General features: G+C 41.2%; 9 protein-coding genes across 16 annotated transcripts; 5 read left to right on the top strand and 4 right to left on the bottom strand.

The window, feature by feature from the left end:
* Window positions 1-21,208: 21,208 nt before the first annotated feature.
* dctn4 (dynactin 4) lies at window positions 21,209-31,266 on the bottom strand. Its single transcript, XM_083914713.1, has 13 exons — window positions 31,095-31,266; window positions 30,379-30,449; window positions 30,040-30,218; window positions 29,771-29,814; window positions 29,131-29,238; window positions 27,746-27,819; window positions 26,017-26,129; window positions 25,818-25,927; window positions 25,639-25,712; window positions 25,135-25,189; window positions 24,627-24,734; window positions 22,626-22,723; window positions 21,209-22,532 (listed from the first exon to the last, which is right to left on the bottom strand). The coding sequence occupies exons 1-13, from the start codon at window positions 31,227-31,229 to the stop codon at window positions 22,313-22,315; spliced, it is 1,389 nt and encodes a 462-aa protein (XP_083770839.1). The 5' UTR covers window positions 31,230-31,266; the 3' UTR covers window positions 21,209-22,312.
* A 1,591-nt stretch (window positions 31,267-32,857) lies between these two features.
* Window positions 32,858-36,572, top strand: gpx3 (glutathione peroxidase 3). The gene is made up of 5 exons (XM_083915038.1): window positions 32,858-32,993; window positions 34,378-34,525; window positions 34,620-34,737; window positions 35,730-35,829; window positions 36,062-36,572. The coding sequence occupies exons 1-5, from the start codon at window positions 32,919-32,921 to the stop codon at window positions 36,278-36,280; spliced, it is 660 nt and encodes a 219-aa protein (XP_083771164.1). The 5' UTR covers window positions 32,858-32,918; the 3' UTR covers window positions 36,281-36,572.
* Window positions 36,573-41,842: 5,270 nt separating this feature from the next.
* Window positions 41,843-59,280, bottom strand: tnip1 (TNFAIP3 interacting protein 1). 5 transcript variants are annotated; one of them, XM_083915143.1, is made up of 18 exons: window positions 59,097-59,280; window positions 53,995-54,177; window positions 53,378-53,521; window positions 53,134-53,219; window positions 52,912-52,971; window positions 52,027-52,236; window positions 51,078-51,172; window positions 50,541-50,697; window positions 50,227-50,319; window positions 50,049-50,114; window positions 47,420-47,551; window positions 47,173-47,301; window positions 46,950-47,084; window positions 46,724-46,849; window positions 45,903-45,986; window positions 45,211-45,426; window positions 44,860-44,944; window positions 41,843-43,571 (listed from the first exon to the last, which is right to left on the bottom strand). In XM_083915143.1, the coding sequence occupies exons 2-18, from the start codon at window positions 54,140-54,142 to the stop codon at window positions 43,459-43,461; spliced, it is 2,079 nt and encodes a 692-aa protein (XP_083771269.1). In that variant the 5' UTR covers window positions 54,143-54,177; window positions 59,097-59,280; the 3' UTR covers window positions 41,843-43,458. The 5 variants fall into 5 exon arrangements, with proteins under 5 accessions (XP_083771269.1, XP_083771268.1, XP_083771271.1 ...); XM_083915142.1 differs by lacking the exon at window positions 59,097-59,280 and adding an exon at window positions 55,452-55,511; XM_083915145.1 differs by lacking the exon at window positions 59,097-59,280 and adding an exon at window positions 55,452-55,511 and having other exon boundaries at window positions 45,211-45,336.
* A 1,213-nt stretch (window positions 59,281-60,493) lies between these two features.
* Window positions 60,494-73,465, bottom strand: anxa6 (annexin A6). Of its 2 annotated transcripts, none has more exons than XM_083915393.1 (25): window positions 73,309-73,465; window positions 72,249-72,304; window positions 69,166-69,250; window positions 68,914-69,008; window positions 68,666-68,779; window positions 68,484-68,574; window positions 68,318-68,397; window positions 68,146-68,202; window positions 67,219-67,312; window positions 66,831-66,926; window positions 66,679-66,737; window positions 66,355-66,477; window positions 66,196-66,254; window positions 65,825-65,903; window positions 65,178-65,259; window positions 64,999-65,093; window positions 64,688-64,801; window positions 63,619-63,709; window positions 63,442-63,521; window positions 63,176-63,229; window positions 62,994-63,087; window positions 62,813-62,908; window positions 62,645-62,703; window positions 61,999-62,136; window positions 60,494-60,919 (listed from the first exon to the last, which is right to left on the bottom strand). In XM_083915393.1, exons 2-25 carry the CDS (start codon window positions 72,249-72,251, stop codon window positions 60,860-60,862), a joined length of 1,998 nt encoding a protein of 665 aa, XP_083771519.1. In that variant the 5' UTR covers window positions 72,252-72,304; window positions 73,309-73,465; the 3' UTR covers window positions 60,494-60,859. The 2 variants fall into 2 exon arrangements, with proteins under 2 accessions (XP_083771519.1, XP_083771520.1); XM_083915394.1 differs by having other exon boundaries at window positions 62,014-62,136.
* A 1,629-nt stretch (window positions 73,466-75,094) lies between these two features.
* On the top strand, window positions 75,095-82,342 carry LOC310948672 (cationic amino acid transporter 2). The gene is made up of 12 exons (XM_083915870.1): window positions 75,095-75,166; window positions 77,139-77,509; window positions 78,057-78,212; window positions 78,305-78,470; window positions 78,572-78,708; window positions 79,372-79,594; window positions 80,801-80,937; window positions 81,032-81,134; window positions 81,221-81,351; window positions 81,492-81,658; window positions 81,750-81,858; window positions 81,949-82,342. The coding sequence occupies exons 2-12, from the start codon at window positions 77,140-77,142 to the stop codon at window positions 82,077-82,079; spliced, it is 1,830 nt and encodes a 609-aa protein (XP_083771996.1). The 5' UTR covers window positions 75,095-75,166; window position 77,139; the 3' UTR covers window positions 82,080-82,342.
* A 1,293-nt stretch (window positions 82,343-83,635) lies between these two features.
* On the top strand, window positions 83,636-86,501 carry LOC310948071 (platelet-derived growth factor receptor-like protein; the record flags this gene model as incomplete). The annotated part of the gene is made up of 7 exons (XM_083915078.1): window positions 83,636-83,717; window positions 84,208-84,371; window positions 84,489-84,631; window positions 84,733-84,884; window positions 84,980-85,273; window positions 85,879-86,018; window positions 86,295-86,501. 7 exons carry the CDS (start codon window positions 83,636-83,638, stop codon window positions 86,499-86,501), a joined length of 1,182 nt encoding a protein of 393 aa, XP_083771204.1.
* A 2,413-nt stretch (window positions 86,502-88,914) lies between these two features.
* Window positions 88,915-114,569, top strand: n4bp3 (NEDD4 binding protein 3). The gene is made up of 10 exons (XM_083914757.1): window positions 88,915-88,953; window positions 109,921-110,172; window positions 110,304-110,451; window positions 111,101-111,310; window positions 111,624-111,745; window positions 111,894-112,089; window positions 112,189-112,281; window positions 112,375-112,626; window positions 112,812-113,070; window positions 113,799-114,569. The coding sequence occupies exons 2-10, from the start codon at window positions 109,934-109,936 to the stop codon at window positions 114,182-114,184; spliced, it is 1,905 nt and encodes a 634-aa protein (XP_083770883.1). The 5' UTR covers window positions 88,915-88,953; window positions 109,921-109,933; the 3' UTR covers window positions 114,185-114,569.
* Window positions 114,570-117,247: 2,678 nt separating this feature from the next.
* On the bottom strand, window positions 117,248-125,252 carry rmnd5b (required for meiotic nuclear division 5 homolog B). 2 transcript variants are annotated; one of them, XM_083915057.1, is made up of 10 exons: window positions 125,216-125,252; window positions 123,331-123,507; window positions 123,006-123,148; window positions 122,640-122,777; window positions 121,809-121,909; window positions 121,255-121,421; window positions 120,840-121,005; window positions 120,561-120,663; window positions 120,319-120,473; window positions 117,248-119,179 (listed from the first exon to the last, which is right to left on the bottom strand). In XM_083915057.1, exons 2-10 carry the CDS (start codon window positions 123,467-123,469, stop codon window positions 119,116-119,118), a joined length of 1,176 nt encoding a protein of 391 aa, XP_083771183.1. In that variant the 5' UTR covers window positions 123,470-123,507; window positions 125,216-125,252; the 3' UTR covers window positions 117,248-119,115. The 2 variants fall into 2 exon arrangements, with proteins under 2 accessions (XP_083771183.1, XP_083771182.1); XM_083915056.1 differs by having other exon boundaries at window positions 125,172-125,244.
* A 3,044-nt stretch (window positions 125,253-128,296) lies between these two features.
* LOC310948428 (uncharacterized protein) lies at window positions 128,297-137,903 on the top strand. 2 transcript variants are annotated; one of them, XM_083915554.1, is made up of 2 exons: window positions 128,297-128,586; window positions 129,128-137,903. In XM_083915554.1, the coding sequence occupies exon 2, from the start codon at window positions 129,207-129,209 to the stop codon at window positions 137,403-137,405; it is 8,199 nt and encodes a 2,732-aa protein (XP_083771680.1). In that variant the 5' UTR covers window positions 128,297-128,586; window positions 129,128-129,206; the 3' UTR covers window positions 137,406-137,903. The 2 variants fall into 2 exon arrangements, with proteins under 2 accessions (XP_083771680.1, XP_083771681.1); XM_083915555.1 differs by lacking the exon at window positions 128,297-128,586 and adding an exon at window positions 128,970-128,986.
* The last annotated feature ends 5,566 nt before the right edge of the window (window positions 137,904-143,469 follow it).

Below are 143,469 nucleotides of genomic sequence, written 5' to 3'. Positions count from 1 at the left end.
TCTGTGTGAACATAAAAAAAGGTTTTATAGGACTCATACAAAGTAAAGGAATACTGGAGCTCATTGTGGAAGTGGCGGGCATAACTTTGGTGTCTGTGTGTGTGTGTGTGTGTGTGTGTGTGTGTGTGTGTGTGTGTGTGTGTGTGTGTGTGTGTGTGTGTGTGTGTGTGTGTGTGTGTGTGTGTGTGAGCGCGTGTGTGCGTGTGTGTGATGGTATATGCTTGTTTGGATGTAGTAAAGATTGGTGGTCACACCCTCGTTCATTTATTTTATTTCAGTGCCTTGAATAATGTTTTTTTTTTTATGTTTCAAGTCCGAACTCCAATTGGACTCCTGATTGGACACATTTTTAGTCATTAGTCATTGCGGGAGCCAATCATAACCAAGTTTACCAATTAATCAAAGGCATGTTTATTTATATAGCACGTTTCAACAACAAGGCAAATCAAAGTACATGAAGGAAAATTTACTTAAATAGGATATTTCTTTTTTAAAAAGTGTAAAACAAAATTAAACAGGAGATATAAATAAGCTAACAGAATAAGATCTATCAAACTGTAGAATAACAATTACAGTGCTGCTACAGTGCAGTGTAAGATATGAATATAGTCTGAAGTTCAAACACTGAATGCTGTTTCTTCATGTTAAGTTTAAACTCTTACAGTATGCTGACCTGTCCCAGACGACCTGTACAGACAATGTTACAGTAACTGAATCACCTTGAGGTGGCTTTCGTTAAGAAGGTAGAGCTGGCGTCCCCAACTTCAAAAATGGGTGGTTTGATTCCTGGCCCCCTGATGAATACATGTATACATTTTTCTAAATCCTGCTGAGTCATAAGTCATTTAATTCTTAATATGGTATTAATATTAATATTATAGTTAATTGTCTCAATGTGGTTGTTAAAATTTGAGTCTATGGCGACACATTTTTGCAGTTGGAGGTGAAAACTAACTTTTAATCATTCTTTTTTTGGGTCCAAACCCAATTGTTTTGGTTGCATTTTTATTTAACTGGAGGACATCAGTGATTTGTTGAATGCACTTGCTCAGTGTCTGTTTGGGACCATGATCACCTGGTGATATTGTTGTGTAAATCTCTGTGTCGTCTGCATAATTATGGAAATATATTTAGTTGTTTTCCATAATCTTTAGGAACAACAGAAGAGGCCAGAGAATCCTACAAATAGGACTCAAAGCAGTTTAGTATTGTGGCGCAAAGCCCAGTTTTCCAGTCTGTCTGGTAACATGTTGTGGATCGACCGATCTAATAATACCAACTGAATCTTTTCCACCGTCTGTGTTTAAGTGGACGCCTTAATAAGAGCAGTCTTCGTGCTGTGGTGTAGTCCAAATCATGACTGGAAAACATCAAAACAATTGTTTAGTGCTGGTGAAAAATAGCAAGTGAGGTGTCTAGATTGTTCTTTAAGAGCGGCTTAATAACAGCACTCTTGGGCTCTGTCACGTGCTGAGTCATTCCACAGTTATACATAACACTATTCTTTACTGCTGCCGGATGTTGTCAACATGAATGTTAAAGGTCCCATATTATGCTAATTTTCAGGTTCATGCTTGTATTAAAGCTTCTACTGAAATATGTTTAGCTACTTTGATAAAAAAAAAACACTCATACTGTTTGTCTGAATATGCATGTATTCCCCCTCTGTCTGAAACGCTACGTTTTAGCTCCTGTCTCTTTAAGAACACCCAGTCTGCTCTGATTGGACAGAGGTATTTAACATCTTCTCTCTCTGTGTCTCTGTAGCCAAGAATGAAGATGTAAATTGCAGCCAGGGAATGATTGTAACAGCACATTCTACCTATATAGTATTTTTGTGGCATCACAACCTTACAGAAGTCCTGATGGCTCGTTTAAAGACACAGTTTCTGAATACAGGCTGTGTGCATTTCTCTGTTGACTGATCGTTTTGATACTTTCACAGTATTTATGTAGCACATCAACCTGCTTTATCTCTTTGTTCGTCTTTGTTATCAGCTAGGTTGTTGTTACAGAATGTGCTTAGTTGGGGTTGTTGTGACCGGGGATGAATCTAGTGCCAGCATTACCAGCGCTTCCATTTTATCAAAATCCCAAAATGGGTGTGGCAGGGGAGAGGGGAGAGTGAGCAAAGGAGGAATTAGGAGACTGATCCATGAGCTGGTTGTCAACATGCTGACATTGAGCTTTGTTGTTTTGTCTTCATGGCGCCAAGGCTGCTGTGTGTCAGAGTGCATCATCTTCAGTAGTACTTAGTACTTAAAAATCTGTCTGTCCTTGTCCTAAGAGTCTACTGAATCAGTTGATCCCTCTGTTGACCATTGGCAGTGGTCCACTAATAAAGAACTGGGCTTCCAGTCTGTCTCCCAAAACACATAATACTACCATGTATTTCCCCTTCTGTCACAATGAGATATATCAATAGTTCAAACCTGTTTCCCAGTTATAACATCGTGTGTGACTGTGATCTGTTGTTATGTCCGTTTGGATTTCCAGACAGATGTCCGGCATAAGAGTTGGTTGAGCTGACTCCATAAACATTGTCCTCTGTGGGAGTGCAGACTTGCACGTATCTCAACAGAAATACAGATCCCATCCACAGCACATGACTTCACTGGTTTCATCTCAGTGAGTCTTGGGAAAGTTATGGTGTCATTTAGAGATAGCTATTCTGTAACAATATTTGACAGTCTGTGCATTTTTATTCTTATGAGCAGACAGGCGTAGTACAATAGAAGGTACAGTCCTGTCTGTAGTCAATGAAGTTACTGGTTGGGCCTCGTTAAAGCTGTCGGTAGCAGAAGGCAGGAAAAAAATAAGTAGAAAAAGTAAACGATGCAGAAAGTAAATGAGACGTGCATCTGCACTGTAGCGATGCATGAAGCGTAGGCCTGAAGGTAATGTAAACAACAAAACATAATCCAGTTTAATATCTTTTAATTTTAGGATTATGGGTAGAAAAAGTTGGATAATTAGATTAGAAAATAATCCATGATAAATGAGAGTAGACAGGTTCCACCAGGCAGCTGGACAGGCTTTTAGGTCCCCAGCAGAGGGGGGGATGTATTGAAATGATGGTTATGATCCCTGCTTGTATCTGTTGGCTCATGGTTTATTATTTCATCCCAGAATCTGTATCTGGTAATTGTGATGTATTAGCTGGCTAATCAGCTTTATATGCCTTAGAGTTTTGGACTGACTCAGAGACTGAGAGAACTCGGCTTTTGCAGTGTCCTCTCTGAACTCCTGTCAAAGCCAGTCACAGCTCAGTGGTCATGTAAACACTGATGTCAGTATAATTGTTTCTACAATGGATACAAATCATTATTTACTTCACTCTGCACTCTATGTTTCAGTACTTTGTTCATGACTACTGTGCATTTAACACAATACACTGTCTATTTAGGCACATTCAATAGCAGTTTTTTTTTAATACGCTGAAATGGTTCTTTACCATTCCCCATGTTGAAAAAGATTTAAAGCTTACAAACACCAGCATCGACCTAAGTTGAATGTCTAAGGTCGGACATGCAGAGTTGAGCCTGGCTAGTCAGTACATACTGTACTTAGGATAAAACCAATAAAAAGGAAAACTATTGTTTCATACAACTTTGATTTTTTTTAGTTGCTCCAGCCATCAGTTTTATTGGACATAACATTGTGATGTGTTATCAAATGTTAACAATGGACAGTTTGGGTTAAAGCTGCATTATTTTTTCTTCCAAATAAGTTTGACTTCCCTGGGGGTTAGTTTGGAGCCTATCTGAAGATTGAAGACAATTGCTTTGGTCTGTGCAGTGTTATTATAACTGATATAACCTAGGGCAGGAGCCACAAAAAGATAACAGAAGCTGTATTTACCTGTAGTTTCCTTTAATTTTGGATATATCCTGGCCTTTTAATCTAAATACTTGACAAAATGTATACTTTTTGCCACAGTAAAGGGGAAGGATGGTAGGAACAGCCAAGTCTGTATATTTCATCCTTACAACTATTCTGTTTTCTGGTGCATAATTTCAATTACAGCCTCATGCATCGTGACAGATTTTTAGTCTTGTTTTTTTTTTCCAAACATAAAAAGAGTAAAGAAGTCACTGAAGGTCTCCCTAAGCTTGTCTCCATCAACTGTGACTGTTAATGAAACATAACTCCTAAAATTACTCGCTGTGGAAACTAAATACCAGACGGGATGGAAAACATTCCTAAATACCACAGATGGGTGATTCAGTCTGTGAAAGCACAATAGAGGAGTGGAGGAACATTAACTCTTTGAACTTGCTGAAGCACCTTTCACTAAGCCCTTTTGAGTTATGTTAGACTGTAGCCAGGTGATTCAGATGACTGGGGCTTCACTCTACACTCTGAACATGATGTGTGTGAATAAATGTGTACATGCACACACACACACACACACACACACACACACACACACACACACACACACACACACACACACACACACACGCTCACACACACACACACACACACACATGCACACACACACACACACACGCTCACACACACACACACACACACACATGCACACACACGCACACACTTTTACTAGAACTGTTAAAACTGCCTCATCGTCTCAACCGGATGTCTGGAGAAGACGCTCTGACATCATCATCGTCTCTTCCCATAAATACCAGATCATCCATAGTGTCCGCTCCAGCACCTGACCCCTGACAAGCACTTACTGTAGCAAGGTAGGGTAATGTGGAATCAATACCCAAATTATTCAAACAGCCTGCAGAGGAAGTGTCCTTCTCGATTTAAAGTGAACTAATTTGTTATTGTAAAGAGGAGGTTAAACCTTAGGCCATCCAAGTTGTTTATCCATAACTGCCTGTGAATGCTTGGTAGCTTTAATCTCATCTGCTCAGCATATGGCTTTGAGAAGAAAACTCTCTTCACTCTTTACAGTGACCAATTAAGAAGACATGTTTTTTCACCAGATACATTAATGGAAAAACGATCTACGCCTCAAGAAAACCCCCCATCCAATGTTACCAGCCACCCACCTGGTTGATAATACCGCTGTGGCCCTTCCGTGCAGTGCACTAAATAAAAACAGATACCAGAGGGTTTTTTTTTTTTTAGACATCCCACACAAGCATGTTTAAGCTTTTGTCCCACTGGCACGACTGAGCGAGAAATATAGTTTATGCAAACTGCAGAATAGCCAGAACCTCTCCATAGCCTGCAGCTCTCTTGATTATTGCTCTTGCAGTCAAATGCAGGCATTCCAGACAGCAGCAATGAGTGTGTTGTAAATAGACAAAACATGCTTCGACAAGCTCCCTACATGGTCTCCTATTTTGGTGACAGTTGCTTTCTTTTACTTCTCTCTCTATTTTGATTTTTCCTACTCCACCCGCTTTATTTTGCTAGTATTCTATAACCGCAGATATTCTCTATGAACCAAGCCAGTTTGGTTAAAATATGGACTGCAATGAAAAATACTTTTATAATGCCTGAGCAAGCTGCTTTCCCATGAGCTCTTTGCGCATAACCTAGGGATATTTTATGGGAGTTTCAGTCAGTGCCATCACAGCTCTGCGGTTCATCGGCCTATGAGAGTCAGATGGATGCAAACGAAGCTTCAGAAACAGTTCAAGTCACCACAGAAGAGAGGGACCCCACAGACTGGCAGATGAATGACAAATTAGATAAACTGGGAATGTTTGGCACGTTAGTCCGTGTCTGTCTGTCTCAGTCTGTGCGTGCCTTCTAATGTGTATTTTATGTCTACGTATGTGGTGGCATTTGATTGTGCGCACTCATGAGCCTGTGTGAGAGTGTTTAGCCTACGGAAAGAAGAAAGGAGCTTGCAGTCTGACAAAGACAAATAGCCAAGTTTGTGAACGTGTATCAGCTCATGACATCATCACTTCCATTTTCAAGCCGTTGCCTGGCTGGTGGCCAATGTGCTCTGTGCATGCTCAGGCTCTGAAATATATAATAAGTAGGGTGTATGATTGGAAAACAGAGGGAGTGAGAGAAAGACAGCGAGGTTGGGGAAGTGGGTGATTAGATAGGCGGTATGCCATTGTCACAGGATAGAGCAAGCTACCGTGGTATTACCAGAGTGTTAACTACATGTGCAACATCAGCGCAAAAATATGCTGAGCAACAGCAACAATTTCTTTTGTGGAGAGAAAATCCTTATGTTGTAAATATAACAAACACTTGGAAGAATGATATGAATGCATTTGGTTAATATCAGTCAAAAGTCAACTCAAAGCCAATTATATTTATTACAGTTTTACTAAACTGCATACTAAAATACAGGCAGAATTAGCATGTCGTTAATTATGTTGGTAGATTTTCTTATCTTATTAACATGATATTAATATGGTAGCCGCTAAAAATATCTACAACCTGTCCCTGTTTTACAAGCTATTTTGTCTTTAGTCCTATAACATCCAGCACCTCATAAAGTGTCGTCATATGACCGTGTTCGCAGCAGAGGTAAAAACAACTGTAGGCCTACAGGGAAATTGTTTGTTGGCTCTGAATTCAAGGAGTATAATTTGTTATTTGATTAAGTCTTATCACAGTTCCTGTAGTCCCATTTCTCCTTGCTTGGGCTCACTAACATTTCCCGCCATATTCCTTTGATTAAGGAGCACATCTGACTCCCATTAAAACTTCCATATGCAGATCCAGGGGCTGCCTTGGATGGAAAAGTTCTTTTTTTTCTTCTTCTTCCCTTTTTTTTCCATCCAACCAGTGGCCAACTCAAAGTCTTCAGGAAAGAGAGAAGTATCTGCCTCATAGAGTGTTTACGTTTGGGGAATAAAGTGTCGAAGCAACGGTTTTCTCATTAACACGTTCCTATTTTAGTGACACTCTGCAGGCTTTTATCGCTCAAAGTTAAACTTACCATCAAAGAAGCAACTAAATGTTTCTTTAACTAACACCATATATGGGTATGGTTTAGAAAGATTGCTGGATAAGCGCTGTCTGCCTTTGGCCACACAATAAAGTCCACCGCCAAATGCCATTCAAAGCCTGGGAGTTATATTGAAATGGGTGACAGTTGCACTTTTTACTTTCCCAACATTTAAATGGGAAAGGGGGGAAAATGCCAAGGAAGAAATGTTTTTGACAGTAGTGGACATGTGCTGACCATGGCACAACCATAAGGCCATGAAAGCAGCCATGGACAAAGAAGCACTGCAGCCAAGTGGGCCACTGCCTGGCAAGGACATTAGGAAATGATATGACTAATCCAGAGATTCCAGGGAGGAAATGACACACTGTGGAAAGCCTCAGAGGCCTTGAATCCCACAGAACATCAGATGCGGAGTCCACCCCTGAAGAAAAGGAAGTTATTTTAACAAACTGGGCACATAGTCTGATTCCTGTGTTACTGTCCAGCTTGTCACTCTGGCAGTTGTGCAATGTGTAATACAAGAGATGAACTCTGATGGATTGGAAGGCATTAAGACACATCATGACGGAGCTCTGCGCCTTCCTGCTCTGTGTTTACTGTGAACCGTTACTGTATGAGTGTCTTCTCCTCTATCATGTCGGTGTGTTGGTCGGTCAGTCCACTACTTTGGTTTCAGACTGAAATATGTCAACAACTATTGGATGGATTCCTGTTATTTTCTACAGACAGTTATGGTTCCAAGATGATGAATCCTACTAGCTTTGGTGATCCCCTGTCATTTTTATTTGGTAAAAACATTTATGCCCCTCTCAATCTTGTTTTAATATGTTATGGTGATTTATCAACTTTTCATCTAGCGCGATCATCAGGTCAAAGTTTTAGTTTGTCCAATACTTTGGTTTATGACCTCCCAAACTAATGACATTCTCATCAGCCTCAGCTAATGTTTGGTGCTAATGTTTGGTGCATTGTTAGCATGCTAACACACTTGTAGCTGCCTGATCCATACTGGAAGCCTAATCCATTCTATGCATGTGCATAGATGGTTGAGGTTACACATTGACCTTTAATGGTTAGGGTTGGATAGTCCATTGGTCCTGGGATAGGTTAAGAACGGCTCAGGTGTCTAGTGCAGATCAGGGAGTGACAATGCTAAACAAGATTGTGAACATGGTATAGAAAACAAGAAGAAACCAGTTTTCTATTTTATTTCTTCAATCCAGCACCTGTCCCATTGGGCACAGGGATGTGCATGTTTTCTTTATAGTTTCTTATTGAACATGGTAAATATTATTTTTATTAGCATTGTCATTGTGGGCTGGCATAAGCATTCAAAGTACCAATAAAAGATTCAATATTTCCCTTTGTAAATTTTATTTCTGGCAATGTAAAAAAGGTTGTGGAACACCATGTGGAAAAATAAAGTTTACATAAAATATATGCTATTCATCAGTTGATAGTTGAAAATTCATAAATTAAAGCACATTTACCAAATACATACACTTATTAATATATATATACATACATACATACATACATACATACATACATAATATTTACTCTTTTTAATTGTCAAAATGTTCTGAAGGGGCTAGGTTGTTTAGAGGTTGCAAAGTGAGACATGGACTCACAACCTTAATATTTATACTAAATATACGCTGTATGTACACATGTATATAACAAGCTTATTTACTAAATCTGAACAGAAGTCTTGAAACATTTGGATTTCTCTCTGCATTGATCAAAGCGTGGAACACCATATGGGATATATTACCATTCGCGCCCTGTTTCATACAGGCTACCAACCCCTCTATATCATAGCAGATTCATGGCACTGACAGACCAGCTATTTCAGGTCAGGCACCCCTGCCACAACAGCCCAACCATGCTGTAATTTGAGCCTGTCGCCAGGAATTAATTGTCAACTTTTTTGCCAGAAAACATAAATCAGTTGTCTGCATCCTTTCAGTGTCAGCCCCCTTTTGCACAGCGAGAGGCAGCCAGGCTTGTGCACTTCTGACAACTGTAACACTGTGGTGGGCCATGACCAACCATGAAATCAGCCACTCAAGATGCTCACGCAACACTGGGAGGTAAAGGTGAAGTTCAAAACCTTCCAAATAAAACATGTCCAGATGGAAGATAGCAAGATATCAATCCTTTTTGGTGATAACATTTCATTTCAGTGAACTCAAAAAGAAAACAAAGATGTCTGATAACATCTGGACACATAATCAACAGTAACATATTTCTAATGAATGAGTTCGACATAATAATAATGCCGGACTGGTTGATTGTTTTTATAAGTCCCTACTTCCTGCTTGTCTGGCTCTTTTCTAGGATTAGCTAAGTGTTCGCAAGGTCCAACTAAAACAAAAATGACGTTGGTAGCTCGAGCTCTGCCCTAAACCGCCATCCAAGCTATCTGCTGATCTCAACCTAGATCCTGTCCAGACAATACCCGGCTTCCCCATGCTGCACCAATCAAAACACATGCCATTATATGGCAGCCGGGTGAGAGACCTGGAGACAAAAAACAAGGAGAAAAGGAGAGGGAAAGTGACAGAAAGAGAAAAGAGAAGAGGAAGAGGCATTTAGACAGAAATACCAGGGTAAGCTGTTATTACTTAAAAGCCAAAGTCATCAAATGAAAAGAGGCATTTGTGTAGTCTATTTAGACCACCCTCTCTGCCTTTATTTAGTCTTTTGTAGTATTCTCATGCTGCCTGCATTGCCTCCTCTCTCCAGTGCTCTCAAAGAAAACCCCTTCAGAGTGATGGAGAGCAGTGTCCCAGTCACTGGCACTGTGCAGACCAGTGCTCTGATGAACTAAAGGGACTGGGGCTGCTGGTTGTCGCAGTGAACTTGGTCCTTCCCTGGTGCTCTCTGACAGAGCCTAATCCATTTAGGTCGAGTCCTGGCAGAGAATCTAACGTTTGACAAAACCAAGCTCTGTCTCTGTGATCCAGCCCACTGAGTTTAAAGCTTTTACAGATGTGTGGAGAGAGTGGGCATGGAGAAGGCCCAGGCTCGGTTGGCTGACTAACTGGACGCGGGGTGCTAAATCTGTCTCGCAACGACAGCTTGATGAATCTTTCGCATCTGCTTCCCGTCTCTCTGTAGAGTGAGCTCGGAGCTAAACAACACACAATGAACTCAGACAGCTGGGGCCTGGGGGGTATTTCCAAAACTGATATTGCAGAATTTTGGATGTCTTCTGCTTTTTTGTTGTGTACAGGGCAGACGGCCAAGCGTCCTATCAGCCCTGATGTTGTCTTTCATGGTTTCTGCCTAAATGCTCTAAAAGAACAAAAGGAGGGTCTGATGAAGAATGTAATTTCTTTTGACTCCCTTCAAGGATCACTCATGAGTGACTGTTACACTGTTGCCACCAAGCAAACCACTGAAAAATCTGGAAAAATGTAACATATCTCCGATCAGACAAGCCATAGCAGGCATGACTGTACGCCAAAAGTGAAGTGGAGGACATCAAAGCAGGCAGGCAAAGTTGACTTTGATGACGGCAGTACATCTGGATTATGCCATGGCAACTGAGTACAAAAAGATATATTCAATATGATGCTGAAACAGATGTCAGCAGTGTGCGTTGCCATGTGAATGCCCCTTTGTTTCATTTTCCATTCAAGAAAATGAGTTAGAGGGCTGTCATGGTGAAATCCAGCTTCTCTTTCCCCCCAAAATAATCTTTGAATCAATTTTCCTTTGCTCTGATCAAGGCCAAAACCCAAACTTAGAAAGACAAGGCACATAATGAATCTATTAGAAGATTAAGGAATGAAAACATCATCCTCTGTACTACTGTACAATCATGCTGATCAGGCATGAGCAAATAATTATTTTACTAAAAGCTACAAGATACAAAACTACTACAATGCAAGGTCGGTTACATGTGACGGCAAATGACACATGACTTGGACAGGATAGACACAGAGGGTGTGTTGGTAAAACCAGGATATACAGTAGACTGTGGATGTTTGTGCAGAGAGATGGAGAGCATGAGGATATGGGGGTTGACTGAAATAAAATAGGTATGTGTTAGGTGTGATAGCTCCACTTTCCATGTGTCATTTCCTTACCACCTGTTTGCCAGCGAGCAGGAATAGGAAAGTACTGTGCTTGTCTAAGTTAGCATCCCCTGCAGCAGTCTTTCCTCCTCCTCCTCCTCCTCTTCATCTTGCTCCTCACAGAACAACAAGCACAAGTAAGGTCAGACGAACTTTCAATAAAAGAATAACCAGCTAGTCATTTTTCCAAACATTTACAGAGAATTGGAGATCATGTGTGGGAGACCAGTGTGTCTCATAACCCTAATACTTGCAGGACATACATAGTTGTGGAGATGTATGTTGAGGAAGTTACTAGAAGAGGAGTGGAAGTTTATCAGAAGTTCAGTAGAGGATAAAAAATCCCAGATGGATGCTTATTAGGGAAAGCAAACTAAACTGCCCTTGAATACCACTCATGACTTCCTGTTCAGTATGAAGCCATAACCATCAGCTGGTAAGTTTAGCTTAGCATAAAGACTGGAAACAGCTAGCCTGCCACCATGACGTCACCCATAGTTTTCTGAAGAGTCATAATGAAGCTCGGCCGCTTCACTTTGGCTCTGGCCGCCATCATCTTGGCAGTGCCCGATGGTACCTAACTCTCTAATCAAAAAATAGGCAAAGAGTTGGAGCATGGGTGGAGCTGAGGCGGGCCGAATGAAGCCTAGTTGCTGAGGTAGACTCCTGTGACAGGAGGTTGCCACTTTCTCGGAAGACAACAAATCCTACCAGCCCCCCTTAAGCTCATCAACATGTACAAAAACAGAATTGTAAAAACAGCAATTTGCGGTTTTAGGGGGGGGGGGGGGGGGGGGGGGGGATTGTGTGCTGGACTGATTCTTGGCCGGGTGAAGTGACTCCACACTTAGTTTTTACGGATTAAATAAACATTAATTAGTGAGCTTCAGGGGTGTTAGTAGGCAGACTTTGTTTCATCCAGACAGAGCCAGGCTACCTGTTTACTCGTTTCTAGTGTTTATGCACTATATGCTTTATAGAAGAGCATGTTTTCCATAATTTCAAGCTATTGAAAAAAAAAAATATTCTGGCTATTCCTTTGTGCAGGGAGCTTGAGAGAGCATCAAACGCAGGCAATGTGAGCAATCAAGTTGACACAAGAATGAAAGCCCACAGCAGCGCAACAATGTTATTATTGTCTGTAGAATCAAAGAAAAAAACATTTCCTCTGGGAACAAATCCAAACCAGCATTCTGCCTGCTAAATCTGAGTCAATAACCATCGTGTGTGCTTTCCAATGGCAAGTCTAATTACTGGCTGCAGCCAAGGTTAACTGACAGTTTGGGCTCTGCCATATTTCCCCTCATAAACCTTTACTAATGTAAGGCAACACCACACAACCCATTAAAACAAGTATGTGACAAATACCTCTTTCTGCAGAAACTGCGCACCCGTGGGTTGCAGAGGCTGAAGAGCACATGCTGAGAAGAAATGGGTTCAGCTCAGGTTATTTGACAGCACAACTAAAAATCAGATTGTCACAATACTAGGCATTACAGCTGAATATAACACTGTTTTCTCTTTCTCACTATAGCCAGGGACTAATGCCGGTTTACATTGTTTATCAGAGCATCCAGAAAAAGAAAAATCAACAATATTATTGGCATGTAAGATCTCCTGATCAAAGAAAACTCAAAATCTGAAAAGGTCCTCGGCCAATCAATTATTCTTGTGCAGACTAAACATTCACATAATTAAAAAAAAAAAGATTAATAAAGTCATTTTAAGTTCACATCTTTGGTTGTGCAGTGTTGTTTGTAAACTCATCTGTATTGATATAACAGCCATGTAAGTTATGAGAGTATCCCTGGAGACCCACCCAAATATAAACAGCCCTAAATACACGCCTGCCAATCCAGCCAGCAGCAGCCATCTGGGCCTATCCACTTACGGTGCTGAATAAGAAAATGAGAAAATAAATAGCTTGCAGTACCAGGTTTCTGTTCAGGCTGACTCAAGAAAACCACCATCTCCTGTTCCAGCCCACAGGTGATCAAGCCAGTGTAAAATCGCACTAATAAATTCAGCACCACGGTCCCGGAGGTGTCTGGGATATGGCGGTCTTGATTGAGGGGATGTTTGACCTTCAGCTTGGAGCTCTATGCCTCAGGAGGGCTGTTTTAAGCACTAAAAAGTTGTGCCTGGGTTTCAGTTTCGTGACCCATTTAAAGGCTACGTGCTGGCAAACGTGCCCAAAAGGTTTCTTGTCTGGCAGGAGCCCCGGTTTGCCCAAGTCCTGGTCTGTCAAAGCTTAGTAACGGCACTCTTATTTTTACTCCCCTCTAATTAGGGGCTGGGTGGACCGGGAGGAGAGAAAGAAGGAGGGATGGACTAACGGAAAGATGGGCAGAGTAACAAAGAAAAGGAGAAGAAAGTAAAGACGTCGATAAAATCTGTGAATAAGAAGGAGAAAATGAAAATACATGGGGAGAGGTGTCGATGATTTTTATTCTGCGCAGGAGGAGAAGGAATGCTTTGTTTAGCTTTTCATGAGGTCATGTTATGATAACCCTCAGCATGAAAATATTTAAGAACTCAGTGAAGTAAAGGGGGAAAAGGCCCTTAGTAACAGATCATGTTGGACACAAGTTCCTGCTAATAATGTTGTGCAAGCTAACCCAGAAACATGAAGTCATTGCAGTCCTAAGGCTTACACCCACATGTTGTTTTACTCATTTAAAAGAATATCTCAACAGCAACACAAAAGTCTCTATGTGACTCTAATCTGTATGAAACTACACCTCAGAGGTGGGCCATCTTTCAACATCCCACGAACGGAAAGTTTTAATGCCGAGCAGAGTGATGTTGATGCAGTGGGGAATGTGTTGCTCTTGCTTCAGGGTTAACAAGGTCAAGTACTCAGGGGTCAAGCTAATCCATCCTTTGGCAAATGGAAAGTCAGAATGTCAGGCGCATATTACTACTGCGCGGCCAGGAGTGCAGTTCCATACCTGTAGCTGTGGGTGAGCTGCCGTGTCTACACACTTTCCATTTCGTAGCCCTGCTATTACTCTTATTGTTGTAGATTGGATGTTGCCCGCTGATAACCATTAGCATCTTGTTTTAACACAAATTATAGTTTACAGCTGCAGACACACATGGGAATTCAAATGAGCAACTGAAGAAGTGAAATGAGGAGACCCTGTTTCTAAATCTCAACCATCATGGAGGAAGTTACACAGGAAAGGAGTGACAGATGCTTCAGATTGGTCCATGACCAAAATATTCCTCTCCTTTGAAGACATATTTTTCCCCTCCAGGACTCCTCTCTCTCTCTCTCTCCCCGTCTTCGATCTTCATTATTACTTCCTTTATATCTTTGACCTTCTTCCACCCTGGGACAAGGCAAAGCCACTTCTACTGCATTACAACATCACTACACCACACTAATGTACGTGTGTGACATATTGTATAAAACCAGATTTGCATTCAATTGTTGCAGCTGGTGGTAGTTAAAACTACAAACATATAACTACTACTACTACACACACTGTGTCTTATTCATTATCATTCTCTCCAATACAAACTCTCACCCACCATGTCTTATCAAAACTTAATTATGAAATAACAGTGAAAGTTGTGGATGGGGGTTTTGGGGTGGGTCTTAGATAAAGTCATTGTGGCTCACTGAAGTGAAATTCTCCCCCATCCAAGTCAGCGGATTGGCAGCAAGATTAGGTTTCCTTCGCAGGCAGGAAATCAGATCTGTGAGCCCCATCAACAGGAAATTAAAGAGAACAACATGGTTTAAACAAGAGCCAAGAAACCCTGGTTAGATCCTCCCAGCAGCCACTTGATCCAGTCACTAGGCCTGACAATGCTTGAGGACGTTCTGACAGTGAAACACTCAGTCCAATCTGTAGATAAACGGCAGCAACAGTCCTCAGACAGCAGATATGCTTTTGTAAATAAACGTTTGCACCTCAGACACTTAGTGAATGTAATCTCCGCCCTCTCCGACTTTTCTGGGTTTCTGCTTTCGAAAAGGCTTGGTTAGTATGGCCTCTTAGATTTCATTTTACCTCTGACTACATTTAGCTTTCTAATCATACAATGTGTCATGATGATCCTGTTATATGTTCCTTGTTTTATTGCTTCGGCAGGGATGGTCAAATGTAATCTTAATAATAGCCTTAAATTCCTTAGGCATGACCGAAATTTGTAACTTAGCCCTCTATTCTCTGCCGACTGTAATCATCTATCTATAAAACCCTTTTACAGATGATCCTCTCATTAAAGCTGGGGTAGTTTAGTTTTTGGCGTTTTGGGGCGAATTTCCATAATAATCTTTTTCTTCATATACTGGTCATTTTAGAGAGAGATGGTGGGGGGGGGGGGGGGGGGCAGAGAGAGACAGAGACAGAGACAGAGAGAGACAGAGAGAGACAGAGAGAGAGCTCCTATTGGCTGTTCTACAAATGCAAATGCAGATGTGCGTGCATGTCCCTTGGTGAAAGTGCTGTTGCTAAATGTGGGCAAATGCTTGCAGCTGCAGCTAATTCAAGGCTAAACTTTAAGAGGCAGTACAAAGAGGGACGAAACTGTGTAAAAATGTAGTCCAGTTTCTTCTCATTTGCTGTGAAAACAGAGGGGAAAACTCGCCTGCTTCTTGATGGTCAGCTTTTAGCTTAGCAGCCTGGCTCGTCAGAGGCTTATATGGGTCTGTGTTCGGATTGGCAGCAACGCCCTGCTACGAGGTCCAGAGGCTGAAGCCAAGGCACTGCTTACTGCTGCCATCCGAACAAGGAGACACTGTAGGTCATGTGAGAGGAAACATAAATGCGACAGAGGAGTCCATATTGATGGTAGACTAAAGGCTAACCCCGGCTTCAAGATTGTGTGGGAGCCGGTCCCTAAATTCCAGTCATGTCTGATGGTTGTTATCATTCACTTTTGCAATCAACATTTAGCACCATGTTAGCAGCATGGGAGTGGCCGCTACAAGCAGGCTGCTTCAGGTGTGAACTACAACCGGCAGAGTTTAAACAGTTTTGTTGCAGCTTAGTAACATTACATTCACCAGTTTGTAGTTTTTAAGTTTAGAGTTAAAGTTAGTTAAGACACGCATTTTTACAGCTCTTCTTCTCAACACTCCATGTGAGTGGCATGACAACTCTCCAACACACACACAAACTAGTTACGTGACTGGGGAGAGGAGATTTCACCACACACAAAAACATTACTTGTGATTTTCCTTTTTACATGGCAACAAAGCAGGAATGAAGACTGTGACGTTTTGTGACTAGGGATATGGCAAAATACGTAGGTTAATCGGGATATCCCTAGGGCAGACGCAGCGCAATTACAAATCTCCCTGCTGAGTCTAAGTGCCAAATACTTTCTGCCAATACTCAATTATCACATATCATCTGTCATAATAACAACTTGTCTTTTTTTCATTCACTTGACTCTCCTGATTAAATAATGTTAGTTAGCTAAACCGCAGCCAGTAGAGGTTGCTACTTGCAACAGATGTCCAACTGAAACTGACTGCTGGTGGCAGAATACAATATGTATGTCACTAAAATGCTGTTTTACATTAGTGGTTCTCGACTTTTTGGGTGTGTGACCTATTAGCGCCACCAGCCAAATGCTAGTAAAATATGCAAGATTTGCTTCACTCATCAGCCAAAAAAAAAGACAAAATAATGGATTCCTCCTGAGTTCACCAGCCACAGTGGCAGGTGGACAAAAAAGTTAATTTCCAATTCCAAACCTGGATGTGAGCGGGGACTTTTTCCTTCACAGATTTGTCTCATTTGATGGATTGTTCAAAAGCCTGAAGGGGTAAAAATATTCCACAAGAAGGAGTCTTATCTTGGGTTGCCAAGGGCTTCAAGCCCCAGGTTTGGACCTTCTCTGTATCATTTTTAATACCTATGTGTATGTGCAAAAGAAAGTATAATCATGTATGCAGCTGTGATCATCCATCCATCTTCAACCTCTCGTCTCGTGAGGCGGGGTACACCCTGGACAGGACACCAGTCTATCACAGGGCACATTGAGACAAACAGAGACAGACAACCAACCACACTCACGTTCACACCTACACGCAATTTAGAGTCACCAATTAACCTTACACGTGTATGTCTTTGGACTGAGGGAGGAAGCCGACAGTGCTAACCACCACACCACCGCACCGCCCCAGCTGTGATCAGGCAAGTCAAAACACACTAACACTGTAGGTGGACACAAAATCTTACTGTGCACCTGCAACCTGGAACACCCATAACTACAAATTATTTTACTTAAAACTGTTCCTGTTTGTACCTAAATTTCTCTGTTTTCATTATTCTGTGTCACTTTCCATTTCGGATATTTCAGATTTGCTCATGTATTTTTCCAACGTTTTGTGTTTTGTGTTTTTATCTCGGCTATATTGCAAATGAGGTTGCTCCTCAATTCAATTGATTCCAGTTCAATCCATATTTGTGAACACGAGATACTCTATTTCAAACCAGACACTAAAGAAGTAAGTCTCAAACTTTTAATGTCATCAAATATAAAGTCTGGAGCTGCTCCATAGACAATGAATAGGAGACTGATAACCTGCCGCCACAGTGACGCTGGTATTGTTTTCAGTTTGTGAACCTTTGTGTGTGATCATGGTAAACTGTGATCAATATTTTTGGACTGTCTTAGACCAAAGGAATAACAAGTATGAATTTTGAAAATGGCCGTAGTTCCCCTTTAAGGGCCTCTTCAGCCTGTAAATGTGCCACTGATAGAGTCGACAACAAATCCACATCTATAGTTTGACATTTCATATTCCTGCACGGTAAATCGAGTGGAGCTCTCATTGATTGCCCACATTGATTTAACTAAGCTTCTCCTGGGTGAAATACAGCACTGCTCGGAGATGGGAACTTGTCTGTGTATATATGCTGGATGTGGATATACAGTATTTGGTGGTGTGTTGGGAGATAATGTTGGGCTGGGCTTCTGTGGGTTTGGCTGCACTTCCCTGCAACGTCTGCACAGTGGAAACCAGCCGCCTGTCTTCAGCATCTATCCAAAAGTTCTCAGCCGCCAGCACACTTTCACCAAGACCTAATGGGGCTTAGCTGCTCAAGAAGCCTCCGGCTATGAGACAACAATAGTGCTTCTTACAAGTGTTTCCCTAATTGAAATCCTCTTTTTATTGACCCTGCATTATTGCTGGTGTGTGGCTGAATTTCCTTGGGGCATGTGATTCATTTCGGCAATTAATGAACTTGTTTGGGTGGATATTTGCAGGCCACAGAGGATTATCTTGTGTTGGGCATAATTGATTATTAAGATCTTAGTGTGGCAGGTGAAGAGTTGCATGACTCTTTTCTATAAATATCAAAGGAAGTCAGTCTCTGCTCTGTTTGCTGATATAAGCAAATAAACAAGTGTCACTGACTCATTCGTGTCCAAGGGTGAAATATCTTGTGACCGCTTACACGTCTGTGCAAAAAGACCCAAAGCCTTTTGGAAAATTCAGGCCAAGGTGTGATTAGGTGTGCTAAGCAGCTGCTGGCTCGCAAACCTTAGGGGATAAGTCAAGTTTTATCTTCTTTTTCCAGATAACATCTTCCAAGGTATTTTTGTGATCTCACAGATCTTAACACTTTTGCCAAAAATTATGAATTTCCACAAACTGCACCGCTCACCAATTCGTTCTTTGTTGGAATGTAGGTTCGGACAACGGTCTGTGCAGTCTGTGGAAACATTGTATTAACATTTTTTGCTTAAAACTAGGAAAACATTATCTCTTCAGACAGACAGAAGACATCTGTGCGATCACAAAAATACCTTTGTAAGAAATAGCTCTCTAGAGAACTCTGTGTTACCGAATATAAATGGGGCTATTCAGTTTCCTCCACTAAACTAGCCTAATCCTGATTGTCTGATTTTATTTCTACTCTGGTCTCTAGATTCAGTGGGAAGATGTGGAGCACACAGCAGACTCTCGGCCCTCCAGTGCTTCTGTGATTCCCCCGGGACCCCAATCTGTGGCGCTGGCTTTAGCTTGGGGCGCTGACACACTCGTGCCCTAACACACGTAATGCACCCGGTGAGCAATTGAGCAAATGATAAATGAAAGCAAAGAGTGGGCCTGGAGTCAGCAGACTGATGGGGGTTTAGAGGGGGTGTCGAGGGGTCAGCTGCTTTCTCAGAGGGATCTTTTTCAACTAGGCATCCAAAGTCAACATTCCAACTAACCTTCAGCCATCAGAATGCAGACTGAATGAAAGCGAGAGGAAATGGAGGGAGATGGAGAGAAAATGACAAAAAGAGTATCGTGGAGACTTTTTTTTCCTTCTGAAAAGCTAATGTTTCACAGGTTTGGTTTTCCCTGCTTTGGAAACCCACATGCCTACAGTTATTCATCTGGGTAGACATCATCCATTACCTCTAATTAACCAGATGATGGTCTGGTGAGCAGAAAATGAAGTAGGCGATTAATCACTCACAGCACCTCCAGGCCTACTGATCAACCTAAAAAAAGAGGGGGAGGAGCTCTTTCCCAGAAACAGGACATGTCCAAACGATTCTGCTCTACAAGTAGGAGATAAGAGAGACTCCTGTGAGGATTATATTGGCAATATCTATGCACCTGAAAGATCAAATGAAAAATACTCATACATGTACAATACGCAGTTGATCTGTTAGAGAGGCTGTAATATACAGAGAAAAGATAGTCGTGCAGGGATCTAGGTGACATCTTTTTTATTTGCTGGCGTGAATTTACTGCCTCTGTTGAGTCGTAGTTTCTCTCCTCTGTTGCTCGTTTGTGTCATGCTTCTTGTGCGGGTGAGTTACTGGCGGTTTGAGCAATGACGTAATTGTGGAAAGGTCCTGGGTGCAGTCAAACTTGTAATTCAGTGAGGAATTTTTCATCTGGTCAAGGCTGGCCGAGTCTGTCTTTATAAATAAAGATGTTAGTCTTCAAAAGAGGAAAGGAGGGACATGAAAGCCTTTTAGTAACCCTCTCACTTACTTAACACTGCAGAGGAGCCATGATATTCATTTCTGATCTCCATAACATGGTCGCAGGTCAGATTTCTGTGCTGTTTACATTATGAGGTTCCACAAATAAGAACACGCTGATGCTGAGTATGAAATAATTGGACTCTTGATCCAGGAAAATATTATCCTGACCAGAAGAATCCAGAATCTGTCGTCCAGACGGCGGTTTTGGGGATCATTCAAGGTCTGTTCATGAGTCAGTTATAAGGTTACTGCATAAATCTCCACTTCCATATGCAATTCAGTCATCTAAAATCACTGTCTTCTCTGTTTATCTATATTAAATTACGGCCATGACTATGTATATACAAGTTTAGCATAGCAAGCATTCATCTTTTCTAATAAAATATGATATTACCGGCAGGAAAGCCAACCTCCCAGCAAGTGCAGGTACAGCACACCACAGCTGTGCACTGAAAGTCAGCTACTGCTATCATCTGCTGTGCTTGAAGTGGGAGTGAGGGTTGTTTCAGTGGTACGGACTCACCCTATGTGTGCTTTATTACCTCATTTTCAGAGGTGATTTATGGCTCTCACACAGGCCACTCTTCCGTGCTGTTTATATCTGCTGAAGATAAAAGAAAATCATGGCTTTATTACCCAGACAGAGTGGGTCTGTTTACACAGCAGACGAGCCTCACTGGAGAGCCACAACAGGCCCGCTGCATCACACTGATCTGATGTGTCTTTTCAGAGGCAATAAACTGTGCCATGAGTGCAACGCATCACTGGATGGGACTGATATGTGTTAAATACAAAATGGTATCTGTTGGAAAACACATTCTATTATTATCTACTCCTAATGTTGACAAGTGGACATTTTATCCTCATGACTCACATCCTGAAAATAAAAAAACATCCAGTTTTGCTTGGATTCTTCAAATGTTCCTGTTGGTATCAGCGTGATTTATAGCTTCTCTGCCAATCATTATTATAATGAGATGTGGTGTTTAAGCTTGGAGGGTGATTCAATATCACACTGAAGAATGCATGTCCCTGTATGCTCTCTCAACTTTCCAAAGCACTGTCGCATCAATAAACTGTTGGCATGCAGCGCCATCCTGTGGTGAGAAAGAAAACTCCAAAAAGCACAGTGAGAGTTTGATGGTCAATGGTGGGATTCAGAGAGCCACAATTCATGACAAAAATACTTTAGAAATCATGTAAGCCCTTAACAAAAAGCCATCAGGCGCTTTGTTACAGTATAACATTATTTTATTAGCCAGTACAGAAGATTAACTGGGTTATTCGGCTGTTTTACTAACACACTGGAGACCAAATATGACAGCAGTTTACAATATACACTGGCAGTGAGTTCTACAAACCAGGAGGATACGTTTTTTAATCAGAAAAAATTATAGTGTCTTAATACATTTAAATAATGAACACGGCATCTTGTACATCCTTTTCATAGTGCCAGTGAAGCTTACTGTTGGTGAAGTTATGCTTAACTCAGGAGGAACAGTACAGGATCAGTAACTGTGATGACTTGTCTAACATGTGCCATATTTACTATAGTTGAAGCATGCGAGTTAATACGATATTACCGTGTGTGGAAAAGTATGTTAATGGGGATACATAAGCTGAAAGCGCAGAGGAGTGTGCTGCACAGCAGGGAATTGTTCAGATTGTTCTCAAATATGATTTCTGATTCTGCTCATCACTCATTTACTCTCAATCATTTCTATAATCTCGATGCTGTTACATAAACATACATGAATTTACGACCAATATCCCACACAAAAGAATTCAACAACTAATACAGTGAATAAGACAAAACATACTTCGTAGTTGCTTTGCCATTTTAGAAAATACTGTATGTGGCACAAAAAAAAATCATTTTTTTGCATTCATTTCCAGCAAAGAAGTTGTCATTTTAAACAAAACTTTAAGTCATTTTATGTATTTATAACACAGCTTTGTTGAAAACTTGATTCCAATTCAATTCAATTTGGGCATTGTACGGTCTATTATTTCTCAACAGAAGACTGCTGCTTTTTATAACAGACCATTGCTATGGACGCAGTTCTGATCACAGACTCAGGAGGACCATTTTTAAATTAATAAAATGTTTTTTTGATCAAACAAAACATCAGTAAATAAAGTTAAACTTGATGCACTTCAGTCGCATGCAATCACTCCACAATGTATCTGGTGATGCAATTTGAGCTAAAACTCTGAAAAAACTGTATGCGAAGCAGATCACAAATAGCTCTTATATATCAATAAGCAGAATCAGAAATCATCTTTAAATTAAAATGATCCAAGTTTACAGAAATCAGTTCAAAGAACCCAACACTAGGACTGTTTTTGCATGTTAACACCGTGTTCAGGGAGCCAGTGGTCCCAGCCTCAGCTCTACGTGGTGCGTGAGCCAAATGGCCTCAGTGGTGGTTTCGGCTCCCTCCTCGTTCTGCCTGACGGGAGCTGCAAGGTTGCGGAAGTCATGTCGGATCTTAAATGAAACAGTGACGTCCGCATCCTCTTCTTTCTGAGGGATCACTTTGATGAAGAAACCAATCTTGTTGGATTTCCTGAAGGCAACAACACTGTGGAAAGAACAGAGGGATCAGGTTAAAAGTTACCTCACACTATTAATTGTGTGTGCGTGTGCGTGTGCGTGTGTGTGTGTAATAACTTACTCTGGGTCATCCTGGAAGTCCTGAGGTTCAGCTAGTTCATCATACTCAGCAGCAGCATCCTTTCCTGCCAAGACCAGTTCTTTGCTGGGTACCATAACCTAAAAACACCAAGTTCCAACATTCAGTGACTTTCAGACCATTGGATGAGCCAACTTAGATTATAGTATCAAAATAGAGGTGTTGAAGCACGCCAATGTCGATGCTCATTTAAAAAATCCCACGTTTTGCTTGTTGTGGCTTCACTTGGAAGTTTGACGGCTGTGCAGAGTTTGTCACTAGAAAGTCATTTTTAAATTATCTGCAGAAGGAGCAAAGTTTCTCTGCGCTCACCTTCCATCTGAGACCAAGAATATCCAATAGTTTCATTTTCAAAGCCAATAACATTTGCATATTCATAAATTCTGGATTGTTTTCCAACAAGGGAAACTAAAGGGTAATTTAACTTTTTTTTACTGTTTTTATACATATGTCTTCACACGTCTGGACAGATATTAGTTTGCAAAAAATGTTTTTAAATAATTACTATTAATGTGGCTTTTATGTTTTTTAAAACACAACACTCACTCAAATAGTCACGTTATAATTTTAGCTCTGATCTGATCTTCTGAGTTCCTCTGACAACAGCTTGGGACTCTATGGAGGACCACTTCAGGTTTTTCAGGTTTGTACTTGAGTTTCTAAAAGCAACGATGCAGCTCTTTGAAGTGGTGCTGGGAAAAGAGGACATTGGATCATATTTACTTGTAAAATGAATATACTGTACCTTTATAGTGTCATCAACAAACTTTTACATACTATAATACAATGCATAATAGACATGTAAGAGGTGAGCACAGCCAGCCTTGGGAGGAGCTGGTCGATGAAATAAACCAAGCATGGCTCGCTGCGGCTCAAGTTGCCCTCCAGGTGTTTGAATATCTGATCAAGCAGAATGACAGGACTGCACACCCCGTTTGGCCCCAAAGTGAACTGAAATGGGTCATGAAGATGCTCTGTTTAGGCCAGGAGCTCTTCCTCACCCAGTCTGGCCCCATGACTTCATCGCTAAAGAGGCCAAGACAAACAGCCTTTAGTCGCCGAGAGCCTCGCAGTGGCTGCTGGCAGCTGAGCAGACCATTTACCACAGGAACAGGGCACTCTTAGCTGCATGCGTGACAGCTGACAGATGGAGGTAAAAATGGGACCCAACTGTTCTGCATATGAAATGATGACAGGGCTACCTACTCCATAAGGAACAGGCAGTCAGGGAGCAGACCACCCTGCGCTCACTGAAGCTGGCTTTTAAGATTGCAGGAATACTGCTTGATAAAATGTGTAATATTTAAGAGGAGGCAGGTGGTAAACAACTGCCACAGTCTGTCACTGTGCACATTTCTTATACTCTGCTCCTTCCAGCAGTTAAAGCTCCATTCATTGATGTTTGACCACCATATGGGGCAGACGTACTCCCACAGGAGCTGATAAACACATAGCCCTGACATATTGTTGCCGAATAAAGTGGTTTTCGTAAACAACTTTGTACCATGTATAACAAAATTATCATCCTATTGAAGGTTTGCCATGAGAGACCGCTCAATATGGATTTATACCATTACTGTTTACATCACTGTGTCGATAGCACCATTTGTTGCGGGGCTGTTGCGCCTTTATTACGCCCGAAACGGAATGGAGAGACCAATCTGTTACGCCTCTGAGCTGGCAACAGAGGAAGTCACAGAGACGCAACAGCGCCGAGTCGACGTCTCTGTGTATGGGAAAGCCGCCAGGGCGAAACGACACACAGTAGTGATGCGGGACTCGACCCGCGACCCACAAGAAACCAAAAAGTCTGCGTTCCTTCATTGAGGTGCTTTTGCGGAATTTGTGTAAAAAATCCCTAATGTTTGGTAGTAGTTTGATCAGTGATGAGTATCAGTGCAACCCCCACTTCTTGAAACTATCGGATACTTTCTGTAACTACAGTTCATTTCAACCAATAAAGGACAACATAGAGTTAAATACCTTTGCAGTGCTGTTGATGTCATCGGGATCTTCGTCCTCACAAGCAGCCAAAGTGACGTGGGTGATGTTCTCCACCGGGTTGGTCAGGGTCAGCAGAACTTGGCTCTCCTAAAGAGACATGATGAGCAAAATGAAAAGTTTTAGTCAAATTACCTTTCAAAGCTGATAAAGTTCAGTGTCACAACACTAGGCACTGTTGAAATGTCCTTTATTATCTTGATTTTGATGTTATTTTGTTACATTTATTTCTCTTCTTCTTACTTCACATTTATGCACTTTTTTATACATCTGAGTGACTGTTTTATACCTGGACTGCAAAGCAAATTTCCTTGTCGGATGATAAGAATAGAGACTGCCTTGAGCTCAAAAACCTTTGTTAGTGATGAAATACTTTTCAATTGAGTTGAATACTTGTTTAAACAGCATGTTACAGAATCACCATCTTGAGGTGAAGATTATGAACAGAAAAACACAGACTGAATGTGTCAGGACCAGTGCACAAACTGACCTTCATAGTCCGGAGATTTGGAATGGACATAATTCTCACTTCAGGGATGTAACTCCTGTGAGAGGAAAAGACAGACGGCCAATCAATACACAGTTAGGGTCAAACACACAGACGTTGTTCGACACAGCATTCAACCACATTCACTACAAACTGAGAATTGATCTTTGGTAATAACTATTAAAACGCAACCCTTGAAAAACCATGAACTCCTGAGAACACCAACGTCATATTTGTTAAAGTATGGATTACCCCAAAACACCATTTTGGAACATGTATAATGTTGTGTTTTTTCCCTTTAAAAATAACAAAATGTGTTTAGGATTAAGCAACGTATGCATGAATTTCCTGAACATGTGCTTATAGTTGCACTTGGCTACAATGTAACCTTGGTCCAATTAAACTACATCAGGCTTCAGGCTGATGTATGTATTTTATTCATTAAAAACTGATTACCATCATCATGAAGACACAAGTTGAGGACAGAATCTGATGAACAATACTCACACAGCCACCAGCTGAATTTTAAACTTGATTGAAGTAGGATTAAACTCTGGCTTGCTCAAGTTGTGCTCACATTTCTGGAGGATGAAATGAACAAAAAAAATGATTATCTAAATGTGATCTACATAAAAACAGCAGCCCTTGATTGTTACAGGAGAGTAAAACCCTTAAGTGATACTGACCCTGCAGCGCAGTGAGCGCTTCATCAGGAGGTGTTTGTGTCTGGGGTGAAGCTGAGACGCCCCTGCAGGCTGGAAGTCAGGCTGCAGAAGCCGCTGGCGCAGCGTGGTCACTGGGAGGACACAAGATATCTTCAATAAACCTCAATTAGAGAGACAGAATGGATCAGTATTGTTGAGTGAGCTCTACACAAACTCATACCCTCTGGTAAACTGATGGGTCTGGTGTAACAATCTTCAGGCAGAGGTTCCACTTCATCAAGAGCTTGGGCAGGTTCAATGCTGATCTCCTTCTGGTCCTCGCCCTCTTTGAGGCTGGTGAAGTTACACAAAACTGAGATTATTCACCATTAGGACCATGTTACAAATGAATAATTAACCTACTGCATAAACCGTTTAGCCGATAATAAGGTATTTGACTGATTATTACTTCAGTTAAAGGCATTGTACTTAAAAAAATCTATGTAAAGATATAGTGGAGTAATGGCCTCCTGTGCAGAAAATTAAGTCACTCTTCCTCTGTGTGTGTTGTAATCAAAGTTTCTCTGTTTGTTTGTTGTGATAGACGGAGTGGCTGCATGTGCATGTTAATGCATGTGTGAAAAAACATTGGTATTTTACGTATTGGGGTGAGATCTGTGTGGAGGCAATCCCAGCCAGTAATTCAAGTAGCGCACCTTTAAACAGTTAAAAACAATACTTCAAAAATGGAAGTCAGGCTGCCGCTAAGTGACACATGCCAATATACTGGTGAGGACTGGCGGGTTAAATCAGCCGTCCTACACACAGGAATAGGCCAGGCAGAGACACAGCTGACAACTTGCAGGTGGATGTGGTAGAAAAAGGCTCAGACTCCTCGGACAGCTGCTGGCTTGTACTGGTCACAGAGGAACAAAAGCAGTTCCCTTTACTGGGAAAGTGGCTGCATGTATGGCAAGCCCTTTCAAAATTTAATCAGTAGTGGCGATTTAGTTGGTAAAACTGTCTGACTGTTTTGACTAGTCAAAGTGTTCATTTACGATATCTGTAAAACTACAACTCAGTTGCCTGTTTGGTGGTTAACGGTTAATGACTGATCGGTCAGGAGGAAAAAAAAGTCTAAATTAGCATCCGTAATTGCTACTGAGCATTTTTTACCCATTTGAATTCAGGTCTGTGTCGTGGCAATGTGGGCCGCTCAAATGAACGGTGTCTGCCTGTCTCCGTGGCGGAAGTCTCCACGGAATCGAGCATCAGAGATCCGCCAAAATCCACTGACAGACGCCACATTTTGTGTCATCACGCTTGATCTCCGATGCTCCGTTCTGCAGAGGATTCTGCCACAGAGACAGGCCAAACACTATTCATCTGAACAAAAAGCCCACAAAGTATCTCTTTATCAGTCCAGCAGCTAGATTCTATTTTTTGACACTAAAGTTGCATGGGAATACAGTTGAGAAAAGAGACTTTTGAGAACTTGCCTTCGAGGACACACTGGCATCTGAGATTTTACATTTGGCCACTAAACAGCAACCATTTGACACACAAAAACAAAATTCACATCATTCTTTTTATGGTCCCCTGGCCTGTTTTAGAAGTCTCTCCTAGATCTGACAGCACACTTTGTCAATATAGTGCCTTTTGTCACCCGGTTATTCATTTTCAGACATAAACCAGGGTCCTTGAATGCATCGCAGTGATGGAATATAAAAATGGCTATCGCTCACAACTGTGTTGCAAGGTGATGATGTAACTTTGAGTAAAAACAAGGGCGATGAACTGTTCACTCTGATGGATTACCCATGGATCTCACGCAAAGTTTCAAGGCTCTCCAAGACTTTAATTTACCCAAGTCCCCAAAAATATGCATGTGCTATACTATACTAGGAAAAAAAATGTTCTCTGTGTGGAGTCAAAAGCAGCAGTAATTCAAATGAAAAAAGACGACTCACGAAAGGCCAGACAGGCTTGATATGGGAGCTCCAGACCTCTGTCTCTGCAGTCTGGTTCCAAGGCCATATTTTTCCTGAGTGAATTGAAGGTGAAATAAAAAACAAGATCAGGTATTCTGCCAAATAGAAATAAGGAGAACTCAAGACGATTTCTGAAGTTCCAACAACCATTTTTCTACATGACTACTTCTAACACAAGGTCTTGACCCAATCATGAAATTTATGACAATAAATGGAAAGGAACAATTAATTTTCATTCATAAACAAAAAAATGAGCCAAAAACAATTCTGTTTGTCTTTTGGTTAGAGACAATAACAGGAGCCTTTCTGCCCAGGATAGTGGGAGAGAATCAGACAGACTCAGGGTTCACAACTTAATTGGTATGAAAAATAGTTTGGATCTGGTTACACAGAAGTCAACAAAGTCTTCTATTTCTTCTCTCACTCTAACCTACAAAAAGGCTCCCATTGTGTGAATCTTAGTCTCATTTAGCCAAGGAGACATTCATGTGATCTGTGAGGTCACACAGTAACAGATTAGACAGGAACAGAGATACAGAGAAGACAGTGCTACTGTTAAGATGAGACTATCCAAGTTGTGAAAAATACAACTCACCACCACATGAATAGTGTGTTGCTGGGGGGCAAAAACCAAAATATCAGAGTGCACAAGCAAAGAAAAAAAGAGAGAATACAGAACCAGTTGAAACCAAAGCAACTCAGCAGACATTAGTGGCATTTGATGACATGCAACAGCAACAGAAATGCATCAGTGATGGACAATAACTGCAGCTCATCACAGCTTAAGTGTATAAAATGGTTCTAATATGCAATAGGAAAGTCTGGTTTGCATTATTGGAGGTTAATTATTGTAAAAGCAGAATGCAGGAGGTATAAAATATGTGCCAACAAGCTGAAGAATAATGAAGACCATGTCCACACACAAGTGTTTTGCACATTAACTTTTTTAAAAGCAATCTGAAAATCTTGGTATCGTTTCCACAAGTAAACTGTATTTTCATTCTTATCCACCTATAGTATAGACATGGTGTAAATCTTACACTCCAACCAAACACTACAGCAACTGATATAGGTAATAATTCCCTCCTGGTTTGGTTAAAGGTGTGATAATCATATAATATTCCCAATGGCTCAAACTTTGAGAACATCCGTGGTAATGTTATTGAGACATAGAACAAACCTCTTTATCAAATGAATCTCTTAAATGCATATAATCGATGATCTTAATTATGCTCCAAGAATACCCGGACATTTTGAGACAGATTACAGAGAGACCGTAACAGCTGTCTGACATTTGAAAAGGTTAAAGAAGAAAGTATGGATTTTTTGAAAAGGCTGAACCAGGCTCAGAGGGAGTAGAGTACCGAGAAGGCCAGAGGCATGCACTGTCGTCTCCTGGCCATCTTCTTCCTGTCTCTCTCCTGCTTTTCTCTGTGGGCCAGCTGCTGGTAATACTCGACCAGCTTGTTGATCTGCAGGGAACAAAAGTTTCATCCAGAGACTGGTCATCATTTCTTCATGTATTTCTTTTTATTTACCCCCAGGGTCCCAACACTTCATATTGTTCGGTTACACAACCGTTTGAGGAATTTGAGGTTATATAAATACAGTTCAAGAGGGAACTTTAAAATACAGCACACTGAGATTTTACATCTATGAATTTGATGTACTGTTGTGTAACAATAATCTAGGAAGGCATTTCAGGTACGGTTCAAAACAACTGGTTGACAGACTTTGAATTAACTTGGCGGGGGATGCACAAAAATATTAGATAATTTGCTTTAACAACCAATTAAATCGTTAAAAAATGAAAAGGGAGCATTTATGATTAGTTGTTTGTGGACTCAAAGACTAGCAACCACATTAGTTTGCTTTCGCCTGTGATCGGCTATGTGTGGGGGTTATTTATTCAGAGACACACATCTATTCAAAGAGAAGAAATGCATGATCAGTAAGCATGTGAGCAACTTGTAAGACTTTAAAAGACTGCGGGGGAAAACTTACCCGCTGAGTATGAGGGTTCTCTGGCTCCTGCCATCCACCGCTGGCTGCAGTGAACAAAATTCACCACCACCATTAGACAGCCATAAGAAACAAATACAACAGATGACAGCCTTCTTCATGAACTGAGTAAATCATGCCACTGTAGACCTACAGCAGCACTTCAAAGTGTGTGGTGCTTTGGTAGTGCTGATGCTTCCTACTGCTCTTTGAAATTAAACTTACGTAAATACTATAAATACGACCACATTAACATTAATATCAGCACCCACCAACTGATTTGTCAGCCATTCCTACGTCCCTGGAGGTCCAGCGACAGAAGCCGCAGGCCAGGTAGTAGGCCTTCTTCATGGCCGTCTTCGTGGGATCATCAGGCAGGGGAGCTGGGATGTTGGTGGCTCGGGTAGACAGTGTGTGCATGCAACATGGGCAGTCGAAACAATTTGCACACCTACAGCAGAGCACAGATAATCAGGAATGAATGAAAGGAGTTTAATGATGACGTAAACATGGTGGAGTAAGAAAACCACCGGACAAAGTCAGCAGCGACCTGCATGAATACTGTACTGTATTGCACTGTGTGTGTGAGTGTATGTGTGTGTCAGTCTCACCTGTTCTTTTTAAGCTTAGCCTCTGCAGATGGCATGTTCTCCAGACAACTCGGGCAATAGTGGGAGTCCACCTGATCACCACAAATAAAGTGTTTTGATTAAGTGCTACAAAAATAAACGTGACTATCATTAACCATTGTTAGCATGTATTTGGACAGTGTGTTACAATGACGAAAGGGGGGAGCTGCCATTCTTTTTCTCAGGAGGAAAGATTGGTGTTTTTTATATGAACAGTAAGAAATAACATGTTTTACAAATACAAATCACTAAAGCTGCAATAAGTGAAACATGTGAAGCACTCTGGGTGTGGTGTCCATAAGTGTGAGCCACGTTATCAATATGTTGGTTTTTATTATCAGTCAGGACAGTGACGTTAGCTGGGGTGGACTATCGTTGGAACTACTATAATTTACTTGTTAGGCATATTCTTCATTCAAGCGAATACTTTACGTTGAAAGGATAGCAAGAGCTAGCTAGCTTGTTCGCCCATTTATGCTGTGCTCGACCGAACGCTAACTCCGACGGAAGTTAAACCGTCGCTAACAGCCAATAAGATTAGGAGAATTTCTGATTGACACGCGGTTGAGCCATACAACGCGCGAGTTGGTTGGACTAATCCCGCCTACCTGTCAAAGCTACTAGCGAGCCGGCTAACAACAAAGTAGCTGCTGACTAAATCAAGCTAACAGCTAGCCGAGGGGGAAACGTCCACGTACCTCATGAGAGACACACTCCAGAGACCGCAGCTCACTACAGTAGCGGCAGAAATAAAGTTGAGATAAAGGGGCTCTGATCCTTTTCTCTCCACGGACCAGATAGATAACTCTATCTGGCTGCAGAAGGGACGCCATCTCTGAGCAGCACAGCCGAGACTGTGACTGCGCTGGTGCTGTTGATGTCGCCGCTGAGTTGTCTGGTCTGTGAGGAGACAGTGTGCTCAACGGCGACCTCGTGTGGTCAACGTTGAAACTGCAAAGCTCACACCCAGGGGTAGAGGAAGGTTTCAGGGGGCTCTCTAATATTTTGAATGGACCCTTTTAACGGAATTCCATTGCTAGGCAACAGCTTTGGTCCTTGTTAACTTCCTGTCAGCTGATGTCGTTCCCATTCACTGCAACAGGAATCAAACGTGGACACATTGTTGTTTACATCTTTGAAAAGGTTCATAACCTAATATTTGTGGAGAGGAATATCAGTATGATCGGGTCTGCTGCAACTCTCTTTTCTGTTTGCCACTGCCTTTCAGTAAACAAAACAATTTGTTAACTGCTTATATGAAACTGAAACTTATATTCCACTGGTTCTCAAAATGTGAGGTAAAGTAACTGAAAATAGAAAAACTCAAGTAAAGTACAAGTAACTCAAATTTGTACTTGAGTATATGGACTCAAGTCTTCTCACCACTGCTTCATATCCAGCATGGACAAAATACTGGATCCAGCTTTCAACCAACAGCAGATCTTCACAGTTATGGTTAGCTTCAAAAAATGTCTCTGAATGACACAAATAAGAAGCAAAATGATCTTAATTGTTGTGATGGGGTATTTTATGTTCATGCGGCTGTGTCCAGGGGAGAGGTCAAACGTTTTTGTAATCCACCCATGCTCACAGCTGCACCAGACTGCTGCAACGTCTCATAGTTTTAATGTAAGATAGTTACATGTGTTTACATGTTTCAAGCATATAGCTGCTGAAACAGTGTCCCCGGAGGAGTTTATGCCAATATCCACCTGTGTACCAGCTCTCGAAAGAACAGTCAACAACCAAGTGAGGTGAAGGACATTTGTCAGGTTTAAAAGTAAGTGGTCTGTCACTCAAACTGGGATCATAACAAAAACAAAGAGTTGCAAAAAGGATGTATGTGGGCTTAGATCTAAACTGAAGACTGAACTGTAAAATATAGTTGAATAGGAAGCCTACTCTAACAGGACAGGACTACCAGCTCACCATGGCAACAGCTGATTCAGGAGAGAAGAAGTGATGCATGAATAAACATGAAACAACAGTCCTTCTCCCCGTTTCACCAAAGGTGACGCTTCTCTTCTTGCGTTGATTGAGATTCACTCCAATAGACATTTCCCTTTTTACGCTTTCGTTCTTCGTCTGTTGAATGACATGTTATTTATTTGATGCGTGTTGTGTGATTTTGTGTGGTATCTTATGTGGTTTTATGTTGTGAATTCACAATAAAGGAACTTATCATTTATCTATATCTTTATCGGTCTCAATAGATGTTGTCTATGAATATTCACAGCAGGTCGGTAAAGTGAATGTTAGGGAGAGCCTAGGCTAATTTTGTTATGACCAAATAATATAAACATCGATTAAAAAATATCTCAGTGAATGCTGAGTTACTTAAGAGTTATTTCCATCTAACTTTCCATCTTCCACGCCTGTGTACGCCATTACGTCAGCAGAGGGCGTCAACTCGACCAGCTGTGCGCTCCTCCTCCACCCCCCTGTGCCGGAGCGGTTCATCCCGAGGGAAAGGCGGACAGACAGCCACACCGTGAGCGGTCACCGTGTCGGAGAAGCACGGCATGATGCGGCCCTTCTTACCGCTACTGCTGCTCGGTCTGCTGCGACCCTGCACCGCCGAGGCCCCACTCACACAGGTAGGCAACCTGTTGATGCACCACACGTTCATTTCAGGACCCATATGGAGACAGACGTGACACAAGAGGACATCACTGAATGTGCTGATGAAGCATAGTTACTGTTTACCTTAATCTACCAGCAGAAAGTTGTATTTATTCATGATGTTTAGCTACTTTGGAAAAGTTGTAACCTGTATTCAAGTCTGTCCCAATTTGACTGTTCAAACAAATGGAGAGCAGTATGTAAAAACACTAAATGACTCCGACTTCTACATAGTATTTTTTTTTTTCATGGTGTTTAGCAGCGCAACAGTATCTCAGCAACATGAGACAATCAACAAAAGGTAGATAATCCACATTTAGTTACTGTTACAACTGTTTCTCCAGGTTGTTATCATGTGTTTTAAATGGTGGCTTATGTTGGCCCAGCGATTCACATTCTTGTACACATTACATAGACCATAAAGCAAACATAACATTTAGAAGGTACACAGACAAACCATCCTGTTCCTGTTCACACACACACACACACACACACACACACACACACACACACACACACACACACACACACACACACACACACACACACACACACACAGGGTCACCTCTATTATGCAGATGCACTCTGAACTGTAGAAAAATTGTTGCTTTGGTCTAGTTGTAAAATATACAGGGTGTTATATTCAGTGAGTAAAATCTACTGAGATCTGTGAGTGTTCATTTAACCAAGTGGTCTCTGGTTCTTTGATAGCAGTGTCCCGCTGCTCTGTTGACACTCGGCTTGTGTTTTGCAGTTGGTCAGTGAGGATGTGTCATATTTGGTCAAGGCTTTGGGATCCATTTAGTAAATAAGTCTGATGTTTGCATTGGAAATGGCTCCGCCTACGGAGGCACTAAACAGAAGGCAGTAGAACTTTAGCCTTTTTAACATTTCTTGGTGCATTAAAAATGTAATTTGTTTTCAATCGCCATAGATATATAAATATATTTGGGACTTGTGAATGGCAGCAACTAACATATTGTCATTATAAACGTTGTTTTTCTTGTTGTTGGTTTTAAGAAAATTAGAATCAGATTAAACAAATCATTAAAGGGAGTGGGTGACTAAAAAGTTGCAAAACAAACCACCCAATCAAACATTTATGAAGTGAAAGAGGTCAAACCAATGTCAAGGCCTACCATTGGATAGAAAATTGGCATTTTAGAAAACAGAAATCTAAAAGCAAATAATTGACTTATCATGTGCTGCAGTACGGCATTGCTTTTTTTTTTTGTATACATCAGGAAAGCATCTTTTGTGAGCAGAAATACTACACTGAAGAAATACGGATTATAATCATGGCTGTTGGCACGTTAAAACAAACCTATAACTTGCTTTGACCTTTCTATGTTCTCCCAGCGCTGTGAGTCCTCAGATGGCACCATTTACAAATACCAGGCAAAGACTCTAAACGAGAGTCACACTGTGAACCTCGGTGACTACAGGGGCAAGAGCGTCCTCTTCGTCAACGTGGCCACGTACTGAGGATTCACCTTCCAGTATGTGGGTAAGAAAGAGCACAGAAGGCATCACTATTTTGTGTTGCAGTATTAAAAAACAAGCTTCTCTACCTGAATCCTTTTTTTTTTTTACATTACCAGAACTGAATGCACTACATGACGAGATGAAATCTCTTGGACTCACCATTCTTGGCTTCCCCTGCAACCAATTTGGAAAACAGGAACCAGGGAATAACACTGAAATCCTGCCAGGTTTAAAGTAAGAAATGTTTCTCTTCAAAGGTCTCATGTTGTAAAAAAGTGAGATAACGTGATTTGATTAGGTTGAGGTGAAATATAACTACTGCGGAATTACCAAAAGCTCAATCCACAGAGAAATGCACACAGCCTGTATTCAGAAACTTTGTCTTTAAATGAGCCATTAGGACTTCTGTACGGTTTGTGATGCCACAACTATATTATATATAGGTAGAAAGTGCCTCTAAAGTGCTGTTACAGTCATCCCCCGGCTGCAGTGATGGTACAGAAAAACAGAGAGCACAGATGCTGACCATCAGAGCAGACTGGGCTTTTTCAGTGGGGCTTAAAGATACAGGAACTAAAACAGAGGGAAAACAGGTATAATCAGACAGACAGTATGAGAAAAATAATGTTTTTCTTTAACTTTAAAGCATGTAAACATGTTTTGGTGGAAACAAAAAATGAGGCCAATATGTATGTATGCATGCATAATATGTCGCCTTCAAATCAGCCACAACTCAGTAAATGAAAACACCATAAACCCAGCCATTAAACAATCTCATTTAATTTAACATCTAATTTCAGTCAGATAAAAACCTTCATCTTTCAAAATGCCATCTTTTTTGGATTATCATACTGGATTTTTGTTTTCAGTTTAGAAGATGTGAAACCATGAGAATTTGACAAGCTTCTCAGATGACAGTATATATATATTGTATGTTCTGTAACATAAGAACGTTAAACCCTGAATGAAGAGAGGAATTTGCAATATTGGTAAATCCTCTGTCAATCAACAAAACTTAATTTAACATAAAACATCCTTTGTTCAGTAAGATCAGTTTCCGTTAGCGGCCATGCATAGAATTCGTCTCAGGTTTGTCAGACATCTTATATCCATAGCAAAGCCATAGACTTGTGTTGCTCAGCTTGCAGTGAATCTAGGGCAGCTGCTATGCCACAGTGTGCTCTGAGGCACGTCCACTGATAAGATGCCCTCTTTTTGGATTCCAGGCATGTCAGACCAGGCAATGGATTCGTTCCAAACTTCCTGCTGTTTGAGAGAGGTGATGTGAATGGAAAAGATGAGCAAGAGGTTTTCACGTTCCTTAAGGTACGTCATGGTATCAACAGAGGTAGCCTGTTTATAGTTGATATCCCGATGTATGTTAGCCTTCTAATGCTATACTCCAGCTGTGCACAAACTCTTCAGAGACATATCTCAGTCTCATTACTCTTAGCTATAAACAGCCGTTGAGACGTTGTTTTGTAAGGCAGAGGTTGGTCACTTGCCTGTGCAGACTTGGTTGCTCTCTCATTATAATACTGAGCTTCCTGCCATGCAGAATTCCTGCCCTCCAGTTGGCGACGTCTTGGGTGACCCCACCAGGATGTTCTGGGAACCTGTGAAGCTCACCGACATCAAGTGGAACTTTGAAAAGTTTCTGGTGGGACCGGACGGGAAGCCGGTGATGAGGTGGCACCCAAGTGTCAGAGTTTCTGAGGTCCAAGCTGACATTCGCAAATACTTGCTCCAACTATACACGCAGCAGATGTTTAATTAGAGCTCTGATTCATCATCATACAGTATTGTCTGTAATGAGATAAGCAGGATAGGTAGTAAAATGTAGACAATAAAAGAGAGTAATGCTAACAGATTCAGATACATGAAGATGGCATGTTGAATGAAGAGGAGGCTTGAAAACAGGAACTCTGTGGTGCCTCTTTGGAGTCTGGGGTTCAGGACGGCTCTTCAGTGCATTCGGGCGATCCTGCAATCCCACAGCATCATGTCAACTTCACACCCCAGGACCTGTTAGCAGTTACAGTCTAAATGTTAAGTACTTCTAATAAATCATGGAGAATAAAACACTGATGTGTGGACTTTTTTTTTAAAGGTCCCATATTGTAAAAAGTGAGGTCTGTTTTTATTACGAAGCAGGTCAAGGTGCTATATACAGTGGAGAAAATAAGGATTGAACGCATCAACATTTTTCACAGTAAATATAATTCTGATGGGGCTATTGACATGAAACTGTCACCAGACGTCAGTAACAACCCAAGTAATCCACACATACAAAGAAATCAAAACATACTGTATGTCCACAAATTAAGTCAGGTGTAATGAAGTGGAATGACACAGGGAATAAGTATTCAACACATGCAGAAAAGGAGGTAGAAAAAACATGGAAAGCCAAGAAACCAGCTAAAATATTTCAGTATGTAGAAAGCAATCCTGCCCCCTATCAGTGCAAGTTAATATCAGCTGCTTTTGTCCTAATTGATGGCCTGTAAAAAAGTTTCTCATTACCATGGTTTCACACAATGCGCATCTCGTGATGGGTAAAAGCAAAGAGCTCTCTCAAGACATTCGCAACCTTATTATTGCAAAACATACTGACTGCATTGGTTACAGATGTATTAAACTTCTGAATGTTCCAGTGAGCACTGTTGGGACCATTATCATCATCATTTCACCATAAACCGGCCACGACCAGGTGCTCCTGTCAAGATTTCCGACAGAGGACTCCAAAGATTAATCAAGCACCACTCGTGGAGAGCTTCATAAAGACCTGGAATTAGCAGGTACAGTGGTTTCAAAGAAAAAAAATAAGTAATGCACTCAACTGGTCAGATGAGACTGAAACTGAACTTTTTGGTGTCATAGCACACACCATGTGTGGAATAGAAATGGCACTGCATATCACCCCAAAACACTATACCAACAGTGAAGTTCAGAGGTGGGAGCATCATGGTGTGGGGCGGTTTTTCAGCATATGGTACTGGCAGACGTCATATAATGAAGATGAAAGGAGGGTGGACATTTCAGCAAGACAGTGATCCCAAACACAGTGCTAAGGAAACTCTCAATTGGTCTCAGGAAAAGAAAATAAAGCTGCTGGAATGGCCAAATCACCTGACTTGAATACAAAGCCCCCGGAACCTCTAAGATTTGACAGCTTGTGCGGAAGAATGGGTCAAAATCACACCTAAGCAATGCATGTTAGTTTCTCCATAAAGGAGGCGTCTTGAAGCTGTCATTTCCAACAAAGGCCTTTCTACTAAGTATTAAATACATTTCTTTAAGTGTGTTCAATACTTTTTCCCTGTGTCACGCCACTTTATTACACAACTTAATTTAAGGACATATACATTTTGATTTCTTTATATGTGAAGCGTGTGAATATTCTCATTTGTCAGGTCGTCGGTATACCCAAAGAAATTTAAGTCAAAAGCAACTTGGACTTTGGTTGTTTCTCTACGAAGACGTTTCACCTCTCATCCAAGAGGCTTCATCAGTTCATGTACGCATCTGATCAGGCTCGGACTGGTCCAACTGTCTGTTTGAGCTCACTCCTCGGGCCTGGATTCTGCTGTCCACTTACATCTCAAGGAGAAAGCCCACTCCTTTGGGGACAACCATGTCCACGTGCTGGACAGAGAGGTTGCCGTGGAGAGTTAAAAATGAGTGCAGCTCAGGGACGGATGGTTTTTCCACAGAATTGTACAAAACAATGCAGGCCCAACTAATTCCAACATTATTAAAAACATTTAACTGGGTTTTGGAGAACAAAAATATCCCCCCCTCATGGAAGGAGGCAATGATTTCGATAGTACCTAAGGAGGGGAAAGATAAATTGGAGTGTGGAAATTACCGTCCTGTAAGTCTTCTAAATAACGACTATAAACTGTTCACCTCCATTTTATCCAAACGAATAGAGTTGTTATTACCATTATTAATACACAAGGACCAGACGGGCTTTGTCAGACAAAGACAGACCCAAGATAACATCAGGAAAACACTGCACGTTATGAGACAAGTCACACATCAACAACTGGAGACACTGACATTAAGTTTGGACGCCGAAAAAGCATTTGACTCAGTCAGGTGGTCATTCTGGTACAAAGTACTTTTGAAATTTGGCTTCAATGCAACTATAATTGACACGTTTGCAGCACTATATAACAAACCAACAGCTAGAATCAAAATCAATGGAAACTTAACCAATTCATTCACTTTAGACAGAGGAACGAGGCAGGGGTGCTGTGCGTCGCCGCTCCTCTTCACCTTGTTTATAGAACCCATGAGTCGACTAATTAGGCAGAGGAATGATATAAATGGGGTAACAATGACTTCTGGGGAACAAAAACTGGCCCTATTCGCCAATGATTTATTGATAAGTATAACACAACCGACTCAGACATTCCCAAAACTGATGAAATTGTTAGAGGAATATGGTTTAGTTTCTGGTTACAAAATTAATATTAATAAAACTCAAGCATTAACATTTAATTATGACCTTCCACCTTCAATTAGGACCATGTACAATTGGAAATGGGATGCGGAGTCCATTACATATTTGGGTGTCTCACTACCTAGGGACTTCACGAGACTGTATAACATAAATTATGGCCCACTAAATTCAAAGATAAAAACTGATATACAAAGATGGAACGTTATTCCCTTTTTAGGTTTAAGCTCCCGAACAGAATCAATCAGGATGAATATTCTTCCACGTATATTGTACATTTTTCAATGTTTACCAATTGAAATACCATCAAAACAATTCTTAGAGTGGGACAGAGTAATAGCAAGGTATCTGTGGCAAGGGAAAAGGGCCAGAATCAAATTTAAAACACTGCAATTAAGAAAAGACAAAGGGGAAATGGGCCTTCCCTGCTTACAGGATTACTACCACGCAGCTCAGTTGAGGCCTTTAATCTGCCTGTGCTCACCTACATACACTGCAATATGGGAGGAAATTGAAGGAACAACGATAAAGGGAGCTCCAATAACAGCTTTGTTAAGCGACAATATATTACAAGAATAACAGGAGATCCCAGAGGACTCTATAGCAAGTGCTTCCTGAAGTCCTGGCAGGAAATAGTCAAAATTTGCAGATTAAAAGACACATCTAAGATTATGAGGTGGTGTGCCTATGATTCAGACTTTACCCCAAATAAAACCGATGGCAGATTTAAGACATGGATCACAAAAGGTTTAACTACCTATTATCCATTCGTCCACAAGGGGGCATTTCAGAGTTTTGAGTACCTACAGAAGGATCATGGTCTAGGGAGAGACGATTTCTTTAGGTACTTGCAAGGGAGCGACTACTATAACAAAACTATCAAAGAGGTGTTAAGAAAAGACGAGTCAGGGTTCATGGAGGTATTCTTATCATTAACTAAGTCCAGATCCTGTAACAAAATCATCTCCAAATTATTTAATGCCATACAAATATCCAAACCAGAGAATACAGAATACATAAAGAGGAAATGGGAAACGGAAATAAGGATAATTATTACACAGGAGGGTGGGGGAAAATATGTCAATTACAATGGATCTCAACCGGGTCAAACACTTGGAGGGAGTTCTGTTGGAAAAGTATAACAAGATTTTTTATCACACCCATCCAGAAGCGTCATCAGGGTAACGGGGATGCTTGTTGGAGACTCTGTGGGTCTAATGGAGCCAATCACTTCCACATTTTTTGGGACTGTCAAATAATAAAATCCTACTGGGAAGAGATCCACAAACATATGAAAAATATATTTAATGTGAACATTCCATTAAAATGTGAAACTCTGTTTTTGGGCAACATAATGTTTGAAACATGGAACATAAAAGACAAGAAACTGCTGACCATACTGTTGGCAGCTAGTAAGAAATGTGTCACTAGAAAACTGGTAAAAGTGGAACCTCCCACCATCGACGAATGGATCGACATTGTTTATGAGATCTATGTTATGGAGATTTATTTTTCCCTAGGATCTGGACCAAATGGACCGAGTATGTAAAACCAATCAGAACTGACTTTATCTGACTAAAGATGTACTTTCTGTGAACCTACCCTCTTTTATTATGTATGATATAATGATTATATGTAGGGGTGCGCTCCCCGGTTTTGTTGTATTTGTGGTTCCACGGTTTGGGTCCGTGGGAGAACGCTCCAGAAGGGCAGTTTGTATAACATCATTGTATCTTTGACAAACTGAATCAATGTATGTGAGAAGTGATGTATGTGATGGAGGTCTGCCTTTCTGAATAAAAAGAGAATATCAAAATGAAAAAAAGAGTGCAGCTGAACATAGACTACCTTCTCCAGAACCTTAGACAGAAACGGTAGCTTGGAGATGGGTCTGAAATTACAGCATGTTAAAAGGCAGCTGACACACAGCCTGAACTGAGACAAGTGTTTAGAAAAACAAGAACACTTGAACCAACAGTATCAAAAACTTCTTTGAGAAGGCGAGAGGGAATGCTATCAGAGGGGCAGTCCTTAGGCCGCAGACCCTTCACTATATCTGAAAGTGATGACAGCGTTATAGGCTCAAACTGATCGAAAACAGCAGGGCACACCGGTGTAACAACAAAATCGGGGGCAGGGGGCAGCCAGGGTGTGTATCTCAGACCTGAGAGCAGAGAGTCACGTGGAGTCTCCACAAAGGGAAGTTGATGGCAGGATGGAAGGAAACTTACAGGTATTTACAAGAGTTAATAATGTCAGAGTACTTGAGGCTTGTGACTGTGAGGACAAGATTAGATACTTTGTTTTAGCAACCAGACAGTTGGACCAGTCCCAGCCTGCATGGTCAGATGCGTACATGAACTGATGAAGCCTCTTGGATGAGAGGTGAAACGTCTTCCTAGACAAATAACCAAATCCACCTGCTTTTGACTTAAATTTCTTTGGGGATTTATACGTGTTGATTACATGGGTTGTTACAGACATCTGGTGACAATTTCATGTCAGTAGTCCCATTAGAAATATGTTTACTCTCTGCCTTTCACACAGCTCTGTGTGCGAACAGAGCTACAGAACAATCAGAGCGGACTTGGATTTTTCAGGAGGGGGGCTTACAGAGACAGGCGCTAAAACAGTGTTTCAGACAGAGAGTGAATAAAGGGTATATTCAGACAAACGGTGTGAGGAAAAATAAAGCATGTAAACATGTTTAACATAGTAGAAACCCAAAATACAAGTATGAACCAGGAAATTAGCAAAATATAGGACATTTAACGTGAAACAGTTGATATGTTGGTGTCATGGAAAGGTGGCCCTGACATTTCTATCGTGCAATAAAAATGGGAAAATATGAATAAGCAGGGTAAGATTCTAACAGACATTTAGAATAGATTTATTAAGCCAGTCAAATACAAAAAGTCTCACATGTGCTTTTGCCTACAGCAAAAAAGGAAAAAAAGGGCTACAAACCAAGAAAATACAACTGCCAATAATTACAGCATACCTTTCAAAGTGCAATTCTTCTCAGTTCAGCTCTCACCCATCAGGATTTTGTTCCCTGTAACTTAACTAGTTTGATAAAAATGGAGCCTTTCCTAATTCATCTGTTCACTTTTTGAAGCCCTTCATCTGACTACCTGACATACACTATACTAAAGGAGATTTTCATGGGTATTCAGTTTAAAACAGTGGCTTGATTTGAGGTTGTATCTTTCTTTAAAATGGTGACGCACGCTATCTGGAGGTGTGGATCCCGTGTCTGTTATCAGGGCTCTTGAATTTGTGTTACAGCAGTTCACAGGACAGTCGGTGCGGCATGGATTGCTGGTTGAAGTGGATCGAGAGCAAAGCCAGACATCCTGGCAGAGGTTTTCCTCTGAGGAGCGGCTGTGTCGCTAGAACACTGGATCTAGTGCCTCCAAATACTGATGAAAGTCTTCCTCTTTCTGTTGCTTGAGCAGAATTTGAATGTTTCAGTACTAGTAGTGCAGATTACAACACAATGAGTTAACACGGAATAACTTTATGAAGAGGAAGACCGTCACCGCTGCTGCCTAAAGGTTTTGGTGCTGTAACTTCTAGACACTGTATGTTGGGGCTAAACTGCGGGTACAGGATGCAGTAAGAGGAGTATGAATAATCTGAATGAGTGGTCAAATCATCAAATCAATTGTGGTCAAGTAAAGTGTTGTGTTTAATGAGATTAGGTCCATCGTCATGGGGAAAATAAAGTTGTGTATGTACTGTGCATTGTGTATTGTGTCTGATACAAACATACAATGTCAATAGCTACAATATATTGGGATCACACTAACAACATAGAAAGAACAGCATTACTAAAGACAATGATTTACACTTAGTCAATGCAACTATCAAAACAGCAGGTTAATAAATAAATAATCAATAATCACAATCATGTTTTTGGTATGATACCATCAAAATTCATTTCCCCAAATTTTTGTATTTCAACAACCACTTTTGAACAGTTACACGAATGGGACATTTCTATAACATCGATGGTACTGCAGAAATTGTCATAAATCAATCAACATTCACATTGTAAATTCTATGATTCAATGTATCTATATAATCATTCATTGTTGGAATGAGTATATGCTGTCTTAGTCATATTGGGGAATGGCTTCCTGTAACCCTACATGTAACAAACCAAGTGTCAAGTTGTTACATATTTGCAGAGATACAAGCACATAGGAATAATTTCTGGAAAATAAGAACAATGTTAATTATTCCAACCTATTTAACAAATGACTTCAGTTCCTGATAAAAAAAAAATCTAAATAATATTTCATGTATATATTCTGAATAGCGAAGTGTTTCACAAATAGCCTTATAAAACGCAAGTATAAACAACATTACAATAGGATATCTACAGTTCAGTAGGAAAATTATAGATCAAATCACACCTTGTCAACTCAAAAACAAACTGATTTCATGCTACTACCCAGACTCCATTTGGTGGGTACAGTGATGCTTTAGTGCTTTCCAGGGTCAATGTTCTGTCGCTCCCTTTTTCCAAATCCTCCTCCTGCTCCTGCTGCTGCAGCTGCTGCGGCTGCTGCTGCTGCTGTTGTTGCTGCGGACTGATCTACAGACACACAGAGGAACAAAATTGCATTATCTTCACACTTACAAACTTTGCTGCTCCTTACTTTGCCTTTGAAATGAATATAGTGAATATTTACCCACTGTGTGGTATTATCTCATGAATCAATGATGATTGGCTCAAATGGATAATGATGGCATTAGTCAATATTTTTTGTCAAATCCCAGAATCACAATGAATTGATCCTGCTAACAAATTAAAAGTACTGCAGATTGACTGCGGCCCAATTCAAATCTCCCCTCTGAGGCCTTAAGACTTGAACCCTAACAGATTTAACTGACGTCACCTGGTAAGTGGTTGAGTGTGAGAGGCTGCAAGGGCTCCGAATTAGATAAATACAAAAGGAACAGCACTTTGCAGCGACATATCATGTTACTTTGACGATGTCAAAACATGTCCATGTTACGTTCATTTGTGGCTTTGGGACATTTTGTTTTACTTTCTTCACGACAAAGGCACTTAAAAATGTGCTGTTGATATTCAGAGCATTGATATAGCAGCAAACAAATATATGATATGTAAAAATATAGTGGAGTAATGGCGTTTTGAGCAGAGAAGGAAGTCATTCTCCCTCTGTTGTTGCAATCTGAATGTCTGTTTATTGTGATAGACGGTTCAGCCGCACGTGTATGTTAGTGCATGTTGTCGTGACAAAAAGTCGGTAATTCACATATTGGGGTGAGAGCCAAGTAGAGCACGTTTAAGGGGCCGACTACCTAATTTTAACATCTTCCAGGCGCTTTTCTTACAGAGTGGACAAGAGGTTGTATTTGTCAAAACAGCATCATGAAGCAAATTTAAAAGAAATGGTTGATGAACAAACCAGGTGTGTAATGAAGCCCATGCCTGTATTCCTATGTCCATCCTATGTCCTTGTTGATGTAGTGTCCATGTGAAAATTTCATATACTAGGCTAAACAGCCACATGCCAGTCTTCATTAGTTACCTTTTTTATTTTTTTAATGCCTTCAGACTTTCCCTGGTAGCTCCGTGTTTTAACTTCACAATAGTATGAATTGTGGGTAATTCCCAAAGTATACAGAAATTCAGACTCTTGGAAAGTGTGCATAAAATGGTAATGTTGCATGGACTTTGAGGCGTGTTCCTGCGAGTATGGACAGTGAGATTGGACCAACTACAAACACATTTTTGGTTGTGATGGTATTGACAATAAGAAAAAGAGTGACACCAGCCTTATCCTTTGAGTGAAAAAAACAGTGTACATAATGTGACGTATAACAAACATTCAGAATAAAATCTTGTCACATACCTGCATTCTCTGGTGGAGGTCTTGAACTCTCTCCTACCGCCCTGGCCCCTCTGGGCTGCGGGAATGATGACTGCCAAGGAAAACCCTGACCAAAAGGAAAGCACCTCCTTAGTTGAAATCACTTCATATACCCATTCATCACAACCAGCAGCCCTTAAGTCTTTGCCGTAACCTAACAATGGTTATTGAATGCAAGCGTGGCTAGGCTGAGCTACAGTTAGACCCTATTACATCTGCTTGTTCCTCCCAAAAGATAAGGGGAGTAGAGGTAAGAGAGAAAAGAGCCTTGTTTCCTCAGTGAACAAGAGTCACTCCAGAGACAGAGATAGAGGGGCCTTAGAGGACCCTTACCGGGGTAACAGGCTGGAAGTCTCGTACAGGGGGCGGTGCTGCGGCGGCTGCGGCTGTGGCGCCTGCTGCATTTGGCATCCGGGGAGGGAAGTGTATGGGCCAGCCCTCAAGGCCCTGCGGTCCCACCTGCACAAAGGGACCACAGTAGGGAGGGCTCAGCGGGCCGTTCACTGAGTCTGACGTGGGGTCTGAGGTACGTCTTTCCTGCTGCTGCCCCTACGAGGGATCACAAGTACACACGTGATCCCCAATCAGTGCACGGCTGCTACTCTCAGCGAGCGCAGTGGCCCTGTCATGGCATTGACCACTGCTCCCTTTCAACCCTACTGCAGCTGCCTCCAACTGAGAAGTGGGACTGTTCCACCTGCTGATCCCGTATGCACTGACAAATAACCTAGCTGGAGTGAGGCTCTTGTCCTGGAGTATTAATTTGTCCACTATGAATTTATTACAGTCAACATCTACGTGACTGCATTACTTCACAAGGGGCCTCTAGTCTGCAAGGTTTAACAACTCATATCCTATTATATGATGCTTCTCAAAGGCTTGTAGAGCAACTTTCAGTGAATGCCTTGGCCCTAATTAAAACTACTGGCCAAAATGACCAACCATATCACCTATCCAGTCTGACGGCACCATTGTTTAAAATGTCTACAACACGATCAGGCTCAGACCTGAGCTGCAGCCAGTACCTGTTTGTGATGCTGCATCTGCAGTCTCTCCAGCTTACATCTTTCTGTACGTTCTCTCTGACACTCGTTCTGTGCCTGATGAAGCTGAACCACAAACACACAATTAAAAAAAAGGAAAAAAAAAACATATCCCACATTAGCAGTTCAGTTCAATGCAAGAAACAAAAGCTAAAGCATTCTTTATCATGCCACATATACAGGAGAATTGCATTTCAGATTTACAATTATAACTTGTGTAAATTATATTTGTGCTAGTAGTTATATTTGAGGTATCTATAATCATTTTTATAACTAGATAGAATTGAGTTTAGATATTAAAAAAAGGAATTCCAATTGTTAAAACGTCATTGTTGATATCTTCAATAAGGTAAATACATATCCAACGCAAGTATGGTAATTTAAAATTCAACCAATGGCTGGTACTGGAATGATATGAACCCCACATATACAAAATGGTTTGATGATATGCTGGACATATCGAAAATATAAATGTTGATATCTGAAATGGGAAATTACATTTCCAATAGTCCTTTTTCAGCATGTGGAAATCCAAGTGTATTGTATATATCTGTAATTGTCATTCTTTCTACTGAAAAATAATCTATAATTAACTGATAGATATCAGTAAATCAGTTCTGACTAGTCAAAATGTAATTTCTACATGTGAAAATATATTTAGAAGATGTCACAATTATTTTATTAATATCTTAAATTAACATTTTAACCAGTCATAATTCCATTTTTACATGTGGAAACTAAAATTGCTGAGTCAGCCCTACTGATTAAATGTTAGGTGAGTATACTGTAAACACACAGCTTACCTGATTGGTCAAATTAGTAATCTGACCCTGGAGTCTCTCAACTTGCCGCCTCAAATCCTCTTTTTCCTCATTCATTCGCTCCCTGTCACTCCTCTCTTTTCTGAAGTCTTCCTCAAAAATCTTCACCTGAAGTTCAAAACAACTATTAAAAGCAGTTGAGGAAATACATGTATAATTTCAAAAGAGCTGCGTATGTGTGCGTGCGTACGTTTGTTGCATGTCTGACCTGTTCCTTTAGTACAGCGATTTGAGTGAGCAGTTCCTGTTTCTTCAGGTTATTGGCTGCATCGGAAAAGTTACCTTGACCAGGTGGTTGTTGGGAGGATGAAGGGGTGTGCAGGTTTAAGGCATCCTCTAAAGCCTGATGTAAGACAAAACGAGTATTACAAGGAGGGAAATTTCTCTGTGGAAGAGATGCCGAAAGAGAGAGAGAGAGAGAGTACACTCACCCTGTTGAGGCGTTGGATCTCCTTCTCCTGGTACTCCCTTTGTTTGCTGAGGGGCAGCAGCTGATCTTGCAGGTATCGAATCTTCTGCTTCAGCTCAGTGGTCTCAGAGTTGAGGCACTCCTTCTCCCCCTGAAATATACACACCCAAAACAAAGAACTCTAGTATCCTGAAACATTTTTCTTCTGTGTTCCAGTTTGGAAATGTTAGAAGAACTTACATCTGGGCTTTGTGTCTTTGCATTCTCACCTGCACATTTTCGATCTTGGACTTGGCCAGCAGCAGCTTCTTGTCGTAGTCACGCTGCCTTTGCTCTCGTTCTGCCTCCAGCTCAAGCACAGTTTTCTGTGACTCAGCCAGCCGTTGTCTGAGGTCTGTGATCTGAGGGATAATGTAAACCATTTAGTTGAGGTCAGCATTTACTTGAACGCACTAATCACAGCGCTGAGATTCAATTCACATAAACACAAACCAAAGAAAGAAACGAGCGCCGGGTTAGCAGCTCTCCGGTAAAGATAAACATCAGCTGTTGCATGTGTTCCGATACAGCCTTATAAATGTGTGAAAATAAATTACAAACTAAACCATAGCAACAAGGACACATTTACAAACACACACTGTTTTTTTTTGTGTAAAATATGAAAGAACCTAGTGACGCAAATGGATACATCTAGGGTTCTGTGGTCTAAACCCAAGGCTGCAAGGTGTCGCTGTCTTCACAGAGTGTGAATATAGGTTTGTTTGTGATTGTGGGTGTGCACATGCGTAGATGTGTCTCTGCTGCCCTCTGACTGCACCACAGGAGGAAGTCAGCGGGTACCAGAGAGGTGAGGGGAATTCTTACTGAGGTGTGACAGGCCTTGTGGTAAGTATGCTCAGATAGCGAGCTATTGCAAGATTGCACCTTTTCCACTGACTGGACAAGCATATAGAAAACACACACAGACAGCTGCTTCACTGCCAACTGATGCACACAAACATCCATTGTTCCTTCAAGCTATTTCCAAATTACAAAATTCCCATCTTTTAATTAATTCATTGGAAAAATGTGATACAATTCCTGTATATCATGGCTATGATGTCCAATTCCCTGACATCATTCTATATCACTTCACTTTCGTCTTTGGATACAATCCAGGGACTTTAACTTAAACTTTCAGAGGATTTCAACATATTTATAAAGAAATGGGTTTGTCTTATTTTTTACAACACTCCGTTGTTAAAATGTGAGCCGTGTTATCTTTAGCTCAAGCTAACCCTACATGTTCACGGACGTAACATAAGTAGCTAAATCTGTCCATGGGAAAAAAAGAAAAGAAAAATTCAGTAATTATCTTAGTTACAACATGATTGAGCTAGCAAAGCAGTTTAGTGTTTATGTGTGGTATCTATTCAGTTTGAGAAACTTCCCAATGTCTACAAGCTAACATTTAAAAAACGGTAGGCTACTCTCGGTTAAGCTAACAAGGCAGCAACAGGCTATATCAAGATAGGATGTTCAACAGCAGCAGTCAGTCAGGCGGGCCCATTTCTTTGTTATAACCATGCTTTATGGATGATTTTTCTTAATAGAAATGGTTTAAATTGGAATCTGTCCATCACTGATGATGTGTTGGGATTACATCACAGCTAAGAGGCATTGTTTAGCACGACGCGAAGATGATCAGATCGATATTTTCACGTTGCATCGATGTTATTGGATTGTTGATAATTGAATCGACATATTGATCTAGACTGATGCTCCTTTACACTCTGACGAAGCACATTCATTACTTATATAGTGAGGGCAGTTTTATAAAATACTCCATGTACTTTTTGTACTGTACAGTGGTAGAATGTAACTATAGTACATTTACTTAAGTACTGTTCTCAAGCAAAACATCCCAGGTACTTGTACTTTACATTTTATGCAACTTTATACTTCTACTCCACTACATCTCAAACGCCAATATTTTACTTTTTACTTCACTATATTTCTCCTACAGCTTTAGTTACTTTTCAGATTACAGTTTTTCATCCCCTTCATGTCTAGTGAAATATATGTTTCTCCAAATGTGCTGATTTTTTCTGATAAAGGATGGGTGTTCTTTTGTGTGTTGAGAAAATGCTTCGACTTCTTAAGCTGAATAAACTTAGATCCACTGAAAAGTACAATGTCACAAAGCTGAAAACAGGACTGTTTTTCTGACACCATGAAAAGTTAAATATATGAATACATTGTTGAACAATGATACATTGTTTTCACAAACATATGATTGATGATCTTATAGAATATGATGCACTGCTGTAGATTTAACTATACAAACAGTATATAAAAGAGTTTAAATGTAGACTTTAGTTTAAAGCACAACCTTCTACAGCAGTAAAATTTAACTTACACAGCAGTAATATTAATTCAAAAACATAAAATAATACTAAACACTGACAGGACATTTTAATACATAATGTATATTTTTACTTAAGTACATTTTGCTGATAATTTTACTCAAGCAAGGTTTCTTAATGCAGAACTTTTTTTATTTATTTTTTTTTAATTGTGATATAAGTACTTTTACTTAAGTAAATGATCTGAATACTTCTTCCACCACTGGCACTGTACATGTACAGTAGATGTATCCTAAGTGCTTTGTATTATTATTATATTTCATTTGATTCTAATAGGAAACAGTGTGTGGAAGTCTCCACAAAATTAAAATGGCGCCATGTCATGAAAATTCACAAATGTTTCTTTTTTTTTTAAAGTAAGATTTTAAAATGACAAGATGCAAATGTTTTTCAGAGGAATTCAGAGAATATTAGCTGTTAATTCTCCTTTAGCCGGAGGACACAGAGAGGTCTTCCCACGTCCTTCACGACAGCTGTAAAGTCATTACTGTACCTTCTGCTCAAACTGTGACTTCATGGAGTTCCACTGAATGTCCCACTGCTTGTTCACCTCCAGTACCTGCAAGTGAAACAAATGACACTGAACAAATAGGAAACTAAATACACAGAGACTTTCCCCTATGGCAAAAGAGGATGCGCTGTAAGAGCAAGAATAAAAAAACCCAACTCACATCCTTTCTCTGCTTCTCTAAAAGCTTGATCTTCTTTTCATAAACCTCTACATCACAAGGTTTAGTTGGGGTTTTCTCTGCAGCTTTTCCACTCTGGGTGCACACAAAACATTTCTTAATTCACAACATGCCTCCATTACCCTAACCCCACATGGTAAGAGTTAATAAGTAAGGAAGTTTTAAGTCACAAATTATTGAAAACTTGTATTTCTCAAAAGGGAAAAGTTTAAAATAAAAATGTATAAAGCATGCACATGTAACTGATTTATTAACAGGTGCATCTGTACATAATGACAAAATTTAATTTAAACTACCTTCTGTGGCGTGGTTGCCTCCATCTTGGGTCTTACAGCGGCTGATTCCTCCTTCACTGGCTCTTCTTTGGGTTCAGGAGCTTCGGTGTCAGGCGGTGCTGCAGATGTTGCTGTTGGTCCTCCTGTGACCAGCTCTTTAAGTTTCTGATTCTCTATTCTGAATAGGGAAGAAAATGAAAATGATAGTGATCAAGGTCGCTTCCCAGGGTTTTGTTGAAGTTTTCACACAGCTTCAGGATGTCCTTTGGGAAGAACCTACGATACCCGCTAGGTGCAATGACGCCAATAGAAAGCAATAGAATAATCCCCCATCCAAAGTGAAAGCATTGTCCATAGTCCACATCCAGAACAAAGTTGAAGTTATGTATGGGTTTTGTCACCCAAAGCAACAGAAACAGAAATTGTTTGTATTATTTGTCGATAATGTACTGTAGATCTCACAATGTGTTCTCTTGACCTTACTGCCAATAAAGATTGTGCTCTAGCAGAAGCAACACAAAGTCCAGTCAAATGTAAAAGGAGAAGGAAACACATTACCTCAACTGTTCCAGGTCTCTATTCCTGATATGATGATCCTCTTCCATTTTCTTTCTAAGCTCATTGTTCTCCTGTCTGAGCTGCTCACAGAGAGTCTATAAAACAAAAACAAAAAACAATAATTACATCAACGTATATTCATTTAACTTTAATATACCAACACAGGGCCAGAAGAACTTTCTTTTTGTTGCGGCAATTCTACAGCAAATAAATCTATTTGTATACTGTTAGAAGTTTGGTTTAGTTACAAAAGACAAACTGAATTCAAAGTACAAAAGAGGTACTCATAATCAAATAAAAAACGATCCACAGCATGATCTATTAGATTCATTCTTTCATGACAATGCCAATCAAACACACGTGTGACTGAAGGTTTAACAGCTGACAGGGAAATGCATCCTGTCCCAAACATATATAAACCAATTATTTCTATACATACATGTCTAGGACAATTTGAAGATTATGCTGGAATACTGTTGTTCCTGTATTTTACATTTTCAGTCCACAAACTGACAACCATGACTTTTATATGTTCCTGAAAATATAGACAGTCACTGCAAATACTGCTTTTCTTTTGTTTACTAAAATGGGGCCATAATGTGTTTCAGAAGTTCCAGGTAGTGATAAATATCCACTGGCACTGGATATGAATACAACCTCCTCTTCATGTTATAAAATCATTAAGATTTAAGATTTTTTTATGTTATATTGTTACTCCGTTTGGAAACAAAAATGTAGCCCTTGAATTATCACAGGTCAAAGTGTTGTATTTAATGTAAATCAGCCTGTGAACATAGAGTACATTAAATTTAAAATAGTAATAATAATAATTGAATCATGATATTGTTCTATATGCCTGTAAAACCATGTTGGAGAAAATATAACGTAAATCTAATGAGCATGATGGTTGCTTTGGCATTTACAGTCATACAATCGTTGGGTCGCATACCTGTAGGAGGGAAGTCCTCTGTTCATTCTTCTGGACCTTGGAGGAAAGATGGTGAAATTCCACAGCCATGCGACCGAGGTGAGCCAACAGCTGGTTTGGGTTGGACTCCTCTGCAAATATGCTGAAGGAGCTTTCTAGTCTCTTCAGCTGGCTGGCTAGCTCGATGTTCTCCTGAGGCAGGACGGGGATTACTCCTGCCACTGACCCGGCCTGGAGATACCCACACAGGTGAACAGTCAGCCACCGCTCTCAAGTTGACTCAGTATGCAAGCTAACAATTACACAAAGCATTTCAACCAGCACAAAACATACCGAAAGAGTCACAGTGCTACCATTTCTATGAAAGCAGCAGCTGATTTATCTGAAAAGTCAAACCAGTTTGTCCTGTTGGATCTACAATTAGTCCTCACAGAATAAAGTTGCTGATTATAACTCTAACCAAAAATAGTCTGTACAGGTGTGAAACTGTGCCAATAACATTAGTTCTGTTAACATGTGTGCCAAAAAATATTCTGGCAGTGTCCTGTTAACCCATCCCTTAGGATGCAGTGTGAATGAATCAGCGGTGTAATTCTAGTCAGTAATAATCCTGGACTTTCCCCTGGCTGACTCAGGCAGGAGCTACCAGTATTGAGTTTGTTTGTGAGTCACTGCACTAAGGATATGTTCACAATATTGAGGAAATTGCTACAAAGAGGAAATCTTGAATCTAACCTAAATAAATTACACAAAATAATTACTTTTGGGAGTGAGAATCAGGAGCAGTATGATATTCTAAACATATTAAATAGTTTGGTAAAATTAAAGATTCTCTTTGGGACTAAAACAATCTGTAATTGGAAAAATATTCATCATAATTTATGTCAGAAGAAGTCTGGTACGTACAGTCAAGGCATCTGAAGTCTTTCCATCTACATTGACAACCTCAAACTCTGCTATGGCCTCCTGTGAAGACAGAAGATTAAGTAGCACCGCTGTACGCGCACTGACCGTAATTGCGTCGATAAACTTAGAAGGGAACATCTAATGTTATTTATAATTCTGCAATCACCAACAATGTGCTCATGCCTGTAGCAAAAGCTCTGACTCACAGTACAAATTACTTACATTGGCCTTCTCAGAATGAAGGGTCTTCCCTAAACAGATTGTTTGCTCTTCCTTCTGCTCTGCAGTGGGGTGTAAACAGGGTTTACCTGAAATATAAGCAATACCAAAAGAAATGTTGATGCAAGTTTCAGAAAATAAGATCACATCGTATAGTTACTACACTGTCCAGAGGAATAATCCACAAAAATTGAAAATATGTCTACAAGGTTAAATTAATAACTGCCATTAAGTATGTGAGACCTACTTTGTGTCTCAGTCTGAGCGGGTCCTCCCATACACAGACTGGCAGCAAAGCTGGAGGACTTAAGGGCCTCGTTGTCTCTCACAAGTTCCTCCACTCGCTGCCGAAGCCTTGACGCCTCTGATTGCGACTCTTCCAGCAAATCACCTGCAAGTTTCAGCTAGATCTTGTCTCCATCCAGTAGCACTTCACTTGAATATCAGTTAATCTAACTTCATTTTTTCAACCAGACTAGATCTATCAGCCTGAACAGTCACCAAATATGACAGGACATGAGTTCAATGAGACAGTAGTTCTCCTTTGTTGAGTCACAAAAGAGACGATTAGGCTAGTCACATTGCATGCAAGCTTAACAAACTAACAATGAAGATCATCAGGTTATACTACATTCCACCTCATTTCACGACATTTTCTTTCCTTCATTTGTATATTTTGACTGAGGTCCTTTCATGTAATCTGTTATGGAAGACATAAGATGTCTTTGTTGGTGCATTAAGCTAAAATTAAGTAATTAACACCAAACTGGTATAAGATCACATAAGACGTGTAATGCCAAAAACAGCTGGTATTAGCCCTCCGTCCACAGCTCTGAGGTAACCATACGTCTTTTAGGAACCTACCCAAACTCTTAAGTCCCTTCATGCGCTCTCTCAGTATGCTGTTCTCCTCCAGTAGCTGTCGATAGCTGCTTCCCCCTCCGGCCTCCTCCCTGGCCTTGACCTCACTCCCACCTGGATCATAGATGCGGTATGGGCCTTTCCCTTCCATCGCCGTCGCTCACTTCCTAGACATGGTCCTCTGAACTGTGGGAAAAAGAGACAAACTGCTATTTTCAGCTTAGTTAAAACAAATGGAGTACCAGAAACTACTCAGTGAAAGATAAAATAAATCAGCTTTTTAAAAAAGCAGGGGTAGCTGACCTTGAAAGAAAACAAAAAGTGCTCATATTAACTCCTTTAAACATAGGAGTAAAGACTTGTGGTCGTCCACCCTTTGTAAAGAAGCACCTTTAACAATGAAAACAATCACATTTGAATCCTAAGTTAAGTTTGTACTGCTCATAGAGGTAGTTTGACAGTATAGTAAGTGCAGCATGATAGCAACCGACATCAAATGTCGACACCCAACTGTTCATACATAGGAAGAAAACAGCTGAATAGAAGCACTGACTGTAACCAGGGTGCAAAATTGGCACCATCTACTAGCCAAATGCTGGTAAAATATGCAAGTGGCTGGTACATCACAAGCCAAAAAAACCCAATGATATATGCATTTGTATAATTTGAATATTGCCTAGCCCTGACTGTACAGTATGAGAAAATAACTCCAACATTCGCCATGAGATTCTTGGTTCTCATGCTGTTACACTAAAAAATTCACTTTGAACCAATACTTATACTATAGCAATATTACAGCCACTCAGGGGTATAATAAATAGTGTGTCTGTTACTTCGTGATCGCAGATTAAACACATACCACCCACACAGGTATGCTGCTGTATGTGCCGTAACGTGAGGTTAGCCAGCTATAGAACCTCCTATCGACCCTTCTCTGAGTTTATAATTTATAGCAGGACGAGTGTAAACTACTGGTAAAGACCACTGACGAAAATAAAGACCAACCGACAGCATTGAGAGGACAAAAGCAGCAACAACATCACGGTAATGCTGCCCTGCCAGAGTGAAACCTATGTGTGCTAACGTTTGTGATGGCTAAATATGACAACTAGGTTATTCATATCCGAAGAAAGAAAAAGACAAAAGCAGAGGAAAAACCTGAAATCTTACGCGAATCCTGCTAACACACATATACCCAATTAGACGAGAGTCAAATACAGCACAATCTAGCAAATGGTAGCTACCTTGATTGGCTGAAGAAAGCTAATATTAGTTTTCGCTGTTGTCATGCAAATCGCTAGCAACATCCTCGTTAGCTGTCGGCTAGCTCGCACTAGATGACAGTGCGGGACTTCTTTTTTATCCACTACAGATACTTTTATCGATGCCGTAAAGTCAGTCATAGAGAGCGGAGTTAAACGAGAAACAAAAGAACAAAGAGGTGTCTTTTGTCTGGATACCTTTCAGCTCGCAGTGGCCTCTCAGTCTGCCCAGACATCTATTGCGGAAGTGGTCTACTGGTCTATGCTGTAACCCGGGAATTTCCACCTCGTTTGATGTAAACAGCGTTTGATTGACAGCCCGGCGGACCAGTCAGGGCGCAGCCCTCTTTCAGCGGGGCTGTCCAAGAGGAGGCACTGACCGTAATGTAAACACTGGAGCATAAATGTTTCACACACTCATATGTCATAGTAGAGATTTGACCAGAATGACTAATGGTGGACTTTGAAACACGTACATGCATATGCATGTATAACAAGGATGGCTTTAATTACACAATGATTTTTCTCTTGACTCATAAGCTAATTATTTTTATTTTACTAAACAACTTATTATTATTATTATTATACTTTTTACTAGCCGAAACTTACCCCTCATTATCCAGGGACAAACCCGACCATTTTCACAGAATTACTTTTTGCTTCATTGATAAATTTAGAGAAGGGGCTGGTGGGGGTTTCTGTGATTGCATCACACATTTCCTCTGAACTAGGAGGGCAATGAGGCCTAGTTCAAGTTACACTGAGCCTTTTAAGCTCAAACTATTAGGTTCACAAGAGGTATTTTGGTAAGAAAGATGCTGTGGGGTATTTTTCTTTACCCTTTATTTAACCAGGAATATTCCCATTGGGATTTAAAATCTCTTTTCCAAGGGAGTCCTGGCCAAGACAGCAGCATAACATAAGTTTCACATTTAAAACAAAAACAAAACACACAACTAAACATGATAAATCAACAAAATAAAACAGCATTAAAAATAAGAAAGCAGATCAGTGCTCAGAGTCAGTACATGTGCAAATTTTATTTAAAGAGTCCTTAATTCTGCTTTCTACTGATGAGGGATTGCAGTTTGAAATGATCCTGTAGTTGATTCCAAGATAAGGGTGCTAGATATTTAAAAGCACTTTCACCAAACACAGTGTTGGTTCAAGGAACATTGAACGTAATAAGGCTATATAATGTTCTTATTGTAATAAGGGCAACATAAAGATAACGCATTCATCTGACAGTTATTTTTCTTGATCAATTCACTGTTCAGTCTATAGAACATTAAAAGAAATGCTTTTGGAAAAACGCCCATGAAGCTCCAGTTGACATATTCAAACTGACTGTTTTGTCCAATAAACAGTCTGAAACCTAAATACACTTTACGTATTTATCACAACACTCAGTTTGCTATCATAGTAGAAGTAATATACTTTACACAGCAGTACACTTATTATTCATATTTGAGGATTAAAGAAGGACTTGAATCCATTATCAAAGACAACTTGTTATTTTTTTTGTCAATCAACTAATTTAATTAATTAATTAATCCTTTCAGTTCTGACTGCTATACATTAATAATACTTGGTTATTTTTTTTAAATAATACCAAAAAGAAGTTTAAATGGCATGTTTTCCTAGTCTTGATTTCAAATACGAAATAGATTTTAAAGCGTTATGTCAGCCACAGTTGTCAGGACTTTATTTCAGGCCCCTGACTGACAAAACATGAATGATTTTGAGCAACAGTGACATCTTGTGGGAATAACCAAACAGGTAATCTGCGGTCATATTTCTTCATCAGGCTGTTACAAGTATCAATTATACGGTTGACTGGAAGCACAAACTACCTCTGATGCTATTCAGCTTCTGTGCGCTCACAGTTAGACTGAGTAATATGTGTTTCTAAAGCTCTATAATGAGCCATAATTACTAATGTAACTACCAAAAACTCCTATATGAATCTCAAGAAAAAACGTACTGCTGCTTGTCCACAAATGTTAAGGAAACACCCTGATTATAGTTTATATTCCAGCATCATTATTACACTATACATGACATGATTCATGATAAATAAATCTAAACTAATCAGAATCACACCCTTGTTTTTCTTTTTATGTGCCCATCATTATTACTTCCTGTAAGGCAAAAAAAGTGCATATTGCATACACCAGTAATACTGAGGTAGCATGTGTTAAAACTGCTGCAATAAAGAAACCAGTTTAGAAATAGCTTATATAATTAAATCAAATGTATATAGTACCTTCATTATACCAATACTGTACTACTGTGCTCTGAAAATCGTACTGTAAAGAAAGAGCATCAGTGAGAAAACAAGAAAGTGTGGGAAGTCAGCCTGTAATGTGTAGGTCTAGTGTGTTTGTTTGTGTGTGTGTGTGCGTGTGTGTGTGTGTGTGTGTGTGTGTGTGTGTGTGTGTGTGTGTGTGTGTGTGTGTGTGTGTGTGTGTGTGTGTGTTTGTGTGTGTATGGTTGTGTGCGTATGTGTGTGTGTGTGTGTGTGTGTGTGTGCGTGTGTGTGCGTGTGTGTGTGTGTGTGTGTGTGTGTGTGTGTGCTTTAACAAAAAATAAACCGTACTTAAAAAATCTTTTTCATACATTAAATCTTAAACTGCTATGGATGCAATTGAAGTCATATGCTTCCATCCAATCTGCATACGTCAACAAAACAACAAACAACAAACAATAACATTTTAGACCATATGTTATGTGGACCCCCAGTGCCCCATTGACACTGGTAAAATGTGTGACTGTGTTCCTAAGAGACTCATCAACTGGCTACAGGAAAAAGAAAACGTACAGTTCACACGACGTGTCACCAAACACCTTGTCCTTATTTCTGGGTGCATAGTGTTTCCATCTCAGGCTTCTGAAATAATAAACAGGCCGGTGACTCTGAGCACAAATACAACAGCCAGAGCATACAGGAAATGTCATGCATCACTCAGTCCCCCTGGGTAACAAACTCTACAATAAACTAATATTTTTATGCATTTTCCCTCATAGCACAAAGACGGAAGAGTGAGCAGATGACATGTGAGAACGGGTTATTATCAGATTGAAGCCAACAGTGTCTCAAATATGAATATGCACCCCACCATCTCCTAGCAGCAGAAACCAGCAGCTGATAGTAATTAGTTCTGTGCTTCTCAATACAAAATGTCCTTTTGTTAGCCGACAAGTGACTCCAGCTGTCCTCTCAAGGCCTTAAACTAGGGACATCCTCACAGAAGAGTCCCATCATTATGCTCAAAAATGTGGACGACATGCACTGGTACCAGCTATGCTTCAATGTTAACTATAACAGGCTCTTCATATTACTTTTTAATGATTGAAAATCCAAATTTTAGACAACAAACAATAAGCCAGTGCGACAGTTTGCCAAGTACATTTCAGTTTATATATTTTTATAAATAATAATAATAAGGTATACATTTTATTTTTAAGCTGGAAAATAATGTTTTATTCTGTACTTACCATGTATTGAGCAACATAATATTTGCATTTAATGAATTACAAAACCATATTTACCAGCAGAGTATTTGCTTTGGGAGGCAATTCTCCCGTAAGTCAGAAAATACCATACAATTATAGAGCTTATAGCATTGTTTTTGGCATATAGAAATTACTATTTTTATTATGTTACGTTTCTAACTCAGAACAACAACACTTGTTTGAGTGGAAACATTAAGTTATTCAACCTTCCCTGAATAATAAAACAAACAAAGAAACAGACAAGTCAAAGCCGTAAATAGTGAAAATACATCAAATATTTTATTGCTACTACACTTCAAATGTTAAAACAAATAAACAACAACTCACCCACACATTCAGCTTGTCGGAGAGAGGCACTTTTTAAGGAAACTGGTGAATAGGGGGGAAGCAATTTCACTGTGAGACTCGGGGAATTCCCATAACCCAGTAAAACGGCCTGATACTGTACGCTTAAAGCCTGAACACAACCTGGTGTTTGTCCAACTGTGTGCCCTGCCTTTACTGAGCAAAACACAACACGTGAAAAAAAACTGAATGCATTGAATTCATTTTTGTACAGCAGCTTTCAGCATGTACACCACGCTGCACAAATTAATGCATGTCAACAAATCTGAATGAATAGAGGAGGCACATGACATAAAGAGAGCAGCATGCAAGAAAATGCACAAATGACCTCTAATATATATGACTTGGAGTACATGGTTTGTTTGCATGATCATTATGCCACTGTAATGATGGGGACGTAACAGCTTTGAAACATGTATACGTCAATCTATTGAATTCATGCAGTGCAACATCACAATAAAAACTTCCCCCAACTATCAAAAGGGAAATTCAAAGTAGTCTATTTTTCTTACATTGGCTGCATTTTAACAATGTACCATTAAATTAATCTCTTAACGTCTCATAATTAGCATCAAATGGAGCAATTTCAGGTTGGGTGTGCGATTAGAACCAGAGTGTGACTGCTGCTGACTCCATTTGTGGCCTTGGATTTCAGCGTGCTGCAGGGGATTTCCTCGCCACATATGTCTTTTTTTCTTCTTTCCCCTTTTAACTCAAAGATGGCCTGACAACAGCTGCGCTTACACATACACAATGAACTGAGACAGCGACAAGAACAGAGACAGCTATCTCAACAAGTCCAACTGAGACATATAAAATGAAGCGTTAAGTCACGTTAATACAGTTAACTCACTTATGCTCATTTAAATGTGTAACCGTTCGATGATGCGCGGTAGTCAGGTATAGCCAAAGAAGTCACGCTACACCTCTACAATGTGTTTGAATGTAAAGCTTACAAGAGCCTGATTTGTTTAGATTTAGGCCTGCAAGCTGCTGTCCAATAATCATGTTAGTATGAATGAATGGCGATTATTTAAATATCACCCTTTGTTTGCACAATGTCAACATTTATGAACAACGATAACTCTTTAAGACTGTTAAGCTGAAGAGGCATTGAATTGGAGTGGGACTTTCCTGATGTTAAATATTCTAGTTCTCATTCAGCTCGGCCTGTAGTTATTGCCAGTAACAACACAGTTAATCATTGAACTGCCATGCCAACCAAACCAGGGCACCCCACCCTGAACACATACTGTGAAGTAAAAAAGGGACAGCAAGTGTGAGCTAGCATGATTTACATTTCACATGAACTTCATTTATACATTAAAATGTATTAACATGTTCAAGAAGAAGAAGAAAGAGGAAACAATTTGTTTTTTTTGGATTATTTTATTCTTTATGATACCTTAAAATCACAGTAATCATTGGACGGCCTGCAATCTGAAGGCACTGTTTGACTTGCTAACTTCCAATATGTTGTGCATGTGAAGCACCTTTCTACACCAACGTGAACATCGCTGTGTTACATATATGACTCTGTAAAAAAAAGAAAGAAATACATCATCCTGAGGGACAGGACGATCAGACATGAGAGCAAGAGATTGGCGTGGAAGGCTGGGAGGTCATAGGTCACTTGGTTTGGCAGAGGAGCGGCAGCAGTTTTGGGACAACAGATATTGACGTTAACCATCGCAGTTTCACTCTGTGATCAATGTGAACGAAGCTGCAGCAGAGACTTGACCAGTTTAATCTTCCCCTCCACAGAGCATCAGCAGGGTTTTACGGTAGTCTCCTGAGGTATCACCCTGAACAATGGAGAACACATGCAGGGGCTTGAGTTAGTGGAAAATACAGTCTTTGTCTGCTGACATTTGGTCATCACAGAGCTGAAACTGGAAAGCTGGATTTATTCTTACTGTATTCTTCTCTCAGACAATAGCAAAACACTCTTTATCTTTCACTTATGTTGAATGAATGTGAGGGACAAGCAGAACTCTCAAGCCACAAGTTATGAATTGAACTCAAATCAACTGAGTGGAATTACCCTTTATATCAGCTGACACTCATAGATTTCTATCTTTATAATCAACATCACAATTATTAAGAGTAGAGCTTTGTAAAGGACTAGTTCCTAATTTAGGTAAACTAAAGTCATTTGATTTCTTGCCAAGAGTTAGATGAGAAGACTGACTCTGCTCTTTACGGTAAATATGAAGCTACAATCAGCAGTTAGCATAGCTTAGCACAACGACTGGAAACGAGGGCAAACAGCTGTCCAGGCTCTGTACCAAAGTAACAAAATCCACCTACCAACACCTCTAAAGCTCGAGCTGGTCGCTTTAGAGGTGCCGATGGATGGATTTTATAGACAGGTGGGATTTGTATGGATCAAAAAATATGCCCAAATGTCAAACTAGTCTATGAATATTTTTTATGCATCTCAATCTCAACTCTCACAAAATTCATTAAATACACACTGCATAATAAATTATATATAGCAATATTTGCTATTGCATAATCTGATAATATTTCTAGCAAGTGAATCCAGGGCACCCAACTTGCCTTTTTTGTATTGGTGTCACGCTGATTTCATCTGCAAATTATTATAGAACTGCTTATGGGTACTTCCTGTCTCTGCGGCCGTCAGCCAATCACACAGCGGATGTAGAGAGGAAGTTAAACATGCAAGGGAAATTCCTAAACAGCTGCAATAGCCACAGACCCGTAGTCCACCGCAGGAAGCTATAGATTATCATATCCCCCCTCCCCTCCACCACAGCAGCAGAAGAAGGATGTGAACACACACTCACACAGAGACACACGGATGAGAAACGAACACAACAAACAAAGCAAGCACGTTAGTTGGCAAAGACTCTGAACTTACGATCATAGTTTCTACCTGGATGAATTCATGGAGGGAGACATCATGTATTTCCTTGAACTCTTTACGAATGTTGAAAAGGTCGACCTCGCTACGGGACACCATGATGCGGATCAGCGCTCTGTCGTCGGTACCAAGGCCCTGCAGCCGGTATCAAAAGTTACTGTTAACTCTAATTGAGTTGAAGTAAGTGCTCCTGTCTGGCAACGCTCAGCAGCATTAATACCAAGATAGTACACAGAAAAAAGACACAAAACCCTCAATATATTGCATGAATTAACAAATCAGACCTTATTACTATCTGGCATCCAAGGCCCTGATGACATGCTGCAGACCTGAAGCTGAAATTATACAACTGCATAAACTAGCCATATTTACAGGAGACATATTATGCTCATTTTTCAGGTTCATACTTGTATTATGAGTCTCCACCAGATCATGTTCACATGCTTAAAAGAGCTGGACATTCAGAACATTAACATAGCAGCAAATAGCTATATGCTATGTAAAGATCGAGAGAAGGAATGGGATTCTGCATTTCTGACACATTTACTGTGAGATAAATTTCACAGTATTTATATAGCACCTCGACGACATGGATATTTCACTTTTTACAGTATGGGACCTTTATAGCTTCATGAATTAATACCTTCATCGCTTTGTACAGACGGTCTGCAAAATAAGATGGCTGGTTCTTTACACTGCGGACTGCAAAGCAAAGAGAAAGCAAGAAAGGGATGAGGAGTCACAGAATCGATTTAGTCAGCAGTATACACTGTGACACACTCAAAAGTAAAATACAATCAACAGCCATTACTTATTGCATAAAAGGCATTTTTGACATCTCCTGACATCTCCTTCTTGATAATCTGTTCAATGTCCTTGTTGGAGTATCTGACAAACTCCTGGAATACTGTGAATAGCAGAGGATATGTTCAGTTATCACACACATTTAGATTTGTGATTAACTGATCAACATGATCTGTCTTGGCCTTTACCTTTCCTAAGATGGGGGAAGCTTCTGGTGCACAGAATACTCATAAACTTCATCTCCATTTCATCAGAGTCGGCATTGCATGCATCAGCAAGTTCCTGATAAGTTCAGGAGGAACAAACATTTAAACCCATTCTTCACTTTCATATTTAACAAAGTAAAATGTTACAGGATACACTAAATCACCTGAGCATCGGCATTAGCTCTTTCCTCATCTGCAGGGCCCTCCTCTCTTGCACCCTGTACGGAGTAAAGACAGTTAAATGCTTAAGTTTTTGGTTCACCAAGAACATTTGGGGTTTTTTGGAAACAAAAAAAGACTGTTTGAAAGAAAGCGGACCATGTGTTTAAATGTACCTTTTTTGTTCTCTTACTACAGTCAGCAGACAGACTGCAACCAGTGAGTGGGTGTGGAAACAAAACACAGTCTAAGTTCTCATGATGATCATTACCTGCACAAGAGAAACAAGGATGCGGCAGAAGAGGCCTGATGTTTCTGAATGAATGGCTTCCTCCATAGACTTCTTATAGGCTGTGGAGTAAAAGGTTTGCATGTAAAAAATAATAAGTTCAAGAACAAGAAAGGGGATATTTTTTTGCTTTTAGAGAAAAAAATTAATCCAACTGACCATCCTGATATGCAGCATTCATGGCAAGTATTTCCTCATTGTGCCTGGTGACCAGGATCTCAATCAGACTATGTTCATCTGTCCCAGCCCCCTGTAAAAAAAAAAAAATACAGAGTTAAGCACAAAAACGCTGAGTTTCATAAAAACGCAAAAGAGTGTGGAAGAACTGTGCCTTCTTTTATCTACTGACAAAATCAATTCTTCTATTTTTTATCCAATTTCTATCATCTCCATCTATATTTTAATGACAAACCTTTCTGATGCCATGTTGATCACCCCATGCTTGTGATGAGGGAGGAAGTGTCTTGTGAAATATCAGAGCTAAAACAAGCTGATTCATAGGTCAGTGCAGCCTAAATTACACAGTGAACGATTCAGTGCTCGTGACCATTAAAGTTTTAGAAATGCGTCAAACAGGAATCTATTTACTCCTTTTATAGATTTGTATTTAAATGTATGTCTTCAAATAAGCAAATTATTCAATACCACTGCATCAAAATGTACATACTAGGGACATATAATTGTAAAACACTATTTTACCCTCAGTTCCTATATGTTCAGAATAAAGGATGAGTCAGGCTTCTGCAGTCAGTGTTTAATAAGTCATAAAACCATTATTGTGATTGTCCTGCTTTTCCAGCTCCCTTGTCTTGTAATTGTTTTTGCTTTATTAAAGCTACAATGCGGTCTTTAACTATTATTAAATTATTTTCATATGCATTTTTGGTATGTTTACTATATATTTTAAATATATATGTATATATTCTACTATGGATTATTACCTGTTTATATGTACTGGCACTGGCTTTAGTATATTATTGAATGAACAATGTGTTAAAATCCTACTGGTTAGTCCTCATGATGTCATTGGCTCAGTGCCTATATGATTTTGTAAAAATACTTAATAATAAAAAAGACATGGAAATCTCATTTTTTTATAATATGGGACCTTTAGCAGTGTATTTATGAAATGGTTAATTCCACCATGAGATTATCTCTTCACTGCACATATACTGTAAATAAACCATGTCAACAACAAAATCAGTACGGTGATTTGGGTCAACTGTACCTCCATCGCCTTCCTCATCATTTTGGCATCAAACTCTGCAGGGTTCAACATGAGCCCAATGATCAGCCTCTCTAAGTTCTTCGACAGCTCAGACTTCAGGTCCTTCATCAAATCCTGAGGACAGATCAAACACACTGAGTTACACGAAACAACTTGAAGCAAACAACCAAGAGGTTTTGAGTTTGAAATATTGGGTTTAACACATCCAGCGGTAGATGTAAACGTGCATGAAAAAAATAAATTGTGATATATGTTCCAGCTTGAGATGTCCTTTATTTTTGTTGAGGTTTTCAGCACTTCATTTCTCTCACCCTTCCCAGTAGTGATTTGAAGACCTGTCTGATCTCTTGCCTCTGAGCGTTGCTTCTCTGTGCAACAATGTCGATGATTGCGTCTTCATCTGTTCCTGTAGGCAATAACAAGGGTAACATTTGTAAAACTTGCTTTGTAAAATTGTAGCAGTGTAAATGTGCTTTTCAGGGTTGCATACCGAATCCCTTCATAGCTTTCCTCAGCGCTTGTGCATCAGCAGCAGGGTCAAAACTAGTTGCAGGGCGGATTGTTGGCCTTAGCTAAGGTAGTGGGATGACAGGATTAGAAGTGTGAGATTCAATATTATACTATTAATGTTGTGTTAAAAAAATCCAAACTATCCTTTTAAATTAAATATGATTAAATACACCAGGTGTGTGAGCTTAAAGCACAAAACATGCAGAACTCTACAATATATGCAAAAGAGAAAAGAGCCTGGTGGACCGTGCCCCCTTGAGGTCAGAGGCCATGATACAGCTAACAATGAAGCGGTGAGTAGGCTGAAAAACAACTCCTTTTTATAGAGGGCTAGTGAGACAAGCTTTTGTTAACCCAAATGCTGAGATCCTTTCCCACTTTAGGGACAAAGTGAAGCAATCTGTGGTTTATAACAAAAAACATTTGTATTTGAGTGAACAGCAGATTCCGATCTTATCCGCAGCTACACAAAGCCGTCGCTGTGTAGACATGGCAGCGTTATCAACACAAGTGAGTGGCACTGCAGGTCGCAGGTCATTGCAGGGCCTGCAGTTAATTAGGATGCATGCCACTGCCAAGCCAAACATGCAATGACACATCTAAAAAGGGAGCAGATGGAGACCAAACCTGGACTTTGGTCATGGCACTTATTTCCCACATCTTGTAGGCTATCTGAGCAGCTTCAGGGAAGAACTCTCCAGCTAAGCTGTAATGATCAGTTTGACACAAGACAGCGTGGTCAGCAAAGCCAAATCATCAAGGGGTACATTTCTGGAGACAGGGATCTATTGTTACATACACTGCTGCTTTACTTTCAGACAATCTTTAGATATCAACTTCAGCATATAGTCTTAATTATTGCAGAAACCTCATTTTTCTCCCATTAGTCAATACAACACATCCTTATACTCCGCTCAGAAAACAATAACTCCTTAAAGGTGGTGCTCTATCGCCCCCACCCGGTTGCTGCTGTTGTTTGCAGTCATACTGTAACTTACTCATCATCTCCTCCGCACAGATTCAGTAGAGTCCTCTTGTAATCCCCTGATGTGTCATCCTGACAGGTTTAAACATACAGAGTCAGGTAAGTATACAATCTTCTAATGCTGTTTAATTAAATAGATTTATAAAAAAAATCGTATTTGTGTCTAACCAACCTTAATCATGTTATAAAGTGACTTCTCATATGCTAAACGGAAACACTCTCGAATGTCCAACATATCTATTTCAGAGCGAGAAATCATGATTCTGATCAGGGTGTTGTCAGCTGTACCGAGACCCTGGAAATGAGGAAAAGGACAAGTGATCAGGGTCAGGACACAACTATGTAGTCCTTTTAAATTCTAACTATCATATTACAATGTGAGACTGCAATGTGCCACAAATAAGAAAAACATGTCACAATGACTGTGTTGCTAAGGCATATCTGCCTGTTAATATTTTAGAACAAGACTGAATGCCTCTTTTTACTTTTTCTTTACCTTCATTGACTTGTAAAGGCGCTTGGCAAAGAACATGGGAACACTCCTTATGCAGTGAACTGTGAGAAACACCAAGGACAGATCCCAGTGTTAAATTGACAACTTGACAATCCCCCCGTGCCATAAAGTGGTACCTTCAGTGTGTTTCTTACCAACAGCCAGCATCAGCCTCTCAAAGTCCCCAGACAACTCATGCTTTATGCTGTCCTCTATGGACATCTCTGTGATCTTCTCATATGCATCAAAAACTAAACAAAAAAGAAGACAACATTAAGTGATGTTATTTATCTTATCCTAATGTCATAATGATCTGAGAATGATGGTACCAAGCTATACCCATTGGCTCCATGTCATTCATATTCTCATATTCATCTTGAATGACTTCCTCTCTGTGATGCATATGTTTAAGGCCTCAGAATGTTTTCTTGGCAGTGGTAGAGGAGTGACAACAACTTTTAAAGTGCAATTAACTCCTGAGAGACTTGGGGTCACAGTGGGAATGTCTAGATGCATCACTGTCGTGTTAATTATCGTGCTCACCCATGCGGAGGTGGGTCACACTGCGGTTTCCCAGGATCATGATGAATTTGGCCTCGTCGGTCCCCCACTGCTCTTCTCCAGCTGCAAACAGATCCTGCACAGAGGTAAGGAAACACAGGTTGAGAGAAAATAACAGACATCCAAAGTCTATGATTGTATGCACCTTAATTAGTAATTGTCTATTGCAAGTTAATACCGCATGTGTGTGTGTGTGTGTGTGTGTGTGTGTGTGTGTGTGTGTGTGTGTGGGGGGGGGGGGGTTAAAGAAATAAAACTGTTTTTGGCTACGCTAGTATCCATGGCTTTAGGGATAGCAATGTCAGCCAGTTGGTCGGCCTACAACTTGGTTTTAAACTGAAATATCTATCAACCCCTATTGGATGGATTTCATTGAAAAAATCAGCAGACATTCATAATCCCTAGAGGATTAAGTCTACTGACTTCAATCCCCTGACTTTCCATCAAGTATCATCAGGTTGAAACATCTATGGAAAATGAGTGGCATTCCCATCATCAGTGTTGCTGTACTTTGCTGGATTTAGTGATAATTAACACATGTTTGCATGTTAACTCGCTAAACTGAGATGGTCAACATGGTGAATATAAAACCTGCTGTGTTATTATGAGCATGTTAGCATGTTGTTGTTAGCATTTAGCTCAAGGCATGTACAGTAGGCCTACAACCTTACATAGATGTACTCATAGTCTTGCTGATATATGTTTTCAATGTTTCAAAATTGTGAATTGTATTGGCGCAATCTTTTGTTACAAAGTGCCAATAAATTTAAATTAGGCAATTCAACTTTACAAACAGTTATGGTTCTTTTAAAGTTTTTTAAAGTATTAGTCTACTTAAGTAGGCTAAAGGAAATATACACACAAAAATGCTGCACTTCTCCACTAATCATAAATTGTTTAAATTCTCACTTGTGCATCCTGCTCCACCAGGTCTGCATCCACCACTCCTGACTCATCTCTGGTCCCCTGAAACCATCAAACCAAAACCAGTCAGTCAGTGCTTAAAAGTTCTGGTTCAGACAGTCACTGTGTAGGTAATCCAATTCTTTCCTGGTGATTATAAACTCCTCAGTGAACTGACCTGAAGTAAAACAACCAGCATCTTCTTAAAGTGACCTGACGTGTCTGCGATTACATCCTCCTCCAAGTCACTGCCATAGGCTGAAGACGCAGACATCAATGTCAAAGGTTGAGAGATTCTAAGTAAATATGGTGATTTAAAATTCAACTTATTTAAAATGCCTTACCGTCCTTGTATGCTGCAGCCATCTCATGAATCTGTCTGTTGTTTCTAGAAGCCAGGACTTCAATAAGGCATCTCTCGTTTGTTCCAACTCCCTTGAAAAAGAGCATGAAGTTAAATATGAAGTAGTTTCTGCTTCATTAGATGTGATTGGAGATGAATCCTACTATTAGGTATATGTCTTACCTTGAGTGCATCATGGATTTCTTTGGCATCATGGTAGGCTGAGGTTCTCATCAGACTGACGATAAGACGCTCAAATTTGCCAGTCAACTCATATTTCAGATCTTCAATCAGATCCTGTTGAAACAACAAAAATATTATAGTTCTAACTACTGTCTATGTATCTAAATGTGCTGTAAGTTATTGTATTACATGACATTTATGTCTGAAAAATGTGTTTCTATTTAAAAAAAAATCAAAGCTGAGAGGACCTTTCCAAAGCTGCATTTGTACGCTCCAGTGACTTCCTGCCTCTGTGCATTGCTTCTTGATGTGACCAGGTCCAATATAGCCTCTTTATCACTACCTAAGGAACACAAAGCAACATTTTCAACAAAGTCAGCCACAGAGACTGATCTGCATCATTGTCACGACTGCTGTGTGAAATTCCTGCGGAGTGGAGAAGATGAAAGATGACCTTTTCCCCTCCACGGACAAAAATCTCGGAGGCGTGAGCCACTCACCGATGCCTTTCATAGCATTGTAAAGGGTCTCAGCGTCAGCGGTGGGATCAAAGTCCGGAGCATTTGTTATTGTGCCTCTGAACACCTGGAAGAATAAAAAGGTCAGCTCAATTTCAGAGTGTTTTTAAGTGGGATGATTCAAGAACAAAATGTAATCCTGTATGGGAAACATTCATTATCACATTCTTTTGTAACTTGTTTATGAAAAACATGTGTGTGACTTGAACTATTAGATGATAGTCATCAGTTTAAATTGGCAAAATGTCCTTGACAGATTAGAGGTTTCAAACGAAACCTGGAGGGAGGTTTTCTTGAGGCTTGAGAAGGTCTGAGAAAGCCTAATAAGCTGATAATAATGTAACTGCTAGTTTATTAATAAACTCCTTATATGTTCATGGTAGTGATGTAATGAAACTGTTAGCTCATGTTCATTGTCGAGAATAAAATACCACAAAGACATCTGAGTGATCTTTTTTGAACAAATCCTTGTTACGGGATTTGTAATGATGTTTGGGAATGAGTTTTAACTGTGCCTTTGTGTCATATAGTGTTGACACCAACCAGCTGGGTTGTGGCTATTGAGGTGAGGCTACGAGCCACAGCTCAGGGAATTCTAAAAGTCACAGCAACGACAACAATGGCAGAAAAAAGAACCGCCACGGGAAACAACAGTGTCTACTAAAAGGAGTAAGTCGGCAATTGTCTGGAAAGCATAAATCAATTATATATAACTATTCATTTTAAGAATGGTTAAGCATTCATGGTCTTCTTGAGATGAATTTCAATGGTGATACATTAACTGTTCACCAGTGCTGTCATCAGGTCGACATTTGAACTTGATATATACATTGGTTTAAGGCCAAATACCTGCAAAACTAATGACATTCCCCTCAGCTGTATGTTGTGTTTAGCGAATGTTAGCATGCTAACACACTAAACTAAAATTGTGAACATCATTCCCATTTTCAGCATTTTATTAAATCTTGATTTAACCAGATAAAAATCAATTGAGATAAAATTGCTTTGTCAATAGAGGACTTGCCAAGATAGCAGCTAAGTTACACATAGGTTACACATCGGTTATACGGTTACATACATAAAACCCAAAAATACAAGATAAATACAACACAAAAAAACAGGGGAAAAAAACTAAATGGTACAGGCATCAACAGGGCAGGTTCAATGTGCACACAGAAACGCATACGGTTCAGATACAAGACATAACAAATTGTTATGCATTATATCAGGAAAGATTTGTGATTAAAAAAACCTTAGATTAGGGTGAATGGGGGATGAGGATGTCTAGTTTGAGTGTAGCCTGAAGGGCTGCAATAAAATGGACTCCTCTTTCCATCAGTCCCCCCTGTGGCATCTTTAAACTATTCCAATTATTGGATCTTTGTTTGTATGTATCATGTACAAGTACAAACTTGGAGCATGTGTACATAAGTCATCTTAATACATATCCTGCAAAGCAAGTGAATACCATCTGTCCAGAGTGTTCAGTGTGCAGTGATGAGTCCTGTAGCCTGAGTTTTAAATATATCTGAAAGCAGCATAATAAAGAATATTTGCATGCTGACATTAATTAGCTCAAAGCTGTGCCAAAGTACAACCTTGCATGACTGTAGTCTTGTTCTTTTACAGACTGGCTATGTTCAGTGTTTGCAGATGCTCATCTCAACACAGACAGGTGAAGAAGAGGTTGGAAGTAAACCTTCTCAAGTAAGGGTCAGGAGGTCAGAACTCCCTTTGGGTGTTTCAGAGTCACAAGTTTACACAGCATTGCCCTTTTTTAACAGTACCCACTTTTTTAACAGTACCCACACTTCCCTGAAGAGTCTTGGACTGTGTAAAAGTGGCAGTGTCGGGAAACTGGGACAGTGTGAAGCCGAGTCTGCAATTACAGCGACTGACGGCTTGCACCTGTCTCTAGCAGATCAGAGGAAAACCTGCTGTCTGTTTGTGTGTGTGTGTGTGTGTGTGTGTGTGTGTGTGTGTGTGTGTGTGTGTGTGTGTGTGTGTGTGTGTGTGTGTGTGTGTGTGTGTGTGTGTGTGTGTGTGTGCGTCCGTGCGTGCATCCGTGCGTGCATCTGTGCGTGTATGTGTGTGTGTGAGAGTGTGTGTACATGTGTGTAAGGGTGGGACAGTGGGTGTGTAGGAGCAGCAGGGAGTCAGGTTGCACATAATGTAACTCCATTTGCAGGGGTCTGTCATACAACAGCTCAAATATAATGTAAGATGTCAGAGAATACAAACAAACTCCATTGGGTATGGAAAGAGAATATGAAGCTCTGCACAAGGACACTGTTTTAAAAATGAAATGAGCCTTGCTCTATCACTTTGGCCCTGTGAAATTGTGATGTGATACATTCATTTAATGTGGGAAAAAAGAAACTTGGCCTACGTATTGAAAGCTCAAACTGCAGCTGCTGCCGTAAAGATCCCTGCTGCATTGAGGCAGTCAGCCAAAATATGCTCTACACCCTGGTGAGGGGCCACTGCACATGCTCTGATCCTCTGCTTCACTACAGCGACCATCACTCTTCACGACAGCTGGAGAGCTTCACATACACATAGCAACAGGGCCACAAAAACAAGCCCCTAGCAACAGGCTGTTAACTAATCACATTTCTTATGACGGGTCTTTATGTGAAAAAAGTCCTTATGTGGATTAAACGTAAAATGTCTACCCCTTTCTTCCTCCCTGTGTACTACTTGTTTCTTCTGTGCAGAGTCTAATTTAGAGCCAGCGTGTTTCACCTCAAGTAAGGTCACGATGAAAGGATACTTGCATCTCAGACAATAAAGTTAGACAACAAAGCCTTTGGAAAGATGCTGTCAGGTGTCTCTATAAGATGTGCACGCGCCAAAGGTAGCAATGACACCCAACACTGCTGCTTTTATTATGGGGAGGAATCATATGATAGCAGGTGGCAGAAAAATGACCTCACTCTGTCCACACGTCATTCAAGGGTACAAAAAACCACCCGTGTTCCATAAACACAAAATCTGTTCAGCAGTATGATTCATCCACATCATACTTACATAATGCAAGATGAGAAAAGCACCTGACCACTTACCATGTCTATATTTGGTCTTCTGTGTCAACACTGTGCAGGAATCAATAGTTTCAGGTCTAGAGAGAGAGAGAGAGAGAGAGAGAGAGAGAGAAATGCTGATGTGGGACTGCATTGCAAAATATCCCTGTCCTAAAAAAGGTGTCATTCCCCCCTTGTGTGTGGGAATGATGATGATGATCCCTCCTTTTCCTGAATGAATCTAACAAGGTGGTCTGTTCAGTGTGGTGGCTGACAGCTGTAATAGTGATCACCACATGCAGCCATTCTGAGCAAGAGCACAGAGCAGGGAGACAAGTTTCTATCAGACCTAGCATTCACCTATAAGGACACGCTGGCAGATGGAATTTGCATTAAGTCAACTGGCAAGAAAACTAGTCAAATTTTCCATGCTGCCATAAACATATAATGCAGCCATTCAGACGCATAGGCAGCTGCTATAGAGAGACTTTGCTACTTCTGCAAACTTTCCTTGTTGGAATTTGTCTGAATTTAGACTCATAGTGCTACATGACAATACTTCTACAAATAGGATCACAATGAAGAAGTTGTTGTGATCATCAGAAGTTGGACACACAAGACTCCATTTAATAGACTACAAACGTAGTTTCTAAAGAGAGAAAGAGAGGAAACTTCACCAAGGTTTTACATGCTGCCTGCTTGTTTCAGGCAAGTGAAGCTCTCCTAAAATAGCATGCACAGTTTAACTTTTAATGTCAGAATGCAGGTCTGGGATTGGGGGGGGGGGGGGGGGGTGGGCCTCTATATTTACAGAGCCACACCCTCCTCAGGACCCCACACTAGAATCAAAGTATAGTTTCAGGCTAATGTGTCTTTTTTTCTAGCTGTATACCTTTTCACTGTAACATTATAAATACGTTGTAGTTGTAAATTACATAGCTTTTATATCCATTCATTCATTAAATTAAATTACAATTAAATCTTCCAGGGGTGTCTGCTGCAATCCATTGGAACGTTTAACGCATCAGCACATTTCTCCAGACGCCGTTTAGCTTCGGACTGAAGAGGTTTCAAAATAATAATAACAATAATAATGACTTACCTTCTGTGTGCAGAAAGTATCCGGTGAGAGCGGTCCTGGTCCTGCTGTCTCTGCCCTGTCCCCGCTAACCCTGCTCTGTCCGTCTCCTCCGGTCAGACTCAGTCCCGTTACGTGTCCTCTGTGACGCAATGACTGCGGTGCTCTCTCGCGCAGCTTTTTGTGTGTGCGTGTGTTGCTTGAACTGGGGGGGGGGCAATGTCGTTCACCAAGACCGTGTGTGTATACAGTACATCTATGGGTAAAGACAATAGCCCTCTCAAAAACACACAAAAAAGCATGTGACCGGGTATCTTCGCGTTCTCAATGAAACAACGCACGGAAGCTTCCCATTTTTACGCACATCTTTTTTAGCATTCTGGAGTTTATTTTTCTGCACGACTTACTTATCTTTAAAGATAAGTACATCCAAGTTAAATACGTAAAGCGTCAGCAACACGCAAACTCTCACGTTGTTCTTGCAACAAGGCAGTTTTCACTTTAAAGTCGGAGTATCTGGAGTTTGTCACATGACCGAGAGCTCAAATGTGATTTCAACAGAGGGGAGCGGAGAGCTGGTCTGCTCTATATCTGTCCTGTCATGCGTCTATTCCAGTAAGAGGCACCAGCATAGTTAGGGGGGGCAGAGAGGCCATGACTACTACAGAAGGAAACATGATAATATGAAACAATTAATTCACAGTGTCCAATAAACCCTCAGTGGTGGTGTGTTATGAGGCACAGACATTGCTACAAACTTGTTATTTTTAACTACAGTTGATTTATAGCCCACGGATTTATGTCAGCAACAGAGTTCCCGTTGTATATGTTTTATGCAGAGAGTTTTGTAACTGCTGCATTGCATTGTATATATTCTGTTGGCAGGAGGAGAGAGGGGAGGTGATTCCCAGGAAGCACAGAGACTTCAGTGCCACACATAGCTGAAGCATGACTCCGGGTTGTTTCATCCTGACTGGAAGCCAACCTCAGTGTTAATGGCTTTGTGGTTACTATGTTTCCCCAGACATCACCAGATCTCAGCATACAGTATAAATATGAAAGACACTTTTTATTCATGCCTCTATTTGATCAGGCCATCGGGTTATGACTTGTTTCCCTAATTCTTACATCTTTATATCGTTGTCCTGGACCTTTAACGTTCTCTCTGCCAGTGTTCAGAGTGAGAGGGGCCATATGAGGTAAACATAGATAGTGGTGGGAGGCACCACTGATAATTGTTGTATACTGACCTCTTCTGCTTTGAAAATGCATTGCCTGAAGACATGGCTGTAACTCAGGCAGAGCTGGGTAAACTACTTGGACATACCCAATGGTGCTAACATAAGGTTAATATGCTTATTATAAGTTAAGACAATGTATTTATTATGTATTTTGGAATGTGTTGTGATTAATAAAAGTTTTGATTACACTCTTGATTTCACAATCTACATGTTTTGGTTTTTACTTTTAACCATGCACTTTTAACAAAACTAACCAGTGATAGTTAATATTATCAACAACGTGAGAAATCTATTTATATATCACCACTATTTGACAAATTTAAAACAAATGGAATGAAAACAAAACAACAAATGAAGAGAGCACAACAGCATTGTTGCCATTCTGAATGGGATTTGCTGTTCACAATTCTCACCCTGTGCTTCCATGCAATAATGAGCACATTATGATCCAAACTGGAAGGGAGTGAGAAAGGCTACTTTGTACGTAAGTCCATTGAGTGGGAGGGTCAAACAGGCAAGTCTTGTATATATTGCAGTAAAAAACATGTTTCCTTCATCCAAGTCAACAGCGCGGATATCTTTGCTTCATTGCTGTTTTCACCGTACAGTCACCGGTCACTCCTCGTGGGACTGAAGACAAGGTAAAGAACTTGTGTATACTGAATTCAATTTGTCAGATTTAAATCCCTGACTGCTACTTTAACTTTTGAGAATTTGAACGCTGGACTGCAATATTTGTCTGTAACACATGCATCTGAGATGTTTTCTTTAATTGCACAGTAGATAGCTATAAATAACACTTTAATGATCATTAACTGAGCTTTACTGTGATCAGATAAACCCTCTGATAATAAAGCTGCACATCACGTGCATAGTAGCTGTTATTTAGTTAAGCATTTCCCCCATTGTCCCTCTGGAAACGATATCTCAACCTGTAAGATCTGAAGATAGGGAGCCTGAGCATTAAGTTTGGTCATAGGTACTTTGACCGTCCACACAAGCTGCATTCCCACTCTCCTCCTGTCTGCTAGGGTAGATGCCATGGGGGATTAGGTGAGCTGAAACCCCTGATCGGAGATGAGAAGGCCAAAGCTACCTTTCAAGTGAGCAGCCTGCTGTATGTATAAGCCATGAAAGCTGCTTTGTCCTCCTCTGTTTCATTACTCTGGCAGGCTCGTACCTCCAGGTAGAGATGTGGACATGCTTCCTATAGAACAACAAAAGTTGTCATGATTAGGTCGCAGGCTTGTTTCTAAGCAACGTATGTAACATATGTAAACACACTTTGAGAACATAGTGTAGTTTTTGGGGGGTATGACGTGCTGTCTGAAAAGCAACAACGCTGAATACTTGTATAATAAATAATAATGTTTTATTGATGGTCAAACACAAGGACGTTTTTCTCAAAGTTTTTTTGAATTTGGTAGGAAGGTTTTTGAAGGACACATTTCAAAGTCATGAATGTGTGCCTGAAAGTCTTGGATTATCTTGAGGGCATAATCATGAAATGATTACAAAGCCGCAGCTCTCACTTACATTACAAGCTTGAGTTACACACAATAAAAGAAATAAATGTAACACACTCCCTGTTCCTTAGAGGTTTGTTAATTTCCTTCTTTTCCTCTATGTCATCCCTGCTGTGTTAGATATAAGAAATATAGGCTAAAAAAACAAAAACGTCTGTCTCAGAAGTTAAAAAACGTTTTTACAAACTATCCAGCAGATGTAGCCATTTTAATGCAAAACAAGCGTGTCAGCACAGGACAGGTAAATAATAATAATAATAATAATAATAATAATAATAAACTGTATTTATACAGCACATTTGATAACGTAAAATGTAGCTCAAGTTACAAAAAATAAATAAATAATATAAACGTACACACAATAAGCTAATAAAAGCTTATAATACTGTAATAATGATTTAATCATTTATTTTTTATCGTCAGGGGAAGTACATGTTATAAATGAATTTTCTACATTCACCAGAAATGTTCAAGGAAGTAATTGTGTAAGTAATTGAAAGTTGAGTAAAGTGCAGTCCTTGAGCTGGGCGTTGCTTCTGCACTGTGGGCGGCAATGAAAACTCCAAACATCAGCACTATCATATCAGGGGGGTGATAAAGAAGGGCATGTATAAAGGAATAATGTGATTTAAGGGAATGACGGATCCTATTACAGTAATTATCTCTTCTAAGCACACCTGTGAGGCAACAGATTACACAGGAGAGGTGAGTGAATTCAATTATTTTGTCCTTATTGAAAATTAAATATTAGTGGAGAATTTGAGTCGCCTTTTATCATATAATCACAATTAAGCTTTAATAAAATGGAATCCGTCCAAGTCTCTGTGGGCAGGGCTTCTTTAATGTCTTTTTGCCACTGTTTCATTATTAACAAATTTTGAGATTTATGTTTCTTAAAGAAGAAGAAATGTTCTTTTTAAAGGTTGGTCTGACAATTATTCACTGACCGGGTCACTGATCTGCCTTTTCCTCCCCACTCCTCTTATCTCCCCTCATTCTTTCTCACATTCACCATAACATTGATCTTCACTCCCACCTGTCTCTTCCTTTATCACATCTTTCCATCCAAATCCAAAACCCATAAAAGCATGCAGTGCGGTGGGGTAAAATCCTTTTTGGTGAGCCTGTCTCGGAGGAAGCCCCTGGAGCCAGAGGGGGAGCAGTCCACATTTAACCGATGCCTGACCACTCTGGACTTGGTTGCCCTCGGTGTGGGCAGCACCCTGGGGGCTGGGGTCTATGTCCTGTCCGGAGAGGTGGCCAGAGACATTGCTGGACCCAGCATCATCATTTCCTTCTTCATCGCCGCCCTGGCATCCATATTCGCCGGGCTATGCTATGCAGAATTTGGCTCTCGGGTTCCCAAGACTGGCTCAGCATACCTTTACAGCTACGTGACTGTTGGAGAGCTGCTGGCTTTTATCACCGGGTGGAATCTGTTGCTCTCCTATGTCATAGGCAAGTTGATACACAAGATTTGTTTCATACATTATCAATTACAATCATGTCTATTTTTTCAGTGATGTTGGTTTTGTCCTCTTATAATAGTTATTTTGAATATAAAGTTGCCCATATATGTCAACAATGCATAGAAAATATGATTGCAATGTAATCTCTGTCTTAATATTAATCTCAGCCTCAAGTTTTTGTTGTCCATCCTCTGACAAACATATTTTCCTATTGTGTAACATGTTTGGCACCCTGAGAACATTGGAACCCATAACTGATCAACCATTAACACGAGACTCTTAAACGCTACGTGACCTTTCACCTGCTCCAAAAGCAGAATCCTAATGGCTTTTCTAACAGCGAAAGTTTTAGTTTGACTGTTTTTCACATGTTCAACTCATTGCTTACATGTCAATAACAGCCATAAACCAGGATTGTTATTTGAGTCATAAAGTGTGAAGGACCAGGAAGGGACCACCATATTTTCTGCTCATGGTGACAGTTAAATGACTCAGGCTGATTAATTTATTGCATCTTCCTCTCCTTATCTGTTCAGGGACATCCAGTGTGGCACTGGCATGGAGCAGGACATTTGATGAACTCATAGGGGGCCAAATATCAGAATACTTTGAAATACATGCAGCCATGGGCCTCCCTGGCCTGGCAAAATACCCAGATATCTTTGCTTTTGGCCTTATCTTGCTACTATCAGGTAAAATGACAAAACTGACAAAAACTGGTGTTGTTATGGTGGTGGAAGTAACAAATCTAAAAACATTAACATTCCCCATGTTTCCCATGAAGGTCTGCTGGCATTTGGAGTGAAAGAGTCAACAACAATCAACAAGATCTTCACAGCAATCAACATCGTGGTGCTGCTGTTTGTGACCATATCTGGTTTCATCAAAGGGGACATCTCCAACTGGGAAATCAGTGAAGAGACTCTGATAAATGCCACAGCAAAAACCCAGTAATGTCATAGAGCAATACAAGCGTATCCATAAATATAGTAGTATTGCTTTGATGGCTATCTCACTGTAAATAAACATAAAAAATGCTCTCTTACTGCAGAAACTTGAGTTCTACTGCCAATGTGACAAGCATGTATGGAGTGGGTGGATTTTTGCCCTATGGCCTTAGTGGAACGGTGGCCGGTGCTGCAACATGTTTCTATGCCTTTGTTGGATTTGACTGCATCGCTACAACAGGTGTGAGGACAACGTCTCTCTTTATCAGTGTCAGTGTGATTACATATGGTTAGAATTACCAGTAGATGATCCTTTACTAAAAAAAATATGAGATCAAATAAAAATAATACTGTTGTTGTAAAACAGAAAACTTATTTCAATATTTTTATTGCTAGAATTGTGAGGAATTTATGATTTGATTCTTCCAATGAGATGCAGCAATACTGTCCGAATATACCTGTGTTTACCGTCTGTCTTAAACACATGTTTTAGCGCCTGTCTCTTTAAGCCCCCCTCCTAAAAAAGCCCAGTCTGCTCTGATTTGACAGCGTTTCTGGGTCTTCCGCATGTGTGCATACACTAAAAACCCTTGGCACTTACTCAACTTATTCCTGAACATTCATCCACATCTTGTGGCCTTCATGAGTGGCAGCAGTTTGCTCACTTGTCTTGGAGGCGGTTCAGTTGTTGTGACCTTTGTATGGAATTCCGGTCAACTGATAACAACCGAACCATCTCTGGGACAAACTCCATCTGATGAAGGTCATGAAAGCTGAAAGCTCTGGACATATTCCAGTATGTGGACCTTAGAACTTTGTTCGTCAATCTGTATGTAACCCCAAACAGCTAAAGAGGAATATCATTCAAACTGTTACCCACTTCTTTGTTTCTTTCTTCATATAGGTGAGGAGGTAAAGAACCCCCAGAAGTCTATCCCTCTGGGCATTGTGGCCTCACTACTTATCTGTTTCCTGGCCTACTTTGCTGTGTCTGCTGCTCTTACCCTGATGCAGCCCTACTACCTGCTCGATGATAAAAGTCCGCTGCCAGTGGCCTTTGAATATATCGGCTGGGGTCCTGCCAAATATGTTGTGGCCGTGGGATCGCTCTGTGCTTTGTCCACCAGGTAATAAACCAACCAAACTGTGCATCGTATGTTTCTGCAAACTATACATCGAATCTAAACGTTTCTGAACTATGGAAATTGGATCTCACTTCGTTTAATACTTGACCTGACACTTTTTGATGCCGCAGTTTTAAACAAATTATTAACATTGTGAATTCAAACAAAAGCTATTAGCGATAAGGCATAAAACGACATGACTGGGTTTAAGAACAGATTGTGCTTTGGGTTAAAATAAGAACATCTGTTTTGCATTTAAGTTTCACTTTGACATGGGAAGGGACATGAACAGGACATGAACCGCGGTCTCTTGGGTGATAGTCTGGTGTCTCACTCGGCACATTCAAAACTAATCTTTCATGGTCAGAAGTTTTAATGTTTTCTCAGATTAGACTGATACTAATAGTTCTTCTGTTGGGAACTACTGTAGCAACAATAAGAGCTTGTTGCTACTATTACTGTGACTGCCAAATTCGTTCTGATGTTTGGACAAGATGAAACAAGATGAGATGTATCAAACAACACATAACACATATTTTCTCCAGAACTAGCATCTGTGAAAGAGGAAGGGCCTCAAATAGACAACTAATACAAGGAATCATGAAAAATCTCTGTTTGGCATCAAGGTCACTTTCTAAACACTCTCACAAATAACTAAGGAATAGTGTAGAGCAGTAGGATTTTAGGGTGATCTGTTGGCAGAAATGGAATATATTATCAAGAAATGTGTTTTCTTTACTATAAAATCCCCTGAATATAAGAATCATTGTGTTTCCATTGCCTAAGAATGAGTTGTTTAAATATCTACATAGGGAGTGGGTTCTCTTTCAGGGAGTCCGCCATTTTGCGCACAAAACAAACACTGACTCTAGATAGGCACCATCAGCATTTTAATTCCACCATAGTAAGATTATTGAATGACCTTGCAGAGTCTATGATCAGAAGTGTGTCAATAGCAGCGGCCTGTTATTTAGAAACTGTCGTAATTGACCTGTCAAAATCGCATATTTAACAAAGCTGTGTCGTGAATAGCATCACACACCAAAGACCATCACATAGTTTGAGAAAGAATACGACATTTTAGGGTAGGACTGACAAATTAGCAGAGCTGTTTATCTGTTGTACTTAATTAAAGACAAGTTGTGTTGGCCTGGTCCTAAGAGCATTTTGATAGTCGTTGACTGACCCTGTTCACATCTGTGTCTCCAGCCTGCTGGGTTCAATGTTCCCGATGCCCCGGGTCCTTTTCGCCATGGCAAGAGACGGTCTGCTTTTCCGACCTCTGACCAAAGTCACCCCCAAGGGCAGTCCTGCTGTAGCTACCATATCATCTGGAATTGTGGCAGGTACAGATATTCCAGCTGTCCGTCAGCTTCTATATACATGTAGTGATGTTTACAGGCTTAAACTAACTCTGTATTCCTTGTTTCTCATAATTAGCCATCATGGCTATGCTCTTTGATTTGGAAGCCTTGGTCGAAATGATGTCCATCGGCACTCTGTTTGCTTACACACTTGTGGCCATATGCATCTTGATACTGAGGTATTTGATGTGCTTCTTCTCCCACGGTAATTTAGCTGGAATATTGGGCAAAACTCACGTTACACATTTCTTTTTTTTCAACCAAGGTACCAAGGGAGTCCATCTGAAGACACAGAGAAGATCATAGAATCAAACCCGAAGTTTGGCCTCCTAAAGCCTCCATCATCTCCCACTGCACTCACCTCAAGAAGAGTCACAATCCTGACTATAACCACTGGTACGCAAGGCAAACATGACTGAAGCACTTGTTTTTTTCAACCGCACTCCTTCCTTGCCAATTTCTTTGCCTTAGAAAATTACCTTTGTTTCTCTGGTCCACAAAGGGATCTCTCTCATTCGTCTTTTCTTCTTGTGCAGTTGCATGTATTACTGCACTGTGTGTCACCCTGAGCGAAGCCATGGATGCTCTGTCCAATATGGAAGCATGGAGTCTGGTGGTTGTCTGCATCCTTGTCTTCATCGTGCTGCTCAACACTTTCCTCATCTGGAGGCATCCGCAAAATGACAGCAAGGCATCTTTCATGGTGAGAATATTTTCATAGAGCAACCCGAGCAGGTTCTTAAAAAAAACACCATCCAGAAAATCCTTTTGCATCTTTTATTTTCTGTTCACAGGTGCCCTTACTCCCTGCTTTGCCATTATTGAGTTCATTCATCAACATCTACCTGATGGTCCAATTAAGTGGAGAAACATGGATACGATATGCTATTTGGATGTTAGTGGGTAAGAATATATTCATGCTTAAAAGGTTTAGAGGGCTTTTATGGAGGTAGTTGTTGGTACTATAATGCCCCCCACCTCTTCTATCTCCAGGGTTAATTATCTACTTTGGCTACGGTGTCCGTAACAGTGTTCAGAGGCAGCGTCTCAGGGCCAACCAGATGGGGATTGAAACCGTCAGTGGCAGAACAGACATGGACATCATAAAAGAAGAAAAATTCTGAGCTCGGCTGGAGCGGAGAGAAAAAGATTGAGATGTTACACCGAGTAACTGCTTTACGTATGTAAATAAATGCACCGGTATACTGATTTCTTCCTGCAGTGTTCAACATCTGAATGCAACAGGTTTTTTAGCGTTTAGTGCAGACAGATGGGCTGACTTGTTAACTTGTATTCCACATTGTCATGGAATTTGTAATTAATCCATATATTCTCGTTTCCAACATTGAACTGAGCATTGGCTGACATATTTTTGGACCTTCTATATGTTGTTTTAATGTCAGAGCCGTGTTCTGTTGAAAAGAAAAAAGGGCTTGAGCTACTTTCTGTTGATAATTACTATTTTTAATAACAAGTTTACACTTTTCATATCAACTGTAAAATGTAGAAATATATTGTACTTTTATACAACTCTAATTATGATAATGTATAACAGGATAATTGTTTTTTTATGTATCAAAATATAGAGTGAGATTGTACAAAAGTAAGTAGAATGTAGATACAGAAAATCTTGTGAAAATGTATTTTTTTGTGTTACGTCTGTTTAAAGATTCACTTTATTAATTGTTTGTGGTTTCAATGTGTAAATACAGAAACTGTACATGTTTTATAATGATATGTTGTAAATGTATTCGTTAATTAAAAAGAAAGAATCCGGTTTTCAAGACTGTCTTCAATCTGGAGGTGATTTTTTGCAGGACATAAAAAAAGTCCAGTTCCACTCGTGATTCTGGACAAAGAGCCAGAGACGGCTCAGCCCAGAGGTCACTGAGAACAAAAGCACCTTTCACAGCAGCTTACCTGCGTCATGTTCAAGATCGTGGCTTACTCCCTCAAAGGGAGAGGTTTACATTGATCTCACTGGGTTCAGCATGCTATGGATTTAATCAAATATGAAAAAACCTTGATTTATTTTCCTGTTTAGAAACGTGGAATTTCAGATTGGAGAATTGTTGAGTATAGAAATAGTGTCACGTTTATTTATATAGCCTAAAATCTGCAACTCTTCTCAGGGGGCTTTGCTGAACAGCAGTGTATTCACATTAAAGTTTTTTCTTCCACAGAATTGTTTCACAGTAAAAGGGATGCATTACATCAAAAACACAGAAACTTTTAAAACAACAGATAAATAGACATAAAAAGGGTTAATCTGTAAATGTAAACCAAAAGGTGTACTGGGAACAAAATGCTTTTTAATCACCTTGCCACAGCCTTCATCTGGGCTGTGTGGAGTGTTTCTGAGGGCCAGACTCATGCTGCTGTAGCACACTTCCAGTCCAGCAGCTAAGCAAACAGGCTGTGTGATTCCACACGAAGGGGCCTCTGTGCCTCATTGGTCCAGACAGGCTTGAAAGCCTCCATTGAGCCAGTCAGGAGGAATTTGGGGTACTAATGCCACTCTCAGGAGGAGGAATTTTTGTGATTCTGGTAAACAGCTGACCGCTCACTTTGCAGGCTCTGCCCTCCTCCTCTTCTCTCTGGTTTCTGCGGGACGTTCTCTCTGTTGAACTGCATGAACTAACAATCCACAGACCACTTGATATTATCCCCCTGATCAATCATGCTTTTGGTGAACTTGTTTGGATCAAAGGGGAGGCTGGTGCTGAGTGTTCTCCTTTTTTGTGCCGTAATCCTTGAGTTAGGTAAGTGACTTTATTGACTTGCTCAGCAATTCTGTGAGCATGTGCTCCTAGAATCTCTAAAGAGGTTTTCTGTTGGCCTAAGGCATGGCATGGCTTACTCTATGTGATAACCATTGATACATCATGAAACAATTGCAACATTAATCTTTTTTTACCAAGCTATTAAGATATTATTATTAAATGTCCCATATTGTAAAAAGCAGGTCGAGGTGTTATAATATAGGTAGAAAGTGCCACTACAGGTTTCCCAGCTACATTGACCAATCAGAGTAGCCTGGGCCTTTTTGTTTTAGGTTTTTGGTTTTAAAGTGACAGACGCCAAAGCGGAGACAGACAGAGGGTGAATACAGGTATATTGGAACAGACAGTATGAGGAAAACAATGTGTTGTGTTGTGTGTTTGTTGTGTGTTGTGTGTTTTTTTAACAAAATAGACATTTGCCTGCATCCATAATTGTAAATGATGCGTCATGTGGGTGTATACTACACAGCCTATTGTCAAAAAGAGGCCCAAGGACAGAGGACCACTCCAGGGAAGAAGCCCAAGCCAAACAAACCCAAACTTGGGAAATCAACAAATAAAGGGCCCAGAGCTGTAACAGCCAAACCCAAGAAAGCTGCACCTGCAACACCAGCACAGACTCTCCTCACACAGGTATGTCATCTATGACACAATACGTTTGAATGTATTCAAGGAACATCCATTAAGCACAGAAAAATGACTGCATCCTTGTATTCAGTAACTGTGTGATTTTATATCTGGCAAGTAAAGGTGCTAAACAGAGGGAAGTTTCTGAAGGTGGGAGAAACAATAAGTGTGCAGACAGGAGACACTCTGGAGCTGAGGTGCAGGGGCAAACCTGTGCAGTGGAGTGTCCCCACGTACTTGGAGGAGGACGATGAGGGAAGGCTCTTGTAAGAAATATATCTTGTTCTGCATGATGTACTAAACCTGGGATAAACTCTGTTGGCGAGTCATATCTTCTTTGACTTTGAGTCTTGTTGTTGCACTGCAGGATTGTCCAACACGAGCGATATGGCGTTCTGACATTAGTCAACACTACTGGAGCAGATACTGGGGAGTACACCTGTTATCCTATGTACTGTGAAGACACAGACTGCAGGAAGGAGTATGACAAAGCTGTCAAAGTCTTCATCTTCTTTCCCGGTACAGTGAATAAACTCACATGAAAAAACACGCTATTTGCCTTGACATGATATGTATTCGGCAATGTTGCCATATCTTCTCTCCGTCCCAATCAGACCCACAAGATCTATTTGTTCCGTCGTCTGACTACTACGAGGTAATTCAGCTGAGAACCAACTGGCCAACGCTCCTACCCTGTCAGGTGACGTCACCTGAGGCTAAAGTGACACTGCACCGCGAGTTTCCACCAGCGGAAGTGGCAGTGGACGGGACGGAAATCTCCTTTAATGTGAAGAGGGGCTTTACCATTCACCGCCCCCGGCCTTATCATGCTGGAGCCTTGTACTGTGTCGCCAGTCTGGGAAACCTGAGGCAGAGCTCCACCAAGTACATGCTCATCTATGTCAACTGTAAGTGCAGCCACTAAGTCGTTCATGCCCTTAAAGCAATTTTTACCTTTCTGGCATTTTTACACTTTTCTTTTGTAGTCTTAAAATGCTCCTAATATGGCACACTAAAATGTAAAAGAAATTCACCAGGGGTTAAAACTCATCAATATTAATTTCTCATATATTTCTGATAAAAGTAAGTCTGACCAATCATTTTATTCGGTCCGAATAAAGCTTCCTGCCTGTCATTTGTTGCTCTCTTTTACTTGCGCTGCTCATGCTGCTTTCAGGTGCCATGGGAAGTCCGAACTTTTAGACCCACATGGCACCTGGACGCAGCATTTCTCTCTCAACGCTCGTGTCAGGGGAGGAGGGAGCGTCAGAGGTCAGTCAGGGGGAGGAGGGCTGAGTGCTCTAATTGAAAAATGCCAGAACAGTAAGAATGGATTTAATAGTGAATTGAAAAAATCTGACCTCTCCCTTTAAGATTGCAGGAGGAAGCCACACAGAGCACTACACAGAAAATTGATGGTTACAGACACAGTTCAATTACGCTGACCCATTTCAATTAATGATTGGTTACTTACAACTTACATAACTGACTTATTGTCCACATTTGTCATCAGACCCCATGGCTCCTCCTGCTCCAGTGATCCAGGCCTCATCAAGCTCAGTGACTGTGGGGGAGAATCTGCATGTCAGCTGCTCTGTGGTGGGGGAACAGGACATGGTCGTGGAGTTCACCTGGGAATACCCAGGACTGCAGGTCAGACACTCAGAGACACAGGGATAATTACAGATTTTTGCTTTAACACTTTACAGTATGGCTTAATTGCTATAAAATACATTTCAGGTTGCTTGCCAGACAAAGTAAGTGAAGGATCTGTGTGGGATGTATATCCTGTGTCATATAGCACCTTGTCTTTTCAGCTAGTTTATTATTAGTTAAGAAGCATCCAGAGCACCCAGGCTGACACCTGTCTATTAATGATTTACTAAAATTTAAGATGAAAATGCACTTTTCTCCCACGCTCTGTTGCAGATCGGGAGGCCTCTGTACACGCAGGAAACTATCAGTCCAGATGGTGGAGGAGCTGCTCGACAGCAGTCTCAGTCTGTCCTCCAGGTGGACGAGGTGAGGGACGTAGACCAGGGAACCTACACCTGCACCGCCCAGAACCTACAAGGAGCCAAATCTGTGTCCACCACAGTTAAAGTGGTCCCCAAAGCCAAACCTAAGAAACCATGACCCATCCAAACTGGAGGATTTCACTAAAGCAAGAGATCAGGAGCAACATTCTGCTCTGTGACAGTATTCAACCGTATTTTATCAGTCACACACACACACACACATATATATATATATATATATATATGTTATAACACAACTCATCTTCTGGTATCACTGCAAGTAGTGGAAACACAGCCCACCACAATGACTGACAGAGATTTTGTTGTTTAGATCAATGTATAGTAATTGTTGTGCACTTAGCTTATGTATTCCAATGTTTATATACACACATTCTTGCATGTCTTTTTTTACTTATTTCTCATTTGTCATGACCTTTCCAAAGATTATTATTATTATTATTATTATTATTATTATTAGGAACATAGTTTGTTTTTATTTCTGAGATGTTGTATCCATAAACATGTAGTTTGATGTTTAATTTTCTTGAATTTTGATACATTAAGTGATAACTATGTTGATGATTATTAAATTGTAATGTTCATATTGGCCATAAATACCACCATCTCATAATTGGGACATTTTTCATTACAGAATTTTGACAATTACATTAATGGAAAAAAGTTGTCATATCAAGAAATATTACGGGTGAAATTTGTTTATCAGAAACAATTAGTCGGTTAGTGCCTAAATTCAACAATAGATTATTATGCAACAATTCTAATAACTTAATAGTCTTATGTCATATTCAAGCAAAACGGTCAATTGTTTTATAGTTCAGGGTCCTCTTTTTCTCAGTTTATATTTAGGTTTCTCACGGTAGGTCAGACAAAATTGGATATTTGATGACATGTGTGGTGTAAATTTTGCAACTAAACAATTTATTGACAGATTAATCGGAAGCTAGTTGCAGCTTTACAGGAATGATAATGATATTTCCTTCAGAAGGATATGCTAAATAACTGTATTAGTCTATAAGGGTGGCAGCAGTTACCCAGTGACACACTAAACAGTGCACTCAACACACTACACCGAGCAGCAAGTGTGGCGTTCATAGACACTGAGAATGGACTTTACAGTGAAGTGGGAGACATCTTGTGTCCAGCAGGAAAACTTTAGAAAAAGAACACAATTTGCATTAAACGCTTCCAGATTTTTTTTAATGAGGTAGAAGGAGTGGAATCCTTTTAGAGGATTTTAATGTATAATGCTTTTTAGCTGAAAAAAAACCCCTATATCAGATGTACATGATTGTTCTGAGCAGACTATTTGTATATGTCTTAGAGGTTGAATATGTGGAATCTTTCTTAAAAGCTGAATGAAAGTATTGCTTTTCCATAAAAAAATATATTTAGTCTGAATTAATATTAAAAAAAATTTGACGGGTTCTGTTTTCATTGTACCAGCCATTGCGGGTTGCCAGGGTTGTCTGTTGTTCGGCGCAGCTGCTGTAGGCACTGGATGAAATCGAGTCCTGCAGCTGAGTAACCGGAGACAGCAAGCATTCACTCGATGGATTGAGATAAAGGAGTTCAATGGCATTAAAACGCACGCCAAAATGGCTATATTTCTCCTTGATCGGTAAGCTAACTTTCATGTTTACTTAGCTGTAATGGTAACTGTCAGTCAAACTCCTCTGCAATACTTGTATTTATGGTGGGATTTGCCGGAGGGTCTTGGTTCATACAGACTCCGGTCTCCTCCTCCAGGCTACTGGGCAACAAACATGGCAACCCGACTGCCAAAATAATTTTTTTGTTGTTGTGACGGCGATCTTGAGACACTAGATGGCGGTGTTCTGCTCGTACAGTCTATGGTCTGGAGGGGATTTTTTATATATATAATACTTTGACACAGGGACCCTCTACAACACAGACTGATAACAATAGCTAATAATACAGGACCTGTCGTGTAAAATGGTCATTGTGCAGCAAATTCCCTGGTTGGGAACATTGGAAACATCATTTAAGTGTGAGAGATAACAAATTCTCTTCAACCTTTGTTTCAACTTTCTTCAAGAATTCAATGTAATATGAGGTACATAATTCTACAAATTACCATTTTGTGGGGGAAGCAATTTTCTCTGAAGGTATTTTGATGTATTTTTCACTTGTTCCCTGAAAGTTGCATTCCCTGAAATTGAAAATTAGTGAGTGTTTCTCTGAGGTGCTCCTGGTGTGTTGTGTGGCGCACCTGCATGTCTTATCGCTAGATGGCGCTGTCTCCCCTTCAACAACTTGAAGTGTGTCGGTCCAGTCACCGGGGAGCCGGCACATGTTTCCCTGCCTCTCATGTTTCCTCTCACTCTGTTCAAACCTCAGAGAGGGAAAAGAGACGGCCCCAGTCTGCGCTGCTCTCTGCACGATCACTGCCTGCTGCTCTGCACTAAAGTCCTGGAAAATATCCCGCGGAGCCACGTGAACGCTGTTTGTTTCATTACATAACCAGCAAGAGACAAAACTGCAGCAGAGTACCCGTGCCGGTCCAAGAGATGTCCTGCGTGCAGAATATGGTAAGCGCCAGTTTTTTTCTTATCTCTCCGTGGTCCGCTCTACCCTGCACATGCTGAGTGTGTGCCAGTGTTAGGGCACGGTGTGTTTTTGTCCATGATGATGACATGTCCAAAAGTTTCTCCACACCGGACCTGAATAAATAAACTGTAAGATCTGCTTGACTGTGTAGATTAAAGCCTGCAGTGTAATGACAGTGTTGCTCTCAAATGGATCAGTGAGTGTTAGTCCCTAAATCAGGGTTAATCCTTACAGTTTGTTTTCACTGTTGACCTGGCAACTGTGTGTGTGTGTGTGTGTGTGTGTGTGTGTGTGTGTGTGTGTGTGTGTGTGTGTGTGTGTGTGTGTGTGTGTGTGTGTGTGTGTGTGTGTGTGTGTGTGTGTGTGTGTGTGTGTGTGTGTGTGTGCGTGTGTGTGTGTGTGTGTGTGTGTGTGTGTGTGTGTGTGTGTGTAGGAAGAAGAAGGATGGTGTTGAATGAGCAATGTTTTTTTATACATTTTTTTCTGTCACTTTGCAGAGCATGGTGGTCTCCACTGCAGTGTATTGAATAGTGTTTGGCCTGCAGGGCTGTTACTGTTTGGGTGGACGCTCGCTCACACTCCTGGGTCTCTTTTGATGCTCAGGAGTTTGGGGACAAAAGCTGTTTGAGAGCCTGAGTGTGTGTGAGGGTGGAGGGGGAGACACCGGCTCAGTCTTGGGGACTGCCAGACTGTTGTCGTGGAGACCAGAGGCCACAGGTGACCTCTGACCCGAGGACTCATGGAGCGTTGCAGGAAGAGTCCTTTGAGTGCGGTGGTTGTGGGTGCATGCTGACGTCAGTGAGGGAATCAGGTCTGACAATAGAGAGACAATAGATGTGTGAGGTGTTGTTGGAGACTGCGTGGTAACCAATCCTGTAATTTAGAAACATAGAATTCAAAGAGGTGATGGTGAGGTGATATAGTGCTGTCTCTGCTGGTGTGAAGTGTGTGACTGATTACGGCATGGCAATCACTGAGACAGCTTGAGTATTGTTTAGGGTTCAAGTCACCGCACAAAAATGCATTCGTTCATCTCCTTCAGCCCACTTCTTTATGACACAGAGGTGACCAACAGATAAGATGTTGCATTCAGCTCTCTTTTATCACCAACTGCATCACATAGTGCTGGGGTAGCTGGAGTTGTTTGAGGTAAGGAGTGACTGCAATATTACAGTATTCCAGGTTAAAGGGTTAGCACACACACACACACACACACACACACACACACACACACACACACACACACACACACACACACACACACATAAATACACAAATATGTTCTCATTTACCTCAATTTTTATGCAGAAGTTTTGAATTACTATTGTGAAACTTCTGCCACCAACCCAATAAAATGGGAATGAGTTGAATTGAATTTGTGCTGCTAATTAATTGATTGTTTTGGTCATTTATCAAGCAAATATAGCAACATGCTGAATTCAGCCTCTCATCTGTAAGGTTTATTATGGCTTGTCTCTGTTTTTTGTCCGAGTTTGTCTCTTTAAATAAGTAATTTGAAAACATCGCTTTAAGCTCTGATAACTTGTGATGTCATCACCTTGAACCTTTTTAGAGACATTAAGAGACAAATCGAAATAACGTTTAATCTTTTTTTTAAGAGGTGACACTGATCATTGCCACATAATTGACGTTGGGATAAACGATTGAAAGTCTCATGATGCTTGATTGATTTTGACAATATTGCAAAGCCCATCTATTAGCTGAAAGCTTGTTGGTTGATTTGTGACGACAGCCTATTAGCACAGTCTGTCTATTTGCTGCTCTTCTCTCAGCAGAATCAGACAGAGACAGCTGATGTGATGTTCTTCGTTCAGCTGTTCTGTGCTCCCATGGTGTTGTCACTCCTCTCTCTCTCTCTCTCTCTGTGTGTGTGTGTGTGTGTGTGTGTGTGTGTGTGTGTGTGTGTGTGTGTGTGTGTGTGTGTGTGTGTGTGTGTGTGTGTGTGTGTGTGTGTGTGTGTGTGTGTGTGTGTGTGTGTGTGTGTGTGTGTGTGTGTGTGTGTGTGTGTGTGTGTGTGTGTGTGTGTGTGTGTGTGTGTGTGTGTGTGTGTGTCCTGAAAGTACTGGCAGCTGATGAAACACTAATTCTGCTGATGGGTCAGATGTCTGACCATTTGCTTCTTGTTGCCTAACCTAGAGAGAGGAGGATACAAACTCTCCATCAAGCACAGTAAGTTTAAATAAACTCCACGCCTTCGTATTCCCACAGTATGTTACTCATACTGTAAAACTCTAATGAAGGTGTAAACCAAGTACTTGTCCTGTCAGAGCCAAATAAATCCAACATCGCCAATGCTGTTAGGCTTTTTCTTGTCGTGTAGTAGCGTGTAAGTGCATGGCAGGTCAGTCATGCATACTACAGTCTAGCAGATGGTGCAGCGGTGAGAGCTCAGTCATAATGGCACTGTGTTGGTTGACACAGATTTCCCCCCAGCCAGCTAATCAAACACTAATCAGCCCTTCCCACCAAGTTTGGTCCGTTTCCCCTCCTCAACACTGTTTCCTCAGATTCTCCTCCCCTTTCTCCCCATTTTCTTTTCTAATCTTGGGCTCATCCTATTACCCTATTCTCTTCTTCATGTCTGCACTCGTCTCACGACTCTTTACAGACAAGGCCATGCCTGATTGCTCTGAGGAGAAAGTGTTGCTCACTTAGCGCGCACTCACACTGTCCATCCGTACCGTGCCCTAGCACGTTTCACTGCTAAAGTCTAGTTCGTTTGACCAGTGTGAGTGCAACCGTACCGCACCTAGGCCTTGCCGACCACGGTCCGTTTGGAAGAGGTGGGCTTTTGTAAAGCAAGTTTGCACATGCACGAGGCCTATGGCGGTTCTGGCGTCATTTTATGTGCGCCTGTTCGGACATAGAAAAAAAGAAGGACGGACTATGTGCGGACATTTAAAACAATGGCGGCGAAAGGTTCACGTTGGTGTGATGTGGAGGTGGAGTGTTTACTGCAGATTTGGTCAGATGAAAATATTCAAAAACAGACAAGACGCACAAAAACTCTGAGATCTATGGAAAGATTTGTAAACAAAGAGACGCATTGCGATGACACGCGTGTGACGGCGTGATGACGTATAGGCAGCAAGAAGCATTCGCGCAAGGCCCAAGCAGTGTGAGTACAAACTGGCCTGGGCCGCGGTGGGAGAGGGAGGGGGGGACAAGTACCCTAAAGCACGGGGCACGGTACGGACGGACAGTGTGAGTGCACCCTTAGAGCTTTTTACTCCTCAGTCATCCCTCTACCCGTGGCTTGTCTGATCCCCTTTCTGGGCCGTCTGTCGCTGCGATTAAAGCCTGGCTGGGTTAAGAAAATCACCCTGGGGCTTGGCCAGGCTGCCTGCCTGCATTCTGCCACTGTTGGATATAAGGCAGTTTCACATAAAAGCTGTAGTAAATGGTCTGATGTGTGTGAGCAACTTTCAGATAAAAGAAAAATTCTGCACTAGATGATCAGTGGTTGAACTGACCACACAAACAAGGGTTATCCACAGTGCTGTGTGAGATTTTGTGTGAGCTCAGATTTCATTAGCCACATTAAAACTTTTATTACTTTTTTAAAAGAAATTCTTGGGTCAAGTTGCAGGGCTAACAGGCTTGAATTGAGTTATTTTCCGAGTGCCAACAGAGAACACACCTATGTTAATCATTATCCCCAAATGACAGGTTTTCCCTTATAGATGAAGATTGATCTTTTAAAAACTATATTGTCATTCCAGACATTTCCTCCTGGACTGATTTAAAACTAGAATATTTAAAAACTACAAATTCATTCAAAGAAAACCCCTTGTTCAAGAAACACGTTAAAGCTGCACTCATCAGTACTTTATATTAACAGCGGCTCAGTTGACTATAAGAATGGAGTTGTTTGTAGAGATGAACCCACAGAGAAATATCACCCAGCTCTGCAGTTCTCTTCAGCTCTGTTTCAGCTAAAGAGTTCAATAGCTAGAAAAATAATCTGGCTGAGTAATTCTCTCTACGACGGGCTCTGACGGCTCCACCACTGATTTAACATGAATCGGCTGAAAAACAGCCAACCAGAGCAGACAAGTGCTAACGAGGGCGGACTAACTGCCAACAAGGGCGGACTTGTTTGAACGGTGCAGGACACACCGCAAAAACTAGGGCGACTGAAGCTCACGATGGCTGAGCTTTGACTGACTGCCGACTGTCGGCTTGGTGTCTCCTTGTCTTTAGCTGTAACAACTTTATAAGATAGATAGATAGATAGATAGATAGATAGATAGATAGATAGATAGATAGATAGATAGATAGATGGATTGATAGATAGACAAATAGATAGATAGAGATAGATAATTACTTTATTCATTCCCGAATGGGGAAATTATATTGTTGCAGCAATCTGGTACAACTGAATATGATGCAATAGGTGGTCTTATCTCAGTGTCTGTGTTTACAGCCTTTTTGTTGCTCTCAAATGTCCCCAAAACAATATTTATCCCACTTATATAATATATAAGTGCAATGTTGGTGGGGCTTTTTTAATACCTGTAAGTCAAATGTAGATATTGTCAAGTTCACAAATGATAGATGATATATAAGTGCCTTACATGCTTATTTTTCGTCACTTTCAGTGGTTGAAACGCAGGTTGAAACGGCAGGCATAATAAATTATAGCAAAATCTCCACTTACCAGTATTTCCTGAGTTATTACTGACTGTGTGGCTGGTTGACCTGCCACCTTGCTGCTGAAAAATAGTTTTATCCTCATGGGACAAGTGGGACCCTGTGACCTTCAGAGGGTAGAGGTCTGAGAGTGCAGGAGGGTGGACAGACCTCATGCTGTGACCTTTGTCTATAAATGTCACCAACTCAGAGGGCACACGAGAAATAGGCGCTAACTCTGACAGCATCTCAATCTGGGACTATTGTGTTGTTAACAAATGTAGTCACATTTCCCTGTGAGTCAGCCCAGCCTTATCGTTTCCTCATGTTTTTATTGATCAGGCTTATCTCCCTTCTATAGATATCAGCAGCAATGGTTACATTGTGTGTTGGGATGAGTAGTATGCATACAGAGTAATTGGCACATGTCGCTTTTATTTAGTCTGAAGAGTTGTAGCGCAGCAGAACAAAAGGCCGTGAGTCAAAGCCCTCCTCTGTGAGTGGGCATTGTTGTATATTTATATCTACGTGTACAAGTAGCAGTCATCGAGCCAGCCGCAGCTCTTTTTTTTTCTCCAGTAGCCTTTCAGTTTGCTATCACATCCTGTTCTTTTACACAGGATCAATACAGTGGATTTAAAGGTTACATTCAGTTGCAGCGACCTGCATATGTCTCACTCGGGTCACACAGGTAGTAAAGTGGAACAGTGGTTAAGACTCACTGGCACTTTACTTTTACCTTTCTTGTTTGTGTTTATGCCTCCGCTCCAGTGGAGGGTCGTCCGTCCATCTCATGAACCCTGTAGGAAATGTCTTGACATTTGGCACAAATGTCAACTTGGACTCAAGGATAAACTGATTAGATTTTGTTAGATATTATTCCTTTAAGAATGGAACTACTCCCAAATGATTCATTCTTGTTTCTTCTATGGGAAAGCTGTTTCTGTTAAATAAGATACTCCCGCTATCTTCTTCTACGTCCTTACTGACACAATTTCATAATGTCATGTCATGTTTTTCTAAAAGAACTGACAGAGACATGGAGCTCAGGTGGATGTCTGACCGCGGATAATGTTATTTCTGAAGAGCCAGACATCCGTGCCTCCCATAGCTGCTTCCGGTAATGTTATTGTCCAAAAGAGCTTAGGCAGAGGAAATGAGTCTAGCTTGGGTTGTTGTCTCGTCTAGTTGACTGGTCAGACAGGTACAGTATCTGTGAGCAGGCTCCGACTAGTCCCTCTCTGTTCTTCTATGGACTCTACATTCCTCCTCTCTCTTTGCCCTGTCCTCCCTCCTGCTGCTGCCATTTTTCCATCCATTCAAACACGCATGCACTACTCCTCCAGGTTCCAAGAGCTTTCTTGTTGCCGGTTCTCTTTCAGCCAGCTGAGAGACTTACAACCGGGTATCTTTGGAATCTGAGACTGGATGTGCCTGTGGGGCCCCTGTTAATGACAGGGGTACAGCGGCACCTGCTCAAGTGCTAGACTGGGCTGCCTAGCTTTGATGGGGTTATCCCCTTCTTTCATTTTTCAGCTGATTTTCTTCAAATTGCACTCGGCAGGCCCAAAGGCACCACAAAACATCACATTCTTGCTCTGGAATGCGTTTAATAGCATGCCAATTGCTACGTTGTGCATCTTTGGTTGGCAAGGTGATTTATTAGCTGGGATTCCTGTGTGCCCACCTATCGGTGCCAGCTTTAAAAAGTCCAGAGACCTTCTTCTCTCCCCTCAACTCAAGAAGCAAGGAGTCGATCTCTTCTCCTGGTTGAGGAGCAGAGAACAATGTCCTCTCTTTTCTCCCCCCTCAGACATGAACGTCTCCAGTTTGAGTTATGTAACTTGATACGATGCAGAACACGTCCAGTAACCCAGCCTCAGGAAGAGGGACTTACACTCAGACTATTGTCCAGACAGTCCATGCTGAGACAACCCCCACACCACTCTCATTTTCCATTCATTCCTCTTCTCTCCTCTCTTATTTTTTCCTACCGTCATCCCTCTTTCTCTGTGTTCCTGCTGTCTGTCTTTAAACCCAGGTCTGATCCCTCATTATTGTCTTATTATCCGCAAGCAAACAAGACACATTGTATTGTTGATATTTGTCCGGTGAAGCTGGCTCTCTTGTGTCGATGCAGGGTCTGAATTCACTGCCTCAAAGCTGTTCACATGCGGGGCTTTTGTTTGGGAAACTGGGTGAACAAGTCCAACCACACTGGCCCCTGAGAGGGCTCAAACAACACAAAGGGATGATCAGGTGAGGAGGGGAAGAGAGAGGGTGTAGGGTGAGTAGGAAAGTACCAGGTTCTCCCAGAGGAGTGAAAACTGCCTTATAGCTGCTCTGCAGAGGACGACTAAGTGATGTCTCCCTGTTTCTTATATATAACACAGTTAAACCTTTAGTGATGCTGCTGTCTGCATTGAAAGCATCAGCTTAGTCTTCTGTTTAGATTGGTATAAAGTCATACTGTCGTGGCCTGCGGGTCAGCAGGTAGTACCCATGCAGCTCCCTCCCATCCACACCTCCCAGCTGCCATCACAGACTGAGAAACAGGAAGTCATGTGGCGTGATAATCAGTTGCACGAGCATGAGACAGAAAGAGAGAGGAATAGAGAGAGCATGGGAGTGGGAGCAGAGTAGTGAAGTTTCAGGTGGACAAACGGACTAACAGGTAAATAAGTGACTTTTTCCTTTTATTTTTATCTCTATTAATACGGGGGGGGGGGGGTTGTTAGAAAGGTCAGTCTTATGACACTGAATTTGAATAAACCCCAGTCTACTGGGTCACACTGGGCTCCAGATCAAAGTAAGAACTCAACTAACATGTGTGTGCATATTTTTACGTTCCTAAGCGTGCCGCTGGGAAAAGTTTGAATTATTGACATGCCAGCAAGTCCAATATGCTCTGAACTCACTGAGATTTAAGGCTGTACTTTCAGAAGAACAGCTTGAGCTGCAGAGAGAAGAAGAAAGCAGCCTGATTGTTAATGACTCATCCCAGGAGGCAGGCTTGTTAGCAGTGGAGTTGAATTGTAATTGGATAACTTTTTAACTAAATCTTTTCTCCTGGGTGAATGAAGTCACACTGAGCAGCAGCCTCTGCCTCCCCATTCACTTTCAGCACTGAACAAATGTGCTAATTAACCGTAAATTATTGAATGTCCCAAAGTGAAGCCACATGGTGCTTAAAGAACAATATATAGGATTATCTGCTCCGCTGAGCTGTACGCCTCCAATAAAACCTCCTTAAGTATGTTCTTTTTCTGAGGTTTTTTTTTTTTTTGGATGATTGTCTGTCTGATTGAGTCTATTTGTGTCCCTGGAATTTCCCCTGAGGACTATTGATGGCTCAATGTTGTACCCAAGCTGAGTAACAACATCTCATTAGACCAACTTGTATTGTTTCCTCCACCACGTAGGCTCTGTTTTGGGCTTGGTTTATCAGTTTGTTTGTCTGGTTGTTTGTTTATCTGTCAGCAGGATTACGTAAAAACGACTGTCCCGATTTTCATTAAACTTGGTGGAAGGGTGAATGAAGAACCCATCAAATTTTGGAGTGGATCCAAACTATGGAGCAGAGATACAAATTATTCTCCAACTATAACAACTAGTTGTTGATGAATTGTATAGCTTGAGGCAAAACGTCACAGCTGCACAAGGTGAATTTCTTCTCATGTTGATGTTTCATTGTTCATTGTTACCAGCCGTGACGGCAATGAAACCAAAGTTGTGACCGGTGTTGGATGAACCAGCTGATTTCAAGTAGTTCCCTGACGAAACAACAAACACTCACTTTATTTACGGTGAAACTCCACGGGAGGAAAAAGTGCTGATCCTCTGACTGTATCAGCATGCGTCAGCACCACTGTTTACTAGCTGACATGCAGCCTGCTTGACTCTTCCTCTGGTCTGACACTGCAGATGACAGCAAAGAAAAAGTTTGCTGGGATGTGAGCAGTAAAGCTTTTTATCTTTGCAGGCTATTTAGGCTTAAATAGGAAAGCATTAACATCTAGAGCGGTCAATATTTAGCTGCGGTCCACACGTTTTTCCTTTTTTTGTGTTTGTGCTGAGTGTGTGGTCTGGCATTGAGGGTGTGTGGATGGATGCATGTATGTTCACTGCAGCTGTTAAGTGGAAGTGGTTCAGGTGTGGGTCGATGTGGGAACCACTCGATTTCTATCTCTATTAACAGAATGATGACTCCTACATGAACCGCTCCAGGAAACAAAGGAGCCACAGAGAGAAAAGAGAAAGAGAGCCCCCCCCCCCCATCCTCGCTCTAATGAATTTAATAATAAGCTAGCTCTTGTTCTTTCGTCTTTATCAGCTCAATTTAACACTGTACCGCTCCCCCGCTCTAATTATGTGGTAGAACTATCAGTCATTGAGTGTCTGATATTACAAACTTCACATGGGAACTAAGGTGATTTGGATAATACACACTTGTTAAGTTTTAAATAACCCACAACACTTCAGGACCTGTAGCAGAGAAACAGGCCCCTGTCCACATCACCCCTTATCAGTGCTGTATGGGTAATGTGAAGGCACATTAATAATTACCTGGTGAGAAATGTAAGGAATGTGAGTTTGTTTCCTCACATCGCTCTCTCCCTTTACATTCTTCACTCTGAAATTGTGCTCTGTGTTGAACACACTCTGCTGATAGCAGCACTTAGCAAACATTGTACAGGCTTTGCTTGTTAACAACAGAAACCAAACAGAGAACTTGAAGTGGACTGAGGATACGGTGAAAATAAGTTCACTCTGTTGATGCTTGCTCAGAAATTCCAATGAAGTTAGTGAGAAAATATTTCTCTCTGGTGCTGTTTTTTTATAGTTGTTGACCTCCTTGATGATATCAGGAGAAGAGAAACATTCTGATCCAGTGTGTTTATATATGTTAAAAGTGGAACATTACTGTTTGAAAATTTGAAAAAAAAAAAAAACAGCTAAACAGGGTTATGTTGATCTTTTTTTTATTTTTCCCCCTCATCACACTTAAAATACTGGGACTATCTGCAAAACAAGAACAGTATGATTTCTTTATCGCCATGTCTTCTGAATAGATCATCAGCTGTTGCTGACTTTAGCTGACTGTTAGCTTTAACCTCAGCACTGTGTGTTATTAGTAAGACCCCTTGTACAGGGTGCTTTAAAGTTATCTAATAAGTCAGCCAAACAACGACGGTTTTGTAGAAATGAGATGCTGCTTTTGTCTGTCTGGCGTCGAGGGACCATTATGATTGTTAACTACACTATGTGACGTTTGTGAAAAGAAAAGATTGGCAGATGTGGTTTTAATAACCAAGGGGTGCAGCATGGTTTAGCTAACGCACAATCTTTCAATTCATTTAGAAATGCAGGACTCACTATTTGTTGTGATAGTGGAATAGATGGATAGTGTGAGACGTGCCGCTGGACAAAAACTATATTTTATTAAAAGGAACACAGTGCGTGTCATTCAATTATATTTGCTTTTATCAGATTTACCTCTAGTATCAAAACTGTTTGATCAGCATGTTGCTGCTTTTACCACTCAGCGTGATTGGTAGATTAGTAGTGTGTGTGTTTGTGTTGGGGATTTGAAGGGCAAGTGGATGTCACTTAAAACAACACTGAGGTCAGGTACTTATCCGTATGCTGCTAGTACTAATATCTCTCTCACACACACCCATAGAAGTTGAACTTGTAACCTCAGTGATGGATCGACACAGACATTTATGTAAACAAAGTTAGGGATTATGTAATCAATCCTTTTTCACACCACAACTTGAAGAACCGGATATTTTAACAAAACAGATTCTTTGTACGGTCGGGAGAGAACTAGAGCCGGGGTGTTGTTGAATAAATTTCCCCATAAATAACACTATTAATACATTTGGAGGCTAGAGGTGGCCCTGTGGACACACTCTCTCGGGTGCCATCTTCTCACACTAAAGCAGCCTTATGCAACAACAGTCAGATCCAGATCAATAAGGTTCCATGAAACACCAGTCCGACCAGTCACCCCAGATAACCCCACCATTGCTGCTGTAGTCAGAGCTTATAATTGAATTCTGTGTGGAAATACAATACCGTAAAGTCAGCAGAGGCAGAAAAAGGCCAAGGCGCACTGTGCAGACCGCCATCAATAGGCTAACAGATGCAAAGGTAGGAAACCCACCTCAGCCTGTCCGCCTCAGTGGAAGTCTTGACAGCTGATTTTGTGGAGTGAGACCAGGTCAAAACCAGCAGTCAAGATCAGAACGGTGAGACTTCTAAACAGAGTTGTAGGGCTCATAAAATCCTCTAAGGAAGCCATTGTTTCTAAATTTGTCCCAAGTTTTGAGTTTGGAGGTTTTCTTTTCTGGGTCAATAATTATGTAGAGTGCTGTGGAAATGATTAATGACAGTTTCATGACATTCAGTTTCATCTTATCTACTCCGCACAAACTCGAGACCAATTTGGAGAGAAAACCAGCTCAGATCCGCTCGACCACTAAAATGTTGTAAATGAAGATATGAGATAATGAGATGGATGACAGGCATGGCAGCAGTTGGGGAGGAAGAATTTATCTTTCACATTAGTCACATATAATGTAACTTTACTAGGCAGGCTTTGTATACTGAGTTATGATATGTTTCAGTCATGTTTAGGGGTAAACCTTGAGATACTGTATGTCCTCAAAATTAAAGTGAAATACAGACATATTATCCAATGGAAAATGTGCAAGGTCCAACTCAGAGGTTAGGGATGTGCTCCTATATCACATGAGATTGTGTACAAAATGCATTTCAAATGCCCAAACCATTAAAAAATGTTATCATAAAGCAAATAGACAGGCACCAAGATGTAAGAATCTGTCAGTACGACCCGCAGCGTATTTTTGCACTTACATTTTTTCTTCTTCTTTAAGTTATACTACAGTGATGTAGTGTAGTGTTGTTGTGTTGACACTGTGTTAAACTTGCTTTATATAAATGTCTATGTAAACTTGTTTAGCAACTGCATTTTTACTTTTATTATATTAGTACAAGTCAAAAATTGCTTTAAAAGCCTATTAGTGCATCACACAGTGTCAGCAGAATAGTTGGGCTAATATTTAATTCATAATAATGAGTTCAGAGTAAGTGTGTTTACTAGCACAGCAGTAACCCGAATATGGCCCTTCTATGGATAAGGGACTAATCGGATCATTGTAGTTCCCCACTTATACTTGAAAGGGGTTGAATGGTAAAATGACGGGAGTAACTCGACCTCCGGTAAAGTGGGTGGCGCTCCGCCAACATACAGTTTGTCAAAATCACAACGATTTGGAAAGCGGGGAGAAAACGACTTTTGGACAGAATTACAACAGACATGGGTCTTCTTGGTAGTGATGTTACTTGCCAGGGCGAAGTCCTCAGACTCTTTATTCATTATTCGCCGTTGCTTCCTTATTCAATTCCATTCAATTTTATTTACAGTGCCAATATGGCACCCGATGGAGTGTGTCCACAGGGCCAAATCATATCAAAAGTTATCTCAGGACACTTTACAGAGTAGGAAAAGACTTATTTATGATTTACATAGACCCAACAATTCCCCCTTTGAGCACAGTGGCAACGAGAACCTTCCCTTTAACCGGCAGGAACGTCGGACAGACCCAGCTCTGTGGAGGACGGCCATGGGTCTTGACCTGTTGGGGAGGAAGAAAAGGAGAGCGAAATTGAGAAAGGACAGACAGATGGACAGAGAGAGAGAAAGACAGACGGAGAGACACTTCCAGAGATCCGAGTAACCACAAAAGTAACAGTAATTTTAACAATATATATAGTAATGTGAATATGACTCATATGTTATGGCAGTTAATATAGCAGAATAGTAAGAAACGAGCACAACCAAGGCCTTATATATTCTTTTTCCCTGTCAAAAATCATTGCCGCGGAGTGGGGAGGGGCAGTTATAACCAAAGGAGCATGCGCAAACACGTAACCTGATATAACTCCGGGAACACTGTTTACATGCATGAACATACAATTACTGAAGGGGTTACCTAGGTCTGTTAACCGGGGTATGAAAACTCAGATTTTACCAGGGGTATGGTGTTTGAGAAACCAGAGTATGCCCTAAACCCAAATATAATCAGATTTTAACACTGCATGTAAATGCACTGGGTGTATACAATGGTATAGTATAATCTGGTCAAGTGTTCCCTAAAGTGTCAGTTCTCCCCTGTTAGAAAACGTCTGTGTCTACTCTTGACTGTCTATGTGCTCAATAGCACCCTGTATCTACGGCTGTGACCAAATATGACCCATTGACCTCTGTAAAGGCTCAAGTGTTGCTCATCAATGGGGACAGTGTGAGACTGAACACTGGGCCTTCAGCTTTAGCACCACCACGTCTAACCGCCTGTAAGTTATGTCCCATGTTTCACAGAGAGACTGCTCATCATCTTGAGTGTCATGAAGTGAAAGTCGACCTTTAACACACAGTTCTGCCGGCTCTCTCATTCAGAAAACAGAGGACTCTACTGAATTTTCATGTCTGTGTGTAGCTTGTCAGAATTTATTGACACAGACTGCCTTCAGACGCGCAGAAGAAGGAACATTTCACGACCCTGCTGCTCAGCGTCCTGGCTCCCCAGGAAGGCCTCAGGGTCTGTGTTGAGGAACGATGTCTGTCTGCCTGATTGTCTACCTTACATAATGAATAACCTGCTAACAATTAGGGGCTGCTGCCGAGCACTCCTCTGCTGTCATGCCCCACAGCCAGAGACACTCACTCATTACACGCTAGCATGTAAAAGTCAATCAGAGAGTTTGATATTTCCTTCCTAGTCGGCCTCTGGCGCAGTTCACCCTGCTGCTGCTGCTGCTGCCTACAGATTTAGACAGTTGATTCTCCACCATATGTGACATGTCTGTCACATGTGAAATCACATTAATTAAATGTTGTGCTCTCAGTGGTAGACACTGGTCACCCAGTCTGCCCATTTTTATTTGGAGTAGTCGATGAGATCCTTGTTTTTTTTTGTCCAACATGTTGAAAAGTTGCCCTGAATGGCTTTTGTGGAGTGCGATGTGTTTTTGCGTTCCCACGGTGACCTGTCCTTGAAATTTTATATACTTGCGTTGTTGTCGCTCAACTTGCACAATATATTGTGTGCTGTGCTGTCGGCCATCACTGGAACACAGCAGAGAAGTGTTCACTGGGGCTTCAGATTATGATCATTTTCATTGTCAATTCATCTGTCGATCATTTTCTCAATAAATCAACTAGTGGTTTTGTCTAGGGATGCACTGATCCAACGTTTTATGTCTCGATACCGATCCGATACAATTGTTGAATTAATAAAGTGTACACCTCAGCATGTGGAGGAGACTAAAGGCATCAGCCTTGACTTAAACATTACTTCCCCTACTTTCTAAAACAAAATGTAACAAATGAACACCTCAATACTGAATTGTTATGTATTTATTCATTTGTTATTGAAATAAACAATTGTGCACCGGCTTAAACTTCTAAAAATTTAAATTAAATAAGTAACTTAGACAATAAACAGTAATGGAACTTATTTGTAAATATTTAGTACAAACAGGAATTCAAATTAAAAAAATATCAGCTGAACCTGATAACAAAGTAACTTAAATAATAAAGTGCCGCCCTTTTTAAGAGAGTTTTTACGGCAAGTTTTGTCTCTCAGACTTGCCGTAGTTGTTGTGATGTAAAGGCAAAGCTGTGGTTTTACCTCTCGCTATTTTTTATTTCAGCTGTACCTTAAGGAACACATGTCTATAAGTAACTATCCATATTTGATTTAATTATGTAACATTTTGACTACTGAAACTTAGTTAAAACTGTTGTTGGTTCGTGTGGAAAAACGTGAACTGGGCTTGATGCTAATCGTGCAAGCCCGTCTTTGGCATTTTAAGTGTTCATTTTAATTGAATATTTTCGTAACTATTAATAAAAGAAAATCATAGCATAGGCTATTATTACAGTGTTATGAACACATTAAAATTTGTACATTTGTATCTTTATTTCGGCTCACTGAACTAAGTGAAATACCGCCATACAGCTGAGTCTTCGCTCTCTCCATGTTGTAACCAAAGATATTCAGTTTACTGTCATAGAGGATGAAAGATACCAGACTGTATTCACATGTACGAAGCTGGAGTCAGAGAAATTTGACTTTTTTTTCTTAAAAAGGACTCAAATCCATTAATCATGTTGGGTCCTTGAATTTGAGGGAACGGGATCTGTAAAGTCATTGAAATGAACTGGGCAGATAATGTCCATAATAAGTCTGTTTGGGTCATTAAATGTGGCAGAAGCATCTTTGTTAGCAAGATGCGTATAACTAACGACACTGCCATAAACCCCCATGATATCCTGTCATAGCAGAGTATGAGGAGTTAAATATAATACTGCAGCCGTCTGTAGCGAATAGATTAAATAAGGCCAGTGGCTGACTTGGTAATCGCTCTGTAGTGTTTTACACAACTAACAGCTGTGAAAACTAGCGAGCACAGCTTTGATAGAGCTTATATAATGTAACAGTGTGCGCTGTGTGGGAGTTTCAGATGTAACCTGCAAAGTTACCCCACAAATAAAAGAAACTTTGATCGCGGATCAGGGGAGTGAGAGTGCCGAGGGAAGAGGGCAGAGGATCTGGAGCTGCAAACAGTGCGTATGCTTTTTCCGGGGCTGTGTTGAGTGACCCGCGTGCACACACACAAGTGTGAGTGAGCGTCCGTGGGAGTGAGCGTTCTTGTGCATCAAAAACTGACGAGCCCGAGCTTGTGTTGTGTAAAGCATCTTTGGAATTTGGCTTCCTCGTCCTTCTTTCCTCTGTCTCAGTCCCAGCGCTGACCTTTGTGTCTCTTGAGGGTTTGAAATGTCCCCTCTTCACGCTCAAGCATTTCATTTCATTGAAACCTGATTACAATATTTTTAGGAGAGAGCGTCCTTGAAACCCTCCTTTTGAAGCCTGCATGCTTTGTGTTCTTTGTGATTAAAGTGAAGTGGCAGTTGTACGGTTATATCACCCTGAGGAAACTCGAGCTAAAGCCTTCAGTGTGTTTTTGAAGCCTCGCTGAAAGCCTTAAAAAGCTCACACCTCATGTTCACATCTTTCCTGTTTAGTATGCACTGCTTTATATCACAAGGATTGTACAGGATAATGTGATTTTTATTCCTCCTTCAGTTTAACATGAACTATGCACTCTCACGGGGTTATTATAGTGACGCTCATCTACATTCAACAGGATGCCAAAGTGTTCTGACCGGATACAGTCAGTAAATGTGTTTCATTCATGTAGTGATTTCACTTTATAGCTCCTGCTTACAGCATTTAACTTTTGCAAGGAGGCCACCAGAAACATGAGCAGCGGCAGTGGCAGGTAAAAGTGTACAGCATCAGATCGATAGAGAGGCTCATCCGTTACCTACACACCACTTTGACACGGCAATGTTAAACATTTTGATCAAAGTTTGCACTGCTTTGAAAGAAGCATAAATCAACAACAGAGCACTTTTCAATTAGACCATAACTGTTCAAGGCTGGTAGGAAGCACTGCTTTGATATATATATATCCTGTGTGTGTGTGTGTGTGTGTGTGTGTGTGTGTGTGTGTGTGTGTGTGTGTGTGTGTGTGTGTGTGTGTGTGTGTGTGTGTGTGTGTGTGTGTGTGTGTGTGTGTGTGTGTGTGTGTGTGTGTGTGTGTGTGTGTGTGTGTGTGTGTGTGTGTGTGTGTGTGTGTGTGTGTGTGTGTGTGTGTGTGTGTGTGTGTGTAAGAGATTTAAAGGTGTGTGTTTGTCGGGGGGGCTGGGCTGTAAATCTTGCTGTCTGCTGGTTTACTCAGGCCCATAAACTAGAAGGCAATTATAGAAAACAACTGGATGCAAGATTTCTTCAGTCTTGCTAGATTTGTGGTTGCGGCCTAAAATGACTGTTACCCTCCTATCTAAAGGAATTGATTTGCCGCCCACCCCACCACCTCAGCCCCAGATTCCCATCAAGCATCGATTGGCCTCATGTCTTTGGCAGGTACAGGACACAAACAGAGTAAAATACCGTGACTAAAAATACTGTCAGACCTTGGCTGGTGGCCATTAGGTTTGAAACACTCATGATTTATTCATATGGTGTCAGACACATACTGTACGCACTCAGCATGACCTGCACTGACTCACATTTGTCATGTCTTACTCTGACCCAAGACACGAAGACTTCCTGGTTGGACGGACAGACCAAGTTGTCACATTATACATGATTATATTCATCATCATTGATTAAAAGGTTTCTCTCCTGAGCCTAAGTTGAGCCTGTATTATATTGGCTAATTAGAAGCCGGATGTTTTAGTGGAAAGTTTTACATTGGGAGAAATTGTACCTCATGAATATAAACATGAGCAGCTTGGGCTGCTTTCATCTTGGACTGGCTGAGAGCCCGGAGTGGAGTGGGCTGGAGCTGCCGTTGCAGAGCTTTCTATGCCTGTTTTAACCATTTGCATAATTGTTATAACTATAGAGGCCAGCAGTGCAAAGCTCTTGATAAATGTGGATTGTATTAGAAGCAAGAGGAGATCCTAGAGTGTCACTGCTGTGCTCATATATAGTGTACAGTATTTCTGCAGCAAGAGAGATATTGCTTTAAGGTAGTGTGTCAGGAGTGTTTACTGACTGAGAACTGAGACCCCCCCCCCCCCCCCCCCCCCCCAAGCTTTGTTGTACACAATGCGTTTTATGTAAAACAACACTGTTTCGTCATGAATCCTGGACAATTTGTGTGACAATTTTGGTGTGGCACTTAAAGACAAAAGCTCCTGAATCTCGTGGTCTCTACAGTTAGACCTTTTGTGTAAATCACCCGCTTGTTGGTGCGTTTATGGACACTTTAATATCTGAGTTAGTATAAGAGCCATCTGTCAAACAGCACCCTTTCTAATGCAAGAAAAACAACATTCATGTTTGCTTGTTGGTGATCTTTCAGATTGGATCTTGTGAAAACATACCGTTACAGAAGAGTTGTTTTTGGAAGCCATATCTCAAATATCAGATATCTTTGAAAGTACGAAGGAGGAAAATGGATTACCACAGATCAATATCATGTTCTTTGTGATGGATTACCAATCTCAAGCAATTTAACTCTCTCCGGTTTACGTTCATAATAAAATAAAATAAATCAAGACCAATAGCTACAAGTTAGAAAATTAATCTTGGTGTGGTTGGAAAAATGGTTAGCAGTGCTGTTAAAGACATATAATGCTAATTTTCAGGTTCATATTTTGGGTTTCTACTCCATGTTAACATGCGTTTTACACTGTCTGAATATACCTGTACTCTGTAACTCTGTCTGAAACACACGTCTCTTTAAAACCCCTCCTGAAAACGCCCAGTGTGCTTTGAGTGGTCAGCATTTCTTCTGCGTCTCTGCCGCAGGGGAATGACTGTAGCCGCACTTTCTACCTTTATATAGTATAGTTGTGACATCACAATTGTACAAAAATCCTGACGGCTCATTTGAAGACACAGTTTCTGAATACGGGCCGTGTGCCTTTTTCTGTGGATTGAGTGTTAAATACTTCTGTAGTATTTATTAAGCACCACAAGCGGCACTATAATAAAAAAGACATGGAAATCTAACTTTTTGCAATATGAGAGTTATATTTAGCTAAATTAAACAAAATGTTTGATATGGCCCTTTAAACTCTACCTGTTCTATGAGTGCCACATTATCTGGCTGAGCACAAAAGGAACTCCCACCCCCCAGGTCCTGTTAATAGTCAGAGAGACTCCACTCTGCACACTGTTTGTGTGTTTTATGGCCTTGAGAATGTTTTATGGCTGCTGGGGGTGTTTATGCACGGGAAGAGAGAGGGTCAAAAGGGTGAAATCAATAGTAAGCCTTAATGAGGTTGTCTGAAAAGAAGGAAGGGAGGGGATATGCGGGTGATTTGACAGACGATGTTGAGAGAAGATTTGCAGCGTAGAGCTGAAGAGGCTCAAACTCAAAGTGTTGATGTAGCTGGTTAAGTTTTCTCAAAGGCAAAGGAAAATGTTAGCCATTGTATTGTTTATTTTCTTTACAAAATGCTGCCTGCGGTGACTTACGTAAAAAACTTAATCTCACACAGACAGCCATAATATCTGGACCACGCTAGACTTATTAAGCCAGACTATGATCGGTACATTTGTATACACATGATTTTCATGGGAGACAGGAGATTTGCTGCCGCAGCACTTGATTGTTTGTCCGTAGTGTGTATTGATACCAAACCACTTTTTTGAAGGAAATGAACCCTGTTATACAGTAGTAAACTTGTTGAATCAGAGTCAAGTAGCAGGACTGTAATCCTAAAAAAACAACAACATAACCCTCACAGATTCACGTGATCCTGCAGTCTTTTGATTTGTCCTGTCGGGAAAGAATAACATGAGCTTCTGAGAGGCGAAACAGATGCTGTAACAACAGTATTATGAAACACAACATTTTAAATTGGTTTGGGATTTGTCCTCTTTGTAAATACATCGTTTTGCATTCATTGTTCTCCTATAAAAGGTTTTTCAGGGAGATCAGTATGTGTGTGATTGTTTTGTAGTGAAGTGCAACACTGTGATGTTGTGAGAAGCAGAGTTGTTGTAGCTGTGCCCTGAGACAGCTGCCTTTACTGAGACACACAGCTGATGAAACGTCTCTCTCTACCTCCAGGGATCAACATCCACCCAGAATAGTAAAGGAGCAAGAGGTGAAGTATATTTTCAGTACAGTACATTTTTTAGCCACATTGAATTGACTAGACTAGATCGCTGTGCTCTGAGAATGCAGGGCTACTTGTCGTTCCTAGAGTCTCCAAAAGTAGAATGGGAGGCAGAGCCTTAAGCTACCAAGCTCCTCTCCTGTGGAAACAACTCCCAAGTGTTATTCGAGAGTCAGACACTGTCCCCATATTTAAGAGTAAACTGTAAACTTTCCTCTTTAATAAAGCTTACAGCTAGGGCTTACGAGCCCTTAGTTATGTTGTTATTTTTAAGCTGATTTTGTTCTGCTTAATGATGCTTCTATAGGCCTAGTCTGCCGGGGGATAATACTTTTCCTGATACTCTATAGTCGCACTATAGTCACTGTTACTTTGTGGTTGACTGCTTCTCTGGAAGTGTGTCTGTTTGTCTGTCTTTGTGTCCATCTTCGTCTCTCTCTGTCCATCTGTCCATCTTTTTTCTCTTTTCTTCCTCCCCAACCGGTGCAGACAGATATCCGTCCTCCACAGAGCTGGGTCTGTCTGGGTCCTGCCTGTTATAGGGAAGGTTTTTGTTGCCACCGTACTCAGTGGGGGAACTGTGGTTTATACCTACTCTGTAAAGTGTCCTGAGATAACTTTTGTTATGATTTGGCACTGTAGATAAAATTAAATTAAATTGAATTGCTGTAGACATTCATGGTGTCCAGAGGATGATTTTGGCTCTTACTGTGGTTAGTCGTAATAAGCAAATGTTGCTATGTAAATGTAGGCTAACATGCAAAGCGTAAAGAGTCACTACGTGTGAGTGTGTTTTAAGGGAGCACTCACACTTGGCATTCGTACCATGACAAAGCATGATTCACATCTAAAGTCTACTTTGTTTGACCAGTGTGAGTGCAACTATACCAAGCCTAGGCACGCTTCCATGCTCTGGCCTGGTTGAGAGAGGTGGGCTTCAGCACGGCATGATTGCACATGTACGAGCACGACCATGGAAGGTACTGTATTTATAGGCGTATGAGCAAGAAGCAATTGTGCCATGGCCCGGATCTTTTGAAGCAGTGTGAGTGCAGGCCGGGCCTGGCCAGCAGGGGAGGAGGATGGGGGGACAATTGCATTTACACAGAAAATTAATCAGCAACTATTTTGGTCATTTATTTATGGTTTTAAATCATTTTTAAAAGAAAGAATGCAAAATTCCCAGGTTCCATTCTCTTAAGTGTGTTTATTTTTTTCGTTTTCTGTAGTCTTCTGTGACAGTAAACTCAAGGTCTCTGGGTTTTGGACTGTTGGTTGGACAAAACATTTAAAGATGTCATGTGAAAATAATCACAAGATCATACTGACTTAGGTAATTGTTAGTTGCAGTCCTAAAAAGTCCAGAATGAACAGGTACCTTGTATTTAAAATGGTAAATTTGCTTAAAACACAGTTTGCTTTCTTAACAGAAAGCCTATAATGATATGTTGCCATCAAGAGAAGGTCATCTTGGTCATCAGCTCATTACTTACGATAAACAGGTTGACCTACTTCACTTTTCATTTTCTCTTCTTTTACAGTGCACCTTTGCTCCCCACAGAGCCCTGTAACCAATGGCAACCTCAGTCCAGACTCTTCCTCTGACCCGTGGCCCCAACAAAAACTTCCGTAACCCGTTGCCCCTCTCGTCCCGTTGCGGCATGGGAAGTGTAGGCAGTCTGGTTGAGAGGCCTGACGTGTCTCCGACTAAAGGCAGCCTCGCAGTGCCCCAGGTGAGACCCAAACAGACCAACGGCCTCCTAAAGAAAGGCTTCACCCAAAGAGAGCTACTCAACTACCTCAACATCACCAGGTGAGTGCTGCTCTAAAGAAGCAGATGCTTTTTGTAAAACATTTCACATGCTGCAATGTTGGCGAAGTATTCTGGAAGCTGTAAAACGTGACAGGACTTGACCCTAGCTGACCTACTGTGCTTCCAAACAGAAAAGAGCCTAAAGCGAGCAGTGATGGCAAGAAAGAGGTTAACCCTGGCCGTGAGGAGGACAACTTATACGCCAAGGTCTACCATAAAGACGGCACCGAAGTAGATTTAACAAAGAACTCACTGCCGAGTGGGGGCAAGTATGCAAAGGTGAATATTGCTTAAAACACTGCAAAAGGTCAATCTAATAAAGTTTATCATGAATTTGGATGCTCAAAGAAACTACATTTTACCATATTATATATAATTTAACTCATTAGTATAAGAGAAAAACAGATAACTTAAAGAGATCAGAGCAATCTTGAAAGTATTACATTTCAAAGGCACTTGAAGGTATGAATAGAACTAGATCTCATTCACTGATACAGGCACAGATGCAGCTGAACTACTTCCCTTTTTTATGAATTATATACAGCCAGTGACTGGCTGCTGGGGCTATGTTAAATTGATCAGTATCACATTTATGTATCTCAGGCAGCGGTTCGCAACACCCCTGTAGCCTGTTACCGACATAAATCAGCCTCAAATCTCATCCAGCTCAACGGCATAGGTTGAGAATCTGCTGTGTTGCTGAATTTATTGCAGAAATCAAACCTCACCTTCTTTTTGCTCGAATTGATCAACTCTAAGAACACAGAGGGTGGGACAGCATCGATTTAATAGAAACACTGTGATTTATTGTGCCGTAGCCCGGCCCCCTTTGCTGTGAGTAATGTCTCTCTCTGCCTTTTAGCCTTCACTCTGCTACTTTCTGCTATCTTTGCCTCCTCTAAGAGTGCCTCTTCCTTGGTTTCTCCAGGCTCGTTTAAGGTCTGCCTTCAAGCCTGTCACCCCCAAAAATTTCAGCTCCATGCAAAACCTCTATCCGTCTTCCAAGTCGGAGGATGTGGAACACGGCCTTTCCAACGGGCTGCACAGAGCCTACGCCCATGCCCCCAAAGCTGTCTCCACCTCTTCCTCCTCTTCCTCACCCTCCCGTCACGCAGGACCAACACCCAGTGGTAACAAGGTATCGTAAAACTATGATTGTTACTTTAAGCCTTTATCCAGTCCCCATGAAACAATGTCCATGCCAAGTCATTGACCATTTATGTGGTCATTCACTTATCAGAATATCTCAAAAACCTTTTCATAGGCTTTAATTAAATGTGTTGGCAAGTTAAGCTCTGGGAACAAGTGAATTGAATCCAGTCTCCACATTGATTATAGAAGCAAAACAATTATATATATAATTTTAAATTTTATTCAGCCATTATTTGGGACTATTTTCTCAACCTATTAATGTCTCAGTATTGAATAACTGTATATTTATGACTGTCAAGGCCCTCTCCTCAGTGCGTGGAATGAGTCAGGAGGATGATAACCTGTCAGACTCGGGCCATAACTCCATGAACAGCCTGCCGCCATACCGGCCTCCCTTCCGCCCACACCTGTCTCACATCAGGTCTGCCGCAGCATTATTGTCTTAGCACTACTTTATATTCAAAAGGAGTGTTGCTATGATTGTTTTTTTATACTCATGACTGTGTGGGTGTTGGTGATAATGGAAGACATTTTAATGGTCTTCGGGGGATTATTTTTTTTTACCCTAGTGCATCTATGGGCCACATCAACACCATTGGCTCCCTTGACCGCACCTCTCTGGGTGCGAAGGCTGCAGGGTCAGGGGGCGCGGCCATAGGGGAGATGGCGTGTCGGAGCATGGCAACCCTAAGCCGTCTGGCTCCATATGGAGGGGAGGCTCCACCTCCTTATGAATGGACACTCTCCCTGTCTGTTGAGGAAGTGGTAAGTATTGGATGTATGGATGGATGCATGGATGGATGGATGGAAGGGGAAGTCAGAATGACTTACAGACTGGTAATTCCTTCATGTCATTTTTTCCAGGTCCGGGATCTGGAGGAACGCCTGGTGGAGAAAGAACATGAGCTGAAACAGATGAAAAGAAACCTGGATGAGAGTGAGGGCGCCATCGCTCAGGTGAATCTCATTGTCTGTTTTTCACCATTAACTAGCTATACATCTAGCTGCTTATCTTTTGAAGTTTGACCCCCATCTGCTTGCTGCATGCAGGTGTTTGAAGGGAAACAGCGTCTGTGGGAGAAGGAGGTGGAGGAGCTGAAACGCCTGTATGCCGCCAAGCTGCGTCAGGTTTCCCAGCATGCCCAGCGCTCCCAGCGCAGCCTGCAGCTGCAGCTGTTCAAGGCCCAGCAGGAGAAGAATCGACTGCAAGAAGAGCTTGACAACCTGAATATGGAAAGAAGCCATGAGGCTGGAGCCATGGCGAAGCGAACCAGCCCGACTCTGGAGGAGACGCAATGGGAGGTACAGCCTTTGGAGGGGAGGGGGGGACTTTATTGCAGGGAGCAGCACTTAAAAAGTAGTAATTACAGGGGAGATAACTGAATTCCTTTCTCATTTGTCCTGTTAAAATGATCGAAAAAGGTCAGTAAAAATGTATCTGTCTCCTGTCCCTATCCCTTATCTTCCCATTACTCTCTCTCTCTCAGGTATGCCAGAAGTCAGGAGAGATCTCCTTGTTGAAGCAGCAGCTGAGGGACTCCCAGGCGGAAGTGACCCAGAAGCTGAGTGAGATCTTTCAGCTGAAGACGCAGCTCAGGGAGACCCGCACAGATCTGCGCAACAGGGAGGGCCAGATAGATGCACTAAAGCTAGTCCTGCAGGGGACACAGCATCGCAGGTGCCCCTCTCAGATTGGACATGAAGACGGAAAGGGAGCAGAAGACAGTCCTTCAGCTGGGGCTACAGGTAGATTTATGTATCCGTCTCTTGTTACAGCGTATATATCGTCACTGGCAGTGTTTTAACTACGTGCTTTGATGGTTAAAAGGAATATTCCTTCCTTTAGTCATGCAGCAAGCGCTGATAAAAAACAGGGACTTTACAAAAAAATAACTGGATCTAACTGATAAACATCAAAATATTTCAAATCTAGTTGAAGGGAAATTTCAGTATGTTTTTAACCCAGTCAGACACTTATAACAATCTGAGCCTGTCAGTGGCAAAAATAAAGACTTTTACATATATTGTCGGTGAGCAGTTGCCCTGTTTGATTAAATTGCAGCGCGGTTCACAGCGGCCAGGCTGCAGTACTCACACTCAATACTGGATCAATTTCACAAAACGCTGTTGCCATTAGTCACTTACACAGAAATACATGGGTCATACATTTTTCCAAGTTGTAAAATACTGAAATCCCCCTTTAAAGCCTGGAAATTGGAGCCACAGACTTCTGTTTAACATCACAGCTAGTGAGGCATCCGACCTGAGTTTCTTATCAACCCAGCTAGAACTTGTCTGGGTTATTTTGAATTCTTTACATGCAACATTTACATGTACCCAAAATCAGGTTATTTGACTAACCAGGTCAGGAGGAGAGCTCTCTGCACATTTAAAAGCAGCCAATGTCTTTCATTATATTTCCCCTAAGGCTCTGCTGGACTGTAGTTGAAGCCATGTGGACCTTTTCGTTGCAGGAGGGTGTGGGGGCCCTACAGAGGAGCGTCTGCGCGCAGAGCTTCTGCTGGAGCGACGCCAGTGCGAGGCCCAAGCCATGGCTTTTGAGGAAGAGAGGCAGACATGGCAGACAGAAAAGGACAAGGTCATCCGCTACCAGAAGGAGCTGCAGGCCAGCTACTTAGAGATGTTCCACCGTAATGAAGCGCTGGAGAGGGAACTGCACCAGCTGAGGGCATGCAGAGAGCGAGGAGGAGGAGGGGGAGGAGGAGGTGGAGGGAGCAGAAATGGGACACTGGAAAGAGAAGTGCCAGAGCTGAGGAGTGAAAAAGTGGATGAAAAACAAGAGGACAGACTTTCCTCTGGCTTGCCGTGGATAGAGAGAATTGAATCATCTGAAATTTGAATTTGGAGGACTTAAAGGTATTTGCAACGCAAACTGTTTTCTCCCTGATGAATGGCTCTGTGGAAGCCCAAGCCTGCCAGGAAAAGGGGAAAAAATGACTTACTATGTCAAAATATTGAGAGAAGTAAACATTTTTACTTACTAAGACAAAGTTTAAGGAACTCAAATTTGACCTATGTCAGAGTTATGAAATATGAAGTTATTAGTTATACATAAATAATATGAATTACTAAATCGCAGGGAATGCCTTTCCCATCACCAAAACCATTGGTTATCCGTCTGACAAAGAGTTAGCTTTACATAAGCCTTTTGATATTATTTATTTGTACTCATGCAGATATCTGTTCATAGAGACACCATCTCTCAACTCCTTCTCAATTCTCTAGCTCAACTTGCTAATTGCTAACAATGAATGCCTCTTGGAAGAGGAAGTCTTGAACCGGATGTTCGCTGGCTACACCGGAGAGCCTGAAATATTAGCCGTTGCCCAGATAGCTGATGGGTTCTTAGATTTCCTATGATGTAAAAATGAGTCAACAATATGAGATAGTACGTTTGATTTATTATCTCATAATTTTGATTTATCTTTATTTTTTATCATGCATCACTTTTCACCTGCTTTTCTTCTCCTGGTGAAAATGGGCTTCCATAGTTTCCTGTCCATTTGCATTCTCTGTCCATGCTCCCTTGTTGATTGTTTAATGCCTTGATCCTGCAAAGACTGGACCAATAACTTCCTACAGACATAGGATAGGATACACTAAATGCTGAGGGTAGCTGCACAGAAATAGTCTGTGCCTCGTCTGTCCTTGGCAGAAGAGTTGCGTCAATTCTGTAAAAATACAACCAAAACCTGGACTGTCCTGCTTATGACTTCTGTGCAATTATACACCTGTAAATGAGCAAATTGATATCCTGATATTAACTGGTCTCTGTTCATTTGGTATTCAATTTTGGACTGCTGTAAAGTCTTGAAAGTAACCAAAGGATTCAAAGGGATTCATGTGTTTAGTCTGTGCAAAAGGTTCTTTAGATTCACGGTTCACCTGGGTTCTGAGAGGAGAGCTGCATCTCTACGTTAAGTATCGAGGATTAAAGCGATCTAGTGCCAAGGTACTAATGCTATATCTTTGCTGCCAAGAAAACTGAGTGACCACACTTAAGAAATTGGAAACATTGGAGCTGTTTCTAGCTTCCTGTCAGATAAGATCTATATATTTTGTACATGTCAATGTAATTTTGATCTGATTGTACTTCAAGCACACTGTTGTCTTAAATGGGCGATTTCCACATCTTTTGATTGCAATGAAAGTTATCAACAGATTATGATGCTGAACATAACTGCCCTGCACATACCCAGCCATGAACAATTAATGCATGACATATGTGAAGTTGTTCTCTTGTATTGTTTATAATTATACATATATGAACATTCACAAGCCAGCTTTCAACCGACCTTTCAACATACTGTGACTCTCTTCTCTATTTACTGGAATCAAAACTGTACAGTATAAATATATATGTTTGTTCTGGATTCATAATAAACATTTATGAATTGGTGTAAAGCTGTTTAGTTGGTGCGTGCCCTGATAGCATTTGTAAAAGTGTTGTAAATCAAGGCTGCAAAATGCTTTTCTTGAATTAAAACTCACTAAAAATCACTTGTCAAAATGATAGCAGTGTAACTGATGGCATTCACCCGAGGGCCCAGACGCCTGCCTGCTCTGAAGGGGCTTAAAATCTCTACAGAGCGTGCCAATAAAACCCAAGGAGAGGAGCTTTATGACAGAACGAACAACAGAGCGGTGGAGGCTTTTGGGAGTAATGTGGCTTTTAGAGGTTGAGCCTTGAATCCTAAGGCCCCCCCTCCCTGCTCTACCCCCACATAGCATCTCCTGCTGCTGCACCACACACTGCAGGGAGGTGGAAGGTCAGCTGCGATGGAAACATAGGAGGATCCCTATTTGCCCAAGAAAATAAGCACTAATATGGAAACCATCAAATGCAGAAACTAGAACCGAGTGCCAAGGATATGTTGGCAGAGATGAAAGCTTATCACTTGACTCGTGTTGTTTATGGCTATGGACGGGAGCATATCTATAAAATAGTGTGGAAGAGGGAGAGATAGCACATGGAAGTCCACACACAGGTTTATTTTTTTGTCGGGGTCATAATCTGAGTAGCTATGACTGTGGCTGACTCACAAGGCCCTTACCTTGTTCTTTAAAACATTATATAAACTGGGGCTTAATATAACTGCACAGCTCAGAAGTGGTTTACTGAAGTGGGACGAGAAATGAATCTTACCTCACGTTATCACTCTGTAGGAGGGTTGCAGTGCTGAATGCCATCAGTGCTGTCTCTCTGATGAATTCATGTTTTTATCGAACATTGGTGTTTAATTCATGCGGGGGAAAAGTGCATTGTTGTGAAACTCATTCTCCAAGGATATTCAGGCTGAGGATGGATAATGCAGCAATATCACCACCAAGTGGTGATGAAAGGAGGAGCGAGAAGTAAGAAAACCATAAAGGAACTTAGTGAGTTATATTAGGAGCCAGTGTTGGAATATAACGAAATGCATTCAAATTTTTGGTACTTGTACTTTGTTTTTATACCACTTTCTCCTCCACTACATTTATCTAACAATTTTAGTAGCTTTACAAATTACCCTTGGTTTTTTTTGGCAAATAAAACATGTAATTTCTGTTTCTTTATATATTACACTACACAATATACAGGCCTACAAGTACAGCTGAAATTATTTGGCAATTTATCAATTAGTTGATTGACATAACTATTTGAATCGTTTTATTTTTTTAATTCTGAAGATTTTTCTAGATCGAGTGCTTTTATTTTTAATACTTTAAGTATCTTTTCCTGCTTATACTTACCTATTTACTTCAGACACATCTTTGATGCAGGACTTTTACTTGTAACAGAGTAACTTCACAGTGTGGTTTTTGTACTTTAACCAAAGTAAAGGCTCTGAATACTTCTTCCACCAATGGTAGGAGCAGGCCATTACACGCCTCCAAAACTGACTTGGAGTATAAATGTTTATTTTAATTTCAGATGCAAGTATATGAAACATGTTAGAGGATTAATATTTACAATAAAAGTTGAATAGCACACAAAAGCTGGAAATGCAAACATTCAAGAAAAATAATACGACAGAAATACGGAGCGCTAGCAGTCTATCTGAAGGAACACTCAGAGAAGCAATGAATGATTGTCAACCAAAGAAAGAAAAACAGGAAATTCAGTGAAAGTCCACACAAAATATATCCTTTAACCCATTTCTAAATGAAACCGAGACGAAAAATAAAAACAACTTTTCTGAGACATAAAACTGTGTGTAATGTCAGTGTGAGCTATGCTGGTGTGGTGCTCGCTGAACAAATTAGCCTCATTAGTGTGAGGTGACATCACCATTTTAAGGGGACATCGGGAACTTGCACTATTAGTATTGATCATCTTAACATACTGTATTGTACATCCAAATGCCTGTGACCTCGTGACATGCTTTCCCCAGTGTATGCTTAAACATCACCCGCTGAATACTATGTACACCCTCAAAGCCACCCAAACTATCAGCCTCACCAGTGAAACGTGGCATCTTTGTTCAAGACTCCTTATATAAATGTACAACTTTAATACTGTGGTATGAAGTGTTACAATGAGCCCTGAGGAAATGTATGGATTGTAATGTTTCTATTCTGATTCCATCTCAAATAAAAGCTATGCAGCAGAGGCATTTTCTAATATATTAAACAACAGCCACAATTATCCACGGACTTTCCCACCCACGACGAGTAAAGCTGAATCACAAGCCTACAGTCACTGCAAGTCAGACCATACGGCTACCATCACACCACTTTACATCTCCAAAACACATGGCTTGCAAGCTTAGGATACACAATGCGGGGCAGAGTGGGGCGATGGCACAACTGCGGTGTGAACTGTTGAGTCGGTAGTTCTGACAGTTGCTCTAGTGTTGATTATGCATGTTGCTGTTCAGTTTAATTTACTATTTTACATGAGCCGTTGTGGCGGTTGCAATGAAAAATAGAAACAAAGCACATTTCACAGTAGTATATATTTTTTGTTTCCTTTTTGTCACTGTTTGTTAAATACATACATAGAACAAGACAAATGGCTTCTACAATGAGGAAAATCTTGCTGGTGCAGGCAGTCACAAAAAAAAAAAAGCTGTTCCACCATTGATGAGTTAATTGTTTTACTGATCAAACGGAAACATCAGCCAACAGTGACTTTCAAGCTACGTGAGGCCTTTATTACATTATGGAGGAGCAAAGAGTTCAAAGAGAGACCTCCACGGTTCCCTTCACCAGCAAATAATAAACCTTCAACAGTTTGTTTTTCTGTGATTTTTCTCATGTATAATAGAAGTTTATCACCATTCTGAAATCAGAAACTGCCTATCTATACCACTTACCCACACTCACCCATCCATAATCATTCAACTACTTCTGTCACACAAAAAAAGAAGCAGTCATCCAACTCAAATAGTCGATTAAGCCGAGAAAACAAACACTATAAAGTATTACATACTTTAAAAAAGTAAGCCTATTATTCTGCAGGCATTTGCAAATGAGTTTTAATGAATGAACATTTGTCAGAGGTGCTTCTTCGTGAGGATGTTCTCTTTACTGACAGACTCCTCGCTCTACTACAAGTTGTAGTTGGACAATCCCCGCTGGACTCTTTATACTACTCAAAGTTGGAGGGTCCGAGGTGGGTTACGGGATGGCCAAGGCTGTCCAGAGGAGCACTGGGATAAAACCTGAATGCTTACAATAACACGCCAAGAGGCCGGAGACAGAGGGAAAAGGGTCAGAGCAAATGGTCCTGGAAATGCAAAGAGCTCCAGGGAACTTCATCCTTACTTATGAAGAAAGTGTGCGGTATCAAAAGTAGATCTGCTTGGCATGTGACGGATTCTGCTCCATGGGGCAGTACGGACATTTCAACCTGAGGACGAGACGGGAGGGGAGGGTGAGGAGAGCAGGGGCAGGATGTTACAGAGTGCAGTTTGTCAGGTTAACAGACCATATTGGATGTTTTGGCTAATTAACTATAAATCCTGTACACTGTATTTAGTGGGCCATTTTCTAAGATGAAGTGTTGGTTTTTGGATTGTTTTTTAATTAAGAGCGTGCTCACACTATCCTTTTGGCCGCGGCCAAAACCGTTTTTTCAGCTAAAGTCTAGTACCTTTAAGTAGTGTGAGCGCACCCGCTCCGCGCTCAACTGGGGCCAGCTGGGCCGCCACGGCCCGCTTGAAAGAGGTGGGCTTTAGCGGAGCCGTTTGCACATGTACGAGCACGAGCGTGCGCACGTGCACGCGCACGCGCACGAGCCCTACGGCAGTAGCGTTATGTCCGCCTGTTCGGACATGTAAATAGAAGGACGGACCATGCGCGGACATTTAACAACAACAACAATGGTGGTGAAAGGTTCATGTTGGTGTGGTGCGGAGGTGGAGTGTTTACTGCAGATTTGGTCGGATGAAAATATTCCAAAACAGTCGACAAGACGCACAAAAACTCCGAGGTCTATTGAAAGATTTGTAAACAAAGCCACACACGCGATCAATGCGTGTGACGTGTTACGGCTTGAAGGCGTATGGACAGCAAGAAGTATTGGCCGAGGCCCTGGTAGTGTGAGTACAAACGGGGCTGGGGCGCGGGGGGGAGAGGGAGGGGGGACAAGTACCCTAAAGTCCGGGTCTCGGTCCGGGAGGATAGTGTGAGCGCGCCCTAATAGAGGCCACTGGTTTCCATTAATTTTGCCACAGTACTGCAGGCTTACAACATGCTTATAATGAGAAGTGGCCTGACTGGACGGTAAGTTTTAAATGCAAAAACATCATGTTTGCTATTTGGTTTTCTGTTATTTTCAAACATATATGAATATATATATAGATAGATAGATAGATAGAGATAGATAGAATCGCAAACATAATGGATGAATGGATGGAGTATCAGAGCATATACTTGGGTACTTGGCAGTATCTGATACTATACCGGTGTCAAGTTTTTAACCGTTGCTACTCACACAATCTCCCTACCATTCACATATCGATCAATCGAGCTGTATTGTTGACTTACTTTCCAGCATTAGTCAGTTTGTTGAGGGCATCTCTGGAGATGACATGGCCACAGATTAGCTTCATAGGAGGATTGCTCTCGGAGGTCTGCTGCCTGAGGATGGGGCAGGCGAACACAGAGTGGTACCAGCACTTCTTCCCAAGGTCGATCTCAATCTATCGAAACACATTGGGAATCAGTTGAATGATGATTAAGAATGAAAAGGAGTGATAGATGCTTTTTGGAGGTTCATAGGGACTTACAGGCAGCTCATCTTTGTGCGTCCAGACTCCGCTGCACTGTCTCTGCTCTATCACCTGCTTGATGTTCATCAGCACTGGCAAGGCCATACAGCCTGATGCAAAACTACAGAGAAAAGACATGGCAGCATTGATTAAGTTTTCCTGTAGTTGAAATCTTTGAAGCACACAAGCTTAAATAAGACAACACAGCGATGGTAATTCAATGGCACTGCCACCTTGAACTCTACTCTTTAGTCTTAACTTTGGTATGAATGTCTTGTGTGTTCATGGTTTTCTAACCTAACACTGAGTGGAGACTCTACAGAGAGACCCAGTAAAGCGCAGGCATCCCTGGTGAAGATGTTACAGATCTCGGCCCATTGATTTGTCTCCAACAGACTGCGATACGGAGAGTTATCAATGCCGTGGCGCAGGTACACCAGACTCCCCATCAGGATCTGAATATCTGCAGGAACAAAAAAGTGTGGAAAACAACAAAATCAAACATTACATAAGCATTGTGAGGTAAGCCTCGGAATATTCACGTATTTGTCTCTTTTATTCATTTGCGGTTCCCATTACACAATACTCTGATAGTTGTAGAGACTCTTCTTAAAAGCAGTGAAACACAACTCAAGTTAAGCATCATTTTTATGTCCGTGTGGCATCACTGTGGCACAGGAATGTCATAATGATAACACTGTAAACTGTCTACCTCTCTGGTGCTGAGAGGCGAAAGGCTGGAAGTGCCTGGCATACTGCAAGGCCTCCATTTGGTTCCCGATTCCCCCACTGAGCAGGCTGATGAAGTATAAGCGGTGCAACTTGAACTCTAGACTGCTGTTCAGGTCCAAAAGGCGCTGCCGATTCGTCACAGCCCACCTAAGAATGCACAGATTGAATTAGTACAGTCAACAATGTCAACACTTATAATATAGCGATCAACACCCAAGAGGTTTTTTTAATCACCATTATGTATTCAAAAGTGATATTTTGTTACTAACAAAGTTAACCTAATCTCAATTGAAATCCCATATGTAGGCTATAATAGTGGTAACTTCTACTAAGTGGCCAGAGAGTTCCCCAAAGTTTGAGAAGTCAGCCAGAGAGTGTTTGGCATTTTTCCCCATGTTTTTGTATGGTGTACTTTAACATGAAGCAGCTAAAATATATATATCTACTTAAATAGGAGAATATTTCAAGTCATTTTATTCACTTTATAAAGATGATGACTGTTGCAACACAGATACTGGGAAAAAGAGAACGTACTCTAGCGCTGGCCTGAGGTCCTGCATCCTCAGAGCTTCAAGGATTCTGTTCAGTTCCAGGAAAGGCTGCTTCATACTCATATCTATAACTACACCAGACTCCTAGAAAACAAACGAAAGTATTTTAAATCACAAAGAATTATTTTATTAAAAAAAGGATAGAACCTTCAAATTTCTCAAAAGCCGACTGTGTGCCTTATATTCCGGTGCGCCTTACACATGAACCAATATTGAGCCACAACAGGTCTCGCAACTACGGTAAGCAGTTGCCGACTCTATTTTACCCCGTAGAGGAAGTAGCGCGAGGTGCATGTTGAGATATATGACTGCGCGAAGCGTGCCGTTTCATTTCCATTTGTGTGTTTGTGTAAAGACCCCAAAATGGCTCCTATTAAGAGACACGCTTACGACGCAGAGTTCAAACTCAAGGGGATTAGTCACGCAGTAGAACACGGGAATAGAGCAGCAGCGAGAGAGTTTAACATGAACAAATCAATGGTGCGGAAGTGGAGGAAGCAACAAGATGACCTCCCCTGACTGTTTTGTTGACATTCCCTTTAGCGCAGCTCCATCTAATGGATGCATAACGTAACCCAAGCCTCGACTGTAGCGTCTATTCTATGCGCCTTATAATACGGTGTGCCTTATATATGAAAAAAGTTTCAAAATAAGCCATTCATTGAAGGTAGTAATAGTGCGGAAGATACGGTAAATTTGAAGCCCCATAATGTTGATTCCACTCATTAGCATCAATAAATTTAGGATAAGAATCATTTTAAAGCAATTCAGGCCGTGTTTGCACCAAAAACATTTTGAAAATTCCGTTACTTACCTGACAGAGATCCTCTGCTACACTGAGCATCCCTTGTCTGTACAGGTGCTCTACAATTGTTTCACTCAGGTATTTCTGTCTCTCTGGGGTGTCCCACACTGTCTCTGCCACCACAGCACTTATCTCTGCATCAAAATTCTGCAGAGAAGTATATCAGAGGTTAAGCAAACAAATGCCAAACATTAAAGAAAAAAAGCATGCATGTAAGTCCCGCAAGGTGAATTTCACTTTTCGCAAGTTTATTTTTCATGTTTAACACACACACGCACGCACGCACGCACGCACGCGCGCACGCACAAACAGGTCCTGTATACATGCATTGATGGAGAGATGTTAGAATGAGACAAAGTTAAAAACTGTCCATACCCTGTCAATGGCTTTGCCCACTTTTGACACACTGCCGTGGATGTCCTTATGCCGGGAGGCTAGCATCTGCACCGTTTCTTTGATATTCTTACAACACTGTGCCATAGTCTGAGACAGGACTGATAAGTCTGCATCTTGAACTCCTGCAAGGTAGAAAAAGGAAAAGTCTTAACTGTGCATCTATACCATTATATGTGCTGGATAAATTCTGCTAAAGCACGAATGAAGCGTAACTAACAAAGCACCATTTTAAACTAATATGAAAATGAAATTCAATTATATCCTCATCATGTTCAGTCACCTTGTATGAATCAGGTTTTCTTACCAAAAGCAACTAGCTGTCCTCGTATCTCACAGACACTGCGCAGGAGCTCGTCTAGCCTCTCCTCAGACTGGTGACCGTACATTACAAAGCGATGAAGCACTTTTTCCAGCTCCCGCTCGACACATGCACACTGTTCCATGTTTCAGACTGGAACACTCACACACACAACGACAACACCTAGAGAAAAATTAAGATATACATATTATACGATTTGAGGAGGGAAGAAACAAACAGCTATTTTCAATGTAGATTAATATGCCTATTATTTTCTCAATGAAGTGTTCGATCAAAGGTCAAAGAATGGTTAAAGATGTTGATGTTAATTTACTAAAGCCCAAGGGGATTGCTTCCACTGAAAAGATATGCAGTTTACAACTAGAACTAAAAACAAAGATCTGCAAATCTTCACATCTGAGAAGCTGGAACTCGGTTATATGATTATTTTTGTTTGAAAATCAATTATTCTATTTTTCAGTTGGAGATCAATTTCCCATCAATGAACTAATAGTTTCAGATATATAAATAAATAAAAATAAATGTATTATTAAATTAATTATTAAATGTATTATTAAATTATTAAAATAATTTATGATTCTTAAGTTAAGGTTAATATATATATATATATATATATATATATATATATATATATATATATATATATATATATATATATATATATATATATACATATACTAACCTTAACTTAAGAATAATAAATTATTTTTTATAACAATCCCTTAAAATTTGTTTCTTAAGAATCATGACATATAAGATATGCACTAGGCATATGTAATGTAACAGAACCACTGTTTTTTAAACAAGCTAAGAAACATGCCAGTAGGTAAACGTTTACCCAGAGGATACACTGGTCAGACTCAAATGATGCATGTTTTTGTTAATTTCTCTGCAATTTGTAGCTCTCTGAAGTTTGCTGCAGTGGATTCAGTGCACAAGAAAATCCTGCACATTTGGATTGAAATTCTATTAAAAAGATGTAGGATCCCACTGTATTATTATAATTTCAAAAACCTTTTAAACCTGCAGTATTTGACAACACTGATCATACTGACAATGTCGTGATTATCACACCAACCAATTATCAACCCAAGCGCTGAGGTACAATGTTTGAAAACTGGCAGTTTCGTTTTTTCAATCAAGAGAAGAAGAAAAAGTAGTCCTGCCCCAATAAAAAGTTTTGCCTGGTGTAACACAACAACTAACCAGACAATAACAACGTTAAACGCAGGCACACTGTGTACTCTGCGGCCTAGTGTTTACGCACGTAACTTACTTGAGTGAGTTAAAATAGTCAAAAGTATAACTTAATCATCAGGTTATGAAAGAAAATGTTGTATGTGTGGGCAGCTGGCCTGCATTCAGTATTAGTTTATTCTTAAAAGAACAACAGATCATTGATAGGCATTGGCTTTGCTGTAACTCACTGCTGAACATAGAAAATGTCGACCCACCGTTAGCAGTCACCGTCATAAAGCTAACCAATACAAATGCGCTACATTTCTATTTTAATATTAAAACGCCACATTTCGTATTTGTATTAAGTACAAGCAATACTAAATACGAAGTGTCACAAACTAATAATGTTGTTTTGATTGGGCGCGGTGATTTAGAAGATTAGGCAGTCGCACAGCTAACATAAACAAACGGTATTACAGTGGCTAACAGTTAGCAGCTAACTTAGCTCGTTGATGTTCGCCAGCTGCTGACTGACGAGGTCCAATGACAACTAACTTGTCTTCATTATTTTGTTTTATCCCAACACTTTAAACCTATATCGCCCTTTGAATTGAATTATAAGATGTGTTTCAGTAAACACCACTCACCTATCCTTCTAATTAGTTAGCAAACATTAGCGTTAGCCACTCGCCTGTTATGGCAACACTTCACCAGCAGTCGTGATGCGGAACTTCCTGTGTCGCATTCGGCCTTAACTGGGCCTTTCACAATAAAAGTCCTTTTCTCTGCGACATCAAACCACAAACACTAGTGTCTAGTTATTCGTGTACAGCAGGATGTTTGACTTTAATCAGATTTTCTCTTGCATACGGGCGCTAGGAAGTGGTCAATTCAATTAAATTCAAGGTGATCTTAGGACACTTTACAGAGTTGCTTTAGACCACACTCTATAGCTTATTTATGGTTTACATAGATCCAACAATTCCCCCTTTGAGCACAGTGGCAACCAAAACCTTCCCTTTAACAGCAGGAACGTGGAACAGACCCAGCTCTGTGGAGGACGGACATCTGTCTTGGACAAAGTCTATGGTCTTGACCGGTTGGGGAGGAAGAAAAGGAGAGAGAAAAAAAAGCAAAAGATAGACAGATCAACCACAAAAGTAACAGTAACTATAATAATATCTATAGTAATGTGAATATGACTTGTATGTTATGGCAGTTAAAATAGTAAAATAGTAGAAACCAGTACAGCGTAGGTGATAGAATAGGACAATGATAATAATTATGTCACTTATCATTTTAAAGGTTGTCACCATATAAGCTAAACAACATTTAAATGTTGTAGCTAGTCAATGTACAGCTAATTTGACTATTTTAACCTATAGTAATGGGTAGTTTCATCTGTCGCAATGCATCATCATTTTTTTAAGCCAATCATATGTTATGTTCAAATAAGTAAGAATTGCCTAATATTAAATAATCAGTACGTAGCAGTCAAATCTATGTAGTGGAGTAACAAATATTTTTAAAATATTTCTAAAAAGTTCTTCATCACTGATAACCAAAAAATGTTATTATTGCTAATATTAGCAGTGGTGGAGGAAGTTTCAGATCCTTTACTTAAGTTTAAGTACCAATTGCCCACTGTAAAAAAACTTGATTACCAGGACCTGCCCTGAAAACATTTCTTAAGAAAAAGTATTCTCAGGGAAATGTAGGCTACTTAAAGTATCAAGAGTTACATTTTGCCACTCGAAATTTGGCTTGTATAAAGCTTGGTCTAAAAGAGGAATTGGGTTAGTTAAAAAAAAAAAATTGAAATGTGATCTTATGTTTATATTCTTACTGTTTGTCCACTACTAAAACTTAAATAACCCATCATGAGACTGGACCCTGGTTAGAGTCACATCCCACAGATAGAACACTGATGAATTTAAAAACTATATCAAGTGTATTTATCTTTGCACATAAGGAAGTGTTGTTCCAGACCTAATTTTACATTTGCTCAACATGTGGATATTGAAAATCATTATCTCTGCCAAGCCCCTTGATTTAGAAGGTCAGTATACATTTGTCCCAGTTGTCCACGCAACATATTGTTTATGCACGGCTTAATGGTGTTCTCCATTGCTGAGGGTGGGTGAGGTCTTTGGACTTGAACAGACTGGATTGACTAATCTATCAGTGATGTAGACTGAAGCTCCCCATTGCCGAGGTGCTCATCATTCTTTCCCTCTGAGTCCTCCTCCACTCTACTGTGCTGTCGTAACCACAGAGGTTCACATTTATCAGCACTGCTGTACACTCCTCATACCCAGCACACACATGCATGCATGTTATCCTCTCCCTCCAACCATTTAAAACTTTATTGGTCTAAATGATCATGTTTAACACTTTCACTCTGTGTTTTTCGATTATTAAAATATCTGTGTTTTATTTTAACAGATAATGAAATAGTGTATTCCAGTTTACTGTACAGTTACTGTATGAGTTCTAAGCATACAGTATCTTCCACCATGCCTGTAGTAAATGTTAAGAGTTCAGAGGGAAGATGATTCTTGATTTTTGTCATGCCATAAGAGCCTCTATTGAAATATGAAATACTTTACGGGATATCTCTGAAAGGGGGCTATAAACAATCATGAATGTATCTATTGCATATATACCATTTATATATTACACATTACATTAACTCCACCAAGGTCATGTACACAGTTCACAATTTTGACTAGTCACACTTGTAATGTTTGCACTTGTGGCAACTCTTCAGACAGAAAAGGGGGTCAAATTAAATTATGCCATACATATAATAGATAGTTGACTTTTGAGTGTTGTATCAACAGATTGATACAACAGATATAATATTCTCAATTACAGCCTTATGCAACAGTCAGTTGGGCTGCAATCAAAGATTTTCCATTGGCTTATCCTGAATGACTTAATGACCGAGAATGAATGGTAATCTCATGAGGTATTAAGTTAGGGACGGGGCTTATCCGAATTCTCTGCCATCAAACACACCCAGACAGCCACAGTGTGGCTCAAAGGCTTCTGCTATGGTAGCAACAATAATAATAAATATAGTAATATAACACAATCCCTTTTGATTGAACCTTTGGCGTGTGTTTTCGTATGACAGGAAAGCTTAAATGTGAATTTGAACCTAAACATTTTAATTTGCTGTAGTGATCCTGGACCATAAAATTCCCAGTAAAGGAAAAAACGTGACTTAAAACATGTGTTGTCAGCCATACAGTGCACAGGAGTTCTCCATGTGAGCTGTCAGAGTTGGGTGGTCTATGTCCACCTTTGACCTGTTGCACCCCAGCTACACACTCATACATATATACACACACCCAGCATATATGAACTACACTCTTAACTTTAAGTATAACCTCATATGTAGAGGTTAAGTCGACAATGTGTAGGCTGTACTTTAAGCATTGTATTCTCCCTTTCTTTACCCTCCAGTGTTCCCAGGCAAACAGCAAAAGCTATTGCTATCTGGCACTGATAGTATGGGTCTATATATAGAGGAGCCCTGTGACTGATCTGGCTGTAAGTGTCAGATTCCAGGCACACTCATCCGTCCTGGCTGGATCAGCACCTGCTGCTAACTATAAACCCACCCAGCCCCCAGCACCACCCCTTAGCCCAGCTCACACAAGAAAGCCAATGCCCAACCAAACCCCAGCCTGGAGAAGAAAAAAGATCCAGGTTAGACTCTGTAAGCAATTTTCCTGTGACTCAGAGAGGCGGGGCAGAAATAGAGATGGGGGCATTAGAGGATCTAATGGGCCTGAGTGAGATGCCCGTCTTTGCTTTTTCTATTCAAGTCTGATACATGGCAGTGCTTTTTACATTCTGAAGTTGTCTAGCCAGTGTGGCTCTGCCAGACTGGGCTATACAGAGTTGCTCAGTCCTGTATTCGGCACATGCACAGAGGTCTTGTAAACGTGGAATGTGCTGTGGATTTTGAAAAACAGTTTGGTGGATGAGGGGCAAATATTGCAACACAGAGGGACTCCATGCCCTATGGGAAAGCCTCATCATTGGCCAAAGGTACAGTACCAATCGCTCTGTCTTTCTCTACTTGCATGGGGAGCAGGCTTTCACGAATGCAATGTGGAAAGTATAGATTAAAAGTATGTATATGGCAGAGCTAATCTAACAATTGTCACTTAAGAGTAATAAAGATGAATCTTTGTAATTCAAATAAGTTGCACGTCATATCCTGTGTATTCAGAATTTCTGGTATCAACTGAATATTTTTGGTCATCTTAAAGTGAATGTTTATATTGTGTTGATGTGCCAATTTCAAGTTGCTTGCAGCTTCTTTTGAAGACATAGTGAGAGTTCTATGTATGTTCTGAGCCCCTTTTTGGAGGTTTACAATATCTCTTTGTACTGCAGGTATTCTAAGAACATTTGAGGGTTTAACACTAGATATGCAATTGGCAAGGTAACAAAACAAGAACAATGCACAGTTTAGCCTCTGATTTGCTATTAATAATATTTTGCCTCTCAATGATATTCATCACTGTCACTGGTGATATAAATGAATGAGCTACACATCTTCCAGTTGACCATATTTTATTTCCAGTCCAGGAACACAGCCCAGAGCAGACTCGAGGAGCAGACTGGACTGGCCACAGTGAGAATTTGGAGCTTGTGGACGAGCAATGGACAGCTGGACTCTCCAGGGGGACAGCTACTCCTTCCTGCGCAGTGCACCCCGCCACAACTTTTCTCTGTGCCATCGTGACGGCACCCCAAACCACGTTGAAATCTTCGACATTATCAACGTCCCTAGTCAGCGTAGTGTCATTTCCGAGACCACCTGCCTGTGTGACATTTTTGGAGACGACTGTGAGTCGTCCTCCCTCTCAAGCAGCCCTGCTGTAGGGGCTATTGGCACTTCCCAGACAGAGGTGGGCGTGACAGCTGCTGCATCACCTCTGGTGGATGATCTGAACGATTCAAGCTCTTATCACACTGCACCGGGTTCCAGTGAAGGAGAGGAGGGTTTTGAAGATTCAAGAGAAAGGCTTTACAGCCCCCAGTTGCAGAGCGAGTCTTCAGAGAAGAGGCAGCCGAAGGGTGAGGGACTGAGCTCAGAGCATCCAGAGGTTTCTGAAGACAGAAGTCCAAATTTAGAATCGAAAAGCAAATCACTAGTACCTCAGCTTAGTACAGCAAACTCTTCATCTGAAGTCATCAACACTGGTGAGAGGACCCCCTCTCCTGGACAAAGAAGCCCCTATACCCTTAGTACGGACGGGAGAGCATCATCCTTGTCATATTCCTCAGTTGAAAAAAGATGTTCACCATCATCACCTAGTCCTAAACAAGATCACTCTATTCCCGAACTAAGGAGAACCACACCAACTGTCATAGATAGACATAACAGCCTTTCGCATCTGGAGTCTTTATCTCAAAGTCCCTCCCCTGAGCCCAGGAACTGTGTCAGCTCACCATCCTCTGAAACAGTAAACATCCAGTTGCTACCTGAGTTTAGGGTTGCACAAGGCTCACCTGAGCCAAGGAGCTGCAACTTTTATCAACACAGTGTCTCACCTGAGCCCACATCCAAAGATTTTTCTCTAGATTTTACAGAATCAGACTTGGACTCTAGAGCCACCCTTTCATCTCCTTTACTTTCATCCAGAAGTGCATCCCAGTCGAGAGAAACACTGGCCTCTCCTGAGCTGAAGAATAGGCCCTACTCCCCTGATACTCAAGCATCGTCTCCTTTTTCTGAGCTAAGAGGGAGGGTCTCTCTGCCTGATCTCCTCAGCAGAGGCTCCACACCCGATATTGAAGATTCCACCCACACCCCTGAGCTGATATCAGACCCCTCCACTGGAGGAAGAGACACCACGACTACTCCTGAGAGCCAATGTACAAGGTTATTTTCTGAACCTGTCAGTACTGTGTCTACACCTGCCCCGAGATACACACCTCCTTCACCTGTCATTTCAATAGCAGCATCTACTGAGCGTGTGGAGAGTAGTGTCTCACCTTTATTAAGACAAACAGCTCCCTCACCTGGCCTGCTCACTGCTGCTTCTCCAACTGAATCTAGGACAAGAACTCCCTCTCCCGACCCTTCACTTAAAATAAGACCCATTTCAACACCTTCAGAAAGCAGGTCCCAGTTGTCTGGGTCAAGTTATAGTTTATCACCATCACCTGACGTTACAAGCAACAGCTCTTTCACAGAGCACAGACATACTGTTCCCTCACCTGAAATTAGAATTACAGCATCCTCACCTGAGGTCAGTAGGAGAGAGTGTTGTTCTGAAACTGAGACAACATCAGTGTCTCCTTTCCTAGAGCCTCACTCTGACTCTGCCTCGTCAAGAAGCCTCACTTCATCCCCTCAAATCACAGGGATTTCTTACTCTGTTGTTCAGCCTGGGGACAGGGACACTCCCCCCTTTCCTAAGCTCTCTCGTCTCTTCACACCTGAGCCTGATAGGACACTTGCATCCCCTGAAGCAAGGAGTCCTACCCCAAGCAGAAACAGTATACGGAGCAGTATAGCAGAGTCAACTGGTACACCGAGAGACTCACCAAATATATCAGGCTTCACAAGCTCTCTTCTGCAGCCTGAAACAACTATTTTGCATCAACCCAGGTTTCAAACACCTTCACCTCAGCCAAAGAATAATACTCCCTCAACTGAGCCAAGATATCTAATCAACTCATCTGACAAGTACCAAAGTCCCTCCCCTCAGCACAGAAGTAGAGATCCGTCACCTGTTGCCCCATCTCCAGAGCAGAAGTACTATCAGCATTCACCAGCATCCTTCTCCACTGATTACAAACCTCAGTATACACAGCCTACTCCTCTTAGAGATACACCTGAGGTTGAGAGGGATTCCTCTTCAGTTGATATTACAGATAAACAGTATCACACACATTTGGAAAAAGAGAGTGTGTCCCCCTTATTTGAATTAGACAAAACAGTTGTAACTGAAATCAAAAATAGTTCACCAGTGGTGGCAGTTAAGTCACCTGTGTCTACTTCACCTTTCTTAGCTGAGGACAAAGTAGACAATTCACTGAAACAACAAAGAACAGAGAGACAAGCAACACTAAAGAAAGCAAACCTTCAGAATAACCTGAGTTTAGCTTCCTTCCCTGAGGAAAACCAAATCACTGGCCCCACCTTTGTTCAGGAAGAAGACACTTACAATCCCCCCATTGAAATCAAGTCCCCATCCCCTAATCTTCTAGTCTCTAAGGACAGTCCAAATATTTCACTTGTCCACAAGACTACAACCAACTCACCTGTGCAGAGACTGGAAAACCCACAGCCTCAATTCACTACTTATTCCCTAACGTATGAAAGCAGCAGCTCATTAAAATCAGATTGTACACCTGAGCCTGCTAGAAGACAGCTGTCAACCAAAGTTAGACGTGAAAACAGAGAGCAGATAACAGAGGACATGGCCCACCATATAAAGAGAAGGCGGACTCCATCTCCGCCACTCACTAGGTTTACACCTGTCCACATCATAGCCCCTGAGAAACCATACAGACAGTGGCAGAACAGAAGCCGTAGCCCTTCTCAGGTTGTAGCATCCTCGCTGAGTGGTAATTTAAAGAAAGCAGTGACAAATAGGGAAAGACCCAATGTTACCCATGTTGACAATAATAGCCAGGCCCACTGGGTTAGGCAAGGAAGGCAATTGGAGATGGAGAGGGAAATGCAGCTGGAGGAGGATAGAGAGGTAGAAAGGGAAAGGCAAAGGGATAGGGAAATGGAGAGAGAGCAAAAGAGGGAGGAGCAGGTTCCTGAAAAGGGGAAGAGTAGGAAGGGGGACGGCAGTTACAGAGGGGAACAGGTTGAGCTGTCATTCAATGCCAGGAATAGAAAAGGGCCTGCGAGTCGCAGTACAGCTCCCACAAGCAGAGAGACCCGCCAGGGGCTGCCAACAGTGCATTCCTATTCAGAAAGCTTGCTTGCTGCCAGACAGCTACAGCAACAACAAACTCTGCTTAGACTTGCTTCCCAACAAGACACAAGGGGTGGTGGTCCTGGCAGACGGCATCAACCTCCTGCACCCAACAACAAGCACAGAGTTCCTGGGCGCGCGACCACAAACAGGCCCTGTCGGAGTTCCAGCTCCAGCATGGGAAGTGAGCTTGATGAGGCAGACGATGAGGTGAAGTGGTTTACAGACTCTGCTTTCCGCAGCCTGTCGAGCCCTGAGGTAGATTACCTTGACATGTACAACTCCAGCCAACGTTCATCGACCAACGTTTCTCAACCATCTACCCAGGAGAGCCCAGCCGGGGTCAATGTCGCCTGGCCAGCTTATGCTGACTTAAGGGGTTCTGCTCCAAAGCTGGACAATGATGAACTCTCCTTCCAGCAACCATCTGCATACTACTCAGATGGCCTAGATCCATCAAGGCGCTATGAGATGGGCAGCTTTGAGTGTGTAGATGTGGCTGTGGAAAGAGAGGACTCCAGAAGGGTGAGAAGAGGAGTGCCAAAAAGACAGATCCAGCTGAAGAGAAAGAGTAACGCTGAAGGGAAGCAGGATGAGAGCAGTGAAAATAGTAGTCCAGGGTTACCAGCGACGATGGAAAGCCCGTCTCCAGAGAGTTCCTCCAGAGAGACATTCATGAGACAACACAGTACACCAGCCACAATGCAAGCATGTTACCCTTCTGAGCACAGCCCTGAGCCCAATCAACAAAATGAAAGAACATCCAAACTCCAGAAATCTGTTTCTCTGGATGAAACATACACTAAAACCAAGATGGCCACTTGTCTCATTAAGAGTGTGTTGTCCAAGAAGATGCAGAGTGTTGATAAACCTGATGAGCAGGCAGGAGAAGAAGAAAGCCCCACTTTTGAGGAAAACAGCCAACCAATAGAGAGTGCAGCTGCACCAATCAAAGATTCCCCCAAATCTGATTTACATAATCTGAGTTCCAGTATTCAGTCAGATTATAGTCTCTCATCTGAGGGTCTCCCTGCGAGAAGAGAGCCGAGCACAAAGAGCGAAGCCAAACCACCAAAAAGCTTCGGAGTGAGAGCCAGTAACAGGCCAAGTTCCTCCAGCAGCAGCCGAAGTGTTAACTTTTCACAGACTGAGAGTGAAGAGGCTGATTCTCAAAGCAGGAATGCAACCTCATCAATGTCTGAAATGAGATCAGAATTTAAAATGCCATTTGATAGTAAACAGTCAAGAACTGGAGTACAACAAGCAGATGACAGTAAAACATGGGACGAAAGGGAAGGTGGTGAGTCAGCAAATGCCACTGCTGGGAAAACAGGAGCTTCTTCTGCCATTGGACTCAGCAGCCACCTGACAAACAGAGACCCGGAATGTGAAAACACAGGGGGCCGTAAACAACTGCAACAGGATGCCAAGGGTGCCTACATGTCAGAAACACAGGAGATTATACTCAAACCTGTAGAGAAAAAGAAAGCCTCCCTAAATGTCTGCCTCACACCAGAGGCAGAAAACAAACCAGAGGCAGAAAACAATCCTGAAGTGTCTTCATTAGATATAAAGGAGGATCGACTAGAGACCAGTGTAGATGAGAAAACAGAGGAAGAAGAGGGCAATGGAATCAATAAAGTTAAGGCCCCCATTCACAAAGTTAGAGATGTGAGGCGACTTGTAAAAAACACATATAATCTGTCCTTTAAAGCAACTGGTGCTGTAATTCCATCAAATGTGGATGAAGAAAGGATTGAGATTTTAAATGAGGAAAGGAGGGAAGCAAGGGAGGAAAGGGAAGTAAGGTCAGTGATAAGGAGGGGGGAGAGGAGGGAGGAAAAGAAAGAGGAATTCAGGGTGGAGAGGAAAGAGGAATACAAAGAGGAGGTAAAAGACTCAAACTTTCTAACCTTATCTCCCTGTCTTCAGAGCAAAGGAAGTCCTCTGTCTCGCCCACAGCCAATGCAAATAGAATACAAGGCTGTATGCTGGAAAGAAGACAAAAATAAAATGTCATGCAGCAAAGAAAATTCAAAGAACTCTGGTCCCATGGCCTCTCCAAAGGTGGTCACAGAGGTAAGCAGAGAATCACCCTTGAATGCAAACACACTGCATTACACAACAGGAGGTCAACTTGGTCTACACACGGCAACAGAAACACAAGAGACTATGACAGAACTACATAAAGTGTCAGACAATGATGACAAACCTGTTGTGGTTAGAACAGACCAGAAACCTCCCATGCTCGGAAGCCTCCCCAAACTACCCAGTAAGGAAAGAGAGGTGTCCACTGCTGTAGTGTTAATAAGAGGTGGCTCCAGCAAGACAAAGACATCTGCATCTCCAGTCCAGGAAGAGATTCCCACCCCACTCCAAGCCCCAGCTGCTTCACCCTCACCTGGACCTACTACCACTGACAGTACCCACGGCAGCAGCAGCCACTCAGTTTCCATGTTATTAAAGGAAAAAGGCTACCAAGCTGACATTGGAGCAGTGGTGGGGGACAACCAGAATGCTATTGGAGATAAAGATGTTCCACATAAGCATGTGAACTGCCTGGAGATCCCACTTCAGACCACCACTCCTTCAGCTGGAGGTCGGATCAAGTCTCATAGAGAGAGAACTTTCTCCTCCTCATCCATGTCTGGCCCCTCAGCAGTGTCTGACAACACAGACATCCTTACAATGACCACAGAAGATGACGGAGTTAGCAGTGAGCCTACAGTAACAGACACAGCAAAGCAAAAAAATGATTATCCGCTGAGGAATGTGCAGGAGCAAACACCAACACTAACCACGCAGAATGAGCTTGGAGATTTTGAATCATTGAAAAGACAAGATCCAACTTTCCCCCCAAGGTCCCCTGCAGTAAGGCGATTCAGACCCCAACCAATTGAGGTCAAGTCATTGTCTAAGGAAACCCAGAAACCAGAGATGCACACAAACTCTACAGGAAACGCCAGGCCTCAAACCATTGAAGTTAAATCTATAGCCAAAAATTCTCAAAAGCCAGTGGTGCCTCCAAAACCAAGCTGCAAATTTAAACCTGCAGATTTAGGAGCAATGCCAACTGAAGCACAGAGACCATCAGCAACAACATCGACTTTCAAACCACAAGGTGAGGAGAAGTCTCAAACGATTGTAGTGTCCTCACCCACAATCTATAGAAAGATCTCCAACGAATCCACATCAATATCAAACTACACAAGAAAACTAGCTGTGTCTGCAGTATCCAGCCTAAAACCTCCACCTTGCAAAGCAACAGCAACCACCATCTCCAATCTCTCAAACCAGTCAACAGCACAGTCAGAGACAGAAGCATCTAATGACAGAGGTCAGCAGCAAAAGCCAGGGGCCTCGCCTCAAAGCTTTAGATATGCACAACCAAGACCCACAACGTTAGCTGCGGCTCCAATATCAGCCTCTGGGCCATGTTTAACCTCAGCTCCAGGTCCAGTGTCTGACCCCAAAGCAAACCCTGTCCCTGGGTCTGACTCAGCTGGAGCTGACCAACCAAGCCAGCCAGCTGTTATGGATCAAGACAGCCAATCACAGTATCCCAAGACGGCATACCCTCATGAACAAGCTATGTCGGTACCTTCAAGCAATACAAAACAACCTGCAGCTGTTTCAACAACACAAGTGCCAGGATACACACACCAGCCATGCTGCAGATCACTTTTCAGCGAGCGCTCCCAAAGTACAGATGAATTGCGTTTTTATGCCTCAGATGACCCACCAAGCTATGATGAAAGAGAGAGTTTCAGTCCCCTCATGCTCCCAGATCTGACCTCCAGGAGGTCAAATCGCTATCAACCCTCATCCCGCCCTCCTCCCTGCTCCTGCACAGCTGGCTGCCCTTCCCACCCTGGTCTCACTGGTCTCACCCCTCCTCACCATCACCACAGTCCCCATAACCTCACCCCTCCTGCCCCTCCACACTCACCAGGCCAGGCACTACCTTACCCATTGGCTCAGCCCCCTCTACGTCCCTATCAGGGCAGACCTGACCCTCAGCAGATGAGCTACCAGCCTGGCTCTCCCAAATCAAGTCCTCTTGGTCCAAGCCAGCCAGCGGCCATGTACCAGCCTCTCCACCAGCCTCCTCCCTGCCCTCCCCACCCCTCACTCATGCAAGCCTGTCCTAATGACCGCCCATTGCAGCCACCTCAGAATATTGACCCTCGACGACCCACTGTCCATAGATCCCCCCATCAACAGCCACCAGGCATGACTGGGGCTCCTTACAGTGACCCTAGCCACAGCCACTCTCCTGGACTTCCCCCTATGGATCCCCAATACTTGTGTGGCCCTCAAAGCCTGGGGCCTTCTTATGGCTCTGAATATGGGGGTGACAGCTCCAGTTTGTACTCAGAGAATAGCTATGGACAGACACCTCGCAGAGTGCTCCTGGATCCTGAGACAGGGAAGTATTTTTACATTGAGGTGCCTGTACAACCACTGAGAAAAATGTTGTTTGACCCAGAGACTGGCCAATATGTGGAAGTGCTCATCCCACAGCAAGCAATGCCACATTCAGGCATGTATCCTCCTTCAGCAGCCCCCTACACATCTCTTCACAACCCCAACATGTATGCTCCTGCTCCGCAGTACATGCCTTATGCAGCTCCTCCTCCCCAAGCCCATCCCCAGTCTCAGCCTCAGCCACCCCGATATCCTGAGGCCTCTGCCACAGCAACATTGCACCCAGGTGGGCCTGGGGTCAGCTACAGGAATTCCTCTGGTCAGGGGTCCAAGACAGAGCCCCAGAACCATCCACCACTAGACCAGAGCTACCTGGAGAGTATGTATTATGTCCCTACAGGGATGAATGCAAGCCCCAATCCCACCCCACCAGACTATTACCACAAACATCCCCCCAACCTACCCCCTACAGGGGGGAAAAGGTCCTGAAATAGAGGACAGGGGCCGTCATCCTGGAGCCTGTTGGGTTTAAAATACACAGTGTAAAAAGGGGGTTTCTAATGTTAGCCTGCAATGTTATTTTCACATTGCAACTGAAGACAACAATTTTGGTTGTTGTTTATTTGCTGCTGCTTGTTCTTTGCTATGCTGTTTTAGAAAAAGATATATCATTTTTGAGTTCATAATTTTGAAAACACAAGAGCCTTTTTAGCAGGTGTTCTTAGGATTTTCTAAAACTAAAATGATCTAATACAATTTTTGTCACTTTTGATACAGGGTCAGCACATCGTACTGTGCATTCACCAGTAATGCCCTGTGCACTACAAATCAATAGGTTTACTGATTTACTGATCTGTTTACTTTAACAATAAATGTTTTTAAAATTCTTGAAAATGCTGTTTTAAAAGAACCTCATATTTATTTTATTATTGTGTTTCTCTAATATTGGATGAGTGAGTGTGTGCACATGATGTCTGCAACAACAATGCCAATAAAATGTAACATAAATGCTCTGGTCTTACATGCCTTCCTCTGATTTTTTGTAGATTATGTCTATAGCTCACTATCTCTGCATTCATTTACTAGCAAGATCATGTAACTCAATTGTAAAATACTGAAACTTTAAAGTTATGTAGCTTTCCAGCCAATATAGTCTTGCAAGACCTTTGTTGTTTTTTGGTTAGTTTATTTTTTGGACCTTTTCCTTTATGTGATAGGACAGGAGTAGATAGAAAGGAGAGGGGAGAGAGACGGGATGACATACACTACAGGGCAGTGGGTGCATGTGCACATGCACATGCTCTACCAGGTGAGCTACCTTGCACCAAGTTTACACAGCATGTATTCATGTTACATTCATTCATTTTCAACCGCTTGTCCCCGTCGGGGTCGTGGGGGGTTGGAGCCGATCTCAGCTGACATCGGGCTTGAGGCGGGGTACACCCTGGACAGGATGCCAGTCTATCACAGGGCACATAGAGACGAACAGAGACAGACAACCATTCACACCTACGAGCAATTTAGAGTCATCAATTAACCTAACACGAGCATGTCTTTGGACTGTGGGAGGAAACCGGAGAAAACCCAGACACAGGGAGAAAAAAAGGCTACAATGTAATCCAATTATACGTTTTAACAATACATAAAACATTATGGCTTTCAGTTAGAGAGAATGATGATAAAGTGTGTAAGAAGAAGTTATTGATTGATATTTCCACTATAATGCATCAAATGTTGCCGTCACTGCTTTAAAATCAGCTCTAAATAAAAAAGCACTTTATTTAGTTGCACTTCTAGGCTCTTTCTCTCTTTACCGCTAGAGGGCACTGTCCCTATTTACAGATTTAAGATTTTTAGGATTTATGATTGATTTAAAATATTCATTTTTCAACCATGGGTTTTGGTACTGATCTTGAATCACTAGGCCAGATGACATGGAAGTTAGTGAAAAAAAAGTTATCAACTCATTATGACGTTTGTAAGACAGAGAAAGCATTAATATTCAGTGTGTGTCCCCTACATGCTGCTGAGAATTTGTAGCAGCACATCGTACTACCTTGACCACTGGAGGGTGCCACAGACCACCAGAGCAACACAGGAAGTCCCATCCTGAAGGTATGTCTAAATCTGCTAACCTCTTGTGAGAAGACCCGGTCGATGTGAAACACAGTTTAATGATTTCCTAATCAAAGCCTGGCCTTTTTAACTGAAACCAGGGCCCAATCTGTTAGGCCAGAGGGACAAAATTGGCCTCCTCTTTCTTTGATGTGGATGGCAGTAAAATTAATGAGAGGTCTGTCAAGTAGTTGAGAGGCTTTAGTGTGTAAGTGTGTGGTTGTGTGACTGAGTGTGTGCTTGATTGAACAAAGCACTTTGTCATCGGAAAGAAGCAACTCAAAGCCCAGGGACACATCTGGTGGGGATATAATACTGACAGCACCTGGTAAAATGTGTGGTGTCCTGAGATTTTAATGCCTTCTGAATCAGAAGGAGAGAGGAGATGCTGTGATGGTGTAATCCACACAACAGCCAATGTGTTACTAAGGACACTGAACCTGTGTAATTATGGCAGGTCATATAACTGAGAAGAGACTTGGCCACAGAGTTTATCAGTTAAAAATCAACTGCACAGCTACAACATGTAACAATAAACACTAGCGATAGCCCACAGGTTCAAAATGAATACTATGTTTTTTAAAGGCCCTATGTATATTAATAGGTCTCAAAATAACAAATTTGGACTCAATCCATCTCCCTACGTCATCCTCCTGGTCAATGGAATGCAGTGTATAGCTAGTTCAGTTTATTGCCCTGATCCTGTATTGTCACAACCTGGATAATCATTAGAGAAACACCTTAGGAACACACACTAATCTGTATAAACCTACCGGCACACCTAATGGACCACAAAATCACTTCCAGACAAATACACACACTTCCACACACCTTGGGACTGTTCCAAGAAGCAGCTTCATGGAGTCCAACTCAACTTTTGAGTAAAACCCAGAAGCTAATATTTGATATAAAAAGACTTCTTCTGCAACATCACATAAAACCTGCTTCTTTAAACAGATCCCAGTACAGTGTGGATTTATTGTTTTTATTGTGAAAGCACTCTGTCTACAAAGAGAGACTACCCGAGACCCTCAGACAGTGATGATAGCGAGGTTTGACCCCATATTATGCTTTTTTTCACGTTCATAGTTGTATTTTGGGTTTCTACCAGAACATGATTACATGCTTTAATGTTCATGAAACGCATTACTTTTTTCATACTGTCTTTCTGAATATACCTGAATTCACCCTCTGTCCGAAACTTTCAGACCCTCTCTGGAAAAAGCCTAGTCCGTCCTGATTTATAGTGTGCATTTCTCTGTGGATTGAGCATTTTGATACTTTCACAGTATTTATATAGAACCTCCGTCTGCTTTATAATTTAAAGAAGACGTGAAAATCTCACTTTTTACAATATGGTACCTGTAAATTACTTAATAATGTAGCTTTTATTCTAATAATCATTTAACATCATCAACATTTTCCAGCATCTTCCTCATCATGTGTGTGTGGTTGATGATGAATTGCAATCAGACGAACACACTAAACATACACCATAACGTCATTACAAGGGCTCTGGGTTTCCAGTGTGTCTGTTATTGTTATGGTTCTCTGACTTTTCTACTCCACAGTATGAGGACACACACACTGTATCATCATCATCCATGCCGCACCCAGCACTGAGTGGGTGGGTTTGACTCCGGAGCCACATTTGATGTGGACCCACTCAGGGGCTGATTGGTGAATGGAAAAGTCCTCTTTACATTGTCTTTCTGGTATCAGGAATGTAAAAAAGAGTGGGTGGCATGGGCCAGGCAGCTAGATAACAGGCCAAGTTTTAAGTGATGATAAGTGAGTTGTTTGGAATAAAACGTCCAATGTGCTTCCTGACATTTTCCAGCCAGTGCCCTCTGCTTGTGCGGTCAGAGATTAGGTGTCAATAGTTTATAAAAGTGATATTCTAATGATGACTGTATCGGCGACTCAGAGAGAAATAAAGTAGTGCTTTGTGTATCAGTCAGTCTATCCATGACTGTCTGCGTGTGTGATGTATCGATCAAAGGGAGGAAACCAGATCATGAGGTGAATGTCTGGTCCCTGTCAGATATTAGTAACCTCTGTCTGTCTGGAAACCTTTATTATAGGGCTGAAACATGTCCTTTTTGCCCACAATAAATAAGAGTACTTATCTTTGAGTACCAGTTATGTTTTATTTAATCCTTGCAACTACCGATACTATTCAAGATTTGGATATGCATGCTATGTTCCATTAAACCTTTGATTGTGAACATAGAAAGGTCAACTTGACCTGGCAAAGGACACCGACATTAATAAATTTACATTTTAAAAACCACCTGATTAAATGTCCTGTACAATTGTCTTGGTTTGCAAAATGTGCTAATAATAACATCATGCATAACAAAACAAAATACATTATCTGCACTTTTAAGAAACATGATATTATGCCTTATTAGCAGTTAACATGTTCTAAACGAGAACAGTGTGTTATTAGGGTAATACACCCTTTATTATGAACTTATTAACACTTTTTAGAAGATATTTATAGAGAGGGAATTACATTCAGCAAAGACAGTACATGGCACACAAGGACTACCAGGTGAGTGAGGTAAGTTATCGGGCATCCATTAACAGTAATGTGTTTCTTATAAGTGCTTATAAATGTCATAAAATGTAACATTTAACATGTTTTTCAACGATTCTGTTTTATACACGTATAGTCTTATACCTAATAAGACTTAAAAAGCTCTTATTACCTGTTATTACAAGAAACTTAATACATGCATCTGAGTTATGAGTTTCCTTATTTGATTTCTTCCAGCTACTTCAGCTCTATATTGAGAACCTTTATTGCCTGATACTGCCATGTTACATAGGCAAACTTTCTTGATTATGTGAGGCCACAAAAAGAGAGGTGACTCTTTGATAAATGCAGTACAGCAAGAGAGAGCAAATACAATTAAATCCTCTTTTTCTCAAAGGTTGCCTGTTCGCTCAGGTCAAAGCCCATAAAAGGACATCCAGGAGGAAGTGGGTAGGGTTTAGTAGTGTGTGTGTGTGTGTGTGTGTGTGTGTGTGTGTGTGTGTGTGTGTGTGTGTGTGTATGTGTGTGTGTGTGTGTGTGTGTGTGTGTGTGTGTGTGTGTGTGTGTGTGTGTGTGTGTGTGTGTGTGTGTGTGTGTGTGTGTGTGTGTGTGTGTGTGTGTGTGTGTGTGTGTGCGCTCACGTGCGTGTCTGCTAGCGTGAGTGTGTGCTGATTGTGACAGGAGGTGAGTGAAGCAAGAAGAGCGGAGATAAGAGACAGGAGGGTCATGTGAGACGGAGGAGAACACCTGAAACCGTGCCTTCCGGCATTCACCTTGTTGCCTAGCAACCACAGTGCATAATAATGACTCTGTGTGTGTACCTCCACCAGGTGGGGTGCCTACCTGTCTGATTTCACGTCATCTGTGATTGCTTCAGCCCAAACTCTGGTAATAATATTAATCAGCAAGAAATCATTAAGCTTTACGTGACTCACCTGTACAGTTACTACAACATGTGTTTCTAAGGATTGATTTTGGCAAAGTGCTTAATTACACAGAGAAGCTCTAGCCTGAGATTACTGTTATATGAGCTAGAACAGCTAACTTATAAGGGACTAAAAAGGGCTCTGTGAGGAGAGGTTTTCATTTATAGTGGAATTCATTACTCTAGACTAGTCTAGTCTCTTTGGTGTCTAAGGACCCCTCATGTCTAGGGAGGAAATTGTTGCTTATAGTATGAGTCTCGTCTCCAGGACTAGGGCACACACACACACACACACACACACACACACACACACACACACACACACACACACACGCACACCATACACAAACACACTCGTTGAGGATGAGGTAGCCAAAAAATGATGTCATAGCCTGATCACTTTTCTCGTCCTCCTTTTCCTCCCAGGACCTGGAAAGCAGATCAATGAGGAATGGAAGGAATGAGAAGAGAGAGACTGAGTGCATGTGTGTGAGACAGAGACAAAGTGAGACAGAGAGGTGAGTTATTGACAGGAACAAGCTGTTTGCTGCTTTTGTCCTGAATCACTCAGAGCTGGTGACATGTCTAAATTCTTATTGATAGCATGCCATGTCAGCTATTCACTACACTGTTTCTCTATACTCAACATATTGAGTTGGACAGAGATGTTAGCCTGGGCTGCAGCCAACTGCAGAGAGGTCTGGCAGATATTAATGTGAGGGGATCTCCTGGGAATCAGCCTTTGGTCTCGTTCAGTGGTCAGGTCCGTTATGGGCTGGTGTGTGTGGGTCACTGGATTCCTTGAACATGAGGTAAAAGTAATGAGTCACACAAGGGTGGCCCTGCAGACCATAGACATCCAACATTTATTAATGCAACTTTAGACATTAGAGCAGAAACCAATAACAGTAATACATCAGTCTCAATGGTAAGATTTATGAATCTCTTCTCTCACTTAAGAATCCTCGTGG

The sequence above is a fragment of the Echiichthys vipera genome, assembly GCF_963691815.1.
Source record: "Echiichthys vipera genome assembly, chromosome: 6".
Taxonomy (NCBI): Eukaryota; Metazoa; Chordata; class Actinopteri; order Perciformes; family Trachinidae; genus Echiichthys; species Echiichthys vipera.
Note: the sequence above shows the minus strand (reverse complement) of the source record. Positions and strands in the feature narration are given on the sequence as shown.

Coding starts and splice junctions, on each gene's coding strand:
- anxa6 (XM_083915393.1), bottom strand. Junction 66,478..66,678: donor GCCTTTACAAGTCAATGAAG/GTAAAGAAAAAG, acceptor CCTCATTTCCAG/GGTCTCGGTACAGCTGACAA. Junction 65,260..65,824: donor GTGCCATGACCAAAGTCCAG/GTTTGGTCTCCA, acceptor CCACTACCTTAG/CTAAGGCCAACAATCCGCCC.
- rmnd5b (XM_083915057.1), bottom strand. CDS start 123,469: ATGGAACAGTGTGCATGTGTCGAGCGGGAGCTGGAAAAAGTGCTTCAT. Junction 121,910..122,639: donor TAGCAGAGGATCTCTGTCAG/GTAAGTAACGGA, acceptor TTTGTTTTCTAG/GAGTCTGGTGTAGTTATAGA. Junction 120,474..120,560: donor CGCACAAAGATGAGCTGCCT/GTAAGTCCCTAT, acceptor GTGTTTCGATAG/ATTGAGATCGACCTTGGGAA.
- LOC310948672 (XM_083915870.1), top strand. CDS start 77,140: ATGCAGTGCGGTGGGGTAAAATCCTTTTTGGTGAGCCTGTCTCGGAGG. Junction 81,135..81,220: donor ATATGCATCTTGATACTGAG/GTATTTGATGTG, acceptor TTTTCAACCAAG/GTACCAAGGGAGTCCATCTG. Junction 81,859..81,948: donor TGCTATTTGGATGTTAGTGG/GTAAGAATATAT, acceptor TTCTATCTCCAG/GGTTAATTATCTACTTTGGC.
- LOC310948428 (XM_083915554.1), top strand. CDS start 129,207: ATGGACAGCTGGACTCTCCAGGGGGACAGCTACTCCTTCCTGCGCAGT.
- tnip1 (XM_083915143.1), bottom strand. CDS start 54,142: ATGGAAGGGAAAGGCCCATACCGCATCTATGATCCAGGTGGGAGTGAG. Junction 47,085..47,172: donor AGATCCAACGCCTCAACAGG/GTGAGTGTACTC, acceptor GTCTTACATCAG/GCTTTAGAGGATGCCTTAAA. Junction 43,572..44,859: donor ACCTCCACCAGAGAATGCAG/GTATGTGACAAG, acceptor GTGTGTCTGTAG/ATCAGTCCGCAGCAACAACA.
- dctn4 (XM_083914713.1), bottom strand. CDS start 31,229: ATGGCGTCCCTTCTGCAGCCAGATAGAGTTATCTATCTGGTCCGTGGA. Junction 30,219..30,378: donor GCTAAGCTTAAAAAGAACAG/GTGAGACTGACA, acceptor GCTCTGCTGTAG/GTGTGCAAATTGTTTCGACT. Junction 29,815..30,039: donor AATGGCTGACAAATCAGTTG/GTGGGTGCTGAT, acceptor TGTTCACTGCAG/CCAGCGGTGGATGGCAGGAG.
- n4bp3 (XM_083914757.1), top strand. CDS start 109,934: ATGGCAACCTCAGTCCAGACTCTTCCTCTGACCCGTGGCCCCAACAAA. Junction 110,452..111,100: donor GTGGGGGCAAGTATGCAAAG/GTGAATATTGCT, acceptor TGGTTTCTCCAG/GCTCGTTTAAGGTCTGCCTT. Junction 112,090..112,188: donor CCCTGTCTGTTGAGGAAGTG/GTAAGTATTGGA, acceptor CATTTTTTCCAG/GTCCGGGATCTGGAGGAACG.